Below are 144,179 nucleotides of genomic sequence, written 5' to 3' on the forward strand. Positions count from 1 at the left end.
CATCACTGGCTATTGTACATGTGGAACTGTAGAACCGGGCGAACTTGTATAGTCTATGTCCCAGAAACAACAAAAAAGAGCATGATCAAGTATATAATATCACGTTCATTGTTGATTTAATCTAGAATTGAGAATGAATGTGACTGTTGGGCAGACTGGATGGACCATTCAGGTCTTTATCTGCCGTCACTTACTATGTCTATGTCACTATGACCTTAGGAAAGTCGCACAAGTGCATTTGTTATGTGCATAAGACGATCACCTCACCTCATAGAAAGCAGAAAGTGTGTATAATGGACATGATATGCCCACCTCCTGGCCTGAACACAACCTTCATCCCATCATGAAGTATGCAAGATGTAAGTAGCACAGTGGCCTTCTACATGGACAGAGCTAATAAACAGCATTCTACCATTAAGGCACAGAAAACACATATAGCAAAGTTAGTTACCTGTAATAGGTATTCACCTTAGGCAGCAGAATTAGTTAGGCACACAAATGGGTGATGCAGCCATTTTTTTTTATTTCATGGAACAAGAATGTTCTATTTCAGAAGATATAGAATATCTTATTAGTTATCTTAGTATGATCAGGTGGTACAAGAGGCTGATTCATCTAAAGAGCTTTTCTCTATTATTCAAAACTATGAGTGGAATTAAACCGAAAGGGGTTTTATTGACAAAAATATTCAAGTCAAACTTTTGCTGAAATTTCATGAGAAGACAGGATATATTCTAAAATTGTTTGAAAATAATATACTTCCAAGAGAGATATTACTTTGGGCTGCTGATGTTGATGAATGGGAGGAATTTGTTTCAGTAACTCAGAAACAAGTTGTGCAAGTGACTGGTTGTTTAAATAAATCTATTAATTCCTTGGATGTTTGTTCTGTTGACGTAGTGAAATCATTGAAATCAGAAGTTTCTGGTTATTTAATATCTCTGGGGAATAAATCTCTCTTCGAAAGTAAATATCCTGCAAGTTTGAAGAAGGCAATGGTCCATCTTTGTTGAAAAATGATCTAATAAGAAAGGGATGGTAAATAAGACCAAGAATATTATAATACCTCTATATTTGTCCATGGTGCAACCTCACCCTGAGTATTGCATTCAGTTCTGTTCGCTGTATGCAAAAAAAAAAAAAAAAGATGTAGTGGAATTAGAAAAGTGTGAAGAAATTGTGGAGCCCTTTTACACCAGAGCAAGCTATGCAGGAACTTGCTGCTAAAGTCTGCGGATTGTGAAAAATTACAGGAAGACTTTGGAAGTTGGAAGACTGGGCATCCAAATGGCAGATAAGATTTAATGTGGATAAATGCAAAGTAATGCACATTGGGAAGAATAATCCAAAACATAGTTATTTGATGCTAGGGTCCACCCTAGGAGTAAGCACCAAAGAAAAAGATCTAGGTGTCATTGTAGACAATTCTCTGAAATCTTCTGCCCAGTGTATGGCAGTGGCCAAAAAAGCAAACAGAATGCTAGAAATTATTAGGAAAGAGATAGAAAATAAGACAAAGAATATTACAATGCTTGTGCATTGCTCCATGGTGGGAGCACACCTTGAGTATTGTGTGCAATTCTGGGTTAAAGTAAAGAACAAAATTACAGAGCATAATCAAAAGAATGGATTAATGAGGCAAAGCCAACAGTGATTTAGTGAAGGGAAATCTTGCCTCACCAATCTATTACATTTCTTTAAAGGGGTGAACAAACATATGGATAAAGGTGAGCTGGTCGATATTGTGTATCTGGATTTTCAAAAGGCATTTGACAAAGCACCTCATGAAAGACTCCAGAGGAAATTGGAGAGTAGTGTCCTATTGTGGATTAAACACTGGTTAAAAGAGAGAAAACAGAGAGTAGGGTTAAATGGTCAGTATTTTCAATGAAGAAGGGTAGATAGTGGTTTTCCCCAGGGGTCTGTGATGGGATCACTGCTTTTCAACATATTTCTGCGAGAAGGACATCCATGCCTTTGCTATGCCTCCTACACCCCCTTTATTTATTTATCTGGATTTTGGATCACAAGTAGCAGCAGTGGGATTTGAACCGGCCACCTCTGGATTGCAAGACCAGTGCTCTAACCACTAGGCCACTCCTCCACTCCCTTGAAATTTGGCCGTCCCTGTGGGGGGTAGGTCAGGACGTCCAAAATTTTTGAAAGAAGGACGTCCACGCCTTCGCTTATGCCTCCGCTGACACCCCCCCCCCCCTCCCCAAGGACCTGCACACTGCTGCGATGGACCAGAGTATGATATTTGAGGCAGGCAAAAAAGTTTTTAAAGTTGTTTTTTTCAGGGTGGAAGGAGGTTAGTCACCACTGGGGGAGTCAGGGGAGGTCATCTGGTCAGTTCGGGCTCCTTTTTGAGGCTTGGTCGTAAGAATAAATGGCCCAAGTAAAGTCGGCCAAGTGCTCGTCAGGGATGCCCTTCTTTTTTCCATTATCACTTGAGGACACCCATCTGTTAGGCACGTCTCAGTCCCGCCTTCGCTACGCCTCCGACATGCCCCCAGGAACTTTGGTTGTCCCCACGATGGGAAGCAGTTGGGGATGCCCAAAATCGGCTTTCGATTATGCCAATTTGGGTGACCCTGAGAAAAGGATGCCCATCTCCCAATTTGTGTCGAAAGATGGGCGCCCTTCTCTTTCAAAAATAAGCCTGATAGTGACCCAAACGATGTTCAGTCAATTTTTCCAACCCCCCCCCCCCCCCCAAAAAAAAAAATTCAAGTTTAGAGCATCAGTTAACTAGTGTTGGTCCAGTGCTACGCTTCCAATGGGATGCTATAACAGTCTTTGCCGCTGTTAAACTCAGTCTCTTAACGTGGCGCTGCCATTTCAGTCCTTTGCGATTGCCCCATCCAAGTAAACACCACTTAGGATCACACAGGAACAATATTTCCAAGTTTGCGGATAGGCTTCATGTGACTCCCTGCCAATACTCCTGCAGGCGTTCACAAGACCACCAAATATGGTAAAAGGTCCCCTTGACTTTCCCACACCTCCAACATATATCTGTAGTCCCAGGGAACATAACTTTGAGCCTACATAGAACTTTGAAAGCATTTTCTTTAATCAAAACACATATGGAAGCTTTCTTCACTACCAGACATAACCTTTTCCAGTCAATCACATTTAGCTCACCCCCCCCCAAGTCTTCCTCCCATGCCTTCATGTAAGGGTATTTAACAAAGTCCATCCCCCTTTTAAACCGATAAATATGGGTGAGTGCCCCTAACCTTACCTATCGAAACACACAAATTTTCAAAATGCTCAATTTCATCAGGATCCTCCCTTAACCAACCCTGACTCGATATGTAATGCAAGTATGGAAAGATGTCCAATGAGGACAGGTTATATGACTCCCGTAATGCCTCAAAGGGACGCATCTCCCCATGTCCAGAAAATCACGAAACCTGAGTAGGCCACGAAGAGACCATGCAACATACGAGGCTCGCCGAAGACCAATCAGGAATCCTGCCTCTTGGGTGACATATGTCAACGACGAAGAAGACCGAATGCCCCTACTACTACTTGACATTTCTAGAACGCTACTAGGGTTACGCAGTGCTGTACAGTTTAACAAAAAAGGACAGTCCCTGCTCAAAGGAGCTTACAATCTATAGGACGAAATGACAAGTTGGGGCAGTCTAGATTTCTTGAATAGAGGTATAGTGGTTAGGTGCCAAAGGCGACATTGAAGAGGTGGGCTTTGAGCAAGGATTTGAAGAGGGGCAGGGAGGGGCCTGGCGTATGGGCTCAGGGAGTTTATTCCAAGCATGGGGTGAGGCGAGGCAGAATGGGCGGAGCCTGGAGTTGGCGGTGGTGGAGAAGGGTACTGAAAGGAGGGATTTGTCTTGAGAGCGGAGGTTACGGGTAGGAATGTAAGGGGAGATGAGGGTAGAGAGGTAAGGAGGGGCTGCAGATCGAGTGCATTTGTAGGTTAGTAGGAGAAGCTTGAAATGTATGCGGTACCTGATCGGAAGCCAGTGAAGTGATTTGAGGAGAGGGGTGATGTGAGTATATCAGTCCAGGCGGAAGATAAGACATGCAGCAGAGTTCTGAACGGACTGAAGGGGGGATAGATGGCTAAGTGGGAGGCCAGTGAGAAGTAGGTTGCAGTAGTCAAGGCACAAGGTGATGAGAGAGTGGATGAGAGTTCGGGTGGTGTGCTCGGAGAGGAAGGGGCGAATTTTGCTGATGTTATAGAGAAAGAAGCGACAGGTCTTTGCTGTCTGCTGGATATGGGTAGAGAAGGAGAGGGAGGAGTCGAAGATGACTCCGAGGTTGCGGGCAGATGAGACGGGTAGAATGAGGGTGTTATCGACTGAGATAGAGAGTGGAGGGAGAGGAGAAGTGGGTTTGGGTGGCAAGACAATGAGCTCAGTCTTGGCCATGTTCAGTTTCAGGTGGCGGTTGGACATCCAGGCAGCAATGTCAGATAAGCAGGCCGATACTTTGGCCTGGGTTTCCGCAGTGATGTCCGGTGTGGAGAGATAAAGCTGGGTGTCATCAGCATAAAGATGATATTGGAAACCATGAGATGAGATCAGGGAGCCCAGGGAAGAGGTGTAGATTGAAAAAAGAAGGGGTCCAAGGACAGATCCTTGAGGAACTCCAACAGAGAGCAGGATGGGGGTGGAGGAAGAGCCATGAGACTGTACGCTGAAGGTACGGTGGGAGAGATAAGAGGTGAACCAGGAGAGGACAGAGCCCTGGAACCCAAATGAGGACAGTGTGGCAAGAAGTAAATTGTGATTGACAGTGTCAAAAGCGGCAGATAGGTCGAGGAGGATGAGGATGGAGTAGTGACCTTTGGATTTGGCGAGGAACAGGTCATTGCAGACTTTAGATAGTGCCGTTTCTGTCGAGTGTAGGGAGCGAAAGCCGGATTGAAGCTGATCGAGGATGACATGAGAGGAGAGAAAATCAAGGCAATGGCTGTGAACGGCGCGTTCAAGTATGTTGGAGAGGAAGGGTAGGAGGGAAATGGGGCGGTAGTTGGAGGGACAGGTAGGGTCAAGTGATGGTTTTTTGAGGAGAGGTGTGACTACAGCATGCTTGAAGATGTCATGGACAGTTGCAGTGGAGAGAGGTTGAGGATATGACAGATGGGGAGGGGTGACAGTAGGAGAGATGGTGTTAAGTAAGTTGGTGGGGGTGGGCTCTGAGGAACAGGTGGTGCATTTCGAGGAGGAAAGAAGATGGGCGGTTTCCTCTTTGGTGATAACAGGAAAAGAGGAGAAGGAGGCATGGGTTGGTTGGTTGAGGGATTGGGCTATAGGGTGAAGAGGAGGAGATGGTTTGGTGGTGAATTCGAGGTTGATCTTCTGCACCTTGTCGCGGAAGTAGTCAGCCAGTGATTGAGGAGAGAGGGGGGGGGAGCGGAGGGCACTTTCAGGAGGGAGTTAAGGGTGGCGAAGAGACGACGAGGGTTGGAGCTGAGGGAATTAGTCAATTGGGTGTAATAGTCCTGTTTGGTGAGGAATAGGGAGGACTGGAGGATAGCATGAATTTGTAGTGAATGAAATCAATATGGGTGCGAGATTTCCTCCAGAGGCGTTCAGCCGATCGGGCGCAGGAGCAAAGGTATCGGGTGCAAGGGGTCAGCCAGGGCTGGGGATTAGTACGCCTTGTGGGACGGGAGATGGATGGTGCAAGGGCGTCAAGAGCAGAGGAGAGAGTGGCATTGTAAGTGGAGACAGCCTTGTCAACAGACTCGGAGGACATGATGGAAGGGAGGAGATCAGAGATACTAGAAGATAAGGTGGGAGGGTCGACAGTCTGGAGATTCCTGGAAGTAGTGGTTAGTGTTGGGCGGGACTGAGGGGGAGGGTGATGAAGTGTGAAGGTGATCAGGTGATGGTCAGAGAGAGGAAGAGCTGAGGCGCAGAAATTGGAGGGTGAGCAGGTAGAGGAGAGGACGAGGTCAAGACAGTGGCCAGATTGGTGAGTAGGTGTGGTGGAGTTCAGCTAGACGTTGAAGGAGGATGTCAGAGTGAGGAACTGAGAAGCGTATGAGTCGGATGGGTTATCAGTGTGTATGTTAAAATCTCCAAGAATGAGGGATGGGGAAGAGGGCTCAAGAAAAATGGAGAGCCATGCATCGAAGTCGGTAAGGATGAAGGGGAGGGACTTATCAGGGAGGCGGGAAATGACTGCAACTCTGAGTGGCAGCAGGTAGAATAGACGGATGGAGTGAACTTCAAAGGACGAGAAGCAGTGAGACTATGGTAGGAGGAGAGGTTGAAAACTGCAGGAGGGCGAAAGTAGTAACCCGACACCGCCACCACGGCCAACTGGGCGGGGAGAATGGGAGAAAAGATAACCTCCATGACATAGGGCCGCAACTGAGGCAGAGTCGTCAGGGGTGAGCCAGGTTTCAGTTAGGGCGAGCAGCTGAAGGGAACGGGAGATGAAGAGACCATGGGTGAAGGAAAGTTTGTTGCATACAGAGCGGGCATTCCACAGCGCACACGAGAAGGGGAGGGAGGAGGGGAATAGGGATGAGATTGGAGACATCCCGGAAACGTTTGTATGGATAAGACGAGGACAAGTGTGGGGGACCAGGATTGGGATTGATGTCTCCGGCGGATAGCAGGAGGAGCAAAAGAGTGCGGAGGAAGGTGGGGGAGGTAGGGCGACGAAGGCGACGAAGACGGGATGCGCTAAGGAGGAATGGGGATGGGTTAATGGCAGGAAGGAAGTGATGAAGGTTGAGAGCTAGGAGGGAGGAGGGGGATAGGAGAGTTGGTGAGGTGGTGGGCGGGGGTGGGTAGGGTGTTGCAGTAGTGAGCAGGACGGGAGAGGACATGGATGGGCAGTGAGTCCCTGTGGTAGACAGCGGTAGGGAGAGGGGGAAAAGATTAGGAAGGGATAGGGCGATGAAGAGAATGTGTATAGGGGCCATAAGTAGTGACTGAGGTGCAAATGTAGTGACTGAGGTGTTAAGCAACGGATAGAGCAGGAAAGCCGGATTGGAGGCTTAAAACTGGAACAGCAGGCAACAGCTTGGACCAGAAGGGCTGGCGGGTAGACAGGTGGTTCGACAGGCAGAATGGCAGGTGGGGAGGTAGGTAGAGGGGCTGGCAGGTGGGTAGGTAGGTTGATGGGCGGGCAGGGGCAGGTCGGTTAATGGGCAGGGGGGTAGGCAGGTTGATGGGCTGGGAGGCAGGTAGGTAGGTTAATGGGCTGGCAAGCCGACAGGCGGGGAGGCAATTAGGTAGTTGTGCAGGCTTGAAGGCAGGCAGGTGGTTGGTGAGCTGACAAGCAGGCAGGCGGGGAGGCAGTTAGGTAGTTGTGCAGGCTTGAAGGCAGGCAGGTGGTTGGTGAGCTGATAAGCAGGCAAGTTGATGGGCTAACAAGCAGGCAGGTTGGTTGATGGCAGGCAGGCAGATGCGATGTGAGTGGAACAAGCTGGAGCGGACGGACTGGAACAAGTTGGAGCAAGTGGACGGACGGATAGACTGAAGCAGTAGGACTGGAACAAGCTGGAACAGACAGATTGGAGCAAGCTGGAACAGACGGACGGGAACAAGCTGGAATAGATGGACTGGAACAAGCTGGAACAGACTGATTGGAGCAAGCTGGAACGGACGGAGGACAGGAACAGGCTGGAATAGATGGAATGGAACAAGCTGGAACAAGTTGGAGCAGAAGACAGCGGAGCAGCAGGGCTGGGACACGCTGGAACAGACGGATTGGGACAAGCCGGAACAAGCTAGAACAGATGGACTGGAACAAGTTGGAGCAGAAGACAGCAGAGCAGCAGGACTGGACCAGGCAGGAGCCAGGGACAGGAGCAAGCAGGAACAGAAGGAGCGGTGGCAAATGGACAGGGCATCCTATATTTCAAAAAACCCCATAGTGATAGTAAATGGGACACATACGGGTTGGTCGTCACTTGCTTGTAAGCTCTTTTAGTAAGGGAAGCCCAGAGTACAACTTCTAAAGAATATTTTTGTAAGAAATGCTGCTCCAATACTGCTGTAGGGGACTGCTCCCCTCAGCTCCAACAGGAGATAAGCTTCAGTTGGGCCGCCCAATAGTACCATACTAAATTGGGCATTCCCCTACCCCCACCCTCCTCTGATCCCCACATCACTGTCTTAGCTAATCTCGGAGTGCGCCCTCCCCATACAAACCTAGCCATTTCAGACTAAGCTAGTTAAATCTATTTAGGTGGGACTTCTCTACAATATCCCTGTAGGTAGGTCTCCTCTATGTACCTCTCTGTCTCCCTCAGCTCCACCAAGTCTGCTACTCTAGATGGACACGTTCTCTAAGAGCTAGGAGCTCTTTGCATCGGGCATACACATATAGCATCTCACCAACTGGGAGAGAATCATACATGTGACGCTCAATGCAAAAGACTGGATAGCACCCCTCTCGCTGCTGGACTGCTGACTCCATCTTAGTGAGAGGGGTGCTATGGCTTAAAGAGACTGATAGATTTCATTACTGGCAATTATGTGATTTTATTGCCCAGAAGCCCCATGGAGAGTTGGATTTAGAGGAGACGTTTTTGGAAAGGGCTTTGAGTGTGTGTGTGGGGGGGTGGTATTAGGAGCAGTATTACAGGATTGTGCAAGGCCCTGTTTCTTTCACCTAGTCCCATACACCATTATACACATAAATGGAAAGCACACCTGGATAAGCAGTGGGAACTACAGCAATGGGAAATTATTTTTAGGTATTTACTTAAGGTCTCGACTGCCAGTAGTTTAATAGAGCATGGTTATAAAATGTTGTACCATTGGTACTATACCCCCTCCCATCTTGCCTGAATGTTTAAACAGGTTATGGAGAAATTGTGGCCACCAGGGAGACATGTATCATATCTGGTGGTCATGTACAGTCATACAGCCTTTTTGGACTACCATATTACAGAGTTTACAGCATATCCAATCCAGGCAGAATATTGTTTGCTCCATTTTATGTCTGTGAGAATCAAAAAGGAACATAAAATAGCTACCAGCTTCTTTACAACAAGCAAACTGGTACTAGAAACAACCACTAGCACCTCCAATGGACAAGGTCCTTCGAAAAATGGATTACATTTAAAAATGACTAAACCTACAGCTGAACAGCAGGGTCAGATGTTTTTCTTTCATAAAACTTGGGATATTTATCATCACTAGCAATCGTCTGGGGTGCTGGGCCCCATATAGAGGCTCTGCCTATATCAAAAGACTGGAGATATGGTTGGGGGGAGGGGGAGTGAAGGGGCTTTTTGTTTTACCGAGTGCACACTGCTCTCCCAAGGGTGGAGTGATTGAGCAGGTATATTTGGATTTTTGTTTATGTGAAGTGTTGTGGTTGCATCCACCATTTTCTGTGATCTTCTGTTTCTTTTTTTCTAATGTCTAACAATAAAGTTCTAAAAAAAAAGAAAACCCCCCAAAACATCAATCTATGGCTGATCACCCCTGACAGACCGATCATTTTGGCTAATGAATCATATTAAAGCCTTTAACAGAGTTTGTAGATTTTTCCTACAACCCTATATGCCCCTGATTGGATTGTGCATACATGACTCCATGCATTTGCTATCGATGGTGGAGGAATGCAATGGTGACTTAACAAGTTTGTATCTAGTGACGCTAGATATTGAATCATTATATACAAATATATCCCAAATTGAGACACTTATGGTGATTAAGAAAAAAGCAGCAAATCATCCATCAGCGTATTCCTAATAGATTCATAGTGACCTTAGCAACTCTTGCTTTAACCCAAAACTATATCTACTTTGATGGTAATTATTATCAGCAAATTAAAGGGACAGCTATGGAGGCCTCTACGGCCCCCAACATAGCTAATTTGTACATAGCAGAATTTGAAAAACTACATTTGAGCCAACAACTCTTCCAAGCGTCAATATGTATGTATAAACGGTACACTGACAATAATTGTATTCTGTAGAAAGGAAATACGCAAGATTTATTTTGTTTTCTGGATTGGCTCAATAGTAGGAGTCAGAATCTAAAATTCAAGATGTATTTCCATTCAAATGGAAATCCGGTTCTGGCTAGCCTTACCAAGAAGGGTCAATATCATTTTATCACAATATTGTATCTTAAGCACACAGATAACTTTTGAAGTGTAAATAATTATTCTGATCACAATAGACATCTTAAACATAACTGTCAGTTCCTCAGGCTTAAAAGATTATGTTCAGAACCAACAGATTTTGTATCCCAATCAAATGCTAGCAAGTCACTCTAAACATAGGGGGTATCCTATATCATGTATCAAGAAAGGTTACTCTAATGCTATTATACAGCCTAGAGAAAAACTTTTGAAGACTGGTAAAAAGAAGAAAGTCATACCAGATCTAGTATGCACATCAAAGTTTTCATTTTTATCAAATGATATTCAGAGAATTATTCTAAGACATTAGCGTATCTTACAGACACATGCATGTTTTAAAAATATAAGACCTACAATTGCTTATTCACACAATCAGAATTTGAGAAATTATTTGGTTCCTTCAGCTTTACCTGAATATGGCACCAGAAAGGTATTACACACAGGACGCAGCTCTCGTGGTCAATACTATGTGTGTAAACAGTCTTTTACACTTTCGGAGTTTATACATCCCACATCTGACACGGTATATAAACTGAACTTCACCAGTAACTGTAATACAGCTTATGTCATCTATGTGATTATGTGCCCCCAACTTCTATATATAGGAAAATTGGTTAGAATAAGGTTGGCGGAGCATCGTAGCAGTATTAACAGACAGATTCTTTGAGCACCACTGGTGCAACACTGGGTTCTTAAAGAACACACTGTTGAAGATTTATATTTTCTTCTACTGAAAATGGTTAAACGCAAATGATGTGGTGGGAATACTGATATTACTCCTTTACGTTTAGAACAGAGACTTATTTATGAATTATGTACAGTGGAAATTGTAAAGTTGAAATGATTCATTTTTTATAGTTTCCTGTTTTATTAGTATACTTAACCCTTTTGTTTTATCATTGATTTATCGAATGGACATTTTTATTTTATATTAGGTCTTTTTATTTATTATAGTTAAATATTTATATATATTTAAATATATATATATATTTAAGGATGTTAACTGTTGTATTTTTGACTAAGGTATTTTTTATTTATGGTTTTGCCTGTTTGTAAGAAGCAAACCACACAGATATTAGTTATGTTATGTATCTGTGCCACATAACTGTTATCCATTTTTTAATATATAGCATTTCTCTTTTATAGCTTTCTTAATATGTTTTTATTTATTTATAATGAATTAGGAGATTCACAAGGCATAAACTCATGTGTTATTCACTTCTTTATTTTTTTACATTTATGTATAACATTCCTTTTGATGTTTTTCTTAGTATCTTTTCACAGTTTTCACCGATTTATATTCATTTTAATAACTTTTAATATGTATTTATAGGTTAAGATTTGTTCTCCAGTTTCTTTATTATCCACACTACTTTTTGAAGTATTTATTTTTAGGCTGCATATATTCATTTAAAATGTATATATTTTTTATCAAAGTAGATCTTCTTCATCAATGCATGCTGTTTATATGTAATGCCTTACGGATGAATTGTTGACAGTTTCGAGTGAATACTATACAGATGCACAGTGTGTTATATTATTTCCTACATTGGCTAAGCCATTTGTCAGAATTAGACACATGCAATGCCATGTGGATGCACTGCCATGTCAGTATAACACATATGCATAGAGCAGTACGTCACTTCATGCACTGTGTATTTGTTAGCACATCATCATTATACGTATGCATGACAGTCTTTCTCATGCTGCAGGAAGTTTTCAAACATTTGGAAATGGACTACTGGATACAGTGCAACCATTGTTTGAGTATCTCAGCATTAATTTTTAATATATATATTTTAATATTCAAGGTAGATGCCTGGCTTTATTTATGGATCCAGTAATAACCATTCTGTTTCTGATTAGTATTAAGTTAGCATTTAGTGCATTTAGGGGTCCTTTTACTAAGCTGCAGTAAAAATTGACCTGCAGCAGTTTGGGCACATGGTTTTGGCATGCACTGGGCCATTTTTTTAAAACCACAGCTGGGAATAAAGGCTTTTTCTTTTTTAAATGGGGGCTGTAAATGGCTGTGCGCTAAAATTAAGAGTAGCACACGGCTATTTACTGCCTGAGCCCTTGCCGCCACCCACTGACCTAGCGGTAAGGGCTCATACATATGTACGATAATTGTGCAGCATGCACCAATGTGGCTGCTCTGCTGATTACCGCCAAGAACACCCCCAGCAGGAAATGGCATGCACCAACTTCAAAGTTACCACCAGGTGGGCATGCTAACCAGGGTGTAGTGTTGATTTGGCATGTGCTACCTGCACGGTAGCCCTACCACCACTTAGTAAAAGGGCACCTTAGTTCTTTTTTTCCATGACAACATTCATGGTATCAACGGTTTATGTAAACATTTTTCACCCTTGTTTTTAACATTTTGTGTTACATAAACTTATTGTGTGGTGCCTTTGAACATTTAGACTGTGGCATTTATTTTTTCACATGCCATTACATTAACTCCATTGCCGTGCTTCATAATGATGGTATGTATGGTATTGCATATTCTGTTTTATACTTAAAATTTGGAGAACGTTTTTAGTTTTCTTTTAATGTTAATGGCATTTTTTACTACATTCACATTTCATAATTTTTTTCACTATATAATATAGGCAGAGATTGGAATTTATTTTGGTCTCCTTAGTCCAGTATAGATATATATTTTTCATATTTCAGTGTACCTTATCTGTTAATAGTAGTGAGATATCAAGTTCATCACTGTATATTTATTGGCTCTATACCAGTACAATTGTGTCCCTCTCTGGTTATGATTTCTTTTTTTTCTTTAGAATTTCACATGGGATTTTTATTTCTTTTTTAAATGCACACATTTTTATTCCTTATTGTTTGTGTGTCGCTTCTTTCACATTTTTTCTAAATATACAGTTTTTAAGTAACACTACTTATTATTGATTTATTATTGTGTTGGTAGTTCTTGTAATATTTTTTCACTCTCTCATTTCCAGTTTTTCACATTATTTTAGATTAGTCACATATATTTTTAAGTATAAAAATAATTATGGATAGCATTATTTTCACATCTTTTTGCCTTGTTATATGTATAAAGTTTTTTCATTAATATTTGTTTGTTTTTCCATAAGGAGCCCCTGACAAAGGCTAGCATACCGAAACATGCCGTGTTGGGTTTTGCCTGTATCTATTATTGGTGAATAAAGATTTTGAAACATTTCAACTGAATGCCTTTGAAACTTGTGGTTTTTGGTGACTTCCACAGTTTTGGTTTCTGCTTACTGCTTCCTCTCCCACATTTTACTCAGTGAAAACCAAACCAAAGAATTTGTTTAATCTCTCCATTATGGCCTTGTCTTCCCCGAGTGCTCCTTTTACCCCTCAGTCATCTAGCAGCGCAACTGATTCTTTTACCAGCTTCTAATGTACCTATATGTGTTTGCCTCCAACACAATCTTTTCAAAATCTTTCTTTGCCTTCCTTATCAGCACTTTGCATTTGACTTGCCATTCCTTATGCATGCGGTTTCCTATTTTCAGTCAGATCCTTCTTCTATTTTCTGAAGGATTTTCTTTTAGCTCTAATAGCTTCCTTCACCTCACTTTTTAACCATGCCGGCTGTCATTTGGCCTTTCTTACTCCTATTTTAATACATGGAATAAATATATCTGATCTGGGATTCCAGGATCGTATTTTTGAATAGCATCCACACCTGATGTAAATTTTTTACCTTTACAGCTGCTCCTCTAAGGTTTTTGTTTTAACCATTCTCTTCCTTTTATCATAGTTTCCGTTTTGAAAGTTAAATGCTAATATATTGGATTTTCTGTGTGTAGTTCAGAGATATCAAATCTGATCATGTTATGATCACCGTTATCAAGTCACACAGCACCATTACCTCCTGTATCAGATCCTGCACTCCACTAAGGACTAGGCCTAGAATTGTTTCCTCACTCATTGGCTCCTGAACCATCTCCTTAAGAAAGCAGTCCTTAATTTCACCAAGGAATTTTACCTCTCTAGCATGCCCTGATGTTATATTTATCCATTCATCATCGGGGTAATTGAAATCACCCATTATTATCCCTAGTTTGTTAGCCTCCCTAATTTCTGATAACATTTTAGCACCTATCTGTTCATCCTGGCTAGTAGATGGTAGTACACTCCTATCACTATCCTTTTTCCTTTTACACATAGAATTTCTATCCATAGGGATTCCAAGATGTATTTTGTGACCTGTAGAATTTTTAGTCTATTCTACTCAAGACCCTCCTTAACATATTTCTTTTTCATTTCATTTGTTTTTTGTATCCCGCATTACCCAAAACATATGTGGTTCAATGTGGCTTACATCATAACAATAAACAGTGAAATCATAGAAAACTGGGTGAAACTTAACAATTAGACTTGGCTTAATTTTGTAGCATTAGTTGACATTGGAGAAGATATGGGCAATTCTGTATCAAGAATGGTTAGTGGAACAGGTCAAAACAGAACATTTTAGAGCTGTGGGTAGGGTCTGATGAGGGTATTTGTAGAATGCGATAGAAGATTTGTATGGTGTAACTTGGTATTGTGGTTTACTGGAGAAAGAATGCTGATTTAGTCTTAAGATCGGTGGAAGGAATGGAGCTCACGTGTGGCAGGTTGGGATTGTTGACCTGTGTCAGTGGCTAGTTTAGTGAACAGATATGTTTTGAGTAGATTGCAAAAGATTTAGTAGTTCATGTTTTTTTCTGATGTCTGGCGATAGGGAGTTCCAGGTTCTGGTAGATAGGAAGAAGAAACTTGTGGCATAGGTTGATTTGTATCATATTCATTTGTGATGGTGGCTATGTAGGTTCAGAAAGGTGCGAGAGCTCGCTGAGGTATTCTTCAAGGGGAGGTATACTGGGGATAGTCCCTGAAGAAAGGGTGAATATCAGGATAGAGATTTTGAAAATGATTTAATGGGGAGCCAGTAGAGAACATAGAATAAAGGGGAGGCCCTTTGGTAGCTACCCCTCCACCAATTTGATCCACCCTATCACTGGCATATAATTTTTACCCTGGTATGACAGTGTCCCACTGGTTATCTTCCTTCCACTAGGTCTCAGAGATGCCCAGTATATCTATCTTTCATTTAGAGCAATATACTCTAGCTCTCCTATCTTATTTCTTAAGCTCTGAGGTCAGCAAGAGGTAATATTTGTTAAATCACTCCTACTGACAGTGACCACTAGAAATAACGGACATCTGAAGGACCATGTGGTAGGAAGTTAGAGATGCCAGACTACAGCGGATGGAAGGAAAAGGAGAGATGCTGGACTGGGAATGTGGAGGTATATGCAAAACTGTTACCCTCTATGCTAGGTGCCCCCCCCCCCCCCACCCCACATTATTGTCCAAGATTCTCGGTCAGATTTGCTACAGGACAAGAGATAGGAAGCAATACTTTTTTTTTGGGGGGGGGGGGGCGGGGGAGAGGGCATGCAGGCTAAATCTTCAGCCCCTTCAGCAATGTGCAACGTCCAATGTGGCCCTTGGTCCAAAATGTTTAGGGACCCCTGCCCTTCTTCATTGATATCTACTTGTCAATATACACTTCCTTACAGAGTATTCACATTATACTTCAAGATAGCATCATTATTTGTACTTCATTGCATTACAACAGCCATTTATATTAAATAAGCTCTCTCCTTCCCTAATGTTTATTATGCTAATCATCAAAAGATAAGTACTAAAAACTGATATATAATTTTAGTATCTTTTTCTAGTATGATGCTTCATAGTCTCTGGGTCCAGTAGAGCCAGAGATGCCTTCTTCAGCACTGGGAATAGGGAAAAGAGAAAGCAGGTATTCTCCAAGGACAGCAGGCTTCAAATTCTCACAAGTGGGTAGACGCATCTCGAGTCGCCTGGGCCAGCAAAATCCCAGAGATTAACGAGAGCTTCCAGGAGCACGAGCAGCACCCCACTACGCATGTGCCTTCCCGCCCGAGCCACAACCACACGTGTACCTTCCTGCCTGTGCCGCAACCGCGCCTTTCAGTTTAATACAAAAGCAAAAAAACGAAAAACTATGAAGAAAAAACAACTCCAAGGGGAGGTGGGTGGGATTGTGAGAATGTGACGCCTGCTGTCCTCTGAGAATACCTGCTACAGGTAAGTATCTTTGCTTTCTCCAAGGACAAGCAGGCTTACCATTCTCACAAGTGGGGAATCCCTAGCATCCAGGCTCACCCAAAACAAACACTGGTCAACTGGGCCTCGCATCAGCGAGGACTTAACGCAGATTTAACCTGAAACTAATACAACTAGATGAAGGTGCAGCCTGGAACAAAACGGGCCTAGGAGGGTGGCGTTGGATTCTAGACCCCAAACAGATTCTGCAACACTGATTGTCCAAACCGACTGTCGCGTCAGGTAGCTTGCTCAAGGCATTAGTGAGATGTGAATGTGTGGACTGAAGACCACGTCACAGCCTAGCCTTGTAAACTCTCATCAACGGTGGCTGACTTCAAGTGGGCTACTGACACAGCCATGGCTCTAACATTATGAGCCGTGACATGACCCTCCAAAGTCAGCCCAGCCTGGGCATAAGCGAAGGAGATGCAATCTGCTAGCCAACTGGATATGGTGCGTTTCCTGACAGCAACACCCCCCCCCCCCCCCCATCCTGTTGGGATCAAAAGAAACAAACAATTTTGCGGACTGTGAGGCTTCAGCCGCTCCATGTAAAAGGCCAACTCTCTCTTGCAGTCCAAGGTGTGCAAGCTGTTTCGCTAGGATGGGCATGAGGTCAGGGAAAGAATGTTGGCAAAACGACTGACTGGTTCAGATGGAACTCTGACACCACCTTCAGCAGGAACTTAGGGTGCATGCGGAAAACTACTCTGTTGTGATGAAACTTAGAATAAGGTGCATCCACTACTAAGGCCTGAAGCTCACTGACCCTATGAGCTGAAGTAACAGCCAATAAGAAAACAACCTTCCAGGTCAAGTACTTCAGATGGCAGGAATTCAGTGGCTCAAAAGGAGCTCTCATCAGCTGGGTGAGAACGACACTGAGATCCCATGACACTGGTGGAGGTTTGACAGGGGGCTTTAACAAAAGCAAACCTCTCATGAAGCGAACAACTCAAGGCTGTCCAGAGATAGGCTTACCTTCTACATGCTAATGATGAGCACTAACTGCACTAAGGTGAACCCTTACGGAGTTGATCTTAAGACTAGGCTCTGATAAGTGTAGAAGGTATTCAAGCAGAGTCTGTGTAGGACAAGAAAGGGGATCTATGGCCTTGCTGTCACACCAGACAGCAAACCTCCTCCATTTGAAAGAACACCACCTCTTTGTGGAATCTTTCCTGGAAACCAGCAAGACCTGGGAGACACCACTCCGAAAGACCCAAAGAAGTGAATTCTAGGCTCTCAATACAAAAGCCGTGAGAGCCAGAGACTGGAAGTTAGGATATAGAAGCGATCCCTCGTTCCGAGTAATGAAGGTCAGAAAACACTCCAATCTCCATGGTTCTTTAGAGGACAATTCCAGAAGAAGAGGGAACCAAATCTGTCATGGCCAGTAGGGCGCAATCAGAACCATGGTTCTGCAGTTTTGCTTGAGTTTCAACAAAGTTTTTCCCACTAAAGGTATTGGAGGATACACATACAGAAGGCCTGACCCCCCAATGAAGAAGGAAGGCATCTGACGCTAGTCTGTCATAGGCATGAAGCCTGGGACAGAACTGAGGGACCTTGTAGAGTGGCAAAGAGATCCACCGGCCATGCCCATATTTAGAGACCACTCATGAGGTTGCATTATCCTGCTCTGTCTGTCGGCCAGGCTGTTTACGCCCACCAGAAAAGTGGCTTGGAGAAACATGCCATATTGGCGAGCCCAATGTCACATCGGGATGGCCTCCTGACAGAAGGCGAGATCTGGTGCCCCTGTGCTTGTTGGTGTAATACATTTAAACCTGATTGTCTGTTTGAATTAGAATAATTTGATGGGACAGCAGATCTCTGAAAGCATTTAGAGCGTTCCAGAATGCTAGAAGCTCCAAGAGGTTGATCTGAAGATTTGTTTCCTGGAGGGACCAAGCTCCTTGAGTGTGAAGCCCATCTACATGAGCTCCCCATCCCAGGAAAGATGCATCCGTTGTCAGCACATTTTGGGGCTGAGGAATTTGAAATGGCAGTCCCAACGTCAAATTGGATCGAATTGTCCACCATCAAAGAGAGCGCACAAGCTCCAGGGACACTCGTATGGCATCTTCTAGACTTCCCATAGCTTGATGCCACTGAGAAGTCAGGGTCCACTGAGCAGATCTCATGTGTAGGAATGCCATGGGTGTAACATACACTGTGGAAGCCATGTTCTGCCAAGCTGTGTCTGAACTTGAGATGCTAGTGAAAGAAGATTGTCCGCACGTGTTTGGGGGAGGTAAGCTCGGACATTTTTTGTATGAATTCCAATTGTTGAGAAGGATGGAGATGGGACTTGGGATAGTTGATCACGAACCCTAGTAGTTCCAGCATCCAAATTGTCATCTGCATGGACTCCCGAGCACCGTCCTTGGAGGTGCTCTTCACCAGCCAATCGTCCAGATAAGGGGACACATGGACTCCCAGTCTGTGTAGCAACACTGTAACTACTGCTAGACAGTTAGTAAAGACCCTGGGAGATGATATGAGGCTAAAAGGCAACACGTGGTACTGAAAGTGATGTGTTCCCAGCCAAAACCGAAGATACTTCCAGTGGGCTGACAGTATAGGGATGTGTGTATATGCATCCTTCAAGTCCAGAGAGCATAGCCAATTGTTTTCCTGGATCATGGGAAAAAGGATGCCTAGGGAAACCATCCTGAACTTTTCTCGGACTAGGAACTTGTTCAAGGCCCTTAGGTCGAGGATGGGACACATCCCCCATGTTTTTTTTCTGCACAAGTACCTGGAATAGAATCTCTGCCCTTCTTCCCCTGGTGGAACAGGTTCAACGGCATGGGCCTTCAGAACAGCGGAACGTTCCTCTGCAAGTACCTGCTTGTGCTGAGAGCTGAAAGAATGGGCTCTCGGTGGACAATTTGGAGGCTTGGAAAGCAAATTGAGAGTGTATCCAAGCTGGACTATTTGAAGAACCCAGCAGTCGGAGGTTATGAGAGGTCACCTTTGGTGAAAAAACATCAGCGTGCTTCTTAATTTGGTCAGTGACCTCCTCTACCTTTTCTCCGAAAAGATTATCCCCCCGGCAAGGGGCGTCCGCCATTCTCTGCTGGACAGAATGGTCCAGGTCAGAGAAACACAGCCATAAGAGTCTGCGCATTGCTATACCTTAGGTAGAGATTCTGGATACCACATCAAAAGTGTAGTAAGTGCCCCGGCCAAGAACCTGCCACACTCCTTCTGCTGCTTGCCCACCTGGCAAAACAGCTCAGCTTGCTCCGGAGGGAGTGCATCAACCAATTCTGACAGCTGCCTCACCAAGCTCCACAAGTAGACATTTGTGAAGAGCATAGAGCAATGATATGGGCAAACGAGCATAGAGGCTCGATACATTTTCCTCCCGAAAGAGTCCAAGCTAGCTTCTCTGCCTGTGGGAACAAAGGCATAGTCCTTAGTACTCCTGGCTCTCTTGAGAGCGGCATCCACTACAACGGAGTCGTGGGGTAACCAAGACCTCACCAACCCAGGTCGCCCGTGGATCCGTTACTGGGTGTCAATTTTCTTGGGGACCACAGGGACGGAGGGGATGCCCAGTTCCTAACGAGGAATTCCTTGAGTATCTCGTGGAGAGGAGCTGTCACTGCCTCCTTAGTCCAGGACCTTAAGCATCTTAGCCCTGGGCTCATCCTCCACTTCTACGGGGAATGGAATGACCTCAGCCATTTCCCATACAAAAGAGGTGAATGATAGGCTCTCAGGTGGAGGGGAATGCTCAGAAGGGATCCCATAGGATCCATCTGAGGCAAAGTACCTGGGATCCTCTTCTGATTCCAATAAGAGCTCCTCTTCGGTATCAGACAGCACTTCCCTCAAGGATGTCGGAGACCGGACCCGCCTCAAGAATGATGTCAAGGGGCTGGCTCCCGTGTCGACACCGGGGCACAAGCAGCGCCAGAGGAGAGTCAGACAGGGCCGCAGCAGAAGGCACGGCAGGCGCAAGCACCCCCGATGCAGACGCACATTGCTGCATGAGGCCTTCCAGAAACTCAGGGAGCAAGGCCCGGATGCGCTCGTCGAGGTAAAGGCTGTGGAGCCAGTTGGGGCTCAGGTTGCAGAATTTTCAGGGCCAGTGCAGGAGCAGGACCTCGGCTGCTAGGAGACGCACACATCGGTACTGCCGGGATGGAGGGGGCGTGGTCCTCCCAGCATTGACACTTCTCGGGTACCGAATCCCTCGGCGCCCTGGAGCTCCTGGCACCAAGTGCCAATGGAGATCGGTGACTGTGCTTCTTGGCCCTTGCCCGATGTAGGTCACCCATGCTCAGTGCCAACGAAGACAACATCGAATCCTCACGTCGCCTCAGGGTCGAGTCCAACGAAGAACGGTCCTGAGGAGCCTGCATAGCAGGAGGCCTAGAGACAGATGGAGACCCACTCGATGCCTCAATGTTCCCAGTGTCTCGGGGTCTCGTAGCAGCCATTCCTACAGTGACTTCCAATGCCGGTGCAGCACTTGATGTTGACGTCGAAGCCTCCGACCTCACTGCCGATGTCAAAGAACCAGACCTTGCCCCAAAAATCTTTTCACATTGAGCATCTCGGGAAATTTGGATCCTTTTCTTCATACGAAAACAAAGGACACAATTGGCAGGGCTATGGTCGGGCCCAAGGCACTGTAGACACCAAGAATGGGTGTCTTTTCCTAAGATTTGCACCGGGTACAGCATTTGAAGCCACTGGGAGTCTTCGATGACATGGAAGGAAAAATGGCTTCGGCGAAATTAAAAGTTACAATGGTGCCTAAAAAGGGGGGAAAAAAGGCACAAAAAAGAGACCCAACTGAACAGGCCTAAATGCGGCCCGCACTGAAAAGAACAGAAATTTAAACGTGGGCCAAAAAACTAAGACTTTAAGGGACTTTTTTTTTTTTTTTTTAAACAAATTGAAAAGGAGAAGAAACGAGGCATGCGCACATGCGCAGCAGAGCGCTGCTCATGCTCCAGAAAGCTCTTTTTAAATCTCTCTGGTATTTTGCCAGCCTGGGCAACATTGGATGCGTCTACCCACTTGTGAGAATGGTAAAGCCTGCTTGTCCCCGGAGAAATCTATTTCTAGTATGTAAACAACACACAGGAATAACATCAACTTGTCTTTTACTTGGACTTTTGCGTCTCACCATATATCAGTGGTCCCTAAACCTTTCAAGAGAAGGTCTGCATAAGTCATTACAAATCACTAGAAGGGTCAGTGAGAGTCCTCTGCTGAGGTTGTTTCAATGATATATTCTCCTACTTGTGCAGCCTAGGTACCCTACCAACCATATTGCCTGTGCCCTATAGGAAAGAGTATAGCAAACCACAAAAATTAACGACGTCGGCTGTAGTTTGTTAACAACATTTACCCAAGCATTTCAACATAGCCAACATGTTAAAATGGTGCTGTAGTACAAAGTGCCTTTTATGCTTTTAAAATGAGATATGCAAAAATTCTTAACAGGAGTACTCATTTGTGGTAGTGCAATAAATCTGATATTCAACTTGCAGAAGATGGAAAACAAAAACAAAACCAGAAGATGTTGAACCTTCGAGCAAAATGCCACAACCAGAATAATATCCTAGCTTGTTTTTCCCTCCCCACTGTTCATCAGTAAGCCATCATTTTTTGTCCATTTAAGAGAGACTGGAAAAAGTGTGATTTATTTTATTATATGTTAATAATTAACATATGATTTCTACAACCTGATTTGGAAGGAAGATTAAAGAATTTTTGTTCTTGGTTTTCTTTCCTGAAAGGACATGTGTACAATATCACAGAAAATTAAAAAAAATAACCTAAAGGCAAAACAAACTTCTAAAAATATACCTACTGATTAAGAAAAAGAAAAAAAAAAAGTCCTGGAAACTCAAGTGTACCATAAGGTAAACAATGTTAATTGCTAGAACCAACTTGTTTACATGTATTGCACTGAGATGTCAAACCATACTGGATTTACCCTATATACACACCGGACACAGAGAAACTAGACTTACCGTAAAGTATGTATTATGTATACATAAAACAAATTGGCAAATGTGGTAACATTCTCAGGTGTGTAGAGCAGTGTATCCTTCAAATGTACCAGGTATAGAAAGACAATGTAAAATCAATACACTGCTAAGAAGGATGTACAGAACTAAATAAATGCAAAAAAAATAAAGTAGTAGTAGTCTTCATACTCGCTTGAGTACAATCTTGTTTTTCTTTTCAGATTGGATCATGTTACATCAGAAGTTAAATTTTGATGGATTAATCCAATTGCACTAAAAGTGTCCCAAAGTACATCTTACAACAAAATGGTAATGGCGATCCCATTAGTGACTGCAGAGAAGAGGTCCAGGGGGGAGGGGCCTGAGTAGGAAAACAACTGTCACTAATCACCAAGCCTGAAACCTTGTCCCCAATTATGTCTTCCTCCAGCTGGTCTGTCCTGGTCATCAGCTGCACGCCTCATGCTGGGTGGTGGAACACCAAATCCTGATACTCCCCCTCTTCTACTGGGAAATAAACGGTATCTACAACACAAGACAGGAAAAACAGAAGTGCATAAATCAAATCTAGCTCAATTTTTAGCTCTGTACATGTAAGGCAGGCAGTGGACTGTCATGAGGTCCAGGCCACAGCACTGTGTTTTACAGTCTTCAGTATGCGAGTTCCAAACCGTCTTCCATCCAAGCCCATTCAGCCTCTGTTATGAAGCCAAAAAGGAGGAAAGACTGTTACTGCTGACCAACAGGTAGCATTGAGCAATGGTTTGTGAAGGTGTCCTAGAAAACTCCCAAACAATCAGGTGTCAGAATAACTACAATATATATGTAATAATGTCACCTCCACGGCATGCACATTTATCTCCTGCATATTCACTGTCGATATCCTCAAACCCAAATGGGTAGGGGGTCCCCTAGGACAGGTCTGGGTACCACTGGTATAGTGTTAACCTTGAAGACAGGCCAGCTAGACTTCACAGGAGTTTCCCTAGCATCCTGTCTGGTCTGGAGGGTCAGAGGAGGTAGGCGAAAAAAAGCATAAAACAGCAAAAGGTTGAGAATTGTTAGAAACGGGGCTGATTCCAGTGGTACAACTTCTTGATTCTTAACATGCCCAATATCATTTTAGTCTCAGATCTTACAAGCAGATCAAAAACACTCAAGCAGAAAGACTGAGTTCATACCGCAGGTCCTTAGAACTTTTGTTCAAGACTAAGGGCTTCTTTTACAAAGCCACGCTAGCAATTCCTGTGCAGTAAATGAGAGAAAGCCCATTTAATTCCTATGGACCTCTCATTTGCTGCAAAGGAATCGCTAGCACAGCTTTGTAAAAGAAGCCCCAAATGAACTAAACTTTTCTGGCTTCTACCTGTGCCAGAAGATAAAATATGAGTGTGAAGTGTCTTAAATCATCTTTTTATACCACATTTAAATAAAATATGGATGTTGCAAAATATTAGGACACTAGTAAAAAAAGCCTGTTTCTCATTGAAATAAAACGGGTGCTAGCAAGGTTTTCCTCGGAGTGTGTATGTTTGTGAGAGTGTGTGTGAGAGTGACTGTGTGAGAGAGAGAGAGTGAATGTGCGAGTGTGTTTATGAGAGAGAGAGAGAGACTGGGTGCGAGTGTGTCTGTGAGAGTGTGTGTGAGAATGAGACTGTGTGTCAGGGGCCCCCCTCCGAGTTCCAGGGTCCCCCCTCCCTCCGAATTTTAAAAGTCATCTTAAACTACCCAGTCGGGGTTACGGCGGCCGGCAGCAGCGGTAAAAGGCGTGTAGGTTCGGCCCTTCTCTCTCTGAGCTCTGGACCCATCCTTGCGGAAACAGGAAATGAGGACAGGACCAGAGCTCAGAGAAAGAAAAGGGCCGAGCCTGCATGCCTTTTACCGCTGCTGCCGGCTGCCGTAACCCCGACTGGGTAAGTCAAGGTCAGCGTTGCTGGGCTGGTGAACTTGGAGGGGACTGCCGAACTGAGAGGGGGTGGTGGGGGGCTTGGAGGGGGGTCACCGTTGCAACTGGGAGTGGCAGGCGCTGTGTGCGAGAGAGTGAATGAGTATGCAGCCTTCCCTTCTCTCTGACGGCGGGGCAGTGAGAGCGAGTGCAATTACGAACCCAGGAACACTACATGGTTTCGCTGCCACGGAGTCAGCATCAGAACGTTGGAGGTGCGAATTATATTAGATGAGATGAACAACTTAAAGTTGCAGGAGATGTGTCAGAGAAAGTAACTATAATTAAATGGTCCCCAGTAGCCAACATATATATTTGGGGTGGGGAAACAAAGAACTATAACAAGAAAACATCCAAGTTAGTATTTTTGAGAAAAATAAATAGTGCTGAATGCTCCATTTTTCATTCTAAAGATAAATAGGCACAAGGATCTACAGTCTCAACTGAAGAAATTTTTGTCTGAAAGCAATTTTTGCATGAAATGAGATAATCGCTTCTGCCCTTCTGTTTAACTGGGAGTATCATGGCAGTATGCAATGTCACAGCAAGGTGTTAGAAACAAGCAGAGGCACCATGGAGTAAGCATCTTGAGTTTATAGCACAAATAAAGAAACTAATGGATATTAGGCATCACAGATTCTGTAACAAAACAAAAGAATGGTCCAAGTTCAGATAATACTGGTTGGAGGGGGAGGTAGAAGGACAGGAGGGAGAAAGAGGAGTGAGGAGCAGGGGAGGGACCTGGACACAGTTGAGGGCAATGTGTTAGAAAGGATGTTCTTGTTATTCTTGTTACTTAAACTTCAACAAAAATTCTATCAATTAAAAAAAAAAAGAGACATATTTCAGTACACTGCTGTAAGATCCTCTTGAAGGCCAAACAACTTCTGAAAAGCTGTACCTCAATTTAAAAAAAATAAAATTTGATATATTGGTGATTTATAAATAAGTACATGAAACTTCACTTCTTATTTTCTCTGTTTTGCATCAAATGCAGACACACTTATTTTGAAGAGGCAAAATATAACTCTTGATGCTCCTTCTGTATCAGATCCTTCCGTCTTTCAAAAGAGCAATTATATCATATGTTAAAGAATATTAAAGCTTCATAAAATCTAACCCCTTGATATTCAAAGCTGTTTAACCAGCTAGACATGGCCACTGACTGGTTAAATAGCATATCGGCACCTAACCGGTTAGGCACAGATATTCAGCACTAAATTGTCTATGTTGAGCAGTTATAATAGGCTGATTAAATAGCAGGCTTATCTTTAACTGCTAAGTAGTAGTTAGCACTGAATATCGGCATAACCAGTTAATTTTTTAGCAGTTAAAAAAAAAAAACCATGGATATTCAATGCAAGTTGCTGGAAATGACCCGGCATTAAATATCCAGGATTAACGCAACCAGCGGACAGCAAAAGAATTGCCCGCTGTTGGCCAAATATCGGGTCCTGAGAGACTAATAAATTACCAAATTACATACACAATCTGCTAAAAATACAACAGTTCCAACCAGAGCTTTGTGACTAACTTAGGGCTGCTGTCACAAACAGAACAAATCTGCCTGCTACAGATCCCTCTCTGTAGCAATCTGTAGCAGGCAGATTTGTTCTATTTTTCTAGCAGGAAGTATATTAGTGTTCTGGGGTGCTGCCTTTTATAGGGAGGAGTGCCGCTATTCGAGTCCTGTACGTTAGTGCTGTTTACTATGACAAGTTTTCTATATAGGTCTTTAATTTGAGCTCCGATTGCCTACCCTCTCCCCCGGTCCGTACCACATTGGGAGAGGTGGTGTTATAGGGCCCATTCATTCTTAGCTACGCTACTGGCAACAAACACAGTACATGATAAAACCAGTGTTTACATTTCTTTGTTCTTCATGTGCTCTGTACTTATACATGTAATCTGTTGTGTTGAATCAGGTGCTCAGATCTGTCAATTATCCTCTCTTAAAAGTATCAGTCTTATTCCAAAATATGGAAAATTATATTTAAAAATTTTTATTTAGAAGTACTTCAAATCATAGTACTGTTCTTCTGTGGGTGAAAGGAGAAATTTGTTCTTTCCTGCTATTTCCTAGATTCCTTCTAGACCAGACCAGATTGATGGGTTAAGCTCCCCTACCAGCAGAGGCAGAGAAACTGAATTTTCCTGTGACATCGCTGGTGTAAGAGTACTGCAGCCTGAAACTTCTCAATATGTTAACAATAGTGATACCCCCCCCCCCCCCCAAAAAAAAAAATACAGCACAGGGTTTTCCACAAAAATAGCAACTGAAAATCTCACAGATATAAAGTAGATGCTATGAGAGATCCCCTGAATGTTGCTGTCTTCCTGGGTGGCAACAAGACTGGTCTAGCAGGAAATCAAGTAGAGAAAATTAGCAGGTAAGAACAAATTTCACCTTGTTTCATCCTGCTAGATCAGTCCAGACTGACGGGATATATCAAAGCTCTAACCCTATGCCTCAGGGCAGGAAGACGAGGCTCGCTCCAGCACCACCCTGCAAGGATAAAACGTCACTAATTCTTAACACTCTGACACTAACTGAAATTGAGAAAAAGACCTCAGTGAATAACAATTCAGGGCTCCCCATTAAAGTCAGGATATCCCTTGCACAACATCAACGATCAGAAAAAGCTTCACTTCACCTATCATATTATCCAACTTATCATATACAATCAATCATTCTAATCACCCTAATCCAGTCCAATAATATTCAACTTATGCAATTTAAAAGCAGTTTACAAGCAGAAAAAACATTATTTAACTTGAGTTCATATAACTTAACTGACAGTGTATGTCCATTTCAAAGTACAGCTCTTCAGAATTGCAGAGATTTAAATCCAAGGAAGCTTTCCATATCCAGAGCCAGTTCTCAATCAGTGCAGCATATTTAGCCACCCCGTTTGTAGTTCATCACCATGAATCCATGTCCCGACGAGGGGACTTTCTTTCGCCAGCTGGCAGCTGCCTCAGAAGACACTTCTAAATAATCCTACAATACCTTGATGACATGTGAAGGAACAATGTGGATAGATGTTCCAACAGATCAATCACCCTGGACATGGCTGCTCCAGAGGCCGCCTCCGGTTGATCCACATGAGCCAATCATCCAAGTAAGGGTAAATTTGTAGGCCCTCTTTGTGAAGGGACATCACCATGACCTTTAAGGTCTTGGTCTTGCAAGCCCAAAGGAAAGCACTCTGAACTGAAAGTGTCAGCCCAGCACATAGAACTACAGGATGCACTGGTGCCCATCCCTGATGGCAATGTGGAAATAAGCCTCAGACAGAACCAGGCATATCAAGAATTCCCTAGGATTGACTGATGAAATCACTGACTGTAGTGTCTCAATGTGGGATATGGAGGGAGGCACTGACCTTCTTTATACCCAAACTGCTTTCTTCAGGATCACAAAGTAAATGGAGAAGCACCTCCTGTCCTGTTCCTACATGAGAACTGGTTTGAGGGCTCATAACTGGATTAGCTACTGCAATGTATCATTATCTTTTCTCCTGAGAACCAAACCACAGGGCAACAGCATAAAGGCATCTGAAATGGGTTCTGTGAACGCTAGGACACAAGACTAAGAATATTATAATGTCTCTGTATTGCTCCATAGTGCAACCTCATCTTGAGTATTACGTTCAATTCTGTTCATCGTACCTAAAGAGCTGTTCAGACTGGAAAAGACGGCTGAGGGGGAATATGACTGAGGTCTATAAAATCCTGAGTGGTGTAGAACGGGTAGAAGTGAATCGATGTTTCACTTTTTCAAAAAGTACAAAGACCGGGGGACACTCAATGAAATTACATGGAAATACTTTTAAAACAAACAGGAGGAAATATTTTTTCACTCAAAAAATAGTTAAGCTCTGGAACTCACTGCCGGAGGATGATGTAACAGTCATTAGTATATCTGGGTTTTAAAAAAAAAAAAAAAGGTTTGGACAAGTTCCAGGAGGAAAAGTCCATACTCTGCTATTGAGATGGACATGGGGAAAGCCACTGTCTGCCCCAGGATTGGTAGCATGGAATGTTGCTACTAATTGGGTTTCTGCCAGGTACTTCTGACCTGGATTGGCCACTGTTGCAAGAAGGATACTGGGCTAGATGGACCATTGGTCTGACCCAGTATGGCTATTCTTATATTCTTATGAGCCATCTCTATGACCCAACGGTCAACTAAAGCCCTCTCCTGGTCACCCACCCACCTGCAGCACCATGGAAAGAAACCGCTTTACCTCACTGGGGGACCTTTGGAAGTAGAGAAGGAAGAAGGTCCTCCCCCATTCTCTTGCCTTTTCAGCTCCACCAAAAGGCTTATCTTGAAGTTTCACTGAGTAAGAGGCCTCCTTTCCCCTCCTGCACAAAACTAGCCATATTCCCTTGGACTTCATTGGCCTCTGGACTCCCTGGCTGAAGGGCTTACTTTGTCCTTGGGAAGATGCTGCAGCCTGCCTTCTCCCTCAAATTCATGACCAATTTCTGCAGGTCCTCACCAAACAGTTGTCCTCTAAAGGGAACCTTCCTCAGATGAATCTTAAAGGGCCAAATCCACAGACCAATTCCTCAGCCAAAGCCACCTGTAGGCCACTATAATCGAGGTCACAGATTAAGTGTTAATGCGGACAAAGTCAGAGAACCTCTTCCAAAGGCCACTCTCAACTCCAGTGTGCCACCTCTGGGGGCTAATTGTTGAATTCAGTGCAGTACAACTCATGCCATGTAATCCTCAAACACTGCCTGGATCCCTTATTTAAGGAATAGTTTCATCTTTTTGTTGTGGAAATCCTTCAGGGCCTCTCTGCCTTTTTGCCAGGATGGTGATCTTCTTAGTCACCAGCGTCACCAAGGCTCCCACCTTACGAACACATAGCAGCATCTCGAGTAATCATGTAGAAGATGATACAGCTTACATAAGTATTGCCATTGTGGAACAGATTGAAGGGCCATCAAGCCCAGCATCCTGTTTCCAACACTGAAGAAATATTTTCTCTGATTCATTTTAAAACTTACTACTTTGTAGCTTCATTGTGAGCCCCTAGTCCTAGTATTTTTGGAAAGAGTAAACAAGTGATTCACATCTACCCAACCCACTTCACTCATTATTTTATAGACCTCTATCATATCTCCCCTCAGCTGTCTTTTCTCCTAGCTGAAGAGCCCTAGCTAGTTTAGCCTTTCCTCATAGAGAAGTCGTCCCATCCCTTTATCATTTTCATTACACTTCTCTGTACCTTTTCTAATTCCACTATATCTTTTTTAAGATGCGGTGACCAGAATTGAACACAATATTTGAGGTGCAGTCACACCATGGAGTGATACAAAGGCAATATAATGTCCTCATTTTTATTTTCCATTCCTTTCCTAATAATACCTAACATTCTATTTGCTTTCCTAGCCGCCACTGCACACTGAGCACAAAGTTTCAACATATCAACAATGACGCCTAGATCCCTTCCCAGTCAGTGACTCCTAATGTGGAACCTTGCATTACATAACTATAATTTGGGTTCCTCTTTCCCACATGCATCACTTTGCACTCTCACATTAAACAACATCTGCAATTTAGATGCCCAGTCGTCCAGTCTTGTATAGTCCTCTTGTAATTTTTCACAATCCTCTTGCGATTTAACAACTTTGAATAACTTTGTGTCATCAACAAATTTAATTACCTCACTAGTTACTCCCATCTCTAGATCATTTACGGTCCTGCTTGAGTTTCAGCAAAGTCTTCCCTACTAGATGTATGAGAGGATATGCATACAGAAGGCCTGTTCCCCAATGTAGGAGAAAGGCATCAACGCTAGTCTGTTGTGGGCCTTTATCCTGGAACAGAACTGAGGGACCTTGTGATTGATCTGAGTAGCAAAAAGATCCACTGAGGTGCCCCACGCTCGGAAGATCTTGCGAGCTACTTCCATGTTCAGTGACCACTCGTGAGGTTGCATTATCCTGTTCAGTCTGTCAGCCAGACTGTTGTTTACGCCTGCCAGATAAGTGGCTTGCAGGAACATGCCGTGACGGTGCGCCCAAAGCCACATCTGGACGGCTTCCTGACACAGAGGGCGAGATCTAGTGCCCCCCTGCTTGTTGGTGTAATACATAGCAACCTGATTGTCTGTCTGAATTAAAATGATTTGGTTGAACAGCCGATCTCTGAAAGCCTTTAGAGCGTTCCAGATCGCTCGCAGTTACAGGAGGTTGATCTGAAGATCTTTTTCCTGAAAGGACCAAGCTCCTTGAGTGTGAAAGCCATCTACATGAGCTCCCCACCCCAGAAAGGATGCATCCGTCGTCAGCACTTTTTGTGGCTGAGGAATTTGGAATGGACGTCCCAAGGTCAAATTGGATCGAATCATCCACCACTGAAGAGAATTCCGAAAGTCGGTGGGCAGTTGGATTACATTCTCTAGATCCCCCGCAGCTTGACACCACTGGGAAGCTAGGGTCCACTGAGTTGATCTCATATGTAGACATGCCATGGGAGTTACATGAACTGTGGAGGCCATGTGCCCCAGAAGTCTTAACATCTGCCAAACTGTGATCTGTTGAGACGCTCAAACTGTGGACACCACGGACAGGAGGTTGTCTGTCCTTACATCGGGAAGATAAGCTCGAGCTGTCTTCATGTTCCACAGAGCCCCAATAAATTCCAACTTCTGTACTGGGGTGAGATGGGACTTGGGAGTAATTGATCACGAAACCCAGTAGCTGTAGCACCTGAATAGTCATTCGCATGGAACGTAAAGCGCCTGCCTTCGAGGTTCTCTTCAGCAGCCAATCATCGAGACAAGGGAACACATGCACTCCCAGTCTGCGTAGCGACGCTGCTACTACCGCCAGACACTTTGTAAACACTCTGGGCGCAGATGCCAGACCAAAAGGCAATACATTGTACTGAAAAGTGCTGAGTTCCCAGCCAAAATCGAAGATACTTCCTCTGAGCTGGAAGTATCAAGATACGTGTGTAAGCATCCTTTAAATCCAGAGAGCATAGCCAATCATTCTCCCGAATCATGGGAAGAAGGGTGCCCAGGGAAACCATCCTGAACTTTTCTCAAACCAGAAATGTGTTCAGGCCCCTTAGGTCTAGGATGGGATGCAACCCCCCTGTCTTTTTCTGCACAAGAAAGTACCTGGAATAGAATCCCAGCCCTTCTTCCCCTGGTGGCCACCTTTGGTGAAAAAATATCAACCTCCCTCCAACTGGCAAGTCGTCCGGTATGGAGACTTTTATTGAGGCTATGCTTAACTGGAGCCAGTCAAAATCCCGTCCCTTGCTTTTGCTGGGGAGCAGAATGGGCATTAAACGCACGCTGTTGACAAGAACGAGTGCGTTGGGGCTGAGACTGGGCAGGCTGCCGAGAAGCAGGAGCGTACCTACGCCTAGGATAGGAATAGGGAGCACTCCAAAATACCTCCTAGATGAGGAGGCAGTAGTAGAAGGCGCCCAGAGGGAGAGAGAATCCATAGCATCATTATGCTTCTTTATCTAATCAACAAGATCCTCTACTCTTTCACCAAATAGGTTGTCCCCCCAGCAAGGAACATCCGCCATTCGCTGCTGGACAGAATGATCCAGGTCAGAGACTCGCAGCCGTGAGAGTCTGTGCATCACTATACCCTGAGCAGCGATCCTGGATGCTACATCAAAAGTGTCAAATGTACACCTGGCCAGGAACTTTCGACATTCCTTCTGCTGCCTGACCACCTGGCGAAAAGGCTCGGCCAGCTCCGTAGGGAGTGCATCAACCAAGCTCAACAGTTGTCGTATCGAGTCCCGCAAGTGCACGCTCGTGAAGAGCTAGTATGACTGAATCTTGCTGGCGAGCATAGCAGCCTGATACGTCTTCCTCCCAAAAGAATCAAGAGTTCTAGCTTCCCTGCCTGGGGGCGCCGAAGCATAGTTTCTAGTACTCCTGGCTCTCTTGAGGGCGGAGTCCACCACCATGGAATTGTGGGGTAAATGGGACCTCATCAATCCAGGTTCACCGTGGATCCGATACTGGGATTCAGCTTTCTTCGGGACCACAGGACCAGACAGAGGAGCCGACCAGTTTCGCGTAAGGACTTCCTTCAGTACCTTATGCAGAGGAACAGCCTTTTTAGGTGGAGAAGAATAATCCGGGACCTCGAGCATCTCAGCCCTGGGCTCATCCTCAACCTCCACATTAGCCATTTCCTAAACAAAAGAGGAAAAAGACAGACTCTCCCGGTGGCTGACTCATCAGAAGAAAAATACCTGGGACTCATCAGAAGAAAAGTACCTGGGATCTTCCTCTGACTCTCACGAACGCTCTTGCTCAGTGTCGACACTGAACCTGCCTTGACGCCGAGGAACGATGTCCTCTATGGCGATGTCGAGAGGCCAACTCCCGATCTGACTGCAACGAAGCTCCCTCCGCCAACATCAAAGGGGAATCGACCTGAGTGGCAGTCGACGCCGATGCCAAAGGAGACGAGCCATACACCGCTGCAGCAGATGGTACAGGAGGCGCAAGCACCCCCGACACCGAAGCTGACTGACATAGCAGTCCCTCCAGAAGTTCTGGAAACAAGGCCTGGATGTGCTCGTCAAGAGCCGCCATCGGAGAAGGCTGCGGGGTCAGTGGAACAGGCGGTGTCAGAATCTGAGGAGGCTCGGGAGCAGGCATCGGGCTGCTAGGAGACTGACGCATCGGCACCTCCTGTATCGAGAGGGAGCGATCCTCTTGGCGCCGACGCCTCCGAGCTCCCAGTACCGTGCATCGAAGGAGAACGATGACGGTGCTTCGCCTTCGCTCGACGTCCGTCATCGAGACTCCTCGGTACCGATGAGGAAGACGTGGAATCCACACATCTCCTTGGGGCCAGATCCGACGTAGGTCGGTCCCGGGGGCCTGCATAACAGGAGGCCTCAAGGAAGGTGGAGACCCACCTGACGCCTCATTGCTCCCAGTGCAAGTTGGTCTCTCAGCAGCCATTACCTCTGCTCCCGACGTCTCCTCTCGATGTCGACACCGACATCCTCGGTACCGATGTCGAAGGAACGGACCAAGCCCCAAAAAGCTTTTCTCCTTGGGCTTCTCGAGACGCTTGGTTCTGCTTCTTCATACGAAGACACAGACTACAAGCGGCTGGGCTATGGTCAGGCCCAAGGCACTGGATACACCAGGCATGGGTATCAGTACCTGAGATGGTCCGGTTGCACCGAGTACAACATTTAAAGCCGCTGGGTGTCTTCGATGAGTTGGAAGGGAAAACGGCTTCAGCGCAATCAAAAGACGCGATTGTGCCTGTTAACAGAAAAAAGGGAATAACCCAACTGATCGGCAAAAGCCGGCCGGGTCAAAAACAAAGGAAACTTTAAAAGGTGGACAAAAGTAAAAGAAACTATGGGAACCTTTTTTTTTTTTTTTTAACTGTAGAATTGTAAATAAAATAAGGCAAAAAGCCAAAAAAACTCTCAAGACTCTTTCCTGGGCCTGAGAGGAGCACAGAAAAACTCTACCGCACCTCAATGAGCAGAAAAGAAAACTGAGATGTGCTCGCGCGATGGGCGGGAAATCAGTCTGTGCATGTTCGCTGCATGCACGCCAGAAGACTCTGGCAAAACTCATATTTTGCTTGCAAAATGCCGATTCCTGGGCAGACGCGGACTTCGACCCACATGTGAGAACAAGCAGCCTGCTTGTCCTCGGAGAATTATTAATCCTGCGGATAATGGGGGCACTGTGGCGGTTTGGCATCATGAAGACTATCAACATGAAGTGCTGCATCATTTGGAGAATAGGGAATGGTATGTTCCCGTTAGCAATGATTCCACTCTAATGCTCATGGAAGAAATTTCTCAAGTAGTAGACCAGGCGTTTTCTCAGGGACAACTTACTAAGGCTGAACGTATATCTAAAAAAGTAGCTCATCCGAGCATTCCTAAATTGTACATGGTTCCTAAGATTCATAAAACCACGTGTAGCCCTCCTGGAAGTCCAATCGTGCTGCTTCGAACACGGTCCTTTAACCCCTTTCTAAATTTTTGGACCACTTTCTTAAACCTTTTGTGATTCAAACTAGATCCTATATTCAAGATACTATCCGGTTTCTGAATATTACTGGAGAGATTCATAATTTACAATCATCGGATTTATTGGTAACTTTAGATATTCAAACTTTATATACCAGTATTTCTCAGCAGGCAGTGATCTATATAGTACAACGAACTTTAGAGTCTGCTTTTAATCATGAGAGAGTTACAACTCAATTTCTGGTATCCATCACTCAATTGATTTTTGACCTGCAGTTATTTCAAATTTGATGAGACTTTTTACTTTCAAAAGCAGAGAATATCTATGGGCACGGCTGCTGCCCCCAGCATAGCCAATCTGTATGTTGCTGACTTCGAGCAACAATTTCTTTATTTCATCTATTTGGTTTTCTCACATTAAAAGCTGGGTACGTTTTATAGATGGTATTTTCTTCATTTGGACTTCCACTGAACAATATCTCAAATCATTTTGGAGTAGATTAATTCTTTCAACATTCATTTACAGTTTACCATCTCCATTGTGATAAAGAAAATTTCATGTTTGGACACTTCAGTACGCAAAGTCAACAATGGGTTACAAACTACAGTTTACAGGAAATCAACAGAAAGGAACTATGGACTTATGGAAGTTGTCATCCACATCATTTGAGAAGAATAGTTCCCACTGGCCAACTCTTACGCATTAGAAGAATATGCAGTACTTTGAATGATTTTAATCAAGAAGCTCAATTATTGAACCAATGATTTTTGCATAGAGGTTATCCTCCTCGTGTCATTCATCAAGCTTATCGTTGGGCTTGCTATGCTAATCCTGACTTGCTGTTACCTTATGCTCTTCGGGATTCTATAGACAAACAGATATGCATACTCTCTCATTCAGATAAAGCTCCAGCAATTGCTCACAGTATTTACAACCATTGACATATTCTGCAATTACATGGTGTTTCAAAGTAGACCCTGCATAGCTTAATCTTAGAGTAAAAATTTTGCTAGTCATCTAGTATCTAATTTTATTGTATTTATAGTATCTAACTTATTGTCTTCCCACCCAAACCCACTTCCCCTCTCCCTCCACTCTCTATCTCAGTTGATAACACCCTCATCATCCCCGTCTCATCTGCCCGCAACCTCTGAGTCATCTTCGACTCCTCCCTCTCCTTCTCTGCGCATATCCAGCAGATAGCCAAGACCCGTCGCTTCTTCCTCTATAGAATTAGCAAAATTCACCCTTTATTCTCTGAGCACACCACCCGAACTCTCGTCCACTCTCTCATTACCTCTCGCCTTGACTACTGCAACCTACTCCTCACTGGCCTCCCACTTAGCTATCTATCCCCCCTTCAGTCCGTTCAGAACTCGGCTGCACGTCTTATCTTCCGCCTGGACCGATATACTCATATCACCCCTCTCTTCAAGTCACTTCACTGGCTTCCAATCAGGTACCACTTACAGTTCAAGCTTCTCCTACTAACCTACAAATGCACTCGATCTGCAGCCCCTCCTTACCTCTCTACCCACATCTCCCCTTACGTTCCTACCCGTAACCTCTGCTCTCAGGACAAATCCCTCCTCTAAGTACCCTTCTCCACCACTGCCAACTCCAGGCTCCGCTCTTTCTGCCTCGCCTCACCCCATGCTTGGAATAAACTCCCTGAGTCCATACGCCAGGCCCCCTCCCTGCCCATCTTCAAATCCTTGCTCAAAGCCCACCTCTTCAATGTCGCCTTCGGCACCTAACCACTACACCTCTATTCAGGAAACCTTGACTGCCCCAACTTGACATTTCGTCCTTTAGATTGTAAGCTCCTTCGAGCAGGGACTGTCCTTTGTTAAACTGTACAGCGCTGCGTAACCCTAGTAGCGCTCTAGAAATGTTAAGTAGTAGTAGTAGTAGTAACTTTTCTACCCAATCTACAGTTAATACAGCTAACATGGGACATGGTCAATGTGGAAGTTGCAGAGCAGGTCCTGTATCATTGCAATGTATTGTCTGGCAACATCCTCAAACATCAAAACAATACAAATTGTGTGCCAATACTAGCTGCTCCTCTGACTTTGTGATGTATGTCATAATATGCCCTTGTTTGAAATTCTGTGTTGGATGTACTACTAGGACTATTAGCGTCTTAATGAACATCACAGTAGACAATATTAGAACTTTGGTGGCCCACTGTTTGGAACTGGATCATACAGTCATTCAAATGCAGTGGTTTATTACTGAACAGATTTCTGCAGAGTTCCAGGGGGATCAGATGGTCTTTCTGTCTTTGAGAGAACAATACTGGATATACGAGTTAAGTTCTGTTGTTCCAAATGGACTGAATGAATTTATTTAATGGAATTCCACTGTTTAATTTTTAATAAAGCTGCTTGATTTTGGCAACGTCATGACGCTTAGGATCACTGTTTCACACGCATTAAGGATTTGGCTGCAGTTGAGGGAGAAGAAACCAGATGTTTCAGTCCTGGAATTTCTATTTTCCTAGCACTTTATGACCCTGAAGGAGTTTTCGAAACAGAGATCTCTGTCAGACATTGTTGTACAGCGGAGACTCAGCTAAGTGGCTCACGCTATTATTGTTATAAAGTTGTGGTGCTTTAAATTGACTGCACACACTTTCACCGCAGAAGTCCATTACTATGATTGATGAAAGTGTTTTCAAAAAAAATATCTTAAGTCTTTAGCACTATCAGTTATAATTTACATATAACTTATACAATTTATATATTGCTTTATTAGAAAAAGGGTAAACAAAACCTGGTATTTTTAGGGAGAAACATGATATATAGAGCGGTCACGTGAGCCATTTTACAGTGTGATTCATTGATAACTAAGCTCTATTGCAGGTGTAGCCTACACTGAACTCTCCCTTACCATTAAAAAAAAAAAAAAAAAAAAATTGTCCACATTTACAATATTATTACTTATTTCTCAGTTTGGGATTGGTTCGTTTTGATTACTATTTAACTAGTTTACCTCTCCCTAGTGAAGGTTTTCTTGATTTTGAAAGGAATATTATGTCACAGTGGGGTAATGTGATTATCAGGCATTGTGTTTTCTCTGTTCAGTTTCAGTTTGAATGCTGAGGCCTAGGAGTTCACCAGTGTTTATCAAGTTAATGATTTCAGTCAGACTTGTTAAACGGGATGTAGTTTGAGATGTCATTAACGCAAATGAAGGGACTGAATCCTTGTTTCTCCAGGGAGCTCCTAGGGGTGTCATTATCAAGTTGAACAATATGGGTGAGATCGGAGAGCCCTGTGGAACTCCACAGACTGCTACTTCCTAGGAAATGAGATGAGACAACTCCAGCCGGCGGATCAGACCCTGATCATGAGGCTGAAGTTGCCTTATCTCATTTCCTAGGAAGTAACAGTCTGTGGAGTTCCACAGGGCTCTCCAATCTCATTCATATTGTTCAACCTAAAGATGTCACCCCTTGCAAGCTCCCTGGTGAAACAAGGAGAGACAGCCGAGGAAAGAGTGGTCCTAGACACTGTCCTCAATTTTCCAGGCTACATCCACAGATGAGGCCAAAATTGGAGCACGCCCTTCCTTCAAGCCCCTGTTGTAGACTCTGGGGCTCTTAACCACCCAATCTGACTCCCACAGTAGCCCCCAATCCACTCTTGACTGCATGCTGTCCAATCCATCCCCAGGACCCCACTACCACCATCCCTGTGGAACAATACCTTGCGGCTCCCCAGAGGTACTCTTTCATACCCTCAACCGCCAGTGAGTTCTCTGAGCAGAGGCTAAAGATCTGTGGGTTATGCAGGAGCCATGCAGCCAGCACCAAAACAGCTGCCATTCCCACAAAGCAGATTCCTCTGCGCCCTGTCTCACCAAAATAAGCCCTAAACCAGCTCTAAACTCCCTGCTGAAAGCAGATCCAGCACCTTCCCAGGGTCACACATCACCTGCTGCAGCCTCCAGCCTCACTGCTCTTGGAGCAGGAGTCAGATCCTATAGGTGCTGCTCAATACGGTCTGACCTGTCTTCGGGCCCCCTCCTTCCCATGACTCCCAACTTACTCATCAAGCCAGGGATCTCTCAGCCCCCTCTACCGTCACACATGCTTCCTCTATTAGAATCAAATACTTAATTTTGTTTTAAACAACTTTATTCAGCAGACCCTTTCTCTCATCTTCCTCCTGTTTCCTCTCATGATTATGTTTTTCAACAATGAAGACTTTTTTTAAAAAGGTCCCCACAGGGAAGTTACAAAATTACTTGCTCCTGCGGGACCTCTGCCAGGCCAGCTCACTCAGCCAAAGCCTATGGGCCAAGGTTCAGGGCTGCAGAGAGCAAAGGGCCTCTCCAAGCTCAAGCTACTACTACTACTTAGCATTTCTATAGCGCTGCCAGGGTTACGCAGCGCTGTACAAGTTTAAACACGGGGAGGGACAGTCCCTGCTCAAGAGAGCTTACAATCTAACGGTAACAGACTACGTAGTCAGTGTAGGTAACAGGAATGGGGAAGGTGGTTAGGCGCCAAAAGCAAGGGAGAAGAGATGGGCCTTGAGTAAGGACTTGAAGATGGGCAGGGAGGGCGCATGGCGTATGGGCTCAGGAAGTCTGTTCCAGGCATAAGGTGCTGCGAGGCAGAAGGGGCGGAGTCTGGAGTTAGCGGTGGTACAGATAGGAGTGATTTGTCCTGAGAGCGGAGGTTACGGGTGGGAACATACGGGGAGAGGAGGGTAGAGAGGTAATGGGGGGCAGCAGATTGAGTGCACTTGAAGGTCAATAGGAGAAGCTTGAACTGTATACGGTAGTGGATTGGGAGCCAGTGAAGCGACTTGAGGAGAGGGGTGATATGAGAGTATCGGTTCACGCGGTAGATAAGACGTGCGGCGGAATTTTGGACAGATTGAAGGGGGGATAGGTGGCTAAGTATTTTCTAATGGCTCTTCTTCCACCCCCGTCCCGCTCTCTGTTGGGGTCCCTCAAGGATCTGTCCTTGGACCGCTTCTTTTCTCGATATACACCTCTTCCCTGGGCTCGTTGATCTCATCACATGGTTTCCAGTACCATCTATATGCTGATACCCAGCTTTAACTCTCCACTCCCGACATCACAGTTGAAACCCAGGTCAAAGTTTCGGCCTGCCTTTCAGACATCGCTGCCTGGATGTCCAACCGGCATCTGAAACTGAACATGGCAAAGACTGAGCTCCTTGTCTTTCCACCCAAACCCTCTTCTCCTCTTCCCCCACTTTCTGTCTCTGTTGACAACGCCCTCATCCTCCCCGTCTCTTCAGTCCGCAATCTCGGAGTCATTTTTGACTCCTCCCTCTCCTTCTCTGCCCATATCCAGCAGACAGCTAAGACCTGTCGCTTCTTCCTCTATAATATTAGCAAAATTCGCCCATTCCTCTCTGAACAGACCACCCGAACCCTCGTCCACTCGCTCGTTACCTCTCGTCTTGACTATTGCAACCTTCTCCTCGCTGGCCTCCCGCTTAGCCACCTATCCCCCCTTCAATCTGTCCAAAATTCCGCCGCACGTCTTATCTACTGTGTGAACCGATACTCTCATATCACCCCTCTCCTCAAGTCGCTTCACTGGCTCCCGATCCGCTACCGTATACAGTTCAAGCTTCTCCTATTGACCTTCAAGTGCACTCAATCTGCCCCATTACCTCTCTACCCTCCTCTCCCCATATGTTCCCACCCGTAACCTCCGCTCTCAGGACAATTCACTCCTTTCTGTACTCTTCTCCACCACCGCTAACTCCAGACTCCGCCCCATCTGCCTCGCATCACCTTATGCCTGGAACAGACTTCCTGAGCCCATACGCCATGCGCCCTCGCTGCCCATTTTCAAGTCCTTACTCAAGGCCCATCTCTTCTCCCTTGCTTTTGGTGCCTAACCACCTTCCCATTCCCGATACCTACACTGACTACATAGTTTTTACCTTTAGATTGTAAGCTCTCTTGAGCAGGGACTGTCCTTCCCCATGTTTAAACTTGTACAGCGCTGCGTAACCCTGGCAGCGCTATAGAAATGCTAAGTAGTAGTAGTAAGCGGGAGGCCAGCGAGGAGAAGGTTGCAATAGTCAAGACGAGAGGTAACGAGCGAGTGGACGAGGGTTCGGGTGGTCTGTTCAGAGAGGAATGGGCGAATTTTGCTAATATTATAGAGGAAGAAGCGACAGGTCTTAGCTGTCTGCTGGATATGGGCAGAGAAGGAGAGGGAGGAATCAAAGATGACTCCGAGATTGCGTGCTGAAGAGACGGGGAGGATGAGGGTGTTGTCAACAGAGACGGAAAGTGGGGGAAGCAGGGTAGAAGTCCACAGACCAATCCCCACCACCTGACCAAGGACTCAACCTATGAACAGAGAGGAAAGGGCCTCTCCAAGCTCAAGCAGGGTAGAAGTCCACAGACTAATCTCCGCCATCTAACCAAGGACTCAACCAATGAACTACATACAGCATGCACCATCTCCTGAAGGCAGAAATATACACACAAGTTTCAGGCTCTATCACTCCTTATACTGGTGATGTCACTGGAAAGTTTAGCTTCTTTGCCTCCATCTGTTGGGAGGGTGGCATAAAACATGTTGGTCAGGATTTGTCTACAGGGTGAAAAGCAATATTTAAATTACTGGCGCAAATGAAACGGGCGCTAGCACGGTTTTCCTCCCGAACCACCTCCCCTCCCCCTCCCTCTCCCTACTCACCCCTTCGGCGTTGTGAAGGCACTGACCGCCATTGTTGCGGACCTTGTCAACGCACGCCACCTTCAATCTGCTGAGTCGTTGGTTGTGAAGCCACTGACACCATTGCTCCGCCCTCGACGTCATCATGTTTGACGCGAGGGCGGGGCCCCAACACAGTGATTTCGGTGGCTTCGCCACCACGAACCCTTCGAACCGGAAGGAAGTGCCCGGAGGACCTGACAGTGACGTCAGTGTCCTCAGAACCTTGAGGGTGAGTTTTATTATATAGGATGTGTACTTGGGTTCAACAGTCATACTTGGAAATACACAGATTTTCTTCTCAGTCTGCCCCTGAAAGCCAGTAAGAGAAAGAATAGAAGACAATGGGCAAGCTACCAGGGGTGTGATTTTGGGCCCAGCTAAGATCTGCAGAATTGTATTTAATTCTATTTTGGGGGGAAAGGGAAGGAGCTATAAGCTCCAGGAGGAGCGTACTGCTTTACTGAAAACAATTGGCTTAAAAGCAAGGTTAGTATGTTCTTCAGGCAAGTGGTGGTGTTTGTTTGTTTTTTACAGACACATTTATTGTTCGATATTAGCATTTTATAAAATATAAGTAAAAGTTCTGAAAAGTCAATTGGTTTTAAACTCTTTAACCATTAAATAAAAAAAAAGCCACTTACAGAAACTCAGGTGTGTGCAGAAAACTCCGTCCTCCCAAGTCTAACGGGTATTTGAACATTAAGAAGAAGTACAGATGACCAACCAAATTTCCTATCAGCTCATTGATAATTCTGCAAGTAAAGCATGCATGTTAAAAAAAAAATTTTTGCACTTTATTTAATAATCACTAGGACTGTAAAATAACTATAGATCCTGCCTCAACAAAACATTTTACACCCATGTGGTTCTTCAGGAATTCTCAATAAAAGGCTTCCTGGAGAGGCTTCAAATATCCATTCTGTGTTGTCAAGTGATTCCTATAACCACCAGGATTAGTATAAGCTGACAACACTAAGGGCCCTGTTTACTAAGGTGTGTTAGTGTTTTTAACGTGCCTACAATTAGCATGAGCGCTAACCGTGTAGGCCCCTATAGGGATATTGTAGGTGTGTACACTGTTAACACGCATTAAAAATGCTAATGCACCTATAACTCAGCTTAGTAAACAGGGCCCTAAAGCAGTTTCTGCAGGTGGGAGAAAATGGATACCAACATTCTAATAAAGGAAACAGATGGCATTGGATAGCAGTTTTCAACTCGGATCCTCACAGGCTGCATAGCTCTGTTTTGCTTTTTTTTTTTTTTTTTTTAATATACATTTTATTGAGCACTGTATAACAATTAACAATAACAATTAGTACATTACTTTTCACTGGCATGCATTTTCAGAACTTCAAATAGCATTTTTTTAAAAACCTATTGCTTACATTATTCCCCACTTGCTCCCCTTGTCTTAGATTTTACCTCACGTTTCTATTCTCTTACTCGTGTACTGTCATTTAATGGCATTGTCTATTGATATTTTTGTTTGTAAACCACTTTGCTATGTATACCAGGAAAGGTGGTATATCAAGTTTAATAAACCATATTAACAGACTCCACGACCCAAACATATTCATTTATACCCTTCACCCACCCTTTTCTCACCCTCCACACCTAATTCTCACTAGATGCTCATTTACTGTTCCTGCTACTCATACTTCACTTGCAGAATAACCTCTATTTTTCTACTTAATAAAGCAAACCATTTGACCAGTGCAGCAAAAGGAGAAGCTGCACAGCCACACATCAAGCTGCTTCTGCCTTCTCTGCTGTCTTAGTCTCCAGCTGTTCCTTTAAGCCACATGGCTGTACTGAGGCCCAAGACAGCAGAGGAGGAAGCCACAGCAGACCGATGTGTGACTGTGCAGCTCCTCCTCTTGCCACACTGGAGGGAGGGAGGCGCTAGAGACGGAGGAGGATGCCTGGGGAAAAAAAAAAAAGGTGGATGTGGTGGGGGGCTGATGAAGGTATGTTCAGTTATGTATGCCCAAAGCTATGGAATTTTATCCTACTTCACTAACAGTAGTTAGCATGCTAGGAATCAATTAAAATAAAGCTTACAGGGGTCCTCTTATTAAGGTGCGCTGAAAAATGGGCTGTGCTAGTATAGGCGCGTGTTTTGGGCACATGAATATCCATTTTTCAGCGCACGTGTAAAAAAGGCCTTTTATAAAAGTTTTTGCCGAAAATGGACGTGCGGCAAAATAAAAATTGGCACACATCCATTTTGGGTGTGAGACCTTACTGCCAGCCATTGACTTAGTGGTAAGGTCTCTCGCGTTAACCCTGCGGTAATCGCCTACGTGCAACAAGTTGGAGCTACTGCCTGATTTTCACCATGCACAAGAAAATAAATATTTTCTGGCACACGGCAAAAATAAAATTACCACACAGGCCACACGGTAGCCGAGCAGTAACAACAAATTGACACGTGTTGGGTGCACGTAGGCACCTATGCAGCCTAGTAAAAGAACCCCCCCAGTTTCTTCTTTCTTAATAATATTTTTGAGTATAAGATAATAATGTAGTTACACCTTCTGAAGTAAGACAGTACATAGGTTTTTCTTTCTACTTTAAATATGGTTAAAGGAAATTGATTGTATCTCATTTTGAGATATATTTGTATGAGGCAAGTAATCAAATGAGTGTAAATATTGCTTTTGCAAAAATTGTTTGCACGGACTAGCGTTCCAGCATATGCACTGGATATGTGCACATACATCTTTGGGTGCAGACAATTTCTTTTATGCACAATATAGCCGTCTCTAGCACTGACCTGTGTATACATGCATCTGGAATGCTCTCATGTTGGCACACATTTTTTGCATAGTATTTTCTTATTGAATTGGGTGCAAAATACATGGGGAACCCTGCTTTGAGCTTTAGTACAAAGCCCTAATGCACGGCTTTCTGAACTGACCTCTAATTTAGTGTTTCTGTTACTAAGCTGCAATATGTGTTTAACGCAACAAAAATAGCTTAACAAGGGACATGCTAAAGCGTCCCGCATTAGTTTAGAAATGTGTGCATGCTAATTGCACGGTAATTCATTTTTCCAAGGGACATGTCAGGCGCAGAGTGTTCCTCTACTAACAAGTAAGCGCATCTATATTACAGCCCTTACTGTCTCCTAAACAGATGATGGTAACATTAGCACATGGTCATTAATGAAAATAGAAAAAAAGGCTTTTTACGGCCAAGGTAAAAATAGCCTTAGCATGCAGGAAAGACCTACATAAGGATACACTAACGCCAATTCTTACTGCTGCTTAGTAAAAAGGACTCCTTGCAGTATAAGGTAAAATTATGTCTTACCTGATACTTTTCTTTCCTTCAGTCATACCAGACCAGTCCAGACTAATGGGTTATGTCCATCCACCAGCGGAAGGAGACAGAGAAAACAAATAGTTCCAAGAACTTCACCCTTAAGGGCATTGTACAGTTTGGAATGTTAAGCATTTCGAATAGCCAAGCAATGGTGCCCATAAGATGCAATCGGCAACAACGAAACCAGCTGTTAATGCAGGAAAGGCGGCAAAACTCAAATGACAAACAGGAAAACGTCTGAGGCAGGAGTCGAGAGACTCTGTAGAGCAGGAGACGGAAATCAAAAGAAATAACCATACCACGATAGGGAGGGCATCTGGACTTGTCTGGCATGACTAAAGGGGGAAAAAAGAAATCAGATAAGACATAATTTTACCTTCCTTGTCATCTATACCAGACCAGTCCAGACTAACGGGATGTAGCAAAGCAATGCTCCCAGTTGGGCGGGACTTTCAAACCCAGCTCGCCTTGAAGAAGAAAACATCACGTCAACAAGGTATAGGCGAACAGTCGAAATCCCACAAAACCGCAAGAAAACCGGTCAGGGCCCTAAACCAATGCACCAAGGGCAATGTCTGACAAAAGCAAAAAAACACTCCACTGCAGCCGGCAAACAGCCCTGCGAGGCCGAGCCAGAGAGCACACCACCCGGACAGGTTACTAACAATGTCAGAGTATCTAGCTTGGCCCCCGCCCCAGAAGTCAAACGAATGTCAGAGAAGGGTGCTATCCAAGACACAAACGTTCCTCTGGAAAGGAAAATAGCCCTACAAAAAAAAAAAAAAAAGAGGATCCACAGAAGGTGGACAACTTACCCTTAAAGGGGAACGCCAGAAGTGCTGCAAAACGGAGGTCGCTAGGAGGCCTCACACAAGGAAGCCAAAGATGAAGACAGTCGCAGGAATTCAAAATGAATCTGCCGCACCTAGCGCAGTATTTTGATAACTGCTTTGAGGAGTCATCCCAAAAAAAAAAAAAAAAAAAAAAGCTGCCCTGCACTTGGCACAGACACCACGGAAGATGAGCAGTCCTCTTGGAACCAATGCTTCTTGGATACTGGCAGAGCTGATGTCCTGGAGCTCCTGGCACCATGCTTTGTGAGAATCACCTTCGCTTCATGCACAACATTGGGGACCCTCAATGCTGATGTCAAATCCTGGCGTGTCCGGTCTCAAGTCCGATGATACCTGGTCCGACAGGGCCCTATTGTCGCCCAATGCAGCTCCATCAGCCATGAGGACCGATGCCTCCAATGTTGATGGACCGAATTTAGAAGCATCAAAAGCTTGCTTGCACTGGGCCTCACAACTCTCTTGGGTTCTTTTCTGCACTTCGAATATATACAGTTAGAGACTTTATAGTTACGTCCAAGACACAACAAGTACCAACTGTGAGTGTCACAGAGATGATCTTGCCATACCAAGAACACTTAAAACCACTAGGAGTTTTAAGGGATATCAGAGCCGGTGGTGGGAGGTGGGGTGGTGGTTGGGAGGCGGGGCTAGTTCTGGGCAGACTTCTACGATCTGTGCCCTGAAAAAGCCAAAGATACATACCTGTAGCAGGTGTTCTCCGAGGACAGCAGGCTGATTGTTCTCACGACTGGGTTGACATCCACGGCAGCCCCCACCAGAGAGGAAAACTTGCACCGAGAGACGGCAAAAACACAACTGCTCTGCTCTGTGGAAAAGACTGCTGGTCTCATGCAATCGAATCAGGCAGGAGGCAACCATGCCTGTGCGATTTGGTGTGGCCAAAGGCTTCAGTAATTTCTAGAATGCTGCACAGCATATCTGTGCCAGGGCTCCACTGGAGTGGAGGAGTGGCCTAGTGGTTAGGGTGGTGGACTTTGGTCCTGGGGAACTAAGAAACTGAGTTCGATTCCCACTTCAGGGACAGGCAGCTTGTGACTCTGGGCAAGTCACTTAACCCTCCATTGCCCCATGTAAGCCGCATTGAGCTTGCCATGAGTGGGAAAGCGCAGGGTACAAATGTAACAAAAAAAAACAAAAAAAAATCATATGACATCACCCAAAACCTATATATGATAAGTAGTGTCCTGCTTGCCCTCAGAGAAGTAAGTATAACAATTGGTTTTAGAGGTTACCTAGTTAAAACATTTTGAAGAGAACATGAACATCTTACAGATTGCACTGCTGAAGTCCAAGTCCACTTTCCATTCATATAAATTCCACATAGAAAATAATCATCCCCATTTAGAATTGTAATCAATGACAAATACTTACACGCCACCAATAACGAAGTTGAATCCAAGAATGACCCAAGGTAGATAGCAAGCCTAACAGAAAATGCAGAAAACATCAAAATCTGTTATTACGAGGGGCTGTATTATCAATGTGTCTCACCCTTGTACCAAAATTTAAAGATAAACAATTTATATATATATATATATATATATATATATATATATATATATATATATATATATATATTCTCTGAAGGTGACAGTTTAGAAGTCACACACATGGATCACATGACTATGCTTAGCACAAAAAAAATGATTCTTGAGTTTTCTGGAAAAGCATAAAAACTTGGTATTGGGGAAAATGTTGATCTTTAAGAATCAGAGAGGAAGATGACAGCACCTGAAGTGGCTTATCAGTGGAAAGGATGGAACCTGGACATCTTTGGGATGGATATAAAGGATGGCAGGAAAGGGATGTAGGCGGTTTGTTTATAATAAATGTATATGGCTACCTATGTCAAATTAAAAAAAAAAAAAAACACCTCAACCAGGTCAATCTGGTCTTTTTCTGCCATCATTACTAGGTTACACTTAGTTCTGTTAAGATTATGTGGTACTAAAACCATTTTCAAGTAATGCTGTTTCCAAAAAAAGGTGCAGAATCTGAAAGTCATATCCAGAGAGTACTGAGGCATGCATTCAAATTTCTTAGCTCTTTTTATGGAAAGATAACTGGGGAATGTTGAACCCCGCAGCAGACAACACACTATACTGAAAAGGAGGTGCCAAAGTGGAGTCAGCAAGATGTTCAATGCTTAAATATGGCAATTCTACTATTCGATTTCAAGAAGAATGCCAAAAGCAATGCAGGAGTCAACCTTATAAAAGGAGTGAAATCTTCCATAGTTCTTTGAAGATTACTGTACAGGCTGACCGAATTTCGGTTTCGGCACCAAAACCAGCCTGAAATCTGGGTTCAGTCATTCTTCAGTTTCAGCCAAAAATGCCAGTGAATTTTTGTAGGAAACCAACCCCCCCCCCCCCCCCAACACGACCACTATTTTTTCACGGAGAGAGTAGTGGATGCTTGGAATGCCCTCCCGCGGGAGGTGGTAGAAATGAAAACGGTAACAGAATTCAAACACGCGTGGGATAAACATAAAGGAATCCTGTTCAGAAGGAATGGATCCTAAGGAGCTTAGCCGAGATTGGGTGGCAGAGCCGGTGGCAGGAGGCAGGGATAGTGCTGGGCAGACTTACACGGTCTGTGCCAGAGCCGGTGGTGGGAGGCGGGGCAGACTTACACGGTCTGTGCCCTGAAAAGGACAGGTACAAATCAAGGTAAGGTATACACAAAAAGTATCACATATGAGTTTATCTTGTAGGGCAGACTGGATGGACCATGCAAGTCTTTTTCTGCTGTCATTTACTATGTTACTATGTTACTCACTGCCTACCCCCAACACCACACCCCGACTACAACCTTTCCGCCCTCCCACCACCCAAATGCCCTCTCCAGGCCTACCTTTAAATGTCTAGGTGGTCTAGTGGCCTCATGTAAGCTAGAGCAATCTCCAGTCACTCTTGCCCCTGCCAGTTCCTCAGTCAGTCAAAATGGCTGCTGCAGGAAGTCTCATCAGCCATTTTGACTGAGGAACTGGCAGGGGCAAGAGCAACTGGGGATTGTTACTGCGTGGAAGAGGCTACTTGACCACCAGGACATTTAAAGGTAGGCCCAGAAAGGGTCTTCATGCACTGGCTGGGGGGGGGGGGGGGGGGGGAGGAGAGAGCGTTTGGCCCAGCAGGACTCACTCTCTCTGCAAGGAAGTCAGGAATGATGGCCTGGGAGGACCTGTTCTCTCTGCTGGGGAAGGGGAGGGCATCATTTTCTGTTCCAGACAAAAAAAAAAAAAAAAAGAGTAGCAAATTTCAGCTGTTGATTGAGTTTCAGTCATAGTCTAGTTAAAAGCTCCAGAATGGATAATTAGAGACCACTGTGGCATTGTGTTCCTGCAAGATATAGCTCAATTTGAGACATGGCCTCGTAACAGCATGGACTCTCACTCATGTCTGGCTCTCAACCTCAGCAAGAAGCATAATCTCTCTACTCCAGACCTGCCAAGTCTCCTGCATTCTCACGCCAAAGCGTGAAACTCTCCCGCTGAGACACGGCGTCTCCCCCTTCCACCCGGTATTAATTTCCTGGCCACTGCTGCTTCTCCTCTTCAGCAGCAGCGGCCATGACCAAAAAATAACAAAGCAAGCGCAGGGCCACAGGCAGCATTCAAGCATGGACTGTCGGCTCTGCAACCGCTCCTTTCTCCTCTCTCTGCCCCTGGAGGAGCAGGAAGTCAACATCGACTTCCTGCTCCACTCTGGGGACAGAGAGAGGAGCAGCTGCAGCGCCGACAGCCCATGCTTGAAAGCTGCCTGCGGCCCCGCGCTCGCTTTTTAAATTTTTTTTTGTTAGCTCTTTTTTTTTTTTTTGTAACGGCCACTGCTGCTCAACAGGAGAAGCAGCAGTGGCCAGGAAATTATTATCAGGTGCCAGGGGGAGCGGGAGGCAGGTAGAATGGAGAGAGTGAGAAGATGGGGAGAGAAGGAGGGGACATGGAGAAGGGCTGAAGAGAGAAGCTGCTGAAGATGGGGAGAAAGGGGGGATCCTGTCTGACAGCAGAAAGAGGGAAGACGCTGGAAGGAAGGGTAGGGAGAGAAACAGGACATTGAAGGATGGGGGAGAGAGAGAGAGACACTGGATTGAAAGAAGAGGATAGAGAAAGACACTGGATGGAAGGATGTGGAGAGGGGGGTAGACGTTGGATGGATAAGGAGAGAAAGAGGGAAGACGGATGGAAGGATGGGGAGAGAAAGAGGGAAGACACTGGACAGAAGAATAGGGAGAGAAAGAGGGAAGTTGGATAAAAGGATGCAGAGAGAAAGGGGAGAGACTGAAAGGATGTGGAGAGAGAGAGAGGAGACACTGAACAGAAAAGGGTAGAGAGATAGACACACTGGATAGAAGGAGGGGGAGAGAGAGACACACTAGATGGAAGGATCAGGAGAGAGGGTAGATGGGTGGAAGAATGGGGAGAGAAAGAGAAGACGCTGGATGGAAGGGTAGGGAGAAAAAGGAGACGTTGGATGGAAGGATGCAGAAAGAAAGAGGGAGACACTGAAAGGATGGGGAGAGAAGGAGGGGAGCGCTGGATAGAAAGGGGGAGAGGACAGAGTAGTTTAAGACTGGAGAATAAGAGGAAGGGGCATGTGGAGAACAAGGGTGAGGAAAAGAGGAAAAGCCATAGGTAGATGAAGTAAAAAGAAGGAAATTAAAGAATGGATAGTAAGAATGAATTAAATCTGGACAGAGAGAGAGGCAGAAAAATACTGAAGAAAAAGAAAAAGGACAGAAAATGATGAATGGACAGGAATGGACAGGAAACCCTAGCAAGAGAGTTAAGAGAAGACGAAGGAAAGCAGAATCAAGAGACTGGGAGCAACACAATTAGAAAAAGTAAATGGCCAAACAACAACGGTAAAGAAAATTACTTTATCCTAAATTAAAAATAAAATTGTGTGTTAGCTGTGTTAATAAAGTTTAATAAATGCAAATAAAACACAAAATAGAAAATAAGGTGATACCTTCACTGATTTTAATACATTTTTGATTAGCTTTCAGAGACCAACGCTTCCTTCCTCAGGTCAGGAGAGGATACCATAACAGCATTATACTGACCTGAGGCAGGAGGTTTTGGCCTCTGAAAGTTAACTGAAAAGGGCATTAGGCTATTAAACAAAATATTTTCTGAAATGGCCGCAGGATTGAGGTGTACCGGGGGTGGAGCCAATGCAAAGTGGGGTGGGGCTAAGGGCGTGTACTAAAATCTCCCTCTCAAAAATTGGGACCCCTTGGCAGCTCTGCGACTCCCAGATCTATTATCTGAGAAGCCAGAGGGTAAGTGCCTCTCTGGCACAGCCTGGTGACCAGCAATCAATACAGCTCTATGATCCTTGAGTCAAGTCTTCAACAACAGCTTCAAGATATGATCTTTAGCTTACATGCAAGGGGCTATCCTTTGGGTCTGAACTACTCTGGACAACATCTCCATGCAGACGTTACAGCAAGAAGCATCATGACCTCATCTCATATGCTTATGGCAAACATTTTAATAGCTGGTACTCTTCGGTTAATAGCATGGACAGAAACAATCTGTTGGCCTACTTTTTGGACAATAAGAAAAGCAACTGCAAAATCAAAACAAAGTGTTCCTCCTCACAAAGATGATCTGAAGAAAAAAAAAATTGTATCAGACAAGCTGATGCAGAAATCGCACTAAATAAGCAGCAGAATGACAGGAGAAAAATAACTTTAAGAAGTGCCTCAAATCTACCCAAGGCCTAGGTATTCACTCCCAGTCACTGCCATCAACAGAAGGTTTTCAGCATATCCCTAATGAATATGCATGAAGACTTGCATGCAATGGAGGGAAGATGCATATTTATTAGGGATATGCTGAAAACGTGACCTGTTGGTGGCCTTCGAGGACTGGGAATGACTACCACTATCAAAGCTCATCTAGGCTAATGGTTTTCAACCCTTTCCTCAGGGACTTCCCAGACAGTCAGGTCTTCTTGGTATACAAATCTCTCATATGCATATTCATTGTGGATATCCTGAAATCTGAATGGTCAAGTGGTCCCTGAGGACTGGGTTAAAAACCACTGAACTAGGCAGTGGTTTAGGCAAAGAACCTGAAGAAAAAGACAGCTTTGAACTGTTGTGCTAAGCCACAGAAGCAAAGACATCTAACGGTCTTGATGGACAAAATGAACTGAAGGAAACATCGGGCCCCTGGCAACATGAAAACTCATATATGATCAGCAAAGATTTTACACCTAACCAAATACCATGGAAAACAATCCTGACATTCTGTGCCAAGCAAGGCCATGTTGCACATACACGCGACTACTGTAAACTGCTCGTCTTCCAAGAATCAGCAACTGCAGTAATTCATGGAACAAAATGTATAAACTAGGCAGTATTTAGGCACATTTACAGTAGAATTCGTCTTACATTTGCATCAAATGCTGATACGTTCTATAAAAGATTATAATTCTTTAAAGAAACAGTCGTATGCATTAGACAGTTCATTTAAAATACTATTTACCTAGCACTAGCTTTCACATAAGACATACACAGCCCCCAGTTTTAAACTACAGCAGCACAGTTAATGAACAGTACTGTAGGTATATACCTTACCTTAAATCTTGTTCCAAACCAAAAGGATACAATCATGTCTCTATTCAGCTGAGCCCAGACATATAGCACCGACATGATAAGAGGAATCATAAGCAACTGCAAAACAAGGTTCAAAATGAGGTCTCACAAAAGGTCCAATATCACTCAGCATAAGTCCACAATATATCTAACATTGACCTTATTCGAGGGAAAAAAAAAAAAAAAGTAAATCTGCCTAACCTTTAAGTGAGCAAAGATTTTCCTGTGCTTCCTTTTACCTGCATTGGAGAACTCAGCTCACATATGTGATCAGAGTTTTTATCTCAGTCTGGAAAAAACACTGGACATAGGTCTAAATTATACATTGTCAATCGCTACAACTATCCTTGGTAAAACAGTTATAACTCCCCCACAGAATTGTTTGGTTCAGTTGTGGTGCTGCAAATCTCAAGGCTGGCTTCTACTATCTAGGCAAACCATTAATGCCATGGATCCCATGGGAGGAATTTCAGTCATCACACAATGGTGTACCAGGGAAACACCACCAAAGGTGAGGGAACAAAGACACCACTACAGGAAGTCGCAGGGATAAACAGATGAGAAGGGTGTCAGATGGCACTTCCAACCCACAATCAAAAATATGTAAAGTCCAATATAGTAAAAAGTTTTATTGTAGTAAATACACCTCTGAGACTTGATAAGGTGCTGTGTTGCAGCATTTCCACCTTCATCAGGAGTCTGTGGGTGAGAAGCGTTCAATTTATCTAGTATCAAACAAAAACACCTTATGGCTCTAAGCAAGGGCACCTTTCGGAGGAACCTGTAGTCTCTGGCTCCTACAAGGGGGTTGCTGCTACAACAGCTAAGCTAGCTCAAAAAAGAGGCAGAGGATTACAAAATTGAGACCAAAAGCCTGGGTGGCTGCAAGTGAAGGCTCATTTTTTTCTCATGACCCCAGTGGAGGCCAGTTCAAATAAGGAGGAAACTGTTGGAGCAAATGAAAGTGGGGAAAGTAAAAGGAGCATGGCAAAATGTTGGAGATCTGCAGCTCTCACCCAGTTGCCACAGCTAAGTGGTGCTTTGTGGGATGCGTATTATTTGAGTAAGCTGCCAGCTCAGAGACATGGCAGTCACAGCTTTTGACAGAATTTGGGAGCCTTTTCTGGCATGGTACCACAGCACTAAGCCTTAGCATCATCAATCATGACTTCTCATGTTGTTCTTTTGATATGTTTCCACTAATCCACATTGGACTGATGTTGTATTTTGCTCTTATCTTATCTGGGATGTTCTGGGGGGAAGGGGGGTACCAGAGATATCACTGGGAGGTTATTTTATGTAATAAGTTGCAGAATCCTACATTTGGTTCTGCTATTTCTTTGATAATGAAAATAATTAAAAGTTTAAAACATTTTTCTACAAAACTACTCAAGGTACAGTACTTAACTGCAATAGAAACATGATGAAATGGGTTCCTATGTATAAAGAAATGTACACAGAACAAACAGCTGCTGAAGTCAGAGAGAAATTAGAACTGGATAACTAAACCCCCCCTCCCCCGTTTTACTAAGCCGGACGGCAATGTCAACACAGCCCATTCAAATAAATCAAGGACTGCTTTATGGAGCAGCTGGTTCAGGAGCCAACAAGAGAAGGAACAATTCTAGACCTAGTCATTAGTGAAGCAAATGATCTGGTGCAGGAGGTAATGGTGCTGGGGACTCTTGATAAGAGTGATCATAACATGATCAGATTTGATATAAGCTCTGGAGTAAGTACACACAGGAATTCCAATACATTAGCATTTTACTTTCAAAAAGGAGACTATGATAAAATAAGAACGATGGGGGGGTGGAACTTAGAGGAGCAGTTGCGAAGGTCAAAAATTTACATCAGGTGTGGATGCTATTCAAAAATACCATCCTGGAAGCTCTGGTCAACTATTTTCCGTGTACTAAAAAAGGAGGAATGAAGACCAAACGACAGCCGGCATGGTTAAAAAGTGAGGTGAAGGAAGCTAATAGAGCTAAAAGAAAATCCTTCAGAAAATGGAAGGATCTGACTGAAAATAATAGGAAACTGCATAAAGAATGGCAAGTCAAATGCAAAAGTGCTGATAAGGAAGGCAAAGAGAGACTTTGGAAAGAAGACTGTTTGAGGCAAAACATATAGTAAAAACTTTTTTAGGTAAAAGCAAGAAGCAGGGAAAAGAATCGGTTGGACCGCTAGATGACCGAGAGGTAAAAGGGGCACTCAGGGAAGACAAGGCCATAACAGAGAAATTAAATGAATTCTTTGCTTTGGCCTTCACCAAGAAAGATATGGGAGAGATATTGGTGACAGAAATGGTATTCAAAGCTGACGAGTCATAGAAACTGAGTTACATCTCTGTAAATCTGGAAGATGTATTAAGGCAATTTGACAAACTAAAGAATAGCAAATTGCCAGGACCAGATGGTATACATCCTAGAGTATTGATAGAATTGAAAAATGAACTTGTAGAACTATTGTTAGAAATATGTAATTTATCTTTAAAATCAAGTATGGTACCGGAAGATTGGAGGGTGGCCAATAAACGCCGATTTTTAAAAAGGGTTTCAGAAGAGATCCGAAAAATTATAGACCGGTGAGCCTGACATCGGTGCTGGGCAAAATGGTAGAGACTATTATAAAGAACAAAATTACAGAATATATTTGAAAGCATGAATTAATGAGACAAAGCCAACATGGATTTAGTGAAGGGAAATCTTGCTTCACCAATCTACTACATTTCTTTGAAGGAGTGAACAAACATGTGGATAAAGGTGAACCAGTTGATATTGTGTATCTGGATTTTCAAAAAGCATTTGACAAACTACCTCATGAAAGACTCCAGAGGAAACCGCCACCTGAAGCTAAACATGGCCAAAACCGAGCTCCTCGTCTTTCCACCCAAACCCACCTCTCCTCTTCCTCCACTCTCTATCTCAGTTGATAACACCCTCATCCTCCCCATCCCATCTGCCCGCAACCTCGGAGTCATCTTCGACTCCTCCCTCTCCTTCTCTGCCCATATCCAACAGACTGCCAAGACCTGTCGCTTCTTCCTCTTCAACATCAGCAAAATTTGCCCTTTCCTATCTGAGCACACCACACGAACTCTCGTCCAAGCTCTCATTACCTCTCGCCTTGACTACTGCAACTTGCTCCTCACCGGCCTCCCACTTAGCCATCTATCCCCCCTTCAATCCGTCCAGAACGCTGCCGCACGTCTTATATTCCGCCAGAACCGATATACTCACATCACCCCTCTCCTCAAGTCACTTCACTGGCTTCCGATCAGATACCGCATTCAATTCAAGATTCTCCTCCTTACCTACAAATGCACCCGGTCTACTGCTCCTCACTACCTCTCTACCCTCATCTCCCCCTATGTTCCCGCCCGTAACCTCCGCTCCCAGGACAAATCCCTCCTTTCAGTTCCCTTCTCCACCACTGCCAACTCCAGGCTCCGTTCATTCTGCCTTGCCTCACCCTATGCCTGGAACAATCTTCCTCAACCCCTACGCCAAGCCCCCTCCCTACCCATCTTCAAATCTCTGCTTAAAGCTCACCTTTTCAATGCTGCTTTCGGCACCTAACCTTCCGTGAAATATAGTATGCCCTATTAGTCGGACTCTACACTTGTCCTTGACTGGACACTTGTCTCTAGACTGTACACCTGTCTTTTAGATTGTAAGCTCCTTGAGCAGGGACTGTCCTTCTATGTTTGAATTGTACAGCGCTGCATAACCCTGGTAGCGCTTTAGAAATGTTAAATAGTAGTAGTAGTAGTAGTAAATTGGAAAGTCATGGGATAGGAGGTAATGTTCTATTGTGGATTAAAACTGGTTAAAGGATAGGAAACAGGGAGTAGGGTTAAATGGTAAGTATTCTCAATGGAGAATGGTAGATAGTGGGTTTACACAGGGGTCTGTGTTGGGACCGCTGCTTTTTAACATATAGCGAAGATACTTACCTGTAGCAGGTATTCTCCGAGGCCAGCAGGCTGATTATGCTCACATGTGGGTCGTCGTCCACGTCGGCCCAGGAATCGGCATTTTGCAAATGCAAAAACAAATAAGTTTTGCCAGAGTCTTATGGCATGCATGCAGCACGAACCACGCATGCGCGGACTGACTTCCCACCGCGCGAGCGCATACGTCACTTAAATCAAACAGCATAACAAATTACATCTCCAAAGGGGAGGAGGGAGGGTTGTGAGAATAATCAGCCTGCTGTCTTCGGAGAATACCTGCTTACAGGTATCTTCGCTTTCTCCGAGGACAAGCAAGCTGCTTATTCTCACGTGGGGTATCCCTAGCATCCAAGCTCACTCAAAACAATGAATATTGGTCAACTGGGCCTCGCAACGGCGAGGACATAACATAGGTTAACCATATACAGCTAACTAAGAGTGCAACCAGGAACAGAATAAAAAAAAAGGCCTGGGGGGGTAGAGTTGGATTCTAAGCCTCAAACAGAGTCTGCAGCACTGCAGCAGACTGTCCAAACCGACTGTCGCGTTGGGTATCCTGCTGAAGGCAGTAGTGAGATGTGAATGTGTGGACTGATGACCACGTTGAAGCCTTGCAAATCTCTTCAATGGAGGCTAAGTGAGCAAACCGACATAGCCATGGCTCTAAGTGAGCCACCGACACAGCCATGGCTCTAACATGAGCCGTGACATGACCCTCCAGAGTCAGTCCAGCTTGGGCATAAGTGAAGGAAATGCAATCTGCTAGCCAATTGTAGATTGTGCATTTTCCGATGGCGAGTCCCCTCCTGTAAGGGTCGAAAGAAACAAAACAACTGGGCAGACTGTCTGAAGGGCTTCGTCTGCTCCACGTAAAAGGCCAATGCTCTCTTGCAGTCCAAGGTGTGCAAGCTGCTTTTGCCACGGTGGGCATGAGGACAGGGGAAAAATGTTGGCAAGACAACTGACTGGTTCAGATGGAACTCCGACACCACCTTCGGCAGGACACTTACTGAGGCTATGCTTAGCTGGAGCCAGTCAAAAGCTCGTCCCTTGCTTTTGCTGGGGAGTAGCAGGGGCCTTAGGCGCACACTGTTGACGAGAACGAGCACTCTGGGACCGAGTCTGGGTAGGCTGCCGGGAATCCGGAGTGTACCTATGCCTAGCATAGGAATAGGGAGTGCTCCTCTTCCCCCCCCCCCCCCCAAAAAAAAATACCTCCTAGGTGAGGAGGTTGTCGCAGAAGGCACCCAGCAGGAGAGAGAATCCATAGCATCATTATGCTTCTTGATCTGATCAACAAGATCCTCTACTTTCTCACCAAAAAGATTGTCCCCTCGGCAAGGTACATCCGCCATCCACTGCTGGACAGAATGATCCAGGTCAGAGACACGCAGCCATGACAGTCTGCTCATCACTACACCTTGTACGATTCTGGATGCCACATCAAAAGAGTTGTAAGCGCCCCTGGCCAGGAATTTACGACACGCCTTCTGCTGCCTGACCACCTGGCGAAAAGGCTCAGCCTGCTCCGGAGGGAGGGCATCGACCAAGCTAGACAGTTGCCTCACCGAGTTCTGCAAGTGTACACTCATGAAGAGCTGGTAGGACTGGATACGGGCAGCAAGCAAAGCAGCCTGATACGTCTTCCTCCCAAAAGAATCCAAGGTCCTAAATTCTCTGCCTGAGAGCGCCGAGGCATAGCCCCTAGTACTCTTGGCTCTTTTGAGGGCTGAGTCCACCACCATGGAATTGTGGGGTAGCTGAGACCTCATCAACTCAGGTTCCCCATGGATCCGATACTGGGAATCAGCTTTCTTCAGATCACGGGACCAGAGGGAATGACCAGTTCCGCATAAGGACTTCCTTCAGTACCCTATGTAGAGGAGCCATCACAGCCTCCTTAGGTGGAGAAGGATAGTCCAGGATCTTGAGCATCTCAGCCCTGGGCTCATCCTCAACCTCCATAGGGAATGGAATAGCCGCAGCCATTTCCGGGGCAAAATATGTGAAGGAAAGATTCTCAGGAGGAGACAGTCTCCTTTCAGGCGGAGGGGAAGGTTCAGAGGGAATCCCATAAGACTCATTAGAAGAAAAGTATCTGGAATAGCCCTCTGACTCCCACGAATGCTCCTCTTCAGTATCGGATAATACCTCTCTTAGGGAACTCCGAGACTGAGCCTGCCTCGAAGCCGAGGATCGACATCCTCGATGGTGATGTCGAGAGGCTGACGCCCACATGGACTGCAGCAAAGCTTACTCCACCGACGTCGAAGGGGAGTCTACCTGGATGGCAGCCGACACTGAGGACGGAGACCTCACCGCAGGCAAAGGGCCCGATGCTGCTGTAGCAGATGGTATGGAAGGTGCAAGCACCCTCGACACCGAAGCAGACTGGCGCAGCAGTCCTTACAGAAGCTCTGGAAGCAGGGACCGGATGCGCTCGTCAAGAACCCCCCATTGGAGAAGGCTGCGGGGTCGGTGGAACAACCGGTGGCAGAATCTGCTGAGGTTCAGGTGCAGGTACCAGACTGCTAAGAGACCGTCGCATTGGCACCTCCTGAATAGAGGGGGAGCGGTTCTCTCGACGCCAACGCTTCCCAGGTGCCAAATCCCTCGATGCCCCGGAGCTCCCGGCATCGCGTGTAGAAGGAGATCGATGACTGTGCTTCTTCGTCTTTACTCGATGCCTATCAGAGACTCCTCAGTACCGACGAGAACAACATGGAATCCTCAAGTCTCCTTGGGGTGGGGTCCGACGATGGTCGGTCCCGGGGGGGAATGCATAGCAGGAGGCCTCGAGGAAGGTGGAGACCCACTCGATGCCTCACTGCTCCCAGCGCGAGTTGGTCTCTCAGCAGCCATTACCTCTGCTCCTGACGTCAATGCCTCCCTCGATGTCGACGCCACTGACCTCAGTACCAATGTCGAAGGACTAGACCGAGTCCCAAAATTTTTCTTGAGCTACCTGGGTCCGTTTCTTCATACGAAGACACAGACTACAAGCAGCTGGGCTGTGGTCAGGCCCGAGGCACTGGATACACCAGGAATGGGTATTGGTACCTGAGATGGTCCAGTTGCACTGAGTACAACGTTTGAAGCCGCTGGGTGTCTTCAATGACATGGAAGGAAAAATGGCCTTGGCAAAATCAAAAGACGCGATTGTGCCAAAATGAAAGGGGCACAAAAAGGGAGAGAAACCCGACCGCACGGCCTAAAAACCGATCATGCCGAAAACAAAGATAACTTAGAAACAGGAGAAAAAGACCAAGGAAACAAAATATAAGGATAAACATTTTTTGTTTGTTGTTTTGTTTTTTGTTTTTTTAACAAACCAATGCTAGCAAGTGAAAAATTCACGAAAAAAGGAAGACTCCTTTCCTGGGCCTCAACGAGGAGCACAGGAGAAACCTGCCGCACATAAGTCGCAGAAAAAGAAAAATTAAGCTATGAGCTTGTGCGGCGGGAAGGCAGTGCACACTGCACATGCGCCAGAAGACTGGCAAAACTTTTTTGTTTTTGCTATTGCAAAATGCCAATTCCCAGGCCGATGCGGACATTGACCCACATGTGAGAATAAGCAGCCTGCTTGTCCTCGGAGAATTATAAATGATCTAGATATGGGAATAGCTAGTGAGGTAATAAAATTTGCAGACGACACAAAGTTATTCAATTGGAAGAGGATTGTGAAAAATTACAAGATGACCTTACGAGATTGGGAGACTGGGCATCAAAATGGCAGAAGTTTAATGTGAGCAAGCACAAGATGATAAATGTGGGAAAGAGGAACCCAAACTATAGCTACATGATGCAAGATTCTGCATTAGGAGTCACCGACCAGAAAAAGGATCTAGGTGTGATCGTTGATACGTTGAAACCCTCTGCTCAGTGTGCTGCAGCGGCAAAGAAAGCAAATAGAATGTTAGGTATTATTAAGAAAGGAATGTAAAATAAAAACGAGGATGTTATAATGCCTTTGTATCGCTCCATGGTGTGACTGCACCCTGAATACTGTGTGCAATTCTGGTCACCGCATCTCAAAAAAGATATAGTGGAATTACAAAAGGTACAGAGAAGGGCAACGAAATTGATAGGGGATGGGACGATTTCCCTATGAGAAAAGGCTGAAAGAGCTATGGCTCTTCAGCTTTGAGAAAAAACGGCTGAGGAGATATATGATAAAGATATATAAAATAATGAGTGGAGGAGGTGGTAATGGCTCAGATCAGTTGCTATTTGGAAGAGAATGAAAGAGTGGAATGGGTAGAAGTGAATCGCTTGTTTACTCTTTCCAAAATACTAGGACTAGGGGGCACGCAATGAAGCTAAAAAGTAGTAAATTTAAAACGAATTGGAGAAAATATTTCTTCACTCAGCATGTAATTAAACTATGGAATTGTTGCCACAGAATGTAGTAAAAAGCAGTTAGTTTAGCAGGGTTTAAAAAAAAGTTTGGATAGCTTCCTAAAAGAAAAGTCCATAAGCCATTATTAAAATGGACTTGGGAAAATCCATTGCTTTTTTCTAGGATAAGCGACATAAAATGTATTGTACTGTTAGGGGATCTTGCCAGGCACTTGTAACCTGGTTTGGCCACTGTTTGAAACAGGATACTGGGCTTGATGAACCTTTGGTCTGCCCCAGTATGGTAACACTTATCTAAGTGAATAAGCTGTGTCGGCATTAGTGCACGGCTTAGTAAACAGGGGGAAAATGACTCAAGTGTCCAAATAATTATTGTCCACTATGAAACTCTTAGAATGAAAGCTTGAAACAATGTCATACAAAAAGTGCTGCACACAAGGAGCTCCTTTCTTTTATAAACATCTTTGATTCCAAAAACTTACCTGCATGTCCATTATCAAGCCTGTTATCTACAAAAAGCATTGTTAAAGAAAGTCTAATGGTAGGAGAGAGATGATTTTTATAGATTCTCTTTTGCTTTTAGGTGTTTTAGCAATTAAAAAGGTAAGTTACAAAACTTAAATACATAAAGCTGTTTTCTAGATAAATGCAAGTTATTTTCAAAAACTCCATCCAACATAAGGAATTTATTATTATTAGTTTTTTTAAAATTTGGATACTTCACCGATAAATGCCATTTAGTGCAAAATTTCACACATCCTACAGCTATCTACAAAGGCAGTTTGTTTCCAGTATTAACTCATAAAAAAGAAAAAAACATATATACTTATCAGGTTTTGGAACTCACCTCTTCAATTCCTTTGCCCTCCACAGTACAATCCAATTTATGACACCTCACCACCTTCTCTATTTCAATTTATCACCCATCTTAAAATCGTTCACTATTGATAGATCTCATCTAATATAATAATTTGCTCCTGCAACGTTCCAATGTCTCTCACTGCATTCGTAACCATCTCCTGACGTCACTCTCCCGCAGTAGAAGCCTGCTTGCCTGACGTCAGGAAATGTTACTACTCGAAGCAGGTAGGCGGGAAGCGCCTGACCAAAAGAACTGAGAGAGGGCTGAGACGTTGATCTCCTTCAAGCTGCAAGACGCCCCCCTCCCCTTCAAGCTGCAGGACGCCCCCCCTCCCTCCCTCCACTCCCCCCCCCCCCCGCCTCCCTCCTTCGAAGTACAAGCAGGACCTGTCCTCCGGCAGCCCCTCGTCTTCCTGCGTGCTGGCTCTAATTTAAAAATTACCTCAGGGTCCGGCGTCATCATTGAAGGCGAGCGGCGCTTCACACCGCCTTCCCATCTGTCTACGCTCTGCCTCTGGTCCCGCCCTCATTTCCTTTTTCCGAAAGGGCGGGACCAGAGGCAGAGCGTAGACAGATGGGAAGGCGGTGTGAAGCGCCGCTCGCCTTCAATGATGACGCCGGACCCTGAGGTAACAATTTTTAAATTAGAGCCAGCACGCAGGAAGGCGAGGGGCTGCCGGAGGACAGGTCCTGCTTGCACTTCGAGGGAGGGAGGCGGGGCATCCTGCAGCTTGAAGGGGAGGGGGCCTGGAACTCAGAAGAGATGGAGGGAGGGGGGCTGGAACTCGGACGACAGACAGGGAGGGAGGGAGGGAGGTGGGCATGGAACCTTGTTAGCGCCCGTTTCATTCCTCTACGAAACAGGCCTCTTTTACTAGTTAGTATATAAGTTGCACATGATTATGTAAATAGAGCGCTAGTATGGCTCAAACTTTTGTATTGGTTTAAAGTGGAAAAACAGGGCAGGGCAAACTATCACAGCAGTCCCCATGGGCACAGAGTACAGCAATGCCTATACTTATGTGCCTCCAAGATCTTTCATGTCTTCTGCCTCTGTCTCCTATAATCTCCTGACTTTCTCTGGAAATCTCCTACCCTACATGCTCTAGATACTAACTTGCTGCTTTTGTGGTTGTTGCTGTTCACTCTCTCTCTCTACAGTCACTTTTTTCCTAGCCTCCTATGCAGTTGTGTCCAAAAGAACTACAATTCAATCATCATTAGTTCCTTCACAACCAGTGTTCTTTCCTTTATTATCTCCCCTTCCTCCAGCTCTACTCTATACTTTTTTTTAGGGTCTTGTGAATTTTCAATTCTCTCTTGTACCCCCAAACTTCACTCCTACCTAGTCTACCTAAGACCCACACCTCATCCAGGCATATCAAATTTCTCTTTCCTCCTTCTCAGCCCTCTCTATACGCCATTCACTCAATCCTCACAATACTTCGTCTTTAGTACTCCCATTCATATACTCTCTGCTTAAGACTTTTCTGGCACACTATTTCTCCTCTATGAAGGGAGACAGACCACATGGTTTTAAATTTTGCTGTAGAAACAAAAACAGGGGACATCCCAAACTGAAAAGAAATAAGAGTATGCCAACAATGCTCAAATGAAGAGGTCAAAGGATACAACAATGCAAATCCAATTGAAGAGAAGCATAAACATATAATCTGCAGGCCTTCCATCAAAAGCACCTGAAACAAACAACAGACATCAATGCACAGTTTGACATATCATAGATCTAGTAACTGCACCATGGCACCCCAGATTTTTTTCCGAAATAGTTGTTAATGCCAACAGCATCTTAAAAACAAGTCGTTTTCCAGTTGGTGCCAATAAGTTTCACACTGGTCTCAGTTTCACCAAGAGCAAGATGGGAAGATGGAGTGGGTAACAATCAAAGACTGAAGGCTCCGGGGCCATGACAGGTGAAACAAAGGGGCAACTGGCTCTCGAGCAGCTGCTGGGGAGGAAGGGAGATGTAGTTTTCTAGCATTCTAAACAGCATACTTGGGAAAGGGTGGGCTGCTTGGATAGTGCTCTTGCTAGCACCTTGCTAAAGGCATGATTTATTATGACTTTTCCCATTCCCCTCCCCCCCAGACACCTGTTTAGTAAAGCAGGCCATAAAAGGAGATGTGGGAAGATCTCAGAGGCAAAACACCCACCGTCCCCACTGAAATTGAATAGCTGTGACTATCAGTGGGATAAAGGGCAGGAAAGAAGTTAAAAAGAGCTCTCAGTTGCTAGCTCCTAGATCTGAAAAAAAAATTTGCATCATTGATAAGAAAAAAAAATACAGTTATACTTGATGCAAGTGCCACAGGAAATCCAGAACTGCAGTCCCAAGACCCACAAACAGGTATAGTTTTTAGATTATCTTCAGTGGGTATTCATTAAAACATTTGCAGTAGGACTGCTGCGGTTGTCCGGGTCTTGTAGCCATAGCTACCAGTTCCATCAAACCGAGTTCTAACATTCACTTTCTCTACTGGTGCATCCCTACTCAAACTCCTTCTCATACCTTTGAAAAATTGTATTGGATTGTACTATTTGTTCAAGGATAAAATCTCTTCCTTTGATTTTAAATGTCATCTTATATAGCATCATCTATAGTCAGTGCTTTTTTTGTAGGCCAACCTTAAGGGCAGGGTCACTATATATATATATATGGCTCCACCCCTACAGTAGCCACACCCATTTTATCAGCCATGAAGCATATAAAAAGGCATCATTGAAAATAGTACACCAGTCCCTAAGTCCAACAAAAAACCCCATAAGAATGACCATAAACTAAGGGAAAATTAGGTTCTTAACATGATAATTTTCTTTCCTTTAGTCATAGCAGATGAAGCCATTATGTATGGGTTGTGTCCATCAACCAGCAGGGGGAGATAGAGAGCACTCAACTTTTCACAGTGCCTCATGGCCAGCTAGCTCCACTGCCTCTTCAGTATTTGAAGCTTCCAAAGCAGTATGGCAAACCGCAATGGGAATAACATGAACTTTCCTCACAGCGAACAATGGCCCCCTTCACAAGGGCATAAACTCAAAACAAGGAGGGAATGAACTCATCCTCCTGGAGGGAATAAACTCGTCCTCCCAAAACATGAAATGGAGGGAATGAACTCATCCTCCTATCACTGTAACAAGAATCCTAAAGACTGTTTTCAGACTCCCCAAGGAAGGAATATAACTTTAGGAAACAAGAACAGCACCTAAAATCAGATTCACTGCAATAGAGACAATCATACAGGGAGGGCTCATGGCTTCAACTGCTATGACTAAAGGAAAGAAAATTATCATGGTAAGAACCTAATTTTCCCTTCCTTGTCATCAAGCAGATGAAGCAATTACGTATGGGATGTAACAAAGCAATCCCTAAATAGGGTGGGAACAAGCCACACCACGCGCTAGCACCTGTGCTCCAAAACGCGCATCCCTCCTGGCAGCCACATCCAGCCTGTAATGTCAGGCGAAAGAGAGCTTAGAAGCCCATGTTGCAGCACTGCAAATCTCATGAAGAGATAGTGCTCTAGTTTCTGCCCAGGAAGAGGAAATCACTCTTGTGGAATGTGCCTTAAAGGCTTCAGGCGGAGCCCAGCCAGACAGCAGATATGCTGAAAAGATAGCTTCTTTGAGCCAACGGGCAATAGTGGCTTTAGACGCTGAAGACCCTCTGCGAGGACCTGCAAACAGCACAAAAAGATGATCAGAGATCCTGAAAGAATATGTAATTCGCAGATATTGCAACAGAGTCCTGCGCACATCCAAAAGGTGCAACTGCCCAAATGAACCTGGAACCTCCTCCTCAACAAAGGAGGGAAGAAAAACAGGCTGGTTTAGGTGAAACGCTGAAACCACCTTAGGCATGAAGGAAGGCACGGTCCGAACCGTGACCCCTGACTCTGAGAATTGCAGAAAAGGGTCTCTATAGGACAGCGCCTGGAGCTCCGACACTCGTCTCGCCGAGGTAATGGCCACTAAAAAGATGGCCTTCAGTGTCAAATCTTTCTCTGAAGCACGCCGACGCGGTTCAAAGGGAGCCCCCTGAAGGGCCTTCAATACTAACCCCAGGTTCCAAGCTGGACAAGGTGCCCGCATGGGAGGACGGAGCCGCACTCCTCTAAGAAACCGTGCCACATCTGGATGAGCAGCTAAGGACACGCCTTCAACCCTGCCACACAGGGAAACCAATGCTGCCACTTGCACCCGCAAGGAATTATAGGCCAAGCCTTTGTGTACACCATCCTGCATAAAGTCCAAAATCAGCGAGACAGGAGCCCGCAACGGAGAAAGCGCTCTTGAAACACACCAGACTTCAAACTGGCGCCAAATCCTGGATTAAGCCACGGACGTGGAGCGCTTACGGGCCTGCAGGAGAGTGGAAATTACCTTATTTGAGTAGCCTTTATCTCTCAATTGCGCCCTCTCAATCGCCATGCCATAAGACCAAAGCGGCAGGCGTCCTCCATGGCCACCAGACCCTGTGACAACAGGTGCGGAACCAGAGGTAACGGAAAGGGAGCCTCCAACAGCATCTGTTGGAGGTCCACATACCAAGGCCTCCTGGACCAATCCGGGGCGACGAGCACCACTTCTCCTGGATGCAGCCGAATCCGCAGGAGCACTCGCCCTATCAAGGGCCACGGAGGGAAGACATACGGCAAGCCCAGGGGCCAGGGTTGAGCCAAGGCATCCAACCCGGCAGAGTGAGGATCCCTCCGTCTGCTGAAGAAGCACGGGACTTTGGCATTGGAACTGGTCGCCATAAGATCCATCACTGGCTTGCCCCATTTGGCACATATCTGCAGAAATACATCGTCTGCTAGTTCCCACTCCGCTGGATCGATCTGATGCCTGCTTAGATAGTCGGCTTGCATGTTGCTCTGACCTGCAATGTGAGCTGCTGACAGGGACTGTAGATGCAGCTCGGCCCAGTGGCAAATTTGTTCGGCCTGCGCGGCTAGAGCTCTGACCTGAGTGCCGCCTTGTCGATTTATGTAGGCCACTGCTGTCATGTTGTCCGACATCACCCGGACAGCCAATCCTTTCAGGGTCACTTGAAAGGCCAGAAGAGCCAGAAACACCGCTTTCAACTCCAGGCGGTTGATAGACCACTCCGACTCGTCGGGTGTCCACAGACCCTGGGCATGTTTCCCCTGGCAATGTGCGCCCCAGCCCTTCAGGCTGGCATCTGTCACCACTAGGCACCAATCGGGGAGCGCCAGTGGCATTCCCCGCCGCAACATGCTGTCCGAGAGCCACCACTCCATACTGAGGCGGGCCGCAGAGAGCCAAGAAAGTCTGCACTGATAATCCTGAGATACTGGAGACCATTGTTGAAGTAGAGAATACTGTAGAGGTCTCAGGTGCGCTCTCGCCCATGGCACCACTTCCAAGGTGGCCGTCATCGATCCCAACAGCTGGACAATGTCCCAAGCTCGCGGGCGGGGCATCTTCAGGAGCAGACGGACCTGATTCTGAAGCTTGCACCGCCTTTGCTCGGGAAGAAACACATAGCCCGAGGCTGTGTGAAACCTGGCCCCCAAATATTCTAGAGATTGCGAGGGGGTCAGGTAACTTTTGGCCACATTTGACGACCCAGCCCAGAGATTGAAGGACTGAAACCACTCTGGCTGTAGCTGGACGACTCTCTTTTTCTGAGTCTGCTCTGATGAGCCACTCGTCTAGGTACGGGTGAACCCGGACACCCTCTCGCCTGAGAAAGGCAGCTACTACCACCATTACCTTGGAGAAGGCTCGGGGAGTTGTGGCAAGGCCAAAAGGCAAGGCCCGAAACTGGAAATGTTTTCCCAACACCGCAAACTGCAGAAACTTCTGGTGCGGGGGCCAAATTGGTATGTGCAAGTAAGCTTCTTTCAGGTCCAGAGACGTGAGAAACTCTCCTGGCTGTACCACCGCAATGACGGAGCGCAAGGTTTCCATGTGAAAATGCCGCACTCTTAAGGACTTGTTTAGCTCTTTTAAGTCCAGGATCGGGCGAAAAGACCCGCCTTTTCGTGGCACCACAAAGTAAATGCAGTAGCGGCCCAGACCTTGTTCGGCGGGAGGCACCGGGGTCACAGCCCCTATCTGGCACAGACTGTGCAAAGTCTCCTCTACCGCCGCCCGTTTGGCGGCAGAACCGCATCGGGACTCCACAAACACGTCTCTCACCGGGGCATTGAATTCTATTCGGTATCAGTCTCTGATCAGGTCCAAGACCCACTGATCTGCGGAGATTTTGGCCCACTCCTCGAAAAAGAGGGAAAGTCTTCCTCCGATGACAGGAAACGAGGAGGGGGCCGGCGCACCATCATTGAGAGGGTCGCCCCTGAACTCCAGGCCTTGAACCGGCAGCTGCGGTACGTTTGTCCGAGCGAAAAGTGGTTCTCTGCTGAAAGCGGGCACGCGAAGTGAACCCAGCAGCACGCCCCGGGCGGTACCTTCTAGCTTCACGGAAGCGAGGTCTGTAAGAGGATCGGACCGCCTGACCCTTAGAGGAAGGCTTCGGCCTATCTTCGGGCAAGCGCTGAGGTTTGGAATCCCCCCGGCCTTTAACAATGTTTTCCAGCTCCTCACCAAACAGGAAAAGGCCTTGAAAGGGCAACTTCACCAACCTTTGCTTAGAGGCCATGTCCGCCGCCCAATGTCGTAGCCAAAGAGTGCGGCAAGCCGCCACTGCTACAGCCATTTGTTTAGCCGAAGCTCTGACCATATCATAAAGGGCGTCAGCCAAAAAGGACAAGGCCGACTCCATCCGCGGAGCCACTTCAGATAAGGTCTCCGCTCCATCACGGGGCTGTTCCACTGCCTGCTGTAACCAAGCCAGGCAGGCTCTAGCAGCATAACAACTGCATGCAGATGCCCGAACAGTGAGACCTGCCAAATCAAAGGACCGCTTCAGAGCTGAATCAAGCCTGTGGTCTTGAATATCCTTCAGGGCAACACCTCCTTCAACAGGGAGGGTAGTTCTCTTTGTCACAGCCGTGACCAGGGCATCCACTTTAGGCATTGCAAAGCGAGCCAAATGTTCCTCACTCAGAGGGTATAATTGCCCCATAGCCCTGGCAACCTTCAAAGGTCCCTCGGGGTCAGCCATTGAGCCGAAATAAGCTCTTGGATGGAGTCATGCAAAGGAAAGGCTCGAGCAGGCTTTCTGGTACTAGCCATCCTTGGATTAACAGAGGAGGCTGTGCCACTCCCAGGATCTTCAATCGAGAGGGCTTGTAAGGCATCTGAAATAAGCGCTGGCAGCTCCTCGCGGTGGAAAATCCTCACCACAGACGGATCATCAAGCTCCTGTGGCAATTCTGCACCCGACTCTGGCTCCTCAGCCCAAGAAGTTCTGCCAGAATCCTCATAGCCCGACCACGGGGGGGAAAGGGGGGGGGGGCGCCACACTCAGAAGGGGAATTAGCCTTTCTGCGTTTATCAGGAGGATAAGAAACAGGCAAAGCCAACTCCAAAAGGCCAGGATCCATCGGGGGGGGGGGGGCAGGCAGAGGGTCCGAAGATCCCGGTGGAAGAGCTCTTTTAAGCATATACGCCCTATGCAGCATTAAAACAAAATCAGGGGAGAAAACCGCTCCCTGACCGCCCGGATCCTGCCCAGGGCTATCAGCTCTATTATTAGCCTCACTCAGAGGGCCCCCCCCCCCCCCCCGGATTCAGGGCTCTCCGTCGTAACGGAGGCTGCGCCATGTGGAAAATCCAAAACGGCGTCCGCTGCCAGCTCAGAGCGCAACAGATCGCCGCTCGCCATGCTCAGGCTGGCTCTACTGTCTGTACAGCACAAATTACAGAGCCCCGCTGCTGATTTGCGCTTGCCACATTTAGAACAGCGCTTTACAGTCTCCGCAGCCATCGCCGAAAAACGGTGGTAAAATTAAAAAATGGCGGTTCGCGCCAAAAACGTCCCGATCGCGGGCCCACCCCGGAGGAGTCAGAAAACACTCTTACCTCACTAGACCGAGTATCACAGCTCCGGTCCTGCAGAAGAATCTCAAGAAAAAAAACCTCTTTTCCAAGATCGCTGCGCTAAAGCAGCTCCTTGTGACTCTGGGCAAGTCAATTAACCCTCCATTGCCCGCCGCATTGAGCCTGCCATGAGTGGGAAAGCGTGGGGTACAAATGTAACAAAAATAAATAAAAAAAAATAAAATAAAGCGCGACGCGACTTTAATTACTTTTTTTTTTTTTTTTTAACGCTGTGAGGAAAGCAGAGGCAAAAGAGGTAAATAAACACACTTCGGAGGTTCAGATAAGTGGGAAAGGCAGGGAAAGGCGAACCATTGTGCCTGCATCCACTGAGTGGGAAAGGACAGGGAAAAGCAAGCTAATATGTCCACATCCACGGGGGCATGGGTAAGGCAGGGAAAGGGCTGACCTATGTGCCTTCAAAGTGAAGCTGCTATAGCCTCTAACACCCCAGCTAACAACTGGAAAGCCAGGAGCCACCCCCAGGCAGATTTTTGATGGAGCTCGAAGAAGCTGCAGCCACCCTGCTTGGGGAGATAAAGAATACTGAAGAGGCAGTGGAGCTAGCTGGCCATGAGGCACTGTGAAAAGTTGAGTGCTCTCTATCTCCCCTGCTGGTTGATGGACACAACCCATACGTAATGGCTTCAACTGCTTGATAAGGAATCCTATATAATAATTCTCACCTCCAACAGGATGTGCCTGGGACTATGCCTGCCGGAAGTGGTCTGCTAGGCAGGCAGGCACGCACTGACCTCAGTGACATCAGTGACAGACAATTTGGCAAAGCAAAACAATCTGAGTGCTGGCCATTAGGACACAGGGTTGATAGGAGAGTTTTAAAAGACTGAAGGAAACAAAAGTGTTAAACTGGAGAGGGGGGGGGGGGGGGGGAGGAGTTGTGAATGACTGAAAGACATGCAAATTTGGGACAGGAAAACAATCTCAATGCTGCCCATTAGCACACAGGGTACATAGGAGAGTTTTAAAAGACTGAAGGAACCAAAAGTGTTCAGGGGGGTGGGGGGCAAGTTTTGAATGAATGAATGAAAGAAATGAAAATTTACGAGAGGAACACAATCTGAATGCCGGGCATTTGTACACAGGGTAGATAGGACACTTTTTTTTTTTAAATGAAGAACGTGAAAGTATTACATCTTGGGGGAGGGGTGAGGAGGAAAGCGGTGGGGTATACGGATACTGGGCGTTAGGGCCACGGGGGTACATAGACTTTTGAAAGCCTTAAGGAACCCAAAGTGTGGGAAGGAGGAGGAAAAGGAGGGGAGGGGGCCCTGTCACACACTCTCATTCTCACACACACACTGTCACACACCCGCACATTCACTCTGGCTCTCTCTCTCTCTCAAACATACACACTCCCAGGAAAACCTTGCTAGGGCCCGTTTCATTCGTTCCAGAAATGGGCCTTTTTTACTAGTAGACAATAATTCAGTTGAACCCTCCCCCACCCCCCTAAAAAAAAAAACAAAGAGTGACATGCAGGCCAACGCCAGAAAAACAAAAATATTTTAACCTTCTACTGCTATAAAGATAGCAGATATGAATTTCAAAAACACATGGCTTCCTCCTCAGCTGGGTCTGGAAAACAGCTGTACTAAGTTTTGCTGCGAGAGAGCACACAGAATAGGCGTGCGCAATGACACTGACACCAGATCCCACACAGCCATTGCCCACTATTTGAATTGGGTTGATAAAGAGGTGATCCTGGGAGTCATGTGACAACGCTATGATCAGGAGCGGTTGCTAGCTGCTCTGCTCCTGCCACCTCTTCATAAATCCGGCAATCACAGCACCTCAAAACTCAAAGTCTCTTCCCTAATCATGTCAAAGGACTTTACTGTATAATCGGGGATCCTTTTTGATTGGAGTGTGGTGCAGTGTAGCATCTAAAGTGCAGAGGAAGAAAAAAAAAATCGGCTACCCGAAAACAAGATGGTTGCGCTGGTGAGTCCCGCAAGCTCTGTTGGATCAGCATGGGCGGCAGAGATTGTTGCTGAAGTGACCGGGGCGATGGAGTTGATTTTAGATAAGAGGCTAAGCTCTATAGATTCCAAGCTGGAGCGCTTGCAGAGCAATGTGGAACAATTAAGTGAAGACTTGGCGATGTTCCAGCAGCATACGAGGGACTTGGAGGACCGAGTTGCAAAAGTTGAGGTGGTGCACTCTCGGATGCAAAAGCTGATGGATTCCTACGCTGAGAAACTAGAGGATCTAGAGAATAGATCTAGGAGGAACAATTTGCGTTTTGTGAGTCTGACGCACTGGGGGATAGAGACCTTCGGGATTTCCTAGAAGCTTGGTTGGAGAAGGAGCTGGTGAGTCAGACCTCGGTGGGACCATTGCAGATAGAGCGTGCGCACAGAGTGGGACCTAAACAACCCAGTTCTACTCAGCCTCGTGTGGTTATTTGCCGGTTCCTGAAATTTAATCACAAAGTGGTGATCCTGCAAGCTTTGAGGGGAGGAAAAGAACTTCACTATGATAATCTCTGCTTCCAGGATTACTCTGCATCTGTGGCGACTCAGCGGCTTAGTTTCTCACCTGTTTGTTCGAAGTTGGTTGAATGCAAGATTAAATTACCAATCAACCACAAAGTCCTTCGTTTCAGTGGAAGAAGAAGGTAAAATTATGTATCATACCTGATAATTTTCTTTCCCTTAATCATAGCCGATCAATCTATAGACTGGTGGGTTGTGTCCATCTACCAGCAGGTGGAGATAGAGAGCAATCTTTTGCCTCCCTATATGTGGTCATGTGCTGCCGGAAATTCCCCAGTATGTCGATATCAAAGCTCCATCCGCAGGACTCAGCACTTAGAGAACTACACCCACAAAGGGACACTCTGCCCAGCTCACCACCGCCGAAGCGGGGGAGGGGAAATATTCCAGCGCACCACCGCCGGGGCAGTGGGCGGGAAACCACACCCGCCGAGCGGGGGGAACTGGCTTATCCTGCTACCGCAACCGTGGGAGGAGCTGGCTTACCCTAACACCGCCGAAGCGGGAGGGATACAAAGCTACCCTACAGCTGCACGAAGCGGGAGGGAGCGCCGGCATAATTTAGTTATCAATCCAGCCACTGCCGAAACGGGGGGAGAGGAAGCAGCAGCTCACTGTAACACAAAATCGTCTCAACTCGAAGAGATTTCAATTGGAAGAACTTGAACACGAAGTCCTCATGAACAGGAAATGAAGACTGAACTTGAACCTGAAATATAACCAGAACACAAACAATACAGATATCTGGGAGGGGCTATGGATTGATCGGCTATGATTAAGGGAACGACAATTATCAGGTATGATACATAATTTTACCTTCCCTATCATCAAGCCGATCCATAGACTGGTGGGATGTACCGAAGCAGTACTCACCCAGGGCGGGGCATGGAAATCCCTGAACGCAACACTGAAGCCCCAAACTGGGCCTCGGCCCAAGCAGCCACATCCAAGCGGTAATGTCGTGAGAAGGTATGAGCCGACGACCAAGTAGCCACTCTGCAAATCTCTTCCAAGGAGACAGATCTGGACTCCGCCATCGAGGTTGCTTGTGCTCTAGTAGAGTGTGCCTTCAGCTGAATAGGCGGAATCTTCCCCGCCGCCACATAAGCTGACGCGATCGTCTCCTTGACCCAACATGCCACTGTAGGCTTAGATGCCTGCAGACCCTTATGAGGGCCCGCGAACAGCACAGATGATCCGACTTCCGGAAATTATTGGTCACTTCCAAGTATCTGATGATGACCCGTCTAACATCCAGGTATTTGAGCGCAGGGTACTCCGCTGGGTAATCCTCCCTACGAAAGGAGGGTAGGTAAAGCTGCTGATTCACATGGAATCGAGAAACAATCTTGGGCAGGAAGGAAGGCACTGGGCGAATCGATACTCCTGCCTCAGTGAATCGCAGGAACGGTTCTCTACACGAGAGCGCCTGGAGCTCGGAAACTCTTCTGGCTGATGTGATAGCCACCAGGAAGACTGCTTTCAACGTCAGGTCCTTCAGCGATGCCCTTGGCAAGGGCTCAAAGGGCGGCTTCTGCAAGGTCCGTAGTACCAGATTGAGATTCCACGTAGGCACTATCGAGTGCAGAGGGGGGCACAGGTGATTAACTCCCTTGAGAAAGCGTACCATATCCGGATGTGAAGCCAGGGAAGCCCCCTTCAGACGACCCCTGAAGCAAGCTAGAGCCACCACCTGAACTTTCAGCGAACTGAGCGACAGGCCTTTCTCCAGCCCCTCTTGCAGGAACGCCAACACTGAAGATATTGGAGCAGTGAAGGGCGATATAGAGCCTGCCTCGCACCATGACGCAAAGGTACGCCAAACCCTGGCGTAAGTGGTGGAAGTAGAGCGCTTCCTCGCTCTCAGCATAGTGGCGATAACCTTGTCTGAGAAGCCCTTCTTCCTCAGCCGCTTCCGCTCAAGAGCCAGGCCATAAGACCAAAGGGGGAGGGATCCTCCATCACCAAGGGACCCTGATGTAAGAGGCCCCGCTCCGCTGGCAGCCGCAGAGGGCCGTCCACCGAGAGTCTGATCAAGTCCGCATACCAGCGACGTCTGGGCCAATCCGGACCCACCAGGATCACCCGGCCCGGATGCTTTGCCACCCGGCCCAGCACCCTGCCCATCATGGGCCAGGGCGGGAACACGTAGAGAAGCTCCTGTGCTGGCCACTGCTGGAGAAGAGCATCGACTCCTAGAGATCGAGGGTCCCGTCCTCTGCTGAAAAAACGCGGCAATTGGCCGAGGACGCCATCAGATCCAGGCTCGGCTGGCCCCAGCGATTCGTGATGTCCAAGAACGCCCGAGCAGACAGTTGCCACTCTCCGGGATCCAAGGTATGGCGACTGAGAAGTCCGCCTTGACATTCATGACTCCCGCAATGTGGGCCGCCGATAGCTGTTCCAGATTCGCTTCCGCCCACAGGCATAGCTTCATGGCCTCCTTGGCTAGAGGGGCGCTCCTGGTACCTCCCTGGCGATTGACATAGGCCACAGCCGTGGCACTGTCCGACAGGACCCGTACAGGCCTCAGCACCAGTACCGGGAGAAACTCTAGAAGCGCCAACCGAATGGCTCGGAGTTCCAGGAGGTTGATGGACCATTTCGTCTCTGCAGGAGACCAGAGCCCCTGCGCTGTCCGTCCCAGGCAGTGGGCTCCCCAGCCCGTCAAGCAGGCGTCCGTCGTGACGACAACCCACTCCGGGGTCGTAAGAGGCATTCCTGCGGACAGATTGCCTGGCCTCAGCCACCAGCTCAGCGCCTTCCGCACCGCTGGATCCAAAGGAAGGCGTACGGCGTAATCCTCCGAGACTGGAGTACACCGCCACAGAAGAGAGTGCTGTAGGGGTCTCATATGAGCCCTGGCCCAGGGCACTACCTCCATCGTGGCCGTCATGGAGCCCAACAGCTGCACATAGTCCCAAGCCCGAAGAGTAGAGGAGGCTAGGAACTGGCCCACCTGGGTCCAAAGCTTGACGCTCCGGTTGTCCGGCAGGAACACTCTGCCCACTTGGGTGTCGAATCGAACTCCCAGATACTCCAGGGACTGAGTCGGGCGCAGCTGGCTTTTCTCCCAGTTGATGATCCATCCCAGGGAGCTCAGAAGAGCAATGACCCTTGTCTGTAGCTCTCCCGCACTCCGCATAGGAAGGGGCTCGGATCAGCCAGTCGTCCAGATAGGGATGGACTTGCACTCCCTCCTTGCGGAGGAAGGCCGCGATGACCACCATTACTTTGGAGAAGGTCTGCGGAGCCGTAGCCAACCCGAACGGGAGGGCTCTGAACTGGAAGTGTCGGCCCAGCACTGCAAAGCGCAGAAAGCGCTGATGAGGCGGCCAGATGGGAATATGTAGGTAAGCTTCCTTGATGTCCAGGGAGGCCAGGAATTCTCCCTTTTTCACCGCAGCTATTACGGAGCGGAGGGTCTCCATCCGGAAGTGCTGAACTTTCAAGGCCTGATTGACTCCCTTGAGGTTGAGAATAGGTCGAGCAGATCCTTCTTTCTTTGGTACCACAAAGTAAATGGAGTAGCGCCCCTTGCCAAGCTGATCTACTGGCACCGGGACCACCGCACCCAGGCGGATCAGGTTGCTCAAAGTCTGCTGCACAGCAGCTGCTTTGACTTGAGACTTGCAAGGAGAGTTTACAAACCCATCTCTTAGGGGCCGGCAGAACTCTAGCTTGTAGCCGTCTCTGATGACTTCCAGAACCCAAGCGTCTGAAGTTACCCTGGTCCACTCGCCCAGAAACGAGGACAACCTTCCTCCTATCTGCACTGGGCCATGGGCCAGGTCCCCGTCATTGGGTACGCGACCCTGGGAGTGAACTGGAGGACGAACCTCCGGGACGGCGGTCCCTACAAAAGGAATGCTGCTTGGGGGGGGAAGTTCCGTTTGAAGGAAGCGGAGGCAGAGGAGGCCGACTTGCCCGGGCGATACCGACAGGCTTCCTGGAATCGGCCCTTAGAGGAACCAGGACGGGCACTGCCGGCCCGAGTCCTGACCTCCGGCAACCTCTTGCCCTTGGACGTGCCGAGCTCCGTCATGATCTTGTCCAGCTCGTCCCCAAAGAGCAGCTTGCCTTTAAAAGGCAACTTGGCTAGGCGAGATTTAGAGGCATGGTCAGCAGACCAGTGCTTAAGCCAGAGCCACCGCCACGCAGAGACTGTCTGAGCCATGCCCTTGGCCGAGGCTCTCAAAACATCATACAGCAAGTCTGCCAAGTAGGCTAAACCCGACTCCAGGGTCGGCCATTCCGCCCTCCAGGAAGGGTCCGAGGGGGAAGCCCGCTGCACAACAGTCAGGCACGCCCTAGCCACGTAGGAGCCGCAAACCGAGGCTTGCAAACTCAGAGCGGCCACCTCAAAGGACGACCTTAAGGCCGCCTCCATTCTCCTGTCTTGAGCGTCCTTCAGGGCCGTGCCACCTTCCACCGGCAGCGCCGTTTTCTTAGTCACGGCAGTGATTAAGGAATCTACCGTGGGCCAGACAAAGGCTTCCCGTTCCCCCTCAGCATCCCATTGCGCTGAAATTAAGGTCTGCATGGCTTTATGAACGTGGAAGGTTCTAGGCGGGCACTTCACTCCCAGCATAATGGCGGAGCCAGTAGAGGCTGAGAGAGAGCCTTCCTCCGGAAAGGCAAGCAGGTTGGGCAAATCCTCTGAGCGAAAAAGCCGCACTGCAGAGGGGTCGTCCGCTCCATCCGAACGAGGATCAGTCTCTTCCATCGATTCCGCTAAGGATCTCTGGTAGAACTCAGACACGCTGCCGTCATCCACATCAGAGGAGACCGAGTCCCCCGAGGGTGAAAGATCCACCCGAGGGCGCTTAAGTATAGAAGCCTCATCACCCCAATCAGAGAGGTGGGCCGGGGCAGTGTTCTGCATAAGAAAGGCTTGATGCAGCAGCAAAATGAACTCAGGGGAGAAACCCCCTAGTCTGTGCATTTCTGCAGCCTGTGCCGCGGCCATAGAGGCGTCCAAAATGGCGTCCGGCGCGAAACTCCGAGAAGGAGCCGCGCGGGAAGAAGGGCGTTTTAATTTTGCAGACTTCTTACTGTCGCCCGATTCAAGGGCGACCAAGCTGTTAACGTCTCCCATCTCGAGGGCGGCCCAAGAAGAAGCCGCCCGAGCCGCGTGGCCAGTCACGACTGGGAGGGCGGCCAGCGGGGGATGGGCGCCTAAGGCGGGAAAGGCCGCCGTGCTGGAGGAAAAACTGGTGAACTCTCCTGGCTCCGAAAGGGCGCCCAAAAAGGGCGACTCTACCTTCGATCCCCCCGCTTCCCGCTAGGCGCGCGAACGCATTCCAGGCAGCGTCTTTTCACGCCCTTGCCATCCGAGGCCATAGCCACATGGAGACCGTTCGGGGAACCCCCTGCCCGCTAGTAAAAGGTAAAAATTACCTGCTTCTTGCTCCGAGCAGCGACGACTTGTTCCAGTGAGCAGCTGCAAATGGACGTCCTTTTGAACGTTTCAAAAAAAATTTTTTTTTTTTTTTTTTTAACAGAGCCAGCGGGAGGGGGGAGAAAAGGAGGGACCTGGCACCACCAGGTTTGCACTTGCTCACGAAGAGCCCTCAACCCCAGGTACTCAACAAAACCTAAACAATTAGGCTTGGAGACCTAGCCAGAGCTGCTGCTGTGTGACCACACACCTGCTAAGATAGAGAACATACTGGGGAATTTCCAGCAGCACATGACCACATATAGGGAGGCAAAGGATTGCTCTCAATCTCCACCTGCTGGTAGATGGACATAACCCACCAGTCTATGGATTGATCGGCTTGATGATAGGGAACAGAGCTTTGTGAGTCAGCTGGGCCCAGCGAAGATACGTGGGGAGAAATCGGCGGAGTGATTTCCTGATGGCTCTGCTACTAGATCTACTTGGCAGCAAGCAGCGAGTTGACTACCGAGATTTGGAGGCTTAAGGGAGCAGCTTGTGACTCTCTCTTTATAGTGTTTGAATGCTGAAGCTGTGAATTGTCATCTGCTTTTTCTTTTCTTCTGTTCTCTCCATCTTTGAACTGAATAACTCGCACTTGAGCAGCCTCTTTTGGTATTTTAGTAGTATGAGTTATGAGAGGGGACTGTAGGTTGTGTAATTGTTATTTTGGGAGGGTCTGTGTATCTTGGTGGGGTTACTATTGAAATGAGGTTACCTGGGATAAGGGTTCTTTAAAAGTTTGTTATAAAGGGATTTGTGGGGAGGGGCGTTGGGTGTGGCTCGTTCCATTTTGGAACCAGGTATTGGGAATAGTGGGAGGGGTCTGTGGGTGAGGGATTTACTCAAGGGGGGAAAGGATTTTTGTAGTAGTCTGTGGTTGGGTGAAATGAGGATGACAGTTTTAGGGCTCTTGCTCTAGTGGGCTGGGTATATGAAGGGGAGAGGTCGAGGGCTGGGACAGCCTCTTTCTCGCCTGATTGTGGGTTTTTTGGCAAGGATGCTTTTTACTTGTCTCCCATGATGGTAAAGATAGTTACTTGGAATGTGTGTGTGTGTGTGTGGGGGGGGTCATTAATTCCCCCATAAAGCGTTCAAAAATTCTGCAAAACCTACAGCGTCTTAAAGCAGATATCACATTATTACAGGAAACACACCCGACTCTGAACATGCTAAATTGACAAAGTGGTGGGTAGGAGACTGTGTGGCTGCATCTGCAGTGGAAAAGAAGAGGGAGTGGCTATTCTGTTTAGGAACGGTGTGGTAACTAAAGTAAATAAAATGGTTAAGGATCTTGAGGGGCGTTTTGTTACGTGTAACGCTGTGATAAAACTTCAAGAGGTTGCAGTGGGAAGTATCTATGCCCCTAATCAGTTGGACAAGGCTTTTTATAAGAGGTTGGTGGGACTTTTGGCTAGAGAGGACTCTGTTCCTATGATTCGGGGGGGGGGGGGGGGGGAATTTTAATATGGCATGGGACCTTCAATTGGATAAATCGCGCCCTCCGTCGGGGTCGAAGCCATGGTCTGCCAAGGGGTTGCTGAATTTTTGCTATTATATCTTATAGATGTGTGGCGGGTTGTTACACCCGCTAGACAGAGATTATACACAGTTCGTGTACACGGAGGGATCCTTAAGTCATTAATTGTTGATCTGTGTATAGCTTTTCCTGGTTTTTCCAGTTTGAGGGTAAGGTGTCTCACTTCGTTAATTAATAGTAGTGTAAGAGAGGGAGAGTTTTTATACCACTCGTTTTTCTCATTTATATATATGAGTTTTTGTGTGTGATTTTTTTTTTCTCTCTTTCCCCTCACTGGGACCAATGATAGTACTCTACTCCTGACTAAAATAGTGGATGTTTCAATACTTTTAGAATTTTCCCTATTAGGAGCTTTGAGGTTCCCTGTTGGTTAATTTTGAAAGCAGGGATTTCAGTGGTGTAATCCCATAATTACAAAGAGAGACACCTGCAAAACTTTTGGTTTTCAAACTCCTTTTAATATGTAGAATTTACATTGAACTAGTTTGAATTTCCCTGTTCAAATTTAGAAGATTAGTACTATGCAAAACAGGTTCTTGAAGTATTCTAGCTACATTGAAATGCTTCTCCTTATCAGTCAGAATCTAATAAATGGAATGTGAATAATCAGCCCTACTAAAGACAACATTCAGGTGCCTCTATTAGGCATAGGTATTAGATTTCCTGTTTAACGATACTGTTTTGAGCTGTTTAATTTTTAATGCACAACCCTCTTCTAAAAACTATATTAAATTTTTTTATCCTGATCAAAAAAAAATTAACACTTCTGTTGTCCAGCATTGCTTTCTCTCTCCTGCCTATCCTATTTCACTTTGGCAAAACATAGCAGAGGGATGACCAACATCAGTTGCAAGTAACATGTGGTAATCACTGCCAGAGACCCTGTGAAGAGCCAGATAAATGTTAAAATAAATGCGAGGGGGAGGGAGGTAGCAGCAGAGAAGTGGGTGTCTGTCAGGGGTAACAGGTTGAGCAGCAGAAGGGGAGACACTTGGATATATGTACAGGGGAAGGATGTAGGTACCTGTATGGGGGGGGGGGGGGTGAGGGGAGCAATGTGTTGTGGGAAGTATGTGTATGTATGCAACTTTTCATTATATTCAGAGTTAAAAATAAATTCCAGTCTATGCAGTGAAAATGTACTAGTACCAAGCCATCCAACCCAGAGGTGTGATTAATCATGTGATTAAAGTTTTTAATACCATGATTTTGATTAAAAAATTTTAATTGTTGCCCATCCTTACTAAAAATTAGATGTTGCTGCTTTTATTCTCACATTGATTACCAACAGTGGAATCTTGGGGGCGAGTGTGATCTCTGATGAAATCTGACAAACCACAAGGCTAAGTTTCTTCTCCATGTATTTACCTCATCCAGCATAAAAGCATGATGTACTAGGCTGCCCACCAGCAATGCTACTCTCCAGTGCCCTGTTTAACAAACAAAAATAACACAACTACCTACTTATGTATACCCTATGAACTTAACATGAAACAAATTATTAGTAAACATTAAAAATATTCTTAGGATGACTTGGCTACATAAGCATAGAGACTACTACTAATTTATATAGCACTACTAGATGTACGCAGCATTGTACACATTATTTACAGGTAATTTCTGTGTACCTAGCTGCGTACACTTTGTAGCGCTCTAGAAATGTTAAATAGTAGTAGTAGTAGTACCTAGAGGGCTCACAATCTAATTTTTTGTACCTGGGCAATGGAGGGTTAAGTGACTTGCCCAAGGTCACAGGGAGCTGCAGTGGGAATTGAACCCAGGTTGCCAGGATCAAAGCCCGATGCACTAACCATTAGGCTACTCTGGACACTGGCAAGGGCAGACTTAACCAAGATACTAACAAAATAAGGATCACACAGTAACTGATGGGGGGGGGGGGGGCAATTTTCAAACTGTCCACACTGGGACAAAATCTACAGCTGTGTAACTTTGCTCCAGTTTCCAAAGTTTATGCGGGCCCAAAGTACTCGAAGACATTTACCACAAAAGGGTTTTAGGTGTAGGTACTTTTCCAAATAAAACATGTCAAGGGCTGAAAATGCAATCTGTATGCATTTCCTTCATCAACCTAAAACCACAACCCAGGAATGCCTCCTTTAACTGCAATATTGTTCCACAACATATACACTTTCAGCTACATTGAGGGAAGACAATTTTCAGCCAAGAATTTACATGTGTTAATGGTTTTGAAAATTGCTCTCTAGTTGTATGGGACTGAAAGAGGCGATATGCCCATAGAGATCAGTCCTTAATGCATGCATCTGTTCAGAATCTATTGCGCCTATCTCAATGTAGAACACAAATTTCTTTTTTTTTTCACATTACACTAACAAAATCAAATTTCTGTTCACTCTCTAGCAACATACCTGTTTCTAGTCGAGATGAATATTGATATAAGAAATATAAATTCACCATATAAAGAAATCCCGTTCCAGGGAGCAGCGGGAAATAAAAGGTAGCAGTTATTGGCCTCCAGATCTGTTCAAATGACAAAAATACATATCACATTTATGTTGCAAAAATATCCATGCTTAAGAATGAACTTAACATTGAAGAATATTCTTTGCATCAGTCCAAAGTTTTACGATAAAAATGAGGTATTTCAATTTTACCGTATGAACAAGATCATCTAACCAGTGAATTTCACCACTTTTTTCCAGTTTGGGGCCACTGTGGCAAAAAAAAAAAAATGTCTCAAGATGAAAGTGAAGATTGTCGTTGGCAAAGTGAATGGCACACTAGACATGTGGAGATTCCCTCTCTAATGACACAGCTGGCCCTACTCCTGGGAGAATTCTGTGCAACTGCACAGAACAGACTGCAGAGAATTCTGTTCGAATACCATTTCCAGCACCAGTATCCCACCCAAATCTTGCTTTTAATATACCTGAAAAACATTGGGTTAATGTGGGATATAAATGTAAAAACAAATTTTGAAAAAAATCCTTCATTCTCCACATTTAAGACACTGCCTATCCAACCTGGATGGTGATGGCACAAGGAAAGCAAGTTTGGTCCAGTGAAGATTAAATCAAAATAACATGTTTCTTAGCTGAGCTGTAGTATTACCATAGTGAAAATGCGACCCATACTATGCCTCTGTGGTTATGTTCCACTAACAAGTTAAATGTTTAACTGGCTTTCTAAACTTACATATCCTTGTATCATATTAGATCGTCACAGACATTGAGACAAGGGATTCGCCTCGTGTTAGTACTGCTACATTTCTCAGCAGCTTTTGACACAGTGGATCATGCTAGCACAACTGACAGAAACAGGTATCAATGGAACAGTACTTGCATGGTTCAGATCCTATCAGGCAGGCAACAATCCATAATGTTTGGAAGCAACTCATCGCCACTAACCTGTGGGGTACAAGGATCAACACTGTCACCTATTCTGTTCAATACCTATCTCAAGCCACTACTTGACCTAATTCGGCCAACGGACACTCAGTTCTACATCTACGCGGATGATGTGCAGCTACTCATACCCATTGAACTTGACTTACCAACAGCCTTGAATAAACTGATTACCTGTCTTAACATCAATTCAAGAATGGGTTAAACACAACAAACTTTGCCTGAACCCAAGTAAAACTGAACTTCTCTAGGTCCCTAACAAGTGGATACATACCAGATATCAACATCTCTTTTGGGAAGTACGAACTCCCCCTCAAATCACAAGTCATGAACCTTGGAATACAGTTAGATTCAACACTTACCTCTGATTCCCCAAAATCCAAGCAACCTTCAAAAGCTGCTTCTGCTATTTACAACAGCTACGCTGCCTCTCTCCTTACATCGAGAAGATAAAATCTTATCCCAGTTGTGCATGCCATAACATCAAGACTGGATTACTGTAATGCACTCTACAACTGACTACAAAGGGCATGTACCAGCTCCAATTGATTCAGAATGCTGCAGCAAGATTAATAGAAGGTTGCAAGTGACATGACTACATCACACCATTTTTGGAAAAACTTCACTGGCTACCAGTACAATACAGAGCTAAATTTAAAACTCTATGTCTGATCTTCAAAGCCCTTAAAGGAAATGGCCCGGAGTACCTGAAGAATAGGATAATCCTCCACCCACTGCCAAGGTCTATCACTAACCACACCCTCTCCAAAAGATGTTACACAACGTGATACCCACAAGCAAGTCTTCTCAAGAGTAGCCGCCACACTGTGGAATGCACTCCCTGAAAAGCTCCGCTTAACACAAGACTATCTCTACTTCAGGAATCAGGTGAAAGCTTGACTCTTCAACCAGGCCTTTAATGGAAGAAATAACTAATTTGTTAGTCTCACTTACACACACACAAGGAGTGACACGGTCTGCACATACTGCAACAGGACATGTTTATCCACTCCTACCCTAGCTAATATTTAACCATCTCTCTGACCTCATGTGAACCTTTCTTTAAATTGGTCACCTTATTTTCTAACTCCTCTTACTCTCTTACCTATCTATATGCTCCATCTTTGCTTATACCCTACATGTCAAATAATATGTTGTATTATGTATTGTGTTAACATTGTAAGTAGTGTACTATCAGCCTCATTTTCAAAAGAGGCCGTCCATCTTTAGACATATATCGGAACATGGACATCCATCTCCAAGAGACGTCCAAATCAGTATACTAAAAACCCGATTTTGGACGTCTCCAACTGCAGTCCATCACAAGGACGTCCAAATCTCAAGGGGGCGTATCAGAGGTGTGGTGAAGGCGGGACTTGGGCGTGCCTAAGACTTGGACGTCTTTCAGCCATAATCGAAAAAAGCAGGGACATAACATGGACGTTTTCACCCGGACGTGTTTTTATAATGAATAAGGCACAAAAAGGTGCCCAAAATGACCAGATGACCTCCTGAGGGAATCCGGAATGACCTCCCATTATTCCCCCAGTGGTCACTAACCCCCTCTCACCCTCAAAAAACATCTTTAAAAATATTTCGTTCCAGCCTCAGATGTCATACTCAGGTCCGTGACAGCAGTATGCAGGTCCCTGGATTATTTTAGTGCAATTCAGACAGGTGGACCCAAGCCCATCCCCCCACTACCTGTTACACTCATGCAGGAAATTGTGAGCCCTCCAAAACCCACTGTACCCACATATAGGTGCCCCCTTCACGCCATTCGATTATGCCCCTCCACGTGTATCTCTCTCTTCCACTCTCTGAAAATAAACTCCAAGGTACAGACATCAAAGGAGGGAAGGGGAGAAGAATCTTTAATCACTTTCTCTGTCTTTCTCTCTGTGACACCCCCCTCCCCCCATTGGGTCTGTCTGTCTGTCTCTCACTCATACACACCCACACCAACAGAAACAAAATAATATACATCTCATTCTGCAGCATGATAGTACTGATAATACACCACTGAAAATAATTGATTACCAGAGTATTTTCTCCTAACACTTCCCATAAAAACATTAATGGCAGAAGGTCATTACCTTGCTAGCGCCCGTTTCATTTCAATGAGAAACGGGCTTTTTTTACTAGTATAGTATAAAGCCCTGCCAAGTGCATCCTAGGATGCACTGGGCAAGGCGCCTCCAATTTCGAGGTGGTGCCAATGGAAGAGGAGGGAGGCCACCTCTCTCCTCCATGTCGCTTGGCTCGGGGTGGGAGTACTAGGCCACCAGGGTCATGCTGTTTGGGGTCTGGTGGTCCCATGGACCTCCAATCCCTATTTGACAGGTATGGGCTTCTGACAACCCAGACCTGTCAAACAAGTGTGGGAGGATTGTGTCTGAGCAAATCCTACCACACTTTACCCTATGATCAGAGATAATAGCGCGCATAAATTTGCATGCTATTATCTCTGATCATAGGGGCGGTAAAGCTCCGCGCTGTTCTGGTGCTATTTGGAACAGCACAGGGCTTTTGATCATCTGCCCATTAGTTATGTTTAAACAAAAGAGATCTGCATGAAACAAAATATTTTTATTCTGACTTATAAAACCACTTATCCCTCAAAAACATAATCATCCATTTGTGTATCTAAAATTTAAACTTTTGCAAAACAGCTATAGATGTGATTCCATGTACATCAATGAAAGAAGAGTTTCATTTTACTTCTATTTCATTTCAGTATATTCTATCTTTATAACACCAGGCTTCCCAAGGCAGATTACAACAGTAGTTAACATGAAGCCATCAGTAAACAGGATATTGTCACTGAAATTTGGCCATATATTACCGTATAGAACAGTGTAGAAAAATTAGCACAAAATACAGATTTTATTAGTGTTGTTTCTACCAGCTACAATAATTTTAAAGCTGTTTTAGTAATATTCAGTTATTTCATGATCTGTATATCTACATATGGGAAGCTTTCAAATAAGTTAAAAAGCTGTCAAATAAGAAAAAAAAATCTTTTGTCCACCATCTTTTAAGGCACTATCGAACTGGAACAGCTTTAGATTTTTTGCAGATGGCAGTCCCTTCTTTCTCTTGGCAAAGAGCCATGAAAACTGACATCATGTTATGCGATTCGGGTACTCAACATTTTAGGGCCCTGTTTACTAAGGTGTGGTAGCATTTTTAAAACGTGCACAAAATTAGCACGCACTGTGTAGGCGCCCATAGGAATATTGTGGGTGCCTACAGTTAGCAAGCGCTAAAATAGTAGTAGTAGTAAAAGCACTAACGTGTCTCTAGCGCGGCTTAGTAAACGGGGCCCTAAGCGTTTCTATTTATTTACTTATTTATAGCATTTATATCCCACACTAAACATGATTTAGGTTGAAACCTGGGAACAGGTACATTTGTTTTTTCTCTGTGCCTAGATCAAGAGAGAGAGATGGTTTGTGGTGGAAACTTGCTCCTTTTGTTTTGTGGGTGGATGGATTATGTATTTGTACTAGGTATGATTATGATGCTGCTGATTATGGTGATGCTTAAGCTAATTATGCCGTTCGTGATTCTGCTGCTACTGATTCTGATTATAATTACCTTATTAATATTCATATTAATAATGGGCTATTTTTAGGCTACTTTGGGGATGGAAAAGTTTTCGTCATCCAGCAACACTGCAGATGGCAAAAGACATCAGCGGAAGCAGGGAACCGGTGAGATCCCTCGGTCTCTCACTAGAGACACCTAAAAACTGCCCTCTCCAGTAGCATGCGACACTCACAGTACATTTGAAAAAGGGGAGGAGCCCACGTGGACAGCAGCAGCTAAGAAATCCTCAGCGCAGGGCAGCCATATACCACACTAACTAAGGGCTTCGGAGCCTTTAAGACGGCCCCAGCCATCCACCTGCGTCCAGGCTGTCAGAAGGAGACAAGAGCAGACTCACCTGGAACTTGTGGAGGAAAGCCTCGGGCGAAAGACTGAAATACTGCGGGTTGATTAGACCCAGCTTCCCGAGCAGCGGCAGGGCGATGGAGCCGGCGAACCAGTAGCGGGTGATAAAGGGGATGCTGCGAAACCAATCTCCGACGTCCGACATGGCGCTAACAAAGAGAACCACACGGACTGAGCGCTGCCCGCAGCCTCCCCGGGCGACTACCTTCAGCTGCCCGTTGGTCCCACTTCTGTTAACGGTTGTTACGAGGCTCGGGCGGCACTTTCTTAATGTGTTGTGCGCTGGCAATTGCTCCGTTGCCCGTTACGCCCAGAGCCGTTTTGCTGTTCTCCTGACGTGGCCCTACAGAACACGAACACACACCACCAACCACACTTCCGCTTCTAGTTCTAACTAGCTGCTGTTGCCAGCGCGTGGCTTCCGTCCGGCCTAAACCCCACCCTCTTAAAGGGGCCGTGAGTGACCTACCAAAGATTTACCTAGGAGGGAGGGGGGGGGGTGGGAACGAATATTAGTGGGTTTTAGGGGTCTGGGAACTAGAGATGTCCAGAACAGAACTATCTATTTAACAACCATAGTCCATTTATCCCCAAATGTCATATCACTCATAGCCATAGGACTGTAAACAATGAGGTGCACAGAGTCGAGAGTAAGGCGAGATCATTGGACCTAGAAGTTATAGAGGAGGTGGGAAAAAATCATGGAGGTTCAAGGAATATATGAGAAAGCTCCTGCATATCCCTGGTTATGAACAAGTAGGAGTGGATCTGCTTTGGGATCCTTCCAGATATTTGTCACCAGAAACGATCCTTGTTAAATAGGTAGAAGCTAACGAGTGTTCTGTGTGCACGTTAGCTACATGAGGCAGAAAGGGATTCACCACGACTTACACAGTAGACATAGACGTACACTATATTACATGATTGGTAATGAGACCATTACGTATTTTTCTGTAATGTAATCAATTTGGGGGAGGGGGTTAAATTACTCTTTTTTTCTGCAATCTGATCACCGCTCGCAACTTTAAAACACAGAGCCGTAGGTAACAGCACTGTGCACGTGTCCGAACAAAAATGAAAGTGACAACACACATTTGCGCATGAACCAGAATGCTGTTCTATGCATAATCCTGACACCTGACTTGTTGATTCTGTGCATGCATATTCCTGACACCTGACTTGTTGATGTCCTCAAGGACTGGGAAGCATATAAACAGAGAAAAATTAAGGCAGATAATGACCATTTGACCTATCCAGTCTGCACATCCATAAGAATCTACTATCCTTTCCTCTCCATTACAGATCCTTTGTACTTGGCCTAAGCTTTCTTGAATTCGCATACAGTTTTTGTCTCCACCACCTCCACTAGAAGGTCGTTCCACACATTCACCACCCTTTCCATAAGGAAGACAAGATAAAGGCAATATGGCATTTATCATCTTATGTTGTAAAGACATTGAGGAGTGGGAAAAACTCAGGACCTGATGCTCAAAGCAAACTTTGAGCATCAGGGCTTGTAACTAGTCTAAATTAAATGGGGGGGGGGGGGGTTTACTTCTAATACACATGCAGGAAAGTAGTGACCAAAGTCTTATGCTAATGAGCTCACTTAAAATTAGCTCATTACAAATCTATGTGCTCAGAACAATGGCGCACAGAAACTCCCTGCCCTGACTAATTAGGGCAGGGTGACTTTTACAGTCACACTGGCCTCCTAATTTCTGCTCAGGCGGAAGCAGCAGCTTTCTCTCTCTCCTGCACACTTGCCTCATGACTTCCTATTTCCAGCCACTGCCAAAACATTTTCTTGCTCCCCCCCCCCCCATACACACCTTCACTGGACATGCGCACAAGAGCTGCATGTGCTCCACAATTCTTGTGCACATGCGCCGGGAAGTTCAAAGCCCTTACCGACCAATGCTCAGCACTAACAGTGTGCATTTAAGTTGCATGCTGTTAGTGTCGAGCATTGATCACTAAAAAAAAATTGGTGTGCCACTCGTTTTTTTCCGACACTGTAGAGAACAGTGCTGGAGTTCTGTGTATTTCGCTCTCAGACAACAGAAGTCATAGTGGAGACAATAAATATTCAGCAAACATGTAACAAAAAGCAACACAAACAGAAATGGATACTATGTAGAAAAGGGTAGAGGAAATGTGCTATAAATAGTGGAGCTACGTTCAGGGTCCTAAGAGATGGAACCTAGAGGGGATAGAACTTTAGCAGGGCCGCCGAGAGACTGGGCCGGGGGTAAGGCTGCCCCTGGGGCCCTGCCACCGACACCCCCCCCCTCGAGTCCGCCGCGCCGCAGTCCCCAGTCTCCACCCTCCCACCCCCAGCCCCGTTGACAGCCCCCCTCTGTCTGCCACCGGGCCCCCTGCATTCAAATCACAGTGCCTCACCTCCGTGTGAAATCGCAGCGGCAGATCGCCTCCCTTTGGGCCTTCCCTCCCTGTGTCCCGCCGTCACGAAAACAGGAAGTTACATCAGACGAGGGAGGGACACAGGGAGGGAAGGCCTGAAGGGAGGCGATCTGCCGCTGAGCTTTCACACAGAGGTGAGGCACTGTGATTTGAATGCAGGGGGCCCGGTGGCGGACGGAGGGGGGCTGTTGACAGAGCCAAGGGCGGGTGGGTGAGACCAGGGACTGCAGTGCCGGGGCGAGGAATTTTGTCCCCCCCCCCCACGCCCCCTCCTCTCGGTGGCCCTGGACTTTAGTAGGAGGTATCTGAACTGTTTTTTTTGTTTGTTTGTTTTTTACCTTGGATTGGAGCAGCTTTGGGGTTAGATAACCACAGGTCCACTAAGTGTTTGAGGTTCTCTCTGGCAGTAGTCCAATAGGACCTCTTTTAAAGATTTATGTCCAGTGTTGTGTGGCTGAGGAATAGGGGATCACTAAGCTACTATGGATTGAAAATGGACCTAGAAATGATTATGGGGGCTTTCAAAGTGGGCTACAATTCATTTCAAATATGCTGTTACTGTGCAAAGCTGCTATGCTTTTAGGGGCCCTTTTACTAACTTTATTTATTGGGATTTATTAACTGCCTTTATGAAGAGATTCATCCAGGGTGGTGACCCATGCACAACTCTGCCCTTTGAGTGCCTCCATTCAGGTTGAATAAACTTATATTCATACAGGCTTTATATAGGTAATGGGTCACTAAATTCATTGTGATTGGATATCATGTACCTCGGTGATTAATTCATTAACTGATGTAAATGTATTTGTATAATTTAGGGGTACCAACTAGCCCTGGTAGCCATGTAATGTAATATAAGAAAGTGTGTATGTAGATCACATTCTCACTGGGCATGACCATGGAGGGGGGGGAGTGGAGATATGGAAATGATGGTGATGTTGGTCTAGGTTTTTTTTTTTGCCTTCGTAAGACAGGTAGTGAGCTCATCAAACCCTGAACTCCAGACCTTGAAGGATTCCTTCATCTGAGGCAGGGAGGTCCAAAGGGAAGAAGTCCCAGCATTGAGAGGAGACAATCATTCCTTCTTACAAGGCAGAAAAATCTGGCATATTCTGCATGCTTACCGCAGGTTAAAATGCACTACAGTGGGGCGTACTCCGGTGTCCCGTGGTAGTTTTGGAATCGGCGTGCGCGACCCATGTGCTAAAAAATAAAACATATTTTAGCACTGGGGGCATGTTTGGGGACGGAGAGTGGGCATGGCTATGCTAATTGGTTAGCATATGGGCATTGACACATGCTAATTAGCACAACAGCCCTTACTGCCTACAAAATAGGTGGTGGTAAGGGCTCACATATTAATGGGGAAATTATCATCTGGCCAGTATGGGAAAATATAAAAATCTGCCTTTTACCAGACACATTTTAGCGCTGTTTGGTAAAAGGGCCCCTAAGTTTCTACCTGAGGAAATGGAGGGTTAAGTGGCTTGCCCAAAATCTCAAGGAGCCATAGTCGGATTTGACCTGGACCTCCTTGGTGTTCATCCCACTGCTCTAATCATTGTTACTCCTCCACTAGGAACACTTCATCTACTAGCCTGTAAACAAAATATTTGTTTTCTAATGTACAAACATTTTCGTAAGCTAGAACTTGAGGCCCCTTGTGAGGTTGATGTAGAAGCCATAGGCCTATTTTAAATAATTTGTATTCTCTTTGAACCAAGAAAGGAAGAGTCAAAGCAAAGCATTATAGATACTGTGAACTACTGGACTCCATTAAGGCTAAGGAGGGAGGTTATCAACATGATTTACAGTTAAATAGGTTATTTTACCACAGGTCTCACTTTATACGATGAGACTTAGTTGCTAATAACCCAGGTGAACAGTAAAATAACCCATCTTAAAGGTATCCCATGTTCATGACTTTCCTCATAAAGCTGCTATTGCTCAGTATGCAGGACATTGTTTTAAGAAACTGAAATTAGCTGACATAGCTTAATACGAAGATGTTTATGGCTTCTGTAGCAGAGATTCACAAATTGTGGGTCTCAAAACCTGTATTTGGAGTCATGACCAGGTTGGGCTTTCCATAAGTGCATCATTATTTTGCACTTCAAGGGGGGAGGGAGTCAATTTTATTTGGCTGCAATCATAGGATCATGGCCACAAAAACATTGATAAGCACTGTGCTATGTTCATAACAGATGTTGAAGCTCATTTTCAAAGCACTTAGACTTAGAAAGTCTACTCCATCCTGTTTATATTTTGTTGATGGTGGGGCCTCCTTTGGGCTTGACTTACAGCACCTGAAACATGGTATAAATCCTGGCGTGCAGGTTGGGCATGTAACCCCAGTAATCTCTAAAGCTGTTCCCAGTGTTGTTCAAAGTACTTAAGTAAAACTACAAATATTTATTTTAATACATACAGTGAAGAACACATTCAAATTTTTCTTAAGTGAAAGTAAAAAAAATTGATTGCCTAATTTAATGCTTTTTGAGTAAAAAGTAAAAGTAACACAATTACAATTAATGCAACTATTGTTAATGCTTTTATCCCAATAACTTTACTGCTCTACAATTCAATTCACTTTGCTTTTAGTAAAACTACATTTTGAAAATGACTGTCACTCATGCGAATGCATTTGTGAGTCATTAGTCCAGCATAGTCCAGCACAGCTAAAAAGATGTTTGGCAACTGCACTGGCAGGAAGTGGAATGTTCAGTCTGATAAAAAAAAATTTCTTCAGATCAGGCCAGACTGCAATACTATGGATGTCTTCTGAATGGGTCTGCAGGTATTGATGAAGGGAATCTCTGTCCGAAGCACTTCTATATGGTAGAGAATGCTTTATCATCATTATAATCTGCATTAGAGGTAGTGCTATATAACACATCTCTTGCATCTTCATCGTCATCTTTCTTATCATCGTCATGCTGTCCAAGTACAGAGAAGGCTTTCACAAAGTTGGAATCATAATTTTAAGCAAATAAAAATAGAAGGTGGACAGGAACGCCCCAATAATGTCTTCATAAGTTCAGATACCATATCCCAAAATGCTTAATTTGGGACAGAACCACTAAATATGTTCAAAGGTCTTGTCCAACGTATACCCTCTCCAACAGTGTTCTGTTCCATAACTAAAGACCTTGCATAATCGAGCTGGGATATAATGGAATAACATTTTATACCCATGTTCTACATAATTAGAGGCAATTGAGACCCTAGTAAACTGGGAATAAATAATTCATCACTGTGAATTATCCAAGGAAGAGCCCAAGAGCTCCTCCCAATGATGTTCATAAAGGCGATCAACGGGGGACTGTCAAGCAAAACCTTGTACAATCTTGAGATCAGCCCTGGCCCCACTCCCATGCAAAAAATATTCAATAAGTCCTGGTCTCCGTGGGCAAAGTCCAGAAGAACTTTTTTTCTGCAAAAAAAATCTCTCAATAGACAGTAAAAAAAATAATCTGTCACTTTCAATCCATACCTATCCCACAATACAGAAAAGGGGATAAATGAGTCTGGACCAAGAGTTGCCCCAAAACCCAAAGCTCCCTCCTCTCCCAATTGTGAAACACTGTTTTATGCATTGGTGGCACAAACCCCGGAGCATGCAAAATGGGAGTATAAAAAAAATAACACTGGGGAATAGGGCCAGACGAGTGGCATACCAGAGGGTCATAGTACAAGAAAACCCATATGGCGCCACCTGAAAATGAGAACACAATTTTGCCAAAGATAGCCAAGGCAAGTAGCATACAGGCATCTCTCCCAACAAACCTTGCTCTAATTGTACTCAAGGCTTATGAGGAGAAAAAAGTTGGGCTGCACAAAAATATGTGTAAGAATTGGGCACTCCCCCCCCCCTCTGGTCCCAATCTACATACATGCAATTCCTAAGCATTCGGGGGGGGGGGGGGGGGGTTGCGTCACCAAATATAATTAAACACTTTCTTTTCAAATTTAACCAAAAATCCTTTGAGAAGAGACAAAGGAAGACAGGTAAACAGAGAAAGTGAGGCAATACATTAATTTTCACCTCAATAATTCTACCCACACAAGAAACTTGCAGACCCTCACAATGATTCAAATCCGCCAATACTCGAGTAAGTAAAGGCGGATAATTCAAAATAAATAAGCAGTCCAAATCTGCTGGAATGTGCACTCCCAGATATCAAATATTCTCGGAATCCCAACAAAAAGGGAAATGATTACACAAAACCGAAAGCAAGGGGTCTGACACAGTAAGATTAAAAATATCTGACTTGGAAAGATTAATGGTAAAACCAGACATCCTCCTGTAAAGCAATATAAGACATATAACTTCTGGTAAAGAGCACAACGGATCACTTCACGTAAAAATAAATCTTCAGTAAACAATAGAATTTTATGATCCTGAACCCTGGCTCAAATTCCACAAACAGCTGAGCAATCGTGAATCGTCTGTGCCAACGATTCCATAACTAAAGCAAAAATTAACATGATGTGCTCCCTGATTTGTTCCCTGACAGATCGAAAAGAAATCCATATAAGTATCATTTATTTGAAGGCTAGCCATTGGGGAATCATAAATTAGTGATAACCAAACTAAAAAATTACCAGACAAACCAAAACAATGTAATGTATCCATCGTAAATGGTCAATAAACCTTATAAAATGCCTTCTCCTTGACTTCCAAAACCACAGTGGAAGACAGGTCCCAACGAGCAACCCAGATCAGATCCAACAACCGATGGATATTATCTCTAAATTGCTGCCCCACTATGAACCCAGATTGATCTCCATGCACCAAGTCCAGCATATAGCACTGGAGTCGGGCCGCCAAAATCTGTGTAAAAATTTTATAATCTACCCCCAACAGGGAAATAGGCCTGTATGAACTACAATCAGACGGATCCATCCTGGGCTTCAGTAATAAAGCCACCCCTGCATGCTGAAGGGAGAAAGGCAACTGAGACTCCGAAAGTAAAGAGTTATAAAAGTGAGCCAATGGATCCACTAAAAAAGAAAATCAATGGAAATAAAATAAAACAGCAGCCAATTCAAAGAAGCAGTCAGGAGGTTTTCCCAGATTTAGGCACAGATTGCCAGCTAGGTCTGCATGGAGACCTCTGAGATGATGCAGACGATGTTGATGCAGCGGACTCATTCTGGGTTAAGAGACCTGCTGCCACCAAATTGTCCTTCACAGCCACAATCGAAGTAGCTGAGTGTCACGACATAGGAGGCAAGTGCAAGGCGGAAGACATTAGGCTGGTTACCTGGATCGGGCGGAGGTTTCCTCTTCCGCTTTCAGGGACTCTGGCAGTGCAGCACTCCTGCTAGCAAGATGTCAGCAGTTTAGCATGTACTCTCCGCCTTCAGCGTGCATCGCTGCTCTGCACTTGCCATGTGCATCCTTCATCTTCCTCCTCCTCTCTCCTGCACGATGCCTGAGTTCTTTTACTCCTTAGTCGGTGTGCTCCTTTAGGATTCCCTGCTCCCTCTGCGACATCAACAGTGACATCAGATCCCTTTATTCTCTTTAGGAAGAGCTGCTCCTCTGATCAGCGCCTCAGCTACACTTTTGTTTGAAATGCTTTGACTCCTGTATCCTTGTTGGAAATGCTTTGGCTCCTGTATTTTTGTTGCTACCTGCACCTGACTTCTGCTAGTACCTGACGCTGATCCTTATCTGCTGCCTGTACTTGACCTCTGCTGGAACTTGATGCTGATCCTTGTCTGCTGCCTGTACTTTACCTCTGCTGAAACCTGATGCTGACCACTGCTGGATCCAGACGCTGCCTCTTGTCCGCTACCACCAGACACCTGCTAGTTTCTGGCGCTGTCTCTGGTCCTCGCCACCTGTTGCTGTCTCCAAATGCCTAGACCTCTCCTGGAGGTCCTGCTGGCTGCCCAAATCCAGGGGCTCAATTCCTGGGGAATGGTGGTCGCCACAGGTGAAGCACTAGGCTTGAAGAAAGTTGGTCTCTGGACCGACACAAGGGCTCACCAACCGTGATAGATAGCTGAAGTCATGAGTTCATCGGACAAGCCTAGTCTCCCTGACCTGGCACAGGCGGTTCAAAAGCAACAGACCCAGCTACACCAGCTGTCGGAAGTTCTTCAAGACGTCTGCTCCCAACTTTCCACTATTCACTCTCAACAGTGAACCATCCCTGTTCAGGGAGGAGCCACCCCTCCTTTGCCAGCAGGTGCTCCTCTCTGAGTTCCTGAGCTGACGAGATTTTATGGATCTCCAGCTGCATGTAGGGGGTTCCTGAATCAGTGTCACATGCATTTTGACCTCCAACTGGCTTCCTTCCTGTCCGACTGCAGTAAGGTAATTTATATTATCTCACTACTATCAGACCAGGCCCTGGCTTGGGGCTCACCTCTGAGGGAACAGCAGGATCCCATTCTATCTGACCTCCCTGGTTTTCTTCGCCAGGTTCAACTGGTATTCGATGAACCTGGACGCCCTTCTTCTACTGCCAGTGAGATCCTCCAGTTGCAACAAGGAACCCTCATGGTAGAGGCATATTCTGTTTGGATTCAGACCCTAGGGTCCAAATTATGCTGGAATCAAGAGGCAAGAGGCCCTGGTAGCCATATTTTGGCAGAGCCTGGCCGACAGGGTAAAAGACAAACTGTCAGGTTGAGAGACACTGACCACCCTTGATGACCTGTGTGAAGAAACAGTGTGTTTTAAGCCTGTAAAATGTGTTAGATATTTTTCTATTTTAATTATGTCCTGAAGTGTATTTCTCCTATTTGATCAGCAAGTGGTTGGTGTTTCTTTGCTGTAAAGCTGTTATAGGGAACTAAATGTTCTTTGTTCTTGAACACAAGCAGGAAGCAAGCAGCAGCAGCAGCAGCAGCAGCAGCAGCAGCAGTATATTCTCATATCTTGTTAACTGAGCTCTGAATGACCCAGGAGCTAATTTCCTTTAGAGTATACAGATTTTGCCTTCAGTCTTAGCCAGGAAGAAAGAGAGACAGATCTCTTTGCTGAGGCTCAGTGAATTACATCTCCTGATCTTCCCAGGTACTGTTTAGACATAAGTACATAAGTAATGCCACACTGGGAAAAGACCAAAGGTCCATCGAGCCCAGCATCCTGTCCATGACAGCGGCCAATCCAGGCCAAGGGCACCTGGCGAGCTTCCCAAACGTACAAACATTCTATACATGTTATTCCTGGAATTGTGGATTTTTCCCAAGTCCATTTAGTAGTGGTTTATGGACTTGCCCTTTAGGAAACTGTCTAACCCCTTTTCAAACTCTGCTAAGCTAACCGCCTTCACCACGTTCTCCGGCAACGCATTCCAGAGTTTAATTATGCATTGGGTGAAGAAATATTTTCTACGATTTGTTTTAAATTTACTACACTGTAGTTTAATTGCATGCCCCCTAGTCCTAGTATATAGATGTTTAGTTAGTGTTATAATTGAGCCATATTTCAGTTACCTGTTATTGTTTGCCAATTGCACATTTTTGTCCACTGTTTAAAATTCTGAGAATAAACACGATTGTTTGTTAATTATACCTGTCTGTCTGGACTGATCAAAAATCCTGGTGGTTTGTGTATTAGGTCTGTGAGTGCTTTCTGGGAACTGTGGGACCACTGGGAGTGTGGCTCTAGTAACCTAGAAATCACTTGGGATAATTTGAGAGTGGGAAACACACCCAGAGGCGGTTGTGACCCAGTTGGTGGGAGGAGGGTGCTAGTGTAGAGCACAAGCGGCAGGTGAAAGCAGACCTGAGCTGTGCTGGGGAGAGACCCTCTAAGTGGCCACGGAGTAACTCCAGGCAGGTGGCTAGGCATTTTGTGACAGCCTGATAGCCTTGTGCATCCATATTGCTATCCATTTTCAGGAGTGGGCTCAAGAGTGTGCCTTGAGCTGCCAACCATCCCAGCTGTCTCCCTGTTTTCAGCAACCCCCTGCTTCCCACTGTCGCCACTTCCTCCTCTGACCGGTCGGAGGAGCCTATGGTGGTCGGTCAACACCAGTGATCCGAAAAAGAGAGGGCCCACCAACGACAACATAATCTATACCTTTATTGTGGGGAGTCTGGGCATTACACCAGCAAGTGCCCCCAGAAGGCAGGAAATGCTTAGGCCTAGGGTCACCGGGTGAAAAGAGCCAGTTTCTCCACAGCACTCCTGGTCCTGCCTGTAACCCTTAAGTGAACCAACACTTGTGAAGTTTTGATCCTAATCGATTTTGGCGCTGCAGGAAACTTCATTGGTGCAAACCTGTTGCAACAAAACAAGATTCCTACTTGACTGCTGCCCATGGTGTTGCAGGGGACTACTATTCAGGGAAATATCCTCCATGGCTACCACTGCTACTTCTTTTTGTTCCCCACCCAGGACTCCTGCTTTGCCACCAGAATATCAGGACTTTCGAGCAGGGGCGTAGCCAGACCTCGAGGTGGGAGGGGGCCAGAGCCCAAGGTGGGGGGGGCATTTTGATCACTGCCCCCTCTGCCGCCACCGCCCCCTTCCACTGCCCACTGCTGCCGCTGTACATCTTGGCTGGTGTGGGGGGGGGGTCCCCAACCCCTGTCAGCTGAAGCACCGCCGCCGCAAATACCTTGGCTGGTGGAGATCCCCAACCCCTGCCAGCTGAATACTTCGTCCAGCACTGGTCTCCGGCACCACAGCATTGCTAACCCTGCTCTCTCTTCCCCTCACATCCGGCACGCTCCTTTTAGTGAAACTGAGCAATTTCACTGAAAGGAGTGTGCCCGACGTGAGGGGAAGAGATAGCAGGGCAGGCAATGCGCCGCAAACCAGCACTGGACGAAGTCTTCAGCTGGCAGGGGTTGGGGACGCCCACCAGCCAACCAGGGTCCCAGAGCAAATTTGGGGGTCCAAGGCCCCTGTGGCCCCACGTAGCTAGACCACTGCTTTCAACATGTCTTCAACAAAAAGGAGGCCGAGGCATTACCCCCTCACATGATCTTCAATTGTTCTATTGATCTGATCCCATGAAAGACACCCTCCAGGGGCCGCGTTTATTCTCTCTCCTGAGTGGAATCTAAGGCCATAAGCAAATAAATCCAGGAGAATCTACAGAAGGGGTTTATCCGGCCCTCCACCTCACCGGTGGGATAGGATTTTTTTCTGTTTGTATCCAAGAAGGACGAGACTCTTTGTCCTTCCATAGATGACCGTGGATTAAATTCTATTACCATCAAGAACCAGTATCCCCTTCCACTTATCCCAGAGCTGTTTGACTAGCTGCAAGGAGCCATTGTTTTCACCAAGCTAGACCTACAAGGAGCCTATAACCTGATTTGGATTTGTAAAGCGGATGGGTGGAAGACGGCATTCAACTCACATGATGGTCACTACGAATACTTGGTAATATCCTTTGGCCTTTGCAACATGACTGCTGTCTTCCAAGGCTTTGTTAATCATATCTTCTGAGACCTACTATATTCTTCAGTAATTGTTTACCCACATGACGTTCTTATTTTCTCAGCATCCCACCGGGAACATCCAGCACATGTGCGAACGGTTCTACAATGACTCAGAGAGCATAAGTTGTATACTAAACTTAAGAAATGCTCCTTTCATCAGTCCACCAGTCTTTTCTTGGGCTACATTATTTCAGCAACAGAACTGCAAATGGATCCTGATAAGTTTTGCGCTATCCAAGATTGGCCAATTTATTGACCAGTATTCCCTTATTACTGCCCCCCTTATGGCTCTCACTAAAAAGGGAGCAGATGTTAAGAACTGGTCCCTAGATGCCTCTCGAGCCTTCTCTCTATTGAAACAGGCCTTTCTTTCAGGAACCGTTCTCCAGAGGCCAGACATATCACTTCCTTTTATTCTGGAAGTGGACGCCTCTGCCCTTGGTGCTGGGGCCATCCTCTCGCAGGCCTCCTCGAAAGGGAAGCACCATCCCTGTTTTTTATTTTCAAATAAATTTTCTTCTACCGAATGTAACTATATGATTGGAGACCGAGAGCTGTTGTCTCTGAAACTGGATTTACAGGAGCGGAGACATCTTCTGGAGGGAGTGCTTCATCCATTCACTGTCATAACAGATCACAAGAATCTCCTGTACTTGCAAGGGGCTAAATGATTAAACCCCCAACAGGCCCGCTGGTTTTTAATTTTTGCCCGTTTCAATTTCCAACTAACTTTCAGACCAGTGGAGAAAAATATCCAGGCCAATGCACTATCCAGAGCATTTGAACCCCTGGAGGAACAGGAAGAGCCTCACACTAAGCTAAATCCTGCTAACATCATGGCCACAGAGAAACTCTCACCTCCTCCTAGAACAACAGCAGTACCACATTGAGTTAGATGTTCCGTCTTGTGATGGTGACATTCATCACGTATAGCAGGACATCCAGGATTCCCTAAGACATTATATCTGGTGTCACGTCACTATTGGTGGACTCGGTTGGTGCAGGATGTTCAACAGTTTGTCAGAACATGTCCTACCTGCGCCTGTAGCAAGAGCTCCTACTCCAGACTGTGATAGAGTCACATCCAGGATAGTTGGGTTAAGGCAGTTTCAGTCTGAAATACAAGTCCCAGAAGGCATTGCAGGCAAGGAGCCAGGGGGCAAGATGAAAAACTTGGACTGGACTCCTAGCTGCAATAGGGGAAGACATGGGTGTAAGCTGGCAGGATGTGTAGATTGGCTGCCACTAGGGGGAAAGAGAGATAGGAAACCCTGTGTGCAGGAGTTCATCATTAGTCTAATGCTTAACTCAGCTGGTATGGGTGTGGGGGAAGCTAATGAGAGGAGAATGATTGGTTGTGGTAGCAGAAGCCAGGGATTGATTAGGCAGGTTGGAAGGAGTCTCAAGAGAGAGAAGCAGTTGCAGGCTGAAAACCCTTGGGTAAGAGAGGTCCCTAAAGTATTGAATCTACCAGTGAAGCAGATGCAGGGTGGAATCCCTTGGGTATGAGAAGTCCCTAAAGTATGCAACTCATTATGAAGGTAAAGAGAGTACAGGATAGAAATGGCTGCTTTGTGGTTTAACTGTGATGATGAACTGAATGAACTGCTTTTATTTGGAGTTGAACTATTGTTACTGTGCCCTGGATAAAGAGCCCAGACTGGAGCTGACTTTGAGCCTGTATTGAATCCTGGTATGTGCTGATAGCCACTTTCAGGTGGCTTATATGTGCTTAAGATGGAAGGTGAATGCTGCTGTTGGAACTGTGTATCAGGTTTACTAGAAATCTGCATGAAGTAAAGTCCTTAAGATTGAAGTTGCTGGTGGACATTTATTTCTTGACTGTACTGGGAGCCTGTGGCTGGAGGAGATTGTTCTATCCTTGGCTGCACCTAGAGGTCCCTGGTTATAAGACCTTGGGGTCTCCTTCAATCCTTGCCTGTTCCTCAGGTTCCCTGACAGGAGATTTCGATGGACTTTATTACGGATCTGCCCCTCTCCGTGGAAACACTGTCATTTGGGTGGTTGTCAATCGCTTTTCCAAGATGGCCCATTTCATTCCCATGCCAGTGCTTCCTTCAGCGGCAACCTTGGCTCAGTCCTTTGTCCAGCATATATTCCATTGTCACAGACTCCCATCTCGGACTTGGAGCGACTGGGGAACTCAATTTACTTCCTGATTCTGGAGACATTTGTGTCCCACCTTAGGAATCACCATACTTTTTTCATCAGCTTACCACCCACAGATGAATGGCCACTCTGAACTTAATCAGACCCTCAAGAGTTTCCTACAGATGTATGTTAATGGTCGAGAGGACAATTGGAGGCGTATTTTCAAAGCTCTGAGACTTACAAAGTTACATAGGAATCTAATGAACTTTGTAAGTCTAAGTGCTTTGAAAATGAGCCCCTTGGTCATCTCTACTTCACTGGGCAGAATTAGCCTACAACAATAGCTTCTATGATTCCTCTCAAATGTCATTTTTTTTATTGTTTATGAGCAACACCCCCGACTACCCCTATCCATTCCGGACACCCCAGAACCCCCAGCAGTCCACCAGACCCTCCTGGAAATTCAGAACTTCTGAGAGAAAGGGCAGACCCACCTCCAACAGGTTGCTAGAAGATATAAAAGTTCAGCCGACCAACAAAGATGTGAAACACCAATCTTCCAGCCAGGGCAAAAGGTTTGGCTTAATACTAAGTATCTTCACTTACAAGTACCATCTTATAAATTCATTCCACAGTTCATTGGACCTTTTTCAAAACAGGGTTGGGTGGGGGTCGTCACTTATCGACTACAATCACCCTCCAGAATGAGAATATACAATGTTTTTCATGATTCTCTCCTGAAACCCTTCCTCACCTCTAGGTGGCATTCAAAGCGTCTCCCGTCCTTGGTACCCACCTCTATGCCAGATTCTGAATATGAAGTTACAGAGGTTCTGGACTCTAAATGACGGGCCGGCCAACTGTACTCTATTCTGTCCTGAAAAAGCTTTGGTCCTGGGGATAACTCTTGGGAGCCGTTGGGTAATATCCAAGCCCCAGACCTTATCTGGAACTTCCATTTTTGTTATCCTAACAAACCTGGCCTGCTTTAGGGAAGGAGTGCTCTTGGGAGCAGGGTACTGTCATGATGCAGGAGGCAAGGACAAGGTGGAAGACGCTAGGCTGGTTACCTGGGTTGGGCCAGCGGTCTCCTTTTCTGTTTTGAGGGGGGCTCTGGTGGTGTTGCACTCCTAGAAACATAGAAACATGACAGCAGATAAAGGCCAAATGACCCATCCAGTCTGCCCATCCTCTGTAACCCCCAATTCTACCTGTTCCTAAGCGATCCCACATGCTTATCCCATGCCTTTTTAAATTCTGGAACAGTCCTCGACTCTACCACCTCCACCGGGAGGCCATTCCACGCCTCCACCATCCTTTCTGTGAAATAATACTTCCTTTATTTTTTTTGTTACATTTGTACCCCGCGCTTTCCCACTCATGGCAGGCTCTATGCGGCAGGCAATGGAAGGTTAAGTGACTTGCCCAGAGTCACAAGGAGCTGCCTGTGCCGGGAATCGAACTCGGTTCCTCAGTTCCCCAGGACCAAAGTCCACCACCCTAACCACTAGGCCACTCCTCCACTTCCTTAGGTTACTCCTAAGCCTATTCCCTCTTAACTTTGTCATATGCCCCCTCATTCCAGAGCTCTCCTTCATTTGAAAAAGACTCTCTTCCTGTACATAAATGCCCTTGAGATATTTAAATGTTTCTATCATGTCTCCTCTCTCCCTCCTCTCTTCCAGCGTATATGTGTTGAGGTTCATAAGCCTGTCCCTATAATTTTTGCATTCAAGACCATTTACTAATTTCGTAGCTGCCCTCTGGACCGACTTCATTCTGTTTATATCTTTACGTAGGTGCGGTCTCCAGAACTGCACGCAGTACTCCAAATGGGGCCTTACCAGAGACTTATACAACGGCACTATCACCTCCTTTTTCCTGCCGGTCATGCCTCTCTTTATGCACCCAAGTATCCTTCTGGCTTTGGCTGTCGCTTTTTCTACCTGTTTGAAAACTTGAAGGTCATCAGATATAATCACCCTCAAGTCCTTCCTTCACACACTGAAGCACTTCACCCCCTATACAGTACCGTTCCCTCTGAGTTTTGTGACCCAAGTGCATGACCCTGCATTTTTTGGGATTAAACCTTAGTTGCCAAATATCGGTCCATTCCTCTAGCTTCGCTAGGTCCTTCCTCATGTCATTCACACCCTCCAGGGTGTCCACCGTGTTGCAGAGTTTAGTATCATCTGCAAAGAGACAAACCTTACCAGACAGCCCCTCCGCAATATCACTCATAAAGATGGCAGGATGTTGGCAGCTAGGCATGCACTCTCCGCCTTCAGCGTGTGTTGGTGCTCTGCACTTACCATGCGCATCCGGCTTCTTCCTCCTCTCTCCCGCATGATGACAGAGTTCTTTTGCACCTTGTATGGCACGCTCCTCAGGGATTCCCTGCTCCCACTGTGACATCAGCAGTGACATCAGACACCTTCATCCTCTTTAGGGGGATCTGCTCTTCTGAATGGTGCCTCAGCTACACTTCTGTTGGAAGTGCTTCGGCTCCTGTATCCTTGTTGGAAGTGCTTTGGCTCTGTATCCTTGTTGCTACCTGCACCTGACCTCTGCTAGTACCTGATGCTGATTCTTGTCTGCTGCCTGTACTTGACATCTGTTGGAACCTGACGCTGATCCTTGTCTGCTGCCTGTACTTGACATCTGTTAGAACCTGACGCTTATCCTTGTCTGCTGCCTGTACTTGACATCTGTTAGAACCTGACGCTTATCCTTGTCTGCTGCCTGTACTTGACATCTGTTAGAACCTGACACTGATCCTTGTCTGCTGCCTGTACTGTACCTCTGCTGAAACCTGACCCTTGCCTACTGGCTGCACCTGACCTCTGCTGGATCTGGACGCTGCCTCTTGTCCACTACCACTGGACCCCTGCTAGTTTGTCGCTGTCTCTGGTCCTCGCATCCTGTTGCTGTCTCCAGATGCCTAGACCTCTCCTGGAAGTCCGCCTGGCCGCCCAAACCCAGGGGCTCAACTCCTGGGGAATGGTGGTCATCACAGGTGAAGCACTAGGCTTGAAGACAGTTGGTCTCTGGACCAACACAAGGGATCACCACCGTGACACAGAGTAGGTAGGTTTTACCTGCCACTGTGAAGGCCAGCCCTATAAGAAAAAGCCAGTGACAGCCTGATGATCCTGAAGCAACTGCATCCAGTCACGATACTCTCACCGGCAAGCCAGCATCACAGGGGCAATATCTGAATATACTTCCACTTCCGCATCCTTCCAGGATAGGACATCACCTTTGTGCCAAATGGCCTGCAAGACTTTTTCCTTATCTCCATACCTGTGAAAGCACACCACAACGTCTCGTGGCTGATTGCCCACATGAGATCCAGACACCCATTGTGCCCTGTCCAAAGATGGGGGAGCCGGGGCTGCGTAATCCACCGACTGTAAGGCTATTGCCAAAATAAAACCAGCAACTTCCATCATACGCACATCAGCAACTGTCTCGTATCCACCTGAGATTAATATTACAGCACTGGGATCTATTTTATAGATCCTCCAGCTTCAGGACTACGATCTGATGCTGTTGCTCCAGCTGAGAAACGTGGGACTGGAGCCATTCAATATCCTCACCATTTGACTCTAAGCACTCAGCCTCTCCCACACGACAGCCAATGTCCCCGACATGTTTGTTTTAGCTCTTCCAGCATCTCTTGCAGCAATTTAAGTTCCTGGATCCAGAAGCATATTTCCATGTGAAAAGGAGCCAGCTCCACCTCTGAGGACACCGCAGGGCCTGATGACTTAATACCATTCCCCACCATCTTGGCTGCAGGATGCGAGCCCAACACTGGGAGTGCTCCCATAGAAGATTTTGCTGCTCAGCAGACATCATACACGCAAGGGATTCAGCAGTACTTTACCAATCAGCACGTTCTCAATTTAGAACAAACAGCATGAATGCAGCGTCTTCTATTAACAGGGAGCCTTGGAGCAAAGAACTCACACTGCCATTAGGGTGAGTGATGTCACTGCCTCAAGGATTATATAACTTTTGAATGCATGACTAAGAACAAAAACACACACTTATATATGCAATATCTCAAATCCTCACAGCTACAAAACAACCTTTTAGAATGGATAATGTTCACAATGAGCTCCTTTTATTATCGACCAGATAGAAGAGATAAGAGTTTTCAGTTTGGGCACAGTATGTCATCACAAGAACAAAACTCTCTTGGCTCTAATCCTCGACTTCTCTTCACCACATTGAACTCTCTTCTCAAGGTGCCCCCTCCCCAACTCCCCCTTCATTATCTCCTCAGACCCTTGCTGAATTCTTTCACAACAAGGTTCAAAAGATAAACCTTGCTTTCTCTACCTCACCAGCTCTCCCTCCACTAGTCCGTTCCCCTCATTCCCTTTCCTCCTTTCCTGAAGTTACTATTGAGGAAACTACACTTCTCCTTTCTTCCTCAAAATGTACCACCTGTTCCTCTGATCCCATTCCCACCCACCTTCTTAATGCCATCTCTCCTACTCTTATTCCTTTTATCTGTCACATTCTCAACCTCTCACTTTCCACTGCGACTGTCCCTGCTGCCTTTAAACATGCTGTGGTCACACCTCTCCTTAAGAAGCCTTCACTTGACCCTACTTGTCCCTCTAATTACCGACCCATCTCCCTCCTTCCTTTTCTCTCCAAATTACTTGAGTGTGCTGTTCACCGCCGCTGCCTTGATTTTCTCTCCTCACATGCTATTCTTGACCCATTACAATCTGGTTTTCGCCCTCTCCACTCAACCGAAACTGCGCTTACTAAAGTCTCCAATGACCTATTACTGGCTAAATCCAGAGGTCAATATTCCATCCTCATTCTTCTTGATCTTTCCGCTGCTTTTGACACTGTCGATCACAGCATACTTCTCGATACCCTGTCCTCACTTGGATTCCAGGGCTCTGTCCTTTCCTGGTTCTCTTCCTACCTCTCCCTCCGCACCTTTAGTGTTCACTCTGGTGGATCCTCTTCTACTTCTATCCCTCTGCCTGTCGGCGTACCTCAGGGTTCTGTTCTTGGTCCCCTCCTCTTTTCTATCTACACTTCTTCCCTTGGTTCATTAATCTCATCCCATGGCTTTTCCTACCACCTCTATGCTGATGACTCCCAAATCTACCTTTCTACCCCTGATATCTCACCTTGCATCCAAACCAAAGTTTCAGCGTGCTTGTCTGACATTGCTGCCTGGATGTCTCAACGCCACCTGAAATTAAATATGACCAAAACCGAGCTTCTCATTTTCCCCCCCAAACCCACCTCCCCGCTCCCCCCGTTTTCTATTTCTGTTGATGGCTCTCTCATTCTCCCTGTCTCCTCAGCTCAAAACCTTGGGGTCATCTTTGACTCTTCTCTCTCCTTCTCTGCTCATATCCAGCAGACCGCCAAGACCTGTCGTTTCTTTCTTTACAACATCTGTAAAATCCGCCCCTTTCTTTCCGAGCACTCTACCAAAACCCTCATCCACACCCTTGTCACCTCTCGTTTAGACTACTGCAATCTGCTTCTTGCTGGCCTCCCACTTAGTCACCTCTCCCCTCTCCAGTCAGTTCAAAACTCTGCTGCCCGTCTCATCTTCTGCCAGGGTCGCTTTACTCATACTACCCCTCTCCTCAAGACCCTTCACTGGCTCCCTATCCATTTTCGCATCCTGTTCAAACTTCTTCTACTAACCTATAAATGTACTCACTCTGCTGCTCCCCAGTATCTCTCCACACTTGTCCTTCCCTACACCCCTTCCCATGCACTCCGCTCCATGGATAAATCCTTCTTATCTGTTCCCTTCTCCACTACTGCCAACTCCAGACTTCGCGCCTTCTGTCTCGCTGCACCCTACGCCTGGAATAAACTTCCTGAGCCCCTACGTCTTGCCCCATCCTTGGCCACCTTTAAATCTAGACTGAAAACCCACCTCTTTAACATTGCTTTTGACTCGTAACCACTCGTAACCACTCGCCTCCACCTACCCTCCTCTCTTCCTTCCCGTTCACATTGATTTGATTTGCTTACTTTATTTATTTTTTGTCTATTAGATTGTAAGCTCTTTGAGCAGGGACTGTCTTTCTTCTATGTTTGTACAGCGCTGCGTATGCCTTGTAGCGCTATAGAAATGCTAAATAGTAGTAGTAGTAATAAGAAAACCAATGGAGTGCATTAGGGGTTTATAGCCCATTTAGTTATGTTTAAACAAATGAGAGATCTGCATGAAACCAAATATTTATTTTTATTATTTTGACTTATAAAACCACTTGTCCCTAAAACATGCTAAAAAACAGAGTAATCCATTTGTGTATCTAAAATTTATACTTCTACAAAAAAAGATAAGGTGAAGATGTGATTCCATGTGCCCCAACAATGAGAGTTTAAATTTACTTCCATTTAATTGAAATATATTCCATCTTTATTACACCAAGCTTCCCAAGGCAGATTACAACAACAGCTAAGATGACTCCATCAGTATCAGGATATCGTCACTGAGATTTTTCTACACTGAATTGTATAGCGGTGTAGAAAAATTAGCACAAAATCCAGAGTCTATTACTGCTGTTTCTATCAGCTACAATAATTTTTAAGCTGTTTAAGTGATATTCAATTTTATTTCATGATATTATTATATCAAGGTTTTACTTCCATTGCTTTCAATGGAAGTAATTGAGCCAGCTGGGTTTTACTTCCATTGCTTGCAATGGAAGTAAAACCTGGCTGGCTCAATCCGTCCTCCTTTTTCTGGAGCCATGTGGTAACCCTATTAGGAAGCTTTAAAATACATAAAAATACACAAATACGTAAAAAACCTGTCAAACAATAAAAAAAAAAAATGAATCCCTTATCTTCCACTTTTTAAGGCACTGCCTATCCAACTGGAAGAGCTTTAGACTTCAATGGCAACTTCAGTAGCTGGAACCACAGTGCTGGGCAGACTTTAATGGTCTGGGTCTCGCAATGACAAGACCGATTTGATAGTGAGCTTTGGCGACAACTCCAGTAGATGGACTTCTACAATCATGTCCCAGAAACGCCAAAGAAAATATATATCACATTCTTTGTTGATCATGAATTGATAATGAGTGTGACTGTTGGACAGACTGTATGGACCGTTCAGGTCTTCATCTCTCAGTCTGTTATTTATTAAATGAGCTTTTATCATTATTTTGGGTGAACTAAAACAGCAGCAAGCTCCGCCTTACTGGCTTCAGCCTCCATAATGGGCTAGATAGGCTCATGCCGTCTCCTGTTCTCAATCTAACCTCCGTGTATTATACTTCCTTGGTCTGGTGAGAGGAAGAAACGGGATCCACAGAACAAAACTGCAATTCCCGGCATGCCCAGGGTAACCGTCCTTCCGTTGAGGCTGACTCGTCGCTTGCTGTGGGAGGATTTATCTGCTTCTGCTTCTTGGCCGGTGGTCGCCGTCGCTGGGTTGTTTAGTTAGTTCGTTTCTGTTCTTGACAGTTGGAGTTAGGGCTTTAGGTTAGTGGGGGTCCCTGTCGACTGCGAGAGCGCTCGGTGTGGGTAAAAGACTTGATTGCAGCTGATGGAAGTTTGAATTTCCCGCTGTTTGGTGGCGGGTTTTGTGGGACAGGATAACACGGCGGCGGAGGAGGCTAGGTATTCGCCAAGGAGATTTACCCTGCGACAGGAGTAATAATCTAGGTCGTTGCCAGTATGCAGACCGCTGACCTGGCCAACAAAGAGTGCGGGAAGATCTGGCTGCGGAAACCGACTCCAGCGGCTCACGACGGGTAACGGAGGTCTTTCTAAGCACAAACTGCAGTTTAGCGCGTTACACTGCCATAACTTGTGCCGTGTTTGCATTATTGGTTTTAAAACATTTAGACGAGGAACTCAGAGACCTTAACACACAACAAGTTACGACCTCTCAGCGTCTTACACTTAGGGATACTTTTATAAAGCTGTGATCTGTGAAGAAAATGGTTCTTGCAAAATTATTATGTATGCTGACAAGATCACAGCATACTTAGGTGCGTTCTGTAAGTTGAGAATGACACGGGGACAAAGTTTGTCCGGGTCCCTGCCCTGTCCACATCCCAGCACCGTCCCCGCAGGTTCTGTCCCCATCCCTGCGCCGTCCCCGCCTCGTCCCTGTGGGCTCTGTCATCTGCAGAATCCGTAAACACATGATTTTATATTTAAATCTTTTTATTAAAGTATAAAAAGGAACAATATACTGTGCGACTGTTGTGTATAAATTACAAATAGAAAACAATAACAATGAGTGGCTATAATAACCCTCCTTCCCCAAACCACCCTCTACCCTTCCAACTAGAAAAAGATATGGGGACAAAATTTGTCCCTGTGGGCGCTGTCCCCATCCCCTTGGTTACTGTGAGTCCCCGTGTCATTCTCTAAGTATGCGCATGTAAGTATACAAGTATAAATTCATGAACCTAGTTTAGGCTGAGTTGCAGTCTGTGCACACATTTATAAAATACGGAAGGATATGCACACATTTACCACGGCTGGGGTGCAGATGTATGATTTGTATGAAAATTTGGATGCTACTAGAGCTAGTACTGGGTGACCATTTTATATTGATACATAAGCATTTATGATGCCTTTAAAAAAGTTCAGGTGGGCACTTAATTTTTTGTAACCAAAACCCTGATGGGGTGTGGAAGTACTAGTACACTAGAATACTCTCACAAAAATTTCCACTACCAAAAAATGACTTAAATATTTGGCATACACTAAATAGTGTGTGCCGTGCAGGAAGGAAAAAGGTCTCAAAGAGCTCCAAGATGATATTTAATCTAATGGAACTACCCCCGAAAAAGACAGCGCAGCATCGCACTTGTTCTGGCAACGCAGTCCATGATTGAAGTACCACCTTCAAAGATAAGTGCTGGTACTCAGATTGAGTGTGATTTAGTATATAATAATCACAAGAAGTGTAGCTATTTCTATACTATTTATGTAGCAGGAAGCTATACACATCTCGAAGATTTTTTGGCTGATGATGATGTCATGATCAATGTGATCTGTTTTAGCTCCGTTAGATTAAATATCATCTAGGAGCTCTGTGAGGCCTTTTTCCTTTCTGCATGGCACACACTATTTAGTAATATATTAGATGACGGCAGATTAAAACCTGTATGGTCCATCCAGTCTGCCCAACAGTTTAGCGTGCATGTTATTATGTGCCTAATGCACAGAAGGTTTTGGCATTGCTTTTACCATTCACTGAAGCAGTGACCGAAGATTCTATGCAAACAAGTTCATTAGTATTAAAATGTGATGTAAATGAGGCCATTAGGGATTCCCTCAGAGAAACGGCTTTCAAAAACTCTCTTCCTTAATGACTAAAACCTACTGAGAGCGCCAAGCAGGCGTTAGGGTGTGTATGCAGAGTTACAGCTTTCCGATACCCGTAGCCTCCCACATCAGGAGCTAGAGATTGGCGGGGGGACCCTTGAGATTAAGCAAAGATCAGATGCCCCCTTCTCTCCCTCTATTCCCAGGGACTCCTCTGTAACTCAGTGCATTCACCCTAATGCCTGCTCAGAGCTGTCGGGGCAGGGAGTTTTTGTACATCATTTCTCTGAGCATTGGAAGGAGTTGCTAATGGCCTCATTTACATCACATGTTAATACTAACCAGCTTTTTTGCATAGAATCTTCAGTTGCTGCTTCCATGAACGGTAAAAGCCGTGCCTAAACCTTTTGTACATTAGGTTCACAATAATGTGCATGCTAAACTGGCTAAAACCAGTCTAAGTGAAACGTAAGCCTGGTTCACTTTGAGCATCAGGGCCTTTGTCAAATTCACTGCTTTTCTGGTTCTGAAGGGCTTCCTGTATGGGTTTTCTGCATATTTTTAGCACTTTCTTGCACTCTGCTCCTTTTCCAATCCAGCCATTGTCATAACAACACACTTCAGAGCTTAGCTACACATGCACACTCTCTTTCTCTATTCTTTGGCTGTTAATAGAAGCATAAAAATTGATGTCAGAAAGGGATCATAAAGCCTATTTTCATTCTTGTTGCAGTGTCATAGCTGATCTGATTTTCCCTTATTTATAATCGGGGATCATCTATATTTATTCCATAATAATAATTTATTTTTATAGCAGTACTGGGAATGTATGCAGCATTGTACAGTGGTGATAAGTATTCAGGTACAATTTGTCCCTGACCCAAAGACTTTACAATCTTAGCAGGTACTTGAGGCTATGAGAGATAGTGAGTTTCCTTATGGTCACAAGGAGTGTCAATGGCAAAAGCAGGATGGGTGAACCCTTGCTTTCCTGGTTCAGAGCCCATTGCTTGAACCACTAGGGGGGTAGTTTTTTATAGATTGCCAAAGGTTAGGCGCTGGAGTGATGCATTCTAAGTACGAATTCTATAATGGTAGTTGTGTGCGCAGCTGTCATTTCTGAACACTACTAAAGTCTGCATTATATTCTTAACTTGAGGCGTAAGCATATACACTAGTTCAGTGGCTGGTATAAATGCTTGCGACTAACTGAAGACAGGTGTGTAAATACTGGTGTTCTGTAATTTGTGTGAATAACGCCTGTCATGCCCCAGTGACATTCCATGCTCCGGAATTTGAGCGCGTAACTTATAGAATACAAACTAAGGGCAGTTATTCATGTAACTGCCAATTAGTACCAATTATAGCCAATAATTGGTTGTTAATGAATAAATTATCTGCTAATATGCCTTATTTGAATAACTTTCTAGAATTAGGGGGTAGGCCACTGGATTTCCCAGTACTTAACAAACCAATAACACCAGAAAAAGGTTATCTAATGAAGATATGTGTAGGAGAAAACCCCTCAGAACCTATCGGACCAAAAGGTCCTAGGCAAGCTACTAACCAAATAATGGCCGTCAGTAGTTTTGATCATGGGGGTTGTGAAATTTCTCCTTTGATTATATTTTTTGTGGTTTTTACGTGCACAAACTGTTCTTCAAAATTAATACAAAAAAGAGAACTGAAAATCTCTAAAATACTGAAAGCAGCGCCCATTCGCAGGGCATCAGTTATTGCAGTAGCGAAATGTAATGGCACTTAGCTTATAGTCCAACGGTGCCACCGTTTCACCATGTAGTGGCTTCCTTAGGGACTCTGTGCTGTCTTACATCGCTTACAATTGCTTTCTTTTTTTATTTTTTTTTAATCATTTTACTTAATTACATTCACATTTTCACATAAATGAAAGGGAAAACAGAAATTGATATTAAAAAAGAAAACATTTTCTCCCACCAAAATATATTATATAATCGTCCATAACTGGGAGATTCAAGATCAGGAAAACAATCTCAAAGAAAATAAGAAAAACTCAAAATGGTTAATCTTACAATTCACTTTTTCTGAGGAAAGAAGGTTTAATCAGTAATTGCAGCCGGTACAGTGGTAACTAAAGGAAGTTGCTGCAGAGGGTTCTTCATCTGTTCTTTCAACTCCACAAACTCTTGTAATTTCTTAGGTTCAACAAATAAGTAATTATTAAAATTCAAAGAAATAGAACACTTACAAGGGAATCGCACTAGGAAGGTCCCACTTAGGGCAATGATCTTTGGCTTAAAAGCCAAGAGTTCACACCTCCTAGTCTGCGATTCCCCTGATAAGTCAGGAAATAACTTACAATTGCTTTCTGATGTTTCTCAGTTCACCCGCTTCAAAACAAAATGGCGCTCTCGACGGCCATTATTTGGTTAGTCACTTGCCTAAGACCTTTTGGTCCGATAGGTTCTGAGGGGTTTTCTCCTACACATATCTTCATTAGATAACCTTTTTCTGGTGTTATTGGTTTGTTTTGTATAGATTTACCTTATTTAAGCACCAGTGTTTTCCTGCATTATTGTTTAAGTATTTCCCAGTACTTCTTGAATTCTGTTACTGTTTTTGCCTCTACCACTTTCACTGGGAGATTGTTCCATGCATTTTCTATCTATTATGCTATGCGTGGACGTGGAACTCCTATAGCATGTAATTTCAAGGGGTGTGGACAGAGGCATTTCGGGGAGGGGGTTGTCCCTAGAATTTACACTCATTGTTATAGAATAGACTTGGTCGGCGCCTAAACGTAGGCGTCATTTATGTTCTTAGCACTATTCTATAAAGGACACAGATCTTTTGTAGAATTAGCACTCGGTTCACAAAATTTTCAGCACTATTTTTTTGTGCCATTTATAGAATCTGGTCCATTATGGTGAAAGAGGATAGATTCAGGAGTAATCTAAGAAAACTCTTCTATATAGAAAGGGTGATGGATATGTGGAATGGCCTCCTGGTGGAGATGAAGACTGTGTCTGAATTCAAGAATCTCTAAGGGAGAGGAAGGGATCGTAGATAGTATGGATGGGCAGATCAAATAGGCCATATGGTCTTTTATCTGATTTCAGTTTGTTACGCTGATATTGAAAGATGTTAGGGTTTCGGTGGGATTGGTCTCAAATTATAGACCTATTGCATCAGTCCCTTTGTTTGCTAAGTTAATGGAGAGTGTGGTTGCTTCTCAGTTATTGCAATATCTGGAACAGCATGATATTCTAAATTTTTCCCAATCGGGAATTCGATCCAATTTTAGCACAGAGACTCTAGTGGGTACAGCTAGGTTGTGGTTAAGTGAGGGAGAAAAAGGTGCTGCTTCTTCAGTTTGACTTATCTAGTTTGTTTGACTTGTTTGATTTTGACATTCTTTTACAGATTTTAGATGCTGTAGGAATCTCGAGTTCAGTAGTGTCTTTGGTTTTGGGGCTTTTTGTTAAGCAGGAGGGTATACAGCAGTGTTTTCCAAGTCCAGTCTTGGAGTACCCCTTGCCAGTCAGGTTTTCAGGATATCTACAATAAGTATGCATGAACTTGATTTGCATGCACTGCCTCATTATATGCAAATCTTTCATGCATATTCATTGTGGATATCCTGAAAATCTGACTGGCAAGGGGTACTCGAGGACCAGACTTGGGAAACACTGGTATAGAGTCAGGATGTAATCTTGTTTGTCAGAATGTTGGAGAAATCCATGTAGGGTGCTGCAAGGTTCTTCGTTATTTTTTAATTTATATGTACATTCATTAGGTCTCGTGTTGGAGAAATTAGGTATAGTGTCATTCAGCTATGCTGATGACATTACGGTGGTTCTTCCAGTGCAGACTGTGGTTTCTGCTGAGTTGCATATTTTGCAAATGGTCTTTAGTACTATAGAGCAGATTGAATGCAGGTTCATAGGTTGAAGTTGAATACATAAAAAATAAAATTATTGTTAATCACGGGTATTGTGTGGCCTGTTGAGCCTAGTATTGTAATACATCATCAGGTTTATTTGTCTTCTGTAAGAGTCCTTGGAATCTTTCTGGATTCAATGGGCTCAATAGAGCTTCAAGTAAATAAATTGGTTCAGGGGTCATGTGATACCGTGCTAAAGAGCAAGTGCTGTTGGGATGAGCTCCCGTGCCTAGACTCCCAAAACTCACCTTCCAAGAACATATTTCTTGGGCCGACTTGGGAACTTGAGTGTTGTGGTACTTGGATATTATTTTCTGCAACAAAGCCTGTAACGAGCAGTTCAACCTATGGCAGTGAGAGCACAGCGCCGGGATAAGGAGAAACTGCACTTCAGTGATTCCAAGATAGCGGATGGAAGTGATACCATTCCATCGACAATCAGCTCTGCCTGGGTTGCTGAGATAGTCACGGAAGTGAAAAACACTATTGATGCCTCTTTGGATAAGCGATTACATCAAGTTATGGATAAACTTGATGTTGTGGATGGGAGATTGGCATTGCTAAAATGAAAATTGTTGGCACACTGCCAGTACGTGTCTGATTTGGAGGATTGAGTACAGCAGCTTTGAACATCACAAATGCAGACCTCCAGGCAAAGCTACAGGCAATGGGAGACAAGGTGGATGATATTGAAAATCGATCATGGAGAGCATAGGCTTTGGAATGGGGGGAGCCACAGGTGCCAGGGTACCCCCAAAAATTTCTCATCTCTGCAGCAGTTGAGCTGTCTTCTTCCCCCAGCTTCAGCAATCAGCCTAGTCGGACATCCCCTTTCTGTGATTTGGCAGCACCTCCCCTCCCAAGCCCCTGCGGTCCAGTATCTCCCTGCCCCAGTCCTACCTTTAAGTAAGCGCCTCTGTTCTCTACTAGTGGCTGGCAGCATTAGCAGTGTACTTAAGGCTGCTTGCGCCGTCCTGGAGGAGCTTTCACTTTGCCCCGTCCCCTCTGATGTAATTTCCTGTTTCACAGGGGATGAACACGACAAAGTGAAAGCTCTTCCAGGCATGGCGCAGGCAGCCTTAAGTATGTTGCTAATGTTGCCGGTCGACACTGGAGAAGAGAGGCATTTATTTAAAGGTAGATCGTGGTGGGGCAGGGAGCTACTGGACTGTGGGGGCTTGAGAGGGGAGGCACTGCTGAATCACAAGATGGGAATGCCTGACTGGGCTGATTTATTGAAGCTGGGGGAAAACTGCCAAGACTGTGGGGGCTGGGGGGGGGTTGAGAGAGGAGTCTCTGCCAGATCCGGGGGGGGGGGGGCGAATGAAGTTGAGGGGCCCTGGGGGGATTTAGAGAGTGAGATGTTGGATCACAAGGTCAGAGGGGGGGGATTGAGAAATAGAACAGCTGTTGGATTGGACATGGGTGAGAGAGAGGGAAGCTGTTGGATGGGGGGGATGTTTGAGATGGGGAGGTGCTGAATCACAGGGTCTGGGGTGTTTGAAAGAGGGGAGTGGCTGCATTGCAGGGGGGGGGGGTTAGAGAGAGGGGAAGCTGCCAGATTGGAGGGGGTCATAGAGAGTGAAGCTACCAGATCAGGTTGGGGGTGAGAGAGGGGGAAGCTGCCGGGTGGTTGAATGAAGATGAGTTGCTGAATTGCAAGGACTGGGGGGGGGGGGGGGGGGGGGTTGAGAGAGAGAAGTGTTGCAGAATTGGGGGGATGAGTGAGAGAGGGGAAAGCTGCTGGACTTCAGGGGGCGGTTAAGAGAGAGGCCAGCTGCTTGACTGCGGGCAGGGGAGAGGTTTGAGAGAGGGGGAACTTAAGGAGAAGGAGGGCTGAGAGATAAGGGGGGGGGGCTACCCAGCTCCAGAGGGTAGGAGAGAAGGGAGAAGGAGAGATGTTGTACCTGGAGGTGAAGGTAGAGGAGAGGGAGGGAGAGGGAGATGTTGGACCTGGGGCATGGGGGTGGAGGAAGGAGAGAGAGATATTGGACTCGGAGGCAGGAAAGAGATGTTGGACTCAGCTGTAGAGGGAGGGAGGGAGGAAACAGTGAGGAGAAATGTTGGACTGGAGGCAGAGGGGAGGGAGGAGGGATGGAAGATGCTGAACCTGGAGGGAATGTAGGGAGACTGAAGGGAGATGTTGGATATGGATGGGGGAGGTGAATCGAAGGTTCATGAAGGTCAAATTTGTGTGGGGGGGGGAATGTTCTGTAGCTACATGGGGACATAGGAGGTGGAGGGTATTGAATGTGGAGAGTAAATGGGGAGATGTTGGACATGAGGAGAAATGGGAAGAGTGGAGATGCTGGATATGGGGAGAGATCAGGAGAGTGCAAATGGACATGTGAGAAGTGGATATTGGGAGACAGATTCTTTACATCGGATGATATAGGGAGATGGAAGGAAGATACTGAACGTGGAGAGGGAGCACATGAAGATGGAGGGGAAATGCTGGACATGGGGGACATATGGAAATTTTGAACACTGGGCACATAGAGAGATGGAGGGGAGATGTTGGACACTGGGAAGCATATGGAGGGGAATATAGGGAGATAGAGTAGATGGAAGATGCTGGTACTTGGTTTTGGATTTAGTTTACACCTTTCTCAGTAGTAGCTCAAGGTGAGATGCATTCAGATATATTAGGTACAATCTATGCACAGTACAAAAAAGTAAACTGTACTTTTTTCTAAGTGATGATAGGATTTTACAAATAAGTTTTAATATCAGCAAAAGAAGTTCATTTAAATATTGTTAGCTATATTTTTGTGGACTCTGAAGTGTTGGGAAAAAGAATTATTTTAAAAATCCTTTGCTGTTAGGCTTGTTTGTTTAAAGAAAGTATGGGAGGAAGGCTGGAGAAGAGAGAACATCAGTGGTATTATCTTGGGGTGGGATCTAGGGTGGAGCTGGGGTGGTGTTAGGGGTAGAGCATGGGCACCCCCCAAACAAAAAGGTGTTCCACTGCACCTGGTGGAGGGGAAATTTGTGCCTGGTTTGCTGGAAACACTTAGAGATGCGGAGCTGCAGCAGTTCTTGGAATCCTGGCTGCCTACCGCTTTACAGCTGCAATCCAATGCTGATACCCTGCATATAAAACAGGCCCCCTAAGAAATCATCTGATACATGACCCCGAGTGGTAGTATTTAAAGTACTTAACTACGCGAATAAAGCTAAAATCTTGCGGGCCATTTGCGGTAAGGGTCCTCTCACTTATGAGAACAAGCAGGTGTTATGTTTCCAGGATTTCTCCTCAAGAGTTTCCACCCAACAGAGAGTTTGCAATCCTATCTGTGCAGAGTTACACAGGCGACATATTCAGTTTACTTTACTGTATCCAGCCTGTCTTAAGGTGCTTACAGAAGGCAAACCACAATTCTTCGACTCTCCAGACAAGGCCAGGGTCTTTCTTCAAGGATCAGCAGTATCGAGCACTTCAAGGATTAACTAAACATATTAACTAAAGTTAATTAAACGTATTCCAGGGATCTCAGTGAGTGCTGAACTGCGGAAGTCACTGAGATCCCCGGAATACGTTTAGCTTGGTTAAATTCAATCCCAGCTCCATTTTCAAACATTGCATAGAGCTTATTTTACACAAGAGCAGATATTTAAGGTAGGGGGATAGAGACCCTGGTTTGTCAAAAATGTCATCAGGGCCTAATTATTTTTTTCATGCTTTCTGGGGCTGTTCAAAGATAAAGGTTTTTTTGAAGAGCTATTTTACGTTATCTTGAAAGACGTTTAAATCAAAATCTGCCATTTTCACCAGCAGGGCTTCTTTTTACATAAGTAGAGCCACACTGGCACAGACCAAAGATCCATCAAGCCCAGCATCCTGTTTCCAACAGTGGCCAATCCAGGTCACAAATACCTGGCAATATCCCAGAAAACTCAATAAGCAGTGTATTTTCCCCAAGTCAATTTAATAATGGTCTATGGACTTTTCTTTTAGGAAGCTGGCCAGACCCTTTTTAAACCCTGCTAAGCTAACCGCCTTTACCACATTCTCTGACAATGAATTCCAGAGTTTAATTACATGTTAATAAATGTGGTTCGTTTTTTAAGGGGCGTAAATCAGTTGTGTCCTCCGCACATGCCAGTTCTGCTATCTTGGAACCTTAATCTAGTTCTCAAAGCGCTTCAGCGTCCTCCTTTCGAACCCTTATCGGGGATTACGGTTAAAGATCTTACCTTGAAGGCGATTTTCCTAGAAGCCATTACTTCGGCTCAGAGAATTTCAGAGTTGCAGGCTCTTTCTTGCAGAGACCTCATCCTGCATTTTACTTAGACGGGTGTATCGATTAGGACAGTTCCTTCGTTTTTGCCCAAGGTGGTTTCTCGTTTCCAGTTGGGGCAGTCTCTGCTTTTGCCGACTTTTCGCTGGGAAGATTACCCCGAGCAATTCCGGGCTCTTCACTGCCTCGACGTGAGACGGGCTCTTCTCGGGTATTTGGAGGTAACGAATGAATTTAGTCTTTCTGTCCATCTCTTTGTCCTTTTTGGAAGCAGTAAGAAAGGTCATATGGCTTCCAAGACCACCATAGTCCGTTGGGTGTGGGAGGCCATCACTTCGGCCTACGTGGCATTGGGCAAGCAAGCCCCTGCGCAGATTCGTGCTCGTTCTATGCAAGCTCAGGCTTCCTCCTATGCAGAGTCCAGTTTGGTTTCTCTGGAAGATATCTGCAGAGCCGCTACATGGGCTTCGGTTCATACGTTCACTCGTCATTATCAGGTGGATGTGGCAGCTAGGCAGGATGCGGTGTTTGGCTCGTCGTTGATTTCTGCCGGGTTGGGGGTGTCCCGCTCTACTTGAGGACTGCTTGAGTACATCCCACAAGTCTCTGGATTGATCTGTGGGACGCTGTGGAAGGAAAAATTAATTCTTACCTGATAATTTTCTTTCCATTAGTCCCAACTGATCAATCCAGAGGCCCCCCCCCTGGATTTACTGTCTGCGTTTTGTTTCGGTTGGTTAGTTTTTTCGGGTTTCGTTGTTCTAATTGTTCCTTCGTTTGATTAAATAATAAAAACAAATAAATTTGGAAGTATGTTGGGCATTTGGTCTGACAATATCAGGAGCGTTTTCTATTCCACTGCTTTGGTATCTATCGTTCATACTGAGGTTTACTTGGCTGCACAGGTCCACATGTAGCAAATCTTGGAGGTTCTCTCTATCTCCACCTGCTGGTAGAGGGACACAACCCACAAGTCTCTGGATTGATCTGTTGGGACTAATGGAAAGAAAATTATCAGGTAATTAATTTTTCCTTTACAGCCATTGTCTTTATATGCATTTTTTTTGCTGTACTTATAAAGTTGTCTTCTGTACCAAAGTGTACTTTGAGCACTTGTATTTACATTGTGCTGTCATCCATGACAATTGTTAATTGGAATAGTGGGTAAGGGGTGGGGGAGGATAAAACACTGACAAGTTTGATGTCGGTTTGTATGGTTTTATCCTTTTCCTTATGTACGCTTTGTTATTGGATTCTATGTATACCTATATTGTCTAACTTGTCGTCAATAAATAAATCTAAAGTGGTTCAGAGAGCTTTTTTTTCTTATGCGAAAGTTACTTATATCTGTAAGTAAGTATTTTGGAGAGCATCAGTTATGGTTGCTGGTTCAGGCATTATTGCTTGGTTCTTTGGACTATTGCAATGTTTTTGAATTGTTCTCCACTTTTGTTGAGAAATCTGGAGACTACTCAGAACACAGCACTGAGTCTAATTTTCTCCTTAAGACGGTCAGATTGGTTTAATATGCTAGGGTCCACTGGTTGCCAATGTCTGATAGCTGTTGCAGACTACTTAGAAATCAGTTTTTAGGTGCATTCCAAGGCATTGTTTGTTAAAAGTATAATTAGCATGGTTCAGACCTGTATGTGTAATACCCACCCATTTAAACCTTGCCTGTTCCCCACCAATCAATTCTCGCTACATCACTGGTATCTGTTCCACATGGATCTTTGGACCACAGGCTCCTTAGAACTAAATTGTGACATCTTGTGGTATCACTGTCTCTTGCTTTCCTAGCTAAACCATTACAGTGGCAAATCATGCACCTTGCAACATGGATTGTGAACACTACTTACGTAGCAACCCATAGTCCTGGCTGGCCTGTAAATTGAACCTTGAATGCATCGTGACTAATTAAGCTGCCGTGGGAATTAATTTGCACAAATATATGTACTCATTCACATATATGTATTAATATCCATAATATCCACACATTGTTATTTATTTTTTATGTAATATAGATTATGGTTGGATTTTGGCTCTGTGGAATCCATGTTCGTTTCTCATTCCTTCTTTCCCCATAGAGTGATGGTGAATATTGTCCACAGTGCCACTGCCTACCATTCAAAGATGATTCGCTTCCTGCACGTGACCTTTGACAGCACAGGAGATAATGTTTTGGCTGGAGACCATCAAGGGAACATCTATGTTTTTAATTTAACCAGAAACAGGTAAAGAAATGCTTCTCTAGCAGTTGGCACTTCAGATGAGATTTCTGGAAACGAACATGGTCTTTTGGTCTTTCTCTTAGTAAGAGAGCCTACAGTGGCCTATTTAAATATATCTGTTATATGCACATTTATTACATTTTCTGAATTCTGATTTTTAGGAAGAACAGACTTGTCACTTTTTATAGCATTTGCTTCTTGGATAAGTGTAGTTCTTCCATGACTGCAAAACCTGAGGCTTTCAAATGCCTTAGGTCAGACTGTATTTCTCAGGATATGTGAACACTTGGAACCTGATAGTTTCAGAAACTTTTCACTAAAGAGTTTAATGCAATAACACCTTGTATTTGTTCATACCGGAACTGTCGAATGCCATTACGGTACTCTGTAAGCCACATTGAGCCTGCAAATAGGTGGGAAAATGTGGGATACAAATGTAACAAATAATAATAATTCTATATTTTGTTTTTATTTTCCTTTAGGTTTGACCTTGTTCAGCGCACGATGCAGGCTTGCACTGCTTTGGCCTTTAATCTTCGCAGGAAGACAGAGTACCTTGTGGCACTGGCAGACCATTCAATTAAATGTTTTGATACAGGTTGGAGAGCTTTTTTCTCTCATTTAATTTTGGGATTCTTGTGATTTACATTATTTTAGTAACCAAAAACTTGTTAGAAAATGGATTAGTTGTGAGGCCATGAGTGGTAAGATCAGCAGGTCTTTTTTGACATTAGAAGTCAGGTAGAATTTGCAACAAAGGTTGCTACTGGGGGGGGGGGGGGGAAATTAGTTGAAAATTGTCTTTGGAGCAATTTCTCTGAAATCCATTTTCTAAAAATAAATGTTCCTTTGGTAGAAGAAAAGAACATTTCCCTTGGCTTTTAACTGGTTGCTTTTGCCTTTGCTTCAAGGCGTTTCACAGGCCAGAACTGTGGGTTACAGTTATCTTGGGGTAGAGCAGAAGTAAGCAAACTTTCTATAATTAGGATTACATTAGCTTATAATGTCTGTATAAATTGCAGTATTTCAGATGTATATATAACAAGTAGTAACTGATCATGTGTCATATAAGATGTTCCTGTAGCTGAACAGACGGCTGGACTACTCTTGGCATTCTCCCTTGGAGCTCTGTTTGAAGATAAGAACATAAGAATAGCCTACTGGGTCAGTCCAATGGCTAGCCGAGTATCCTGCTTCCAACAGTGGCCAATCCAGGTCACAAGTACCTGGCAGAAACCCAGTTAGTAGCAGCATTCCATACTACCAGTCTCGGGGCAAGCGGTGGCTTCCCCCATATCCGTCTCAATAACAGACTATGGACTTTTCCTCCAGGAACCTGTCCAAACCTTTTGTAAAGCTAGATACGTTTACCACTATTACCATATCCTCTGGCAGCGAGTTCCAGAGCTTAACTATTCTTTAAGTGAAAAAATATTTTCTCCTGTTTGTTTTTAAAAATTTTTCCATGTAATTTCTTTTGAGTGTCCCCTGGTCTTTGTACTTTTTGAAAGAGTGAAACATCGATTCACTTCTAACCGTTCTACACCACTCAGGATTTTATAGACCTCCATCATATCTCCCCTCAGCCTTCTCTTTTCCAAGCTGAAGAGCCCTAACTTCTTTAGTCTTTCCTCATATGAGAGGATTTCCATCCCTTTTGTCATTTTGGTCACTCTTTTTTATTGAATGCAATACTCAAAGTGAGGTTGCACCATGGAGTGATACAGAGGCATTATAATATTTTTGGTCTTATTTTGCATTATTATTATTTTTATTTGTTACATCCCTTTCCTACTATTACTACTACTACTACTTATCACTTCTATAATTGCTAGCATCCTATTTGCTTTTTTGGCTGCCGCTGTACACTGGGTAGAAGATTTCAGGGTATTGCCTACATTGACACCTAGATCTTTTTCTTTAGTGCTGTCTCCTAAGTTGGACCCTAACATCAGGTAACTATGATTTGGATTATTCTTCCCAAGGTGCATCACTTTGCATTTGTCCACATTAAATTTCATCTGCCATTTGGATGCCCAGTTTTCTAGTTTCCCAAGTTTTTCCTGAAATTTTTACAATCCTTATGCGTTTTGACAACTTTTAATGGTTTTGTGTTATCTGCAAATTTAATCACCTCTCTCGTTCCAGTTTCCAGATCATTTATAAAAGACTAGGGGACACTCAATTAAGTTTCATGGGAATATAATAGGAGTAAATATTTTATCACTCAACGAATAGTTAAGCTCTGGAACTCTTTGTAGGAGGATATAGTAACAGTAATTAGCGTATCTGGGTTTAAAAAAGATTTGGACAAGTTCTTGGAGGAAATGTCCATAATCTGCTGTTGAGACAGACATGGGGAGGCCACTGCTTGCCTTGGGATTGGTAGCATGGAATGTTGCTACTATTTGGGTTTCTGTCAGGTACTTGTGATCTGGATTGGCTACTGTTGGAAACAGGATACTGGCCTAGATGGACCATTGGTCTGACCCAGTATGGCTATTCTTATATTAAGTAGCGCCGGTCCCACTACAGATCCCTGTGGCACTCAACTATTCACCCTCCTCCGTTGAGAAAAATGGCCATTTAACCCTTCCCTTTGTTTTTTGTCCAATAACCAATTCCTAATCCACAGAAAGACATTGCCTCCTATCACATGACTTTTTAATGTTCTCATGAGTCTCTCATGAGGAACTTTGTGAAAAGCTTTCTGAAAGTACACATCAACCGACTCACCTTTATCGACATGTTTATTCACACCTTCAAAGAAATGAAGCAAATTAGAGAGGCGAGACTTCCCTTGGCTGAACCCATGCTGACTCTGTCCCATTAAACTAAGTTTTCTTTGTGTTCTGTAATTTTGTTGTTTTATAATTGTTTCCACTGTTTTGCCCGGCACTGAAGTCAGGCTTACTGGTCTGTAATTTCCTGGATGAACCCTGGAACCTTTTTAAACAGTTGGCATTGGCAACCCTCCAGTCTTCAGGTACTATGGATGATTTTAACGACAGGTTACAGATCACTAATAGCAGATCAGCAATTTCATGTTTGAGTTCTTTCAGTACCCTGGGGTGTATACCATCTGGTCCAGGTGATTTATCACTCTTTAACTTGTTGATTTGACTCAGTATGTCTTCCAGGTTCACCGAGATTTCTTTCAATTCCTCCACATCATTGCCCTTGAAAAACATTTCTGGTACAGGTAGATCTTAGTCTTTTTCCGTAAAGACCAAAGCAAAGAATTCATTCAGTCTCTCTGCTATGGCCTTATCCTCCCCGAGTGCCTCTTTTGCTCCTCATAATCTAACCGTCCCACGGAGTCCCTCACAGGCTTTCTGCTTCTGATGTACTTGAAAAACGTGTTACTGTTTGTGTCTCTGCTGCATGTTTTTCTTCATATTGTTTTGTAACCTTTTTTTATCAATTCTTTGCATCTAGCATTGATGGCTAACTTCATAGTCGACCTCTAAAGCCCAAAACAGGATAAAGGTTCCACAGTTGCAGTCAAGAAAAAAATCAAAATAAGGGATCGTTAAAGAATTGTGAACAAACAGCACATCTCTTCTCTTCACAAAATGGAGGAAAAAGCCTCAAGAAGCCAAAATAGGCTTTAAAAAGCTCAAGGCTTAAAAGCCCAAAATGCTTTTTTGCTTCATCACAGGCAAAAAAAAAAAAAACAAACAAACCTCCATAAAGTAAACTTGCTTCTATGTTTTATCTTTATAATTATAGCAAACTATTTAGCAAAAAAAAATGGTTGTACTTAACTTGCATTGAAGTCTGATTCTCCCTCAGTATAGACCAGGACCGACAATGGCCAGCGTTTTGATTGCTGCATCAGGGTCACAAGGTCTAAATTAATAGCGCTTTTCTTGAGCGTTGCTAAGGTGGGAGGCAGAAGAGATTTAAGAGATGTGCTGTTCACAGTTCTTTAAGGATTCTTTTTTTTGTTAACTTTATAGTTGACCAGACCCACCCATCATTTTAGCACAAAAGGAACTTTAGGTAAGAATACTAGTACCTGATCTTGGGACTTAAACTATCGCTGCCTAGCATTTTTATCATAGTAGGATTTTTGGGGGCCTGGGCCTTCTCCAAATTCTCTCTCAAGTCTTTGGTGATCTTTTCTATCCTTTCTTTCTGTTTCTGGATGTACTCGACTATTGAGCCCCTCTATCTATCCCTTCCATCCCAGTCTTCCTGTATGACTTCCAACAAGTTTCTGGGTTGACAGCCAAACATTAATTCAAATGGGAGAAAACCCCAGGGAGGCTTCTGTGAGCAAATAATACATAAGGGATTACTGTGTCTCACTCTTACATTTTCTTCATTATACTTCTTTATCATTCGTATGAGGCTTTAGTTAATTCTTTCTAGTAAACCTGCCATCTGCGGATGGTAAGCTGCCGTTCCTTGTCATCAACCAGCAGATGAATCCATTAACTGATGGGTTGTATCTGCCTACCAGCAGGTGGAGATAGAGAACACTGAAAGCACATGGTGTTCCTGGACACTCAGCCCCCTGTGCCTTCAGTATATCTCTATCTCCCAGCAGGTGTGGACATCGCTTTCTCAGCTCCTGGATTTCTGCCTGTGGTGGCTCCTGTGCTTGGCTAGTAGAGTAGGGGGTGTTGTGGCTGGTGGTGCCCACTTTAAAGGCATACTTGGTTTTCCCTGTCCCTGCCTTACACCATTCCCCCTCCTCCCGGAGTTCCTTTCTGGCTGCCTGCCTCTAACTTTCCACACAATTAAAAAAAAAAAAAAAAGAGAGGCTCGCTTTCTCAGCGTGGCGATTTCTGAGGCTTTCTCTTGAGCTCCTGGTTCGGTGCAGCTTGACCGCAGCTCGTTTGACTCGGTCTCCTGAGGTGAGAGTGGTGCCCAGCTCCTCCGGGGAGGTTCCCGCTGACAGCGCTCTGTGCGGGGTAAGTTTTGGCACGAAGGCGCCATTTTGTTTTCTGTATGTGATGGCTGCTGAAGGGGTTAAGCGCTGCTCCCACTGTGGGAAATGCAGATCAGCAGCGGGGCTTTGCAGCACATACTGCCTAGATGCTAATGCTGGCATGAGCATGGCGGGTGGTGATTCTTGCCACCTGATGGAGTTGGCAGCGGCCGCCATCTTGGAGGCGCCGCGTGACTCAACCCTAGTGGTTGCGGAGGGGTCTGAGTGCAGGGCGATGCCTCGTTTCGAGGTTTCTAGAGGAGCTATTGCCTCCGCTTCCCCCAATGTGGGGGCGGAAGTACAGGGCGAGTTTTTCTCCTCTAAATTTGTGCTGCTGATGCATAAGGCTTGTATGTTAAAAAGAGCACTGCCTGAGGCTCCTGACAATTCCTGTCGAACTGGGTTGCCTCCAGTTCTGGATAGCCCAGCGTATGCTAGAAACTATTTCTTTCCCCGAGCTTTTGGCTGACGCTAAGCATAGACGAGTGAATACCTCGCCTGAGGGGGACTCTTCACCCTGTTCTCCCCCGTGGTCTAGTTTCGGGGAGTCTGAGGGGTCTGGCAGGCCCTCTCGGACTAATGATCCAGATGAGGGTGGCTGCTTGCCACAGGAGTTGGATGACCCTAAAGCGGTTCGGATTTTCCACCGCGACGAGCTGCCATTTCTGATGCCTTACAGGCCCTTGGTATTGAAGATCCTGATTAGGGCGCTGCCTCTTCTATTAATCCTAGGATGGCTAGTACAAAGAAGCCTTCTCGGGCTTTTCCCGTGCATGCTTCCATCCAAGAGCTTATTTCAGCTCAATGGTCTGACCCTGATGGTCCCTTGAAGGTGGCCAGGGCTATGTGTCACCTTTACCCTCTGAGTGAAAGTCAGTTGGCCCTCTTTGGGATGCCTGAAGTGGTTGCTTTAGTCACGGCTATGACTAAAAAGACTACTCTCCCGGTGGAGGGAGGGGTCGCTTTGAAAGATATGCAGGACCGGCGGCTGGAATCCGTGCTGAAGCAGTCCTTTGAAATCTCGGGCCTTTCCTTATGGGTGGCTATTGGTAGTTCCTATGCAACCTGGGCCTGCCTTTCCTGGTTGCAGCAGGCGGTTAAGCAGCCCGCCGATGGAGCAGGTTCCCTCGCTGAGGTCGGCCCGTGTATGGAGTCTGCCCTGTCTTTTTTGGCTGATGCCCTTTATGATCTGGTCAGAGCTTCGGCTAAGCAGATGTCTGTGGCGGTTGCTGCCCGCCGCCTTCTTTGGCTACGGCATTGGGCGGCTGTCATGGCCTCTAAACAAAGGCTGGTGAGGTTACCCTTTTGGGGCCTTCTTTTATTTGGGGAGGATTTGGAGAAGATTGTTAAGGACCTAGGGGACTCTAAGTCCCAACGGTTGCCTGAGGATAGGCCGATGCCTTCTTCCAAAAGTCCTTCTTTTCTCTCCTCTTCCAGGCCACGTTTTCGGGTATCGCCCGGGGCACTCTGCGGGGTTTGGTCAACGTACCCGTTTCCAGCAGAGGAACTCCTTTCGTTCGGACAAACGCACGGCAGCGTCTGGGCAACGTCCAGGAGTTCAGGGGCGTCCCCCACGTCGGTTCCCGCAGTAGGGGGTCGTCTCTCCGTCTTTCTCGAGGAGTGGACCAAGATTAGTTCGGATCAGTGGGTCCTGGAACTGATCAGAGAAGGTTACCGACTAGAATTTGCTGCCCCAGTGAGAGACGCATTTTTGGAGTCCCAATGTGGCACTGCCGTCAAGCGGGCGGCGGTAAACGAGACCTTGCAGATGTTGCTGAAGCTCGGAGCAGTGGTTCCGGTTCCTCCCGCTGAATGCGGCTGTGGTCGCTACTCCATCTATTTTGTGGTGCTTCGAAAAGGCGGATCGTTCAGACCTATCCTCAACTTACGCAGAGTCAACAAGGCCTTAGGAGTGCGACACTTCGCATGGAAACCTTGCGCTCCGTCATTGCGGCGGTACAGCCAGGAGAGTTTCTCGCATCTCTGGACCTCAAGGAAACGTACTTCCATATTCCCATCTGGCCGCCGCATCAGCGGTTTCTCCGGTTTGCGGTACTGAGCCAACATTTCCAGTTTCACGCTTTGCCTTTCAGCCTGGCAACTGCCCCTCGGACTTTTTCCAAGGTGATGGTGGTGGTGACTGCCTTTCTCAGGCGAGAGGGTATCAGAGTTCACCCTTATCTCGACGACTGGCTCATCAGAGTGGATTCGGCAGACGAAAGTCGCCTTGCCAGAGCCAGAGTTGTTACAGTTCTTCAGACTCTGAGCTGGGTAGTCAATATGCCCAAAAGTCACCTGAATCCCTCTCAGTCTCTCGAGTATTTGTGGGTCTGGTTTGACACGGCTTTGGGGTTCGTTTTTCTTCCCGACAGCAGGTGGCTCAAGCTTCAGAATCAGGTCCGCCTGCTCCTGCGGATGCCTCGCCCTTGAGCTTGGGACTTTGTTTAGCTTCTGGGATCTATGACGGCCACCATAGAGGTGGTTCCCTGGGCGAGAGCTCACATGAGGTTGTTGCAGCTTGCTCTGCTTCAGCAATGGTCTCCGATTTCGCAGGAATACCAATGCAGACTAAGGTGGCTTCCTGCGGCCCAGCACAGTATGGATTGGTGGCTTTCCGACAGCATGCTGCGGCAGGGGATGCCACTGGCTCTTCCTTTTTGGTGTCTGGTGATAACGGATGCCAGCCTTTCGGGCTGGGGAGCTGTCGGGTTCTCGAGGCAGAACCGGAATTTGTGAGCCCTTGGACCACTGCCGAGGAGCGGCAGAGGCAGGCAAGACCACCCTGGAACCAGATACAAGGAAGAGCAGGACTGGAACTCCGGACTGGAGTAGCAACTGAGGCAGACAAACTAGAACAGGCAGAACTGGAACAGCTTCACCTGTGCTTGACCACCGTTCCTTAGGAGTTGAGCCCCTGAGTGCAGGTGGCTGGCAGGACTTGCAGGACAGGGCAGGAACTGTAAGCCCAGAGGACCCCCCCTCTGGATCTAGGATACACACGGGAGGCTTGGCTAGGCACTAGACTAGGATTGAAGGCTGCCACTAGGCAAGAACACAAGATACACTAAGAGGACAGGGGAAACACAAAGGCTAGGCGGAAGCAGGGGCTCGGATATACATAAAAGCTTGGCAGAAGAAGAGGTTAGGAGGTACATACAGGCTTGGCAGAAGCGGGGTTCAGGATATGCAGACAAGCTTGGCAGAAATGGGGTTCAGGATATACATGCAAGCTTGGCAGAAACAGGGTTCAGGATAAACACACAAGCTGGGCAAAAACAGGGTACAGGATATACACATAAGCTGGGCAGAAGCAAGGTTCAGGATGTACATACAAGCTAGGCAGAAGCAGGACTCAGGATAAAGACATAAGCTGGTTAGAAACAGGATTCAGGATAATGACATAAGCTGGTTAGAAACAGGATTCAGGATTGACATACAAGCTAGGCAGAAGCAGGACTCAGGATAAAGACATATGCTGGTCAGAAGCAGGATTCAGGATTGACATACAAGCTAGGCAGAAGCAGGACTCAGGACATCCACCCAAGCTGGGCAGAAGCAAACAGTAGAATAAACCAGAAACTAGCAGAGTCTTTGGCAGGCGGCAGATAGTAGAATGAACCAGGAATACCAGAGTCTTGGGTAGGCAGTAGACAGGAGAATAAACTAGGAACTAGCAGAGTCTTTGGGCAGGCTGCAGACAGTAGAATAAACCAGGAATACTACTACTACTATTTAACATTTCTAAAGCGCTACTAGGGTTACGCAGCGCTGTACAATTTAACAAAAAGGACAGTCCCTGCTCAAAGAGCTTACAATCTAAAGGACAAGTGAACAGTCAGTCCGATAGGGGTAGACAAATTGGGGCATTCTGGATTTCCTGAGAGGTGAGAGTTAGGTGCCGAAGGCAGCATTGAAGAGGTGGGCTTTGAGCAAAGACTTGAAGATGGGCAGGGAGGGGGCTTGGCGTAAGGGCTCAGGAAGGTTGTTCCAGGCATAGGGTGAGGCGAGGCAGAATGAGCGGAGCCTGGAGTTGGCGGTGGTGGAGAAGGGTACTGAGAGGAGGGATTTGTCCTGTGAACGGAGGTTTCGGGCTGGAACGTAAGGGGAGATGAGGGTAGAGAGGTAGTGAGGGGCAGCAGTCTGAGTGCATTTGTAGGTAAGAAGGAGAAGCTTGAACTGAATGCGGTATCTGATTGGAAGCCAGTGAAGTGACCTGAGGAGAGGGGTGATATGAGTAGATCGGTTTATTTATTTATTGCATTTGTATCCCACAATTTCCCACCTTTTTGCGGGTTCAGTGTGGCTTACAATATGATATGAATAATGGAAATACAATTTGTTACAACTTGGTTATGGATTACATTGTGCAGAGTTATGCGAGACAATCGAAGTATCGTTAAGGAATATAACAATGGAACATAAACATTGAAACATTGGAAGGAGACAGTGGGAAGTTTAAAGGGCAATATTAAGGCATGAAGACATATGGTATACATATTTCTGTGAGTAGAGGTATGAGTGATGTGAGATTACGGAGGATGAGAGTTCAGAAGTGGATGTATGATGCATTAATGAACAGTGAGTGTGGACTTTATGTGTTTTGGCTCTTTCCGTAAATTTTTTCAAAAAGATGGGTCTTCAGTAATTTGCGGAAGGAAGCTTGCTCGTGGATCGTTCTTAAGTTGCGCAGCAGTGTATTCCAAAACTGCGTGCTCATGTGAGAAAAGGTTGACGCGTGTAGCGTCTTGTATTTCAGGCCCTTGCAATTAGGGAAGTGGAGGATGAGGAAAGTTCGGGATGATCTTTAGGCGTTTCTGGGTGGTAAGTCTATTAACTCAGACATGTAGGCTTCGCCGTGACTGATTTTGTGGACTAATGTGCATACTTTAAAAGTGACGCGTTCCTTGAGTGGAAGCCAGTGTAGTTTCTCTCGTAATGGTTTTGCACTTTCATATTTTGATTTTCCGAAGATGAGTCTGGCTGCTGTATTCTGGGCTGTTTGAAGTTTTCTCAGTATTTGCTCTTTGCAGCCTGCGTATAGTGAGTTGCAGTAATCCAGATGGCTGAGTACGAGGGATTGCACTAGACTGCGAAAGACGGATCTTGGGAAGAATGGTCTTATCCTTTTCAATTTCCACATGCAGTAAAACATATTTTTAGTTGTGTTGTTTGCGTGAGTTTCAAGTGTTAGGTGGCGGTCGATCGTGACTCCAAGGATTTTTAGCGTTTCTGAGATTGGAAGGTTTAGGTTTGGTGTGTTTATAGCGGTAAATTCCTTCGTGTTGTATTGGGAGGTGAGTATCAGGCATTGAGTTTTTTCTGCATTTAATTTCAGACGGAATGCATCTGGCGGAATATAAGACGTGCAGCCGAGTTCTGGACAGATTGAAGGGGGGATAGATGGCTAAGTGGGAGGCCGGTGAGGAGTAGGTTGCAGTAGTCAAGGCGCGAGGTAATGAGAGCGTGGACGAGGGTTCGGATGGTGTGTTCAGAGAGGAAAGGGTGAATTTTGCTGATGTTGAAGAGGAAGAAGCGACAGGTCTTGGCTATCTGCTGGATATGCACGGAGAAGGAGAGGGAGGAGTCGAAGATGACTCCGAGGTTGCAGGCAGATGAGACGGGGAGGATGAGGGTGTTATCAACTGAGATGGATAGTGGAGGAAGAGGAGAAGTGGGTTTTGGTGGAAAGACGATGAGCTCGGTCTTGGACATGTTCAGTTTCAGGTGGCGGTTGGACATCCAGGCAGCAATGTCGGATAAGCAGGCTGATATCTTTGCCTGGGTCTCCACGGTGATGTTTGGTGTGGAGAGATACAGCTGGGTGTCATCAGCATAGAGATGATACTGGAAGCCATGAGATGAGATCAGGGAGCCCAGGGAAGAGGTGTAGATTGAGAAGAGAAGGGGTCCAAGGACAGATCCCTGGGGAACACCAACAGATAGCGGAATGGGGGAATAGCAGGCTAAAAGCTGAAGCTTCAGTAGCTCCAGACACGGAACAAACAAGGCTGAAACTTCAGAAGCTCCCAACACAGACAGGGAACAAACAAAGGCCGAAGCTTCAGTAGCTCTAAACACAGAATGAAGCACCAGAAGGACTAGCAGTCCACAGATACAACAAGCAGAAGGGCAAGAGCCCAGTGCAAGGCTATGTAGCAGCGCAACAGTACACTGACTAACCTGACGACCTTTTGGCAATACAAAGGCCCTGAATGCCAGTACAGCACTTCCTTATAAAGGCTCTCACTGATGATGTCACCTACAGCAGGACAGAAGCAGGGAACACACTGACACCAAAGAGAGGCTTGAAACACATAGGAAGTGAGCACACAGGAAGGACAGACAGGAGCCATCTTGGAAGCTGGAACAGAACAGGCCGAAGCTATCGTAGATACTGGCATAGCCCACACAGGTGCCATCTAGTGAAGTAATCAGCACACAAGGCAGAGACAGAACTAACACAGAAGCAAACAGAGGCCACCAGAAGGGTAAGTCTGAGGTGGTCACGGCCACAGACGTGACAGGAGCCCATTGCCGGGGACGCTATGCTCAGGGTCTGTGGTCCACCGCGGAAGCGGGATGGTCCATCAATCGCTTGGAACTGAGAGTGATATTCCAGGCTCTTCTGGCCTTCCACAGGACGCTGAAGGGTCTTCCTGTCCAAGTTCTGTCGGACAACACGACAGCAGTGGCCTACATCAATCGTCAGGGCGGCACTCAATGCAGGGCCTTGGCTGCGGAGGCATCTCAGATCTGCGACTGGGCCGAGCGCCACCTAGAGCTGCTGTCCATGGCTCACCTAGCCGGTCAGAGCAACGTACAAGCCAATTTCCTCAGCAGACATCAAATCGACCCGGTGGAATGGGAACTGGCAGAAGAATTTTTTCTTCAGATTTGTGCCAAATGGGGGACTCCAGGCTTGGACCTCATGGCGTCAAGCGTAAACGCCAAAGTCCCTCGCATGAATTTGATTTGCTTGTACTGCCTCCATTATATGCAAATCTGTTTCATGCATATTCATTGTGGATATCCTGAAAAATCTGACTGGCAAGGAGTACTCCAGAACCGGACTTGGGTAACGCTGCTGTAGACCAGTTCACGTGGGAGATCCCAACTGTTCCATCGGAAAGTCTTCAGAGTCCCGTTGCGTCTCTTGTCTGTGAAGGCCAGACACAAGGTTTCTTTGTTCCAGGGCCTGCTCTTCCAGTAATTGCAATAAAGGTTACTGCTGTTGCACCTGTTGTTTCAAGGTCCTGGAGAACTGGAGGTCCATTGCTTCTTGCTGGGCCTTCATCTGCGCTATGACCCGTTTCATGAAGGCTTCTGACACCATCTACCTGCAAATGTGGAAAAAGAGAAATCCACCAAATGCCATTCTAAGCTTCGGATGTGCCCCCCCTTTTGGGTACTTGGCTCTACCCAGCCCATTTCAGAACCCTTGCATTCTATCCATCACCTGTATCCCCAAGGTACACTTACCACGGTATAAGTGAGTCAGCATCTTGCAAGGGTCCTTGGGTTATCCAATACTGTATGTGTTCTCAATGATCCCACCACTGCTACAACTTGTCGTGCACTGCCCAGCCGTAAACGTGGGCCAAGTGACCATGAAAACTTCTTTTTTCCCTCTTCAGCACCAGGATCACCCAGCAAAACTGGTTAGTCCATGATCCCTTTGTAGTAATCTAGAACAAGGGTTACTCTACGAGCCTCTATGATAATCTACCAGCAGGCAATCCATGATCCTCTCCAGTAGAAGGGCCTCTCACCTTCAGCAAGGGAGAGAACTATCTCCACCTCCTTAGTCACACCACATGTAGGGTCCTGAATTGGATCTCCTTTTATGGTCAGGGTGAGTTGGTGATTCCCCAGCAGTCCATCCCTGTTTGGTTCTAGAAAGTTATGGGGAGAACAGATATTCCCCCTTTGGGCTTTCTTCCTTCTCTGGTCCTATTTGCAACGAATGTCCGTAGTTTATCTGCCTATGCAAATCCTATGTAAATGAGTTTCCTATTGCAGCTTCTGGATGCTTGTCTCATGCTTCCAGCACTCAGGGAATTATATAACTGGATTCAAGAGGGGTTAATCCCCGCCCCCCCACCTCCCACATAGCGTTCCCTGATCAGCTACTACCTCCCAAACAGGGTCCCAAAATCATCATCCAAACTAAATGGGTGAGCCACTGGACTAAACTCAAATCCAAGTAGTTAACGTATAGGGTCCAGTTTAGCACTCCTTCTCGACTGGGGGTCCTCACCTCACTATGACAGGCCATAAACCCCGTCGCAATACCTTGCACTCATGTAGAAATATATATATTAATCCACTGTCAAAATAAGTGAATGATTGGTGGCAGTTCTTTAGTGCTAATACAGTGTAATTTTTAGGGGTATTCCTTTTAAGCTTAGCCTAAGGCAGCTTTTTTTGAAGAAGTTTTTAATTTCATAGCACTTCTACTTTTAGAGTGCTTTTTCTGTCTTCTGTACAACTTTGCTTGTAGTACTACTTTCTTTTTAAAGTTAGTTTTTAGTTTCTTAAATTTATAAGACAAACTGTTTTGTGTACTGAATTTGGTTTTTATAGACAAATATTGACAGAGATCTTAGTTGGATAGAGTCACAAAACACCATGATTACATGTGCTGTTTGTGTGTGTCTCTCTTTAATTTTGATTTTTAACCTTGGAATTTAGATCTTTTTAAATTTCAGTGTGTGTTTTTTTTCTGACACTTTTCTGGTTGTAACTTTTATGTAAATAATCCTTTTTGAACAAGGTTCTTATACAAGTAAACAAGAACCTTGTCCACTTGTACAAGTTGGTAGAAGCTGGTAGGTTAGTGCCTTTTTAAAGGAGTTAATATTGACAGGCTAGAGGTATTGCATATTTACCCACTTCTGAACAGATTAGTCAAAACAGCGGGCTGGTTCTGGTCTATGAGCCTTAATTTGCACACCCCTGGGGTTGAGTTGCCTGCTGTGTGTACTACTTAGATACAATCTGAATTAATTTAACTCAAATATTTTCCTTTGTTTTATTGGCTTCCTTCTCTCTCTAAACATGAAAATGAATCTGTGTTGATTTTTATTCAGTCTTTTTTCTTTTAGTTATGTTTTTTGTTTTCTTTTTTTGCATATTTGCATTTCACTGCAAGATACCAAAGAACTGGTTAGCTGGATGCGAGGCCATGAATCTGCTGTCTCTTCTATCTCTGTGCATGGTTCTGGGAGGTATGCGCTTACCACATCCAATGATACAGCTCAGCTCTGGGATCTAGATACCTTCCAAAGAAAGAGGAAGCTGAATGTTCGCCAATCTGTTGGGATACAAAAGGTCAGATCATAATGAGATGCTTGATAGGCTTGCGACTCTTTAGGGAGCTGGGCTTTCTAACTTAGGGTATCCAGTACTTAAACTGTAGCTTTGACCGCTCAATATGAAATAAAAAAAATATTATTGCTAGAGAGAGACAAAATGTTTTCTTTTAATCTTTCCAAGCAAAATCAACTACATGAATCCTTTGTTTTCCTCTTAATGTGATGGTGCTTAGTAGCTACAGATTTGGAGGAAAAGCCTCAAAAGATATTGGATAACTCCGTTGTCAACAGCTCAAAAGCTTTCAACCTTAAGGAGCCCCTGTAATCATCACTGACATAAAAACCTCCAGATATTGATCTAATTGCTTTCTTCTCAGCAAAATTTTAAATCTATTTTTCAATTTTTCAAAACTTATCTTTGCAGTTACACTACTACTACTACTACTTATCATTTCTATATCGCTACTAGATGTACGCAGCGCTGTACACTTGAACATGAAGAGACAGTTCCTGCTCGACAGAGCTTACAATCTAATTAGGACAGACAAACAGGACAAACAAGGCAAGGTTTCGGATCCTGCTTCAGGGTCCGTGGTGTACTCGACTGTCTGCAAGAAAACACAGAAATCTTCAGTAAACTCGTCCTTACCGCACCTCACTCTTATCAAGAAGTCTATCTCATCACCTCACTTCACTACTCCAAACTGTTCTCTTATCCGGTACTCTTCTTAACATAGCGTGTGCACTTATAATACTGATGTCACACGCCTCCAACCTAATTCCTCGATTTCACTCTAAAATCTCTCTCATCTGAACAAATCAGATCAGCAAAGTAGGAGGTAAACTGGAGACTAGTGTTTTTCGGAAGGAAACCAGCAGAAATACTTTTTCAGAATACACGAGCTATCATCCGAAAAAGCTAAAGGACAGCCTACCATTTTCCCAGTTCCTACGATTCAGGAGGATTTGTTCAGATGAGAGAGATTTTAGAGTGAAATCGAGGGATCTCAAAGAAGATTACGAGACAGAGGATACCTTAAATCAATAGTACAGAAAGCTTACAGAAGGGCAAAATTCAACAATCGAGATTACCTACTGTTATGTAAAGAGAAGGAAGATACAAGGGAGGATGAGACAATGACGTGTGTTCTGAGATACTCGGCCACAGCCCCACAAGTGTCTGCTGTGATAAGAAACAGCTGGCACATCATTCAGATATTACCCAGGTTTTCTGAAGTAAGAGTGAGAATGGCTTACAGTAGAGGATGGAACCTGAAAGAAATATTGGCACCTGCAGCTTTAAGACGCACTATATGTGAAAGTGATCCTGAAGCAGGCCGTAATAGTTGTGGAATGTGTGGTATTATGCTTGTCACACATGAATTTGTAGATCCTCAATCAGGAAGACTGTTCATGCTACGCCATAAAATATCATGTACATCCGAATGGGTGATCTACTGTATCGTCTGCCCATGCAATAAGTTATATGTTGGGCTAACTTCAAGAAAATTAGCTACACGGCTAACAGAACACAAGAGTAATATTCACATTAAAAAGAATATAGCACTGCTGGCTGCACATTGTGTTCAAGAGAACCATGCATTTGATTCCCTGAAATGTGTGATCTTCCAGCAAGTTAAGTTCAATATCAGAGGGGGCGATAGAAAACTTGTGTTGTTACAGCAGGAGCAAAGATGGATTTACTGCCTGCAGACACTATATCCAGGAGGGCTTAATTCCAGGATAGAGTGGAATCAGTTTTTTTTGAATAGCGGACTTTTAAAAGTTTCGAGGTGGTTCATTGGAGGAATTAGGTTGGAGGCGTGTAGCGTCAGTATTATAAGTGCACGCGCCATGTTGAGAAGAGTACCGGACAAGAGAACAGGTCGCAGTAGTGAAGTGAGGCGCTGAGATAGGCTTCTTGATAAGAGTGAGGTGTGATAAGGACGAGTTTACTGAAGATTTCTGTGCTTTCTTGTAGACAGTCGAGTACACTATGGACCCTGAAGCAGGACGCGAAACCTTGGCCAAAGTTGGCTGTGGACAGCTTAACAGATTGTGTAACTGCAGAGATAAGTTTTGAAAAATTGAAAAATAAATTTTGCTGAGAAGAAAGCAAATTAGATCAATATCTGGAGGTTTTTATGTCAGTGATGATTGCAGGGGCTCCTTAAGGTTGAAAGCTTTCAAGCTGTTGACAACGGAATTCTCCAATATCTTTTGAGGCTTTTCCTCCATATCTGTAGCTACTAAGCAGCATCGCGTTAAGAGGAAAACAAAGGATTCGTGTAGTGGTTTAACAAAATAGATAAGTTTATTGTCTTAAGAGAAATTACCTCTATGGAAAGGAGCTTGTTTGAACTTTAATTATCTAAGTATCTGTTGAATTCGAGGGTATGATGGTAAGTTGATTTCCTGCTTATGTCTGTTTGTATTTTTAGCTAGTAACATTGATTAAAACAAAACCTACTTGGTTGTCTGTGTTGGCAGCCTCTGGTTTCTCTGTGCTGTGCTTAATTCCACTTCCTTCTATTTGGTTTTGAGATGTTTCATCAATATGTTTGCTGTGACTTCAGTTCAAAAACTACTTCTTGTAGTGGTGATGTAGGTATTGCAAGTTATTTTTTGACTATATTTGTGAAAAAGCATTTAGAGTTCAAAAGTTTTTTATTGATGACTTATGCATAGTTATTATTTCGAACGTTATAAACGATCACAACAGCAGTTTAAACTGATACAGAAAAAGAAGAATAGGATATAGATTTCCATCACCAAACATTTTCATAAGCAGACCCCTTCAGCCCTACCCTAAATTTCCCTATTTTTTTAGACGTTTTTTATTGCAAAAGGTCAACACCAACAATTATACTATAGAATGACCCTACTATGCAGGATCCAAGATCAATCCTCTATTCAGACACCCTTACTCTCCCCCCCAATCCCTTTCTTACCACCCTTCAATCAAACAGGTTAATAGCAAACATACCACCTTAGAGAAATAAGTTAATGAAATTGCACTGGGATAAATCTAATTGAGGGGGAGCAGCCTAGACTCTTATAGCCCTCCCCCCAACAAAAACCAAAGGTTGTCAAATGGCAGATTAAAATCCACCCCCTCTCAATTAAAAAAAAAAAAAAAAGGGGGGGGGGGGAGGAAGGAAAACCCTAGGAGATCTTTCAAGACCTGGGGCCAATCCTAAAAATGGATTATAAAGTAAATATTTAAAATGAAACTGCGTGCCCTAGGGGCCAGCGAGAAAATATAAGGCTCCCAGATGACCAAAAAATCTTTCTTGTGTCTAAGGGACATGCCTATCCTTATGTTCCCATAACATATGTTGATGTAGTAAATTCTGCCAGCCCTGAAAGGACGGGGGAGTGGAGGTGGTCCATACCTTAAGAATTGCTTTCCTGCCAACGAAGAAATCTCTGCTGGCCGCCCCTCTGGACAGAGAACGCATAGCAAAAAAGCATTTATATAAATGAAAAAGGTATTTGATTAATCAGAGCAGATTGTTGAAGTACTTTAATGAAAATATTTTCCTTTTTATTCAGTTGTATATGGATTTGACCCAGTGGGCCTCTGAAGATATTCCATATCAATTGTAGCATCAGTTCTCCGAGGACAAGCAGGCTGCTTGTTCTCACTGATGGGTGACGTCCATGGCAGCCCCTCCAATCGGAACACTTTCTAGCAAAGTCCTTTGCTAGTCCTCGCGCGCCGATGCGCACCGCGCATGCGCAGCCGTCTTCCCGCCCGAACCGGCTCGTGCCGGCCAGTCTTCTTTTGTCTGCGCTCGGTACGGTCGTGTTTCGCCATTCGCGCCCCAAAAAGTTGACCTCGCGTGTCGTTCATCGACTTTGTTCTTTAAAAAAAAAAAAAAAAAGGTGTCGGGAGGAGGCCTCTTGGTTTTCTCCCTTCCCGTACTTAGAGTTTTTTGCCCCGGTAAGTTTTCTTTCGTCGTCGGGGTAGGCCCTATTTAGGCCTCGGTCGAAGTTTTTCTTCTCCTTATTTTTGTGGTGCCATTTTCGCCATTTCGAGTTTTGATCTCGTGGCGCGATTTTTCCGCCCATGACATCGATGTCTTCCAGCGGCTTCAAGAAGTGCACCCAGTGCGCCCGGGTAATCTCGCTCACTGACAGGCACGCGTCGTGTCTTCAGTGTCTGGGGGCTGGGCACCGCCCTCAGGCCTGTAGTCTGTGTTCCCTTTTACAAAAGCGGACTCAGGTAGCGAGGTTAGCCCAGTGGAACATTTTGTTCTCGGGCTCTTCATCGGCACCGGGAGTATTGACTGCCTCGACGTCGTTGGCGCCCGGACCTTCATCCTCGCCCCCGATTGCATTGAGTGCATCGAGGCATCGGCCCTCTGCATCGGGGCGACATCGGAAGGCTGCGTCGGTGTCGGTGGTATCGAGACCTCCTCGTCTGCTGATGTCGTCGGACGGTGGTGCTTCGTCTGGAGTGCAGGTGAGGGCTGTCCATTCCCCTGCTGGTGGCGGTGAGCCTTCGGGTGGGTCTCCCCCTACCCTGAGGGCTCCTGCGGTACAGCCCCCCCGAGACCGACCCTCTTCGGCCTCGGCCCCGAGGAAGAGACGGCTGGATTCTACGTCCTCCTCGTCGATGCCGGGAAGCTCCGGTGACGTGCTTCGCTCCAAAAAATCGAAGAAGCATCGTCACCGGTCCCCTTCCCATGTCGGCACCGAGAGCTCTGGGTCGCCGAGGGAGTCGGCACCCAGTAAGCATCGGCACCGAGAGGACCGCTCGCCCTCTGTTCAAGAGGTGTCGATGCGCTCCCCTTTGGACAGCCCGGAACAGTCTCCACGCCCGGAACAGGTTCTGACATCGACTCCTGCATCGGCTTCCATGTCTTTTTCTACAGCCGCTCTGCACGAGAGCCTCCGGGCCGTTCTCCCAGAGATCCTGGGGGAGCTGTTGCGCCCTTCCCCTCCGGTACCGGGGGGTGCTTGCGCCACCGGTACCGTCGAACGAGGCGCCGGCTGGCCCATTGTCCGGGGTGAGGTCTCCGACATCGGTGCCGCTTGCGGTACCGACTGCGGTAGCCTCCCAGGAAGGCTCCCCGACTACGTCGGCGGAGGGAGCTTCGCCGGTGCGGGCGAGGGAGTCTACCTCTCGACGCTCCCGCCGTGGCCGTGGTTCCACGGAGTCGAGCCGGGCACGGTTGCAGACGCAGGTCCGTGAACTTGTGTCTGACACCGATGGTGAGGCCTCGTGGGAAGAGGAAGAAGACATCAGATATTTCTCTGACGAGGAGTCTGAGGGTCTTCCTTCCGATCCCACTCCCTCTCCTGAAAGACAGCTTTCTCCTCCTGAGAGCCTGTCTTTCGCTTCCTTTGTCCGGGAGATGTCTACGGCCATCCCCTTCCCGGTGGTTGTGGAGGACGAGCCCAGGGCTGAAATGTTTGAGCTCCTGGACTATCCTTCTCCACCTAAGGAAGCGTCCACAGTACCCATGCATCATGTCCTCAAAAAGACATTGCTGGCGAACTGGACCAAGCCTCTAAGTAATCCCCACATTCCCAAGAAGATCGAGTCCCAGTACCGGATCCATGGGGACCCAGAGCTGATGCGCACTCAGTTGCCTCATGACTCTGGAGTTGTGGATTTGGCCCTAAAGAAGGCCAAGAGTTCTAGAGAACATGCTTCGGCGCCCCCGGGCAAGGACTCTAGAACCTTGGACTCCTTTGGGAGGAAGGCCTACCATATTTCTATGCTCGTGGCCAAGATTCAGTCCTACCAGCTCTACACGAGCATACACATGCGGAACAATGTGCGGCAGTTGGCGGGCTTGGTGGACAAGCTCCCCCCTGAGCAAGCCAGGCCATTTCAGGAGGTGGTCAGGCAGCTGAAGGCGTGCAGAAAATTCCTGGCCAGAGGGGTGTATGACACCTTTGATGTTGCGTCCAGGGCCGCTGCTCAAGGTGTGGTGATGCGCAGACTCTCATGGCTGCGTGCCTCCGACCTGGAGAATAGAATCCAGCAGCGGATTGCGGACTCGCCTTGCCGTGCGGATAATATTTTTGGAGAAAAAGTCGAACAGGTGGTAGGTAGAGCAGCTCCACCAGCGGGACACCGCGTTCGACAAGTTCTCTCGCCGGCAGCCTTCAGCCTCTACCTCTACAGGTAGAAGATTTTTCGGGGGAAGGAAGACTGTTCCCTACTCTTCTGGCAAGCGTAGGTACAATCCTCCTCCTCGACAGCCTGCGGCCCAGGCTAAGCCCCAGCGCGCTCGCTCTCGTCAGCAGCGTGCGACTCAGCAAGGCCCCGCGGCTCCCCAGCAAAAGCAAGGGGTGAGCTTTTGACTGGCTCCAGCAGAGCATAGCCGACATCCAAGTGTCAGTGCCGGGCGACCTGCCAGTCGGAGGGAGGTTGAAAGCTTTTCACCAAAGGTGGCCTCTCATAACCTCCGATCAGTGGGTTCTCCAAATAGTCCGGCAAGGAATCACTCTCAATTTGGCCTCAAAACCTCCAAATTGTCCACCGGGAGCTCAGTCTTAAAGCTTCCAGCACAAGCAGGTACTTGCAGAGGAACTCTCCGCCCTTCTCAGCGCCAATGCGGTCGAGCCCGTGCCATCCGGGCAAGAAGGGCTGGGATTCTATTCCAGGTACTTCCTTGTGGAAAAGAAAACAGGGGGGATGCGTCCCATCCTAGACCTAAGGGCCCTGAACAAATATCTGGTCAAAGAAAAGTTCAGGATGCTTTCCCTGGGCACCCTTCTCCCCATGATTCAGGAAAACGATTGGCTATGCTCTCTGGACTTGAAGGACGCCTACACGCACATCCCGATACTGCCAGCTCACAGACAGTATCTGCGATTTCGGCTGGGCACACGTCACTTCCAGTACTGTGTGCTACCCTTTGGGCTCGCCTCTGCGCCCAGAGTGTTCACCAAGTGCTTGGCTGTAGTAGCAGCGGCACTTTGCAGACTGGGGGTACACGTGTTCCCGTATCTCGACGATTGGCTGGTGAAGAACACATCCGAGGCAGGAGCCCTGCAGTCCATGCAGATGACTATTCGCCTCCTGGAGCTACTGGGGTTTGTGATAAATTATCCAAAGTCCCATCTTCTCCCAGTGCAGAAACTCGAATTCATAGGAGCTCTGCTGGATTCTCGGACGGCTTGCGCCTATCTCCCAGAAGCGAGAGCCAACAACTTGTTGTCCCTCGTCTCGCGGGTGCGAGCGTCCCAGCAGATCACAGCTCGGCAGATGTTGAGATTGCTGGGCCACATGGCCTCCACAGTTCATGTGACTCCCATGGCCCGCCTTCACATGAGATCTGCTCAATGGACCCTAGCTTCACAGTGGTTTCAGGCTGCTGGGGATCTAGAAGACGTGATCCACCTGTCCACGAGTTTTCTCGAATCCCTGTATTGGTGGACAATTTGGTCCAATTTGACTCTGGGACGTCCTTTCCAAATTCCTCAGCCACAAAAAGTGCTGACCACGGATGCGTCTCTCCTGGGATGGGGAGCTCATGTCGATGGGCTTCACACCCAAGGAAGCTGGTCCCTCCAGGAACGCGATCTGCAGATCAATTTTCTGGAGTTACGAGCGATCTGGAACGCTCTGAAGGCTTTCAGAGATCGGCTGTCCCACCAAATTATCCAAATTCAGGCAGACAACCAGGTTGCCATGTACTACGTCAACAAGCAGGGGGGCACCGGATCTCGCCCCCTGTGTCAGGAAGCCGTCAGCATGTGGCTCTGGGCTCGCCGTCACGGCATGGTGCTCCAAGCCACAAATCTGGCAGGCGTAAACAACAGTCTGGCCGACAGGTTGAGCAGGATTATGCAACCTCACGAGTGGTCGCTCTATTCCCGTGTAGTGCGACAGATCTTCCAGGTGTGGGGCACCCCCTTGGTAGACCTCTTCGCATCTCGAGCCAGCCACAAAGTCCCTCAGTTCTGTTCCAGGCTTCAGGCCCACGGCAGACTGGCATCGGATGCCTTCCTCCTGGACTGGGGGGAGGGTCTGCTGTATGCTTATCCTCCCATACCTCTGGTGGGGAAGACTTTGTTGAAACTCAAGCAAGACCGAGGCACCATGATTCTGATTGCTCCTTTTTGGCCGCGTCAGATCTGGTTCCCTATTCTTCTGGAGTTGTCCTCCGAAGAACCGTGGAGATTGGAGTGTTTTCCGACCCGCAGGACGAAGGGGCGCTTCTGCATCCCAACCTCCGGTCCCTGGCTCTCACGGCCTGTATGTTGAGAGCGTAGACTTTGCCTCTTTGGGTCTGTCAGAGGGTGTCTCCCGCATCTTGCTTGCTTCCAGGAAAGATTCCACTAAAAAGAGTTACTTCTTTTTATGGAGGAGGTTTGCCGTCTGGTGTGACAGCAAGGCCCTAGATCCTCGTTCTTGTCCTACACAGCCCCTGCTTGAATACCTTCTGCACTTGTCTGAGTCCGGTCTCAAGACCAACTCTGTAAGGGTTCACCTTAGTGCAATCAGTGCATACCATTACCGTGTGGAAGGTAAGCCGATCTCAGGACAGCCTTTAGTTGTTCGCTTCATGAGAGGTTTGCTTTTGTCAAAGCCCCCTGTCAAGCCTCCTACAGTGTCATGGGATCTCAATGTCGTTCTCACCCAGCTGATGAAACCTCCTTTTGAGCCACTGGATTCCTGCCATCTGAAGTACTTGACCTGGAAGGTCATTTTCTTGGTGGCAGTTACTTCAGCTCGTAGAGTCAGTGAGCTTCAGGCCCTGGTAGCCCAGGCCCCTTACACCAAATTTCATCATAACAGAGTAGTCCTCCACACTCACCCTAAGTTCTTGCCAAAGGTTGTGTCGGAGTTCCATCTGAACCAGTCAATTGTCTTACCAACATTCTTTCCCCGTCCTCATTCCTGCCCTGCTGAACGTCAGCTGCACACATTGGACTGCAAAAGAGCATTGGCCTTCTATCTGGAGCGGACACAGCCCAACAGACAGTCCGCCCAATTGTTTGTTTCTTTTGATCCCAACAGGAGGGGAGTGGCTGTGGGAAAACGCACCATATCCAATTGGCTAGCAGATTGCATCTCCTTCACTTATGCCCAGGCTGGGCTGGCTCTTGAGGGTCATGTCACGGCTCATAATGTTAGAGCCATGGCAGCGTCGGTAGCCCACTTGAAGTCAGCCACTATTGAAGAGATTTGCAAAGCTGCGACGTGGTCATCTGTCCACACATTCACATCTCATTACTGCCTGCAGCAGGATACCCGACGCGACAGTCGGTTCGGGCAGTCAGTGCTTCAGAATCTGTTCGTGGTTTAGAATCCAACTCCACCCCCCTAGGCCCATGTTTGTTCTGTTCCAGGCTGCACTCTCAGTTAGTTGGTAAATTTTTTAGGTCAATCTCAGTTATGTCCTCGCCGTTGCGAGGCCCAATTGACCATGGTTGTTGTTTTGAGTGAGCCTGGGGGCTAGGGATACCCCATCAGTGAGAACAAGCAGCCTGCTTGTCCTCGGAGAAAGCGAATGCTACATACCTGTAGAAGGTATTCTCCGAGGACAGCAGGCTGATTGTTCTCACAAACCCGCCCGCCTCCCCTTTGGAGTTGTGTCTTCCCTTCTTTTTGACTTGCTACCTATGAGACTGGCCGGCACGAGCCGGTTCGGGCGGGAAGACGGCCGCGCATGCGCGGTGCACATCGGCGCACAAGGACTAGCAAAGGACTTTGCTAGAAAGTGTTCCGATTGGAGGGGCTGCCGTGGATGTCACCCATCAGTGAGAACAATCAGCCTGCTGTCCTCGGAGAATACCTTCTACAGGTATGTAGCATTCGCTTTAGAGCTTATTCCATGTTACCTTATCATTTAGGATCTGCTCTGTCACAGTCGTTTCCCAAAAACATAAAATAGAGTCATTCCGTGTCAAGTGGACCAGGGGTCCCCCACCTCACCATCTCAGATTTTGATGAAATTTGGTACATAGTTTCTTTATGATAAAAAAACTAAGCTGTGCAAAATTTTTGTTCAAAAGACTAAAATTGGAGGTTCTAGGGGACCTCAAGTAAAGGGTTGCAAAATGTCGCCTGAGCAAAAATGACATTTTGGGCCAACTTCCAGAAGCTGTAAAACTGGAAGTTTTAGTAGTACAAGGGGGATATTTGGAGAACCTGCACTACTGTTAGGGCTTAATGAACTGGCAAAACCCCATGTTCCTAGTCCTCTTACTTTTTGAATGGTTTATGCTCAGACTTTGCCAAAAAAACGGCAAAAATCAATTTACAGCGATGTTGAGGCTGCTGTAGTTTCTAAACTAGTTGGCCTTTCAGGTTGATTTTTGGTAGGTGTACTAAATGCACAGCTGTAATGAGGCATTCCAATTTGCAGCACTTTCCTTCAAGTGGTTGAAAAATTATAAGCGTTCAAAGTTGGTATAAAAAGCATTTTTGCCCATTTTGGCCTATCTTTGATGCCCTTGATCTCCAGTGGGACAGCTTCAATATTCTTTCTTTTAGCACCATTAGAAAGAGCAGATTTCCTTCTATCAGAATATGTAGTTTTCATTTTGGAGTCTCTTCATATAAGGATTGCAA

At 45.8% G+C, this 144,179-nt stretch overlaps 2 protein-coding genes across 3 annotated transcripts in view; one reads left to right on the forward strand and one right to left on the reverse strand.

Moving 5' to 3' along the window:
• Positions 1 to 21,896: 21,896 nt before the first annotated feature.
• Positions 21,897 to 86,134, reverse strand: DERL1 (derlin 1). The gene is made up of 8 exons (XM_030218661.1): positions 85,735 to 86,134; positions 80,790 to 80,901; positions 62,550 to 62,614; positions 60,539 to 60,565; positions 51,719 to 51,814; positions 46,502 to 46,554; positions 41,567 to 41,677; positions 21,897 to 22,763 (listed from the first exon to the last, which is right to left on the reverse strand). The coding sequence occupies exons 1-8, from the start codon at positions 85,885 to 85,887 to the stop codon at positions 22,622 to 22,624; spliced, it is 759 nt and encodes a 252-aa protein (XP_030074521.1). The 5' UTR covers positions 85,888 to 86,134; the 3' UTR covers positions 21,897 to 22,621.
• A 20,962-nt stretch (positions 86,135 to 107,096) lies between these two features.
• The window catches only part of TBC1D31 (TBC1 domain family member 31), a 266,141-nt gene continuing 229,058 nt past the window's right edge, over positions 107,097 to 144,179 (forward strand). For both annotated transcript variants that reach the window (XM_030218673.1, XM_030218679.1), the window contains exons 1-4: positions 107,097 to 107,458; positions 119,240 to 119,386; positions 119,866 to 119,981; positions 133,474 to 133,652. In XM_030218673.1, the coding sequence (XP_030074533.1) occupies positions 107,382 to 107,458; positions 119,240 to 119,386; positions 119,866 to 119,981; positions 133,474 to 133,652 (519 nt within the window). In that variant the 5' untranslated portion in view covers positions 107,097 to 107,381. The remainder of the gene's footprint in view (positions 107,459 to 119,239; positions 119,387 to 119,865; positions 119,982 to 133,473; positions 133,653 to 144,179) is intronic.

This window comes from Microcaecilia unicolor, chromosome 1, assembly GCF_901765095.1.
Source record: "Microcaecilia unicolor chromosome 1, aMicUni1.1, whole genome shotgun sequence".
Taxonomy (NCBI): domain Eukaryota; kingdom Metazoa; phylum Chordata; class Amphibia; order Gymnophiona; family Siphonopidae; genus Microcaecilia; species Microcaecilia unicolor.

Bases quoted from the DNA above. Each gene is read 5' to 3' on its own strand.
- DERL1 (XM_030218661.1), bottom strand. From the start codon at position 85,887: ATGTCGGACGTCGGAGATTGGTTTCGCAGCATCCCCTTTATCACCCGC. The intron at 41,678-46,501 runs GTAAGTATTTGT...CTTTACTTGCAG, and splicing joins AACTTCGTTATTGGTGGCGT to AATTATCAATGAGCTGATAG. The intron at 22,764-41,566 runs GTAAGTGGCTTT...CTTGTGTTGTAG, and splicing joins CTGCACACACCTGAGTTTCT to ATACCGTTTATTTCCCAGTA.